This window comes from Durio zibethinus, chromosome 19, assembly GCF_047325235.1.
Source record: "Durio zibethinus cultivar Kanyao isolate XHJ-2024 chromosome 19, ASM4732523v1, whole genome shotgun sequence".
In the NCBI taxonomy this organism is placed as follows: domain Eukaryota; kingdom Viridiplantae; phylum Streptophyta; class Magnoliopsida; order Malvales; family Malvaceae; genus Durio; species Durio zibethinus.
Genome location: NC_143180.1, coordinates 23,680,961 through 23,825,139, shown reverse-complemented (window position 1 = coordinate 23,825,139; position 144,179 = coordinate 23,680,961). Strand labels below are relative to the sequence as shown.

Sequence of the window (144,179 nt, the reverse complement as noted above, 5' to 3'; positions counted from 1 at the left end):
TCTATTTTGGAAGATAGGTAGGCACATTTTTGTTTTGTTGAATTTACGTGTGTGGATATAAACATCATTCGGGTATCGTTTCTTTTGACAAATTTCATATTTTTGTTTCATAAAAAAAATTGCGTTTGTAAATTTTTTTTTTTTTAAAGGAAAGAGTAATTTATTGATAATAAGGAAAGAAAAACTTGTGGATCAGCAGTCATTAGCTGATATCAAACAATCATTAAGAGAAATTGGACATTTCATTTCTTTTTTTCTTTTAGCATTCCACTAATTTTCGTGATTTAATAATCTTAACAAGATTTGAAGAGTATGCATTAAACAATTGCAACAAACTGCTAAGCTACTAAATTATGAGTCCGAGATAGTCCATGAATGATAGAATTTGCCTTGCCTCGCCAAGAATGTTTTTGAAGGTGACACCCTTTAAACTACATTTGAGACTTTTGCTATGAGAACCAACAATGGTTTGCAATTATTCGCATAAAATTGTTTCAGACAGAGGGAGAGAGTTTAAAATTCTATGAAGATAAATTAAAGCTTTGTATACTTGACATATTTTCTATCTGTTTTTTCTTTCCAAAAAAAATTTAAAAGTCAACATTTAAATTTCCATATAAAAGCAAATAAAATTTTAAAATATTATGCACAAAGTATAGAATTTTTTTAGATGACAATTTATAATCTTACTATTATATTATATTATATTATATTATATTTTAATTATTTCTCATTTTAACTCAATTATGATATTATTTCTTACCATTTACTTTTGCTTTATTAAAATTATTTAAAAGACAAAAAAAAAATCAAACTGAATCTAAGCGAAAAAAACTGATAATTAATTTGCATCTCTCTCAATTCATTTATTCATTTTGCTTTCAAAAAACTATAATTAAATGTTGAAACTAAACCATTTAATTCAATAGCGATAAGGTTGATGAAGAATTATAATTGAGATGTGTAAGTAATACCACACTTGTCTTATTTACATCATTATATATATAATGAGATGAAATTTGGAATTTAGTTTAAATAATTTATGTAATTATTTCTAATGTTTTGCTTGATAAGAAAAATGAAAAGATAAAAATGAAAATTTTGTTAATATAATAATTAGATTTCATAATCATTTTTCTACTTTATAGCTTAATCATTATATTAACAAAATTTTTCATTCTTAATCTTTTTCAATTTTCCAACTAAATAAAGCCGAAAAAATTATATCTAATAGATCTGAAGTTCAAATCCCTATATTTATAATCTCTTTGTTTATTTTTCAAACTATGGGACCAACCATAATTTTCACATGCTTTTAATTATTGGCAAAAACTGTTATACCTAACTTATGTTATCACTTGTGAAGGCAGCACATGTCATGATCGGAAGTCAAAGCTTGGAAGGGATAAAACCCTTTCATACTTTCACCTAAGACTTTGTTTGATTCATACTTTTATTTTGTATTTTATTATTTATTTTTTAATTCTTATTTTTATTAAAATGTAAATAAAAAAATGTCAATCAAACAATATTTAAATTAATCAAAATATAAATTACATGTTGATCGTCAATAAATTTTTGTTGCCTAATTTATTTTTATGTCCTCTTAAAATTTTCTCAGTCAGTAAATCAAGAAATAAAGGCTTACTATTTTAGTTCCAACATTTTATGCATAACGTTTGGATCATCAATATTTCAAAAATTTTAGAATCTCCCTAGCCAATGTCAACAATACATGTGGTAATTGGTGGGTAGGATCGCGTTTGGGTTAAGTCAGTTCATTTTGATTTGAAGAAAATGCAAATTTGGATGGCCTTTTATTTTTGTTACTCAAGTTTGATATTTAAAGTTTTTGAAAATCAAATTATCATATTTAATTTATTTTAGATTTAAATTTTTAATTTTAAAATCAAATTAATTTAATTTAAATTAATCTTCTAAATTATTCAAATCATTTTAAATTCAAATTAATTCAAATTGAACAAATTCGAATTACTTTGAATTAAATCAGGTTCGGGTTTGAATAATTTTTGCCAACTCTTGTAAACAATCAGTAAGAGAACATTCCTTCGAATAATTCCTTTGTACGTTCACTCAAAAAGTGCCACGTAAGCAATTTTCAAATTAATTATATGATAACTGAAATCAAAATAAAATCATTGGCATGTCATTTAATATATCATTCTACATTCACTATATCACCTGTAATTATTGTATAATAATTAATTAATTATAATTTAAAATTTTGTATATTTATCAAAATATTATGTAAACACTTATAATTAATGGATTATTATTTTTATTGTGATTCATTAATTGTGAAATTTTATTAAAAAAAATTGTAAGATGAAATGTTAACAATAAAAGATATGGTGATCCTTCCGCTATGGGATTTTCTTTGGCCATGAGGAAAAAAGGAGAAAAATAAAAATATTAGGGTAAAATATATTATTGGTCACTCTATTATAGTTATATTTTTAAAATGGTCGCTTTATTATTAATGTTTTTTATTTAGTTATTAAAATTTGAATAAATAATTTTTTTATCATTCAATAGTTAGTATCTAAGAGCATGTTGAGATGGCATTGCCATATCACATCTTCAAAAAAAAAAAAAAAATTTCAAAATTTATAATATCATATTAGTAATGTCACTTGACTTGTCAAATGACAGTGTTAATGCATATTACACCTAATAGTTGACGTGAAATTATCATTTCATCACATTGTTAGACACTAATGATTGAATGACCAAAATACTTATTTACTTAAATTTAGTGATTAATTTTAAAAAATCAATAATTAAATAATCATTTTAAAATATAATCATAATTGAGCGACTAATATTGTATTTTTACCTAAAATATTAATGTCACATGTAATCATATATATATATATATATATAAAGAGGTTTTGCACTTTATTTACTCCACATTAATATAATATTTGTTTTCCCCAATTATAAGTTACTTTTGTCGATTAATATGTCAGTTGATTGGTTGAATTTTATCTTTGAAAGAATTTTGTTGATTTTATTTTTAATGCCTACTTGTATGTATATTCTGACAATTAAGATAAAACAAATTGAACTATTAAGATAAGAGTTATATTAATCACCATCTTAGATTCTCTAAAAAAATCAAAATACCTCAATTTTTTTTATATTTTTTTAATTGATATATTTTTTAAATTTCTCAAAGAGATTGTTTTAATAAAATGAAATGTAAGGTAAAATATAAATTTATTGCTTAAATATTTTATTTAATGATTCATATACATAGCATTAAATTTAAAATTAGATTAAATTAAATTATCATAAACTTATATTAACATTGAATTTAATGAAATGACGTCGTTTCATTAAAGGCCCAAAACGACGTCGTTTAGATCAAGGAGGATCCGCGCGTCAACCCGCGACCCGACCCGACGACCCACTTCTCCATCAGCCCCTAACCGGTCCATCTGAACCGGATCAAATCGTCCAGGCCGAATCGGACCACACTGGAACCGTTGCCAGACCGAACCGAACCGTCGGACCGAACCGCCGAACCGTACGTTGACCGGACCGTTGACGGTTCGGTTCAGGTAAAAAAAATTTTTTTTTTAATTTTTTTTAATTTTTATATATTATTTTATTAATATTTATGCATATTAAAATATTTATATTTATTAGATTAAATGATGAAATTGTGGTTAAATTTTTTTATATAATTATGTTAATTGTTAAAATAAACTTTAAAAACAATAATATAAAAATAAACTTAATAATAATACTAAAGTAATAAAAAATGTAAGAAAAGAAAATTTTTATCCAACGATGAGATTCAAAGGTATTTCAAGTAGTGATGCTTACGAAATCTCTAGGTCAGAAGATTTTTTTAAAATACTACCAGTGTATTGGAGTATTTATAAAAAATTTTAAATACAGTAAAGATTTTCTTTTTTTTTTACTAATAAATAAAAATTGATTAATAAATTAAAAATAAGTAATAAAAATAGGAAGAAAATAAATTTAATCCAATAATGGGATTTTAAAAGTATTCCGAGTAGAAATGCTTTAAGAAATCTCTAGGTGAAAAGATTTTTTGTAAAATATTACCAGAGTATTAAAATATTTATAGAAAATTTTCAACATAATTAAATTCTTTTTTCTTCAAAATTTTAATTAAAATTAAAAAATTAATAAAATAATTAATAAAATTTTTGAATGAGAATAAAATGTGTGCATAAACATGAAAATATTTTGCATGGCATGCATGACATAATTTCTTACGAAAAGTAAATTTAGACTCTCAAATATGAGATTCTAAAAGTATTCCGAGTAGAGATGCTTTAAGAAATCTCTAGGTGAGAAAGAGTTCTTTTAATGTTACCAACATACTGAAACATTTTAAGAATTATTTCAATAAAAATGTTTTAATTTATTTTTCTCGAGAATAAATTTTTTTAACATGACATTTTCTTACGAAAAATAAATTCGAGCCTCCAAAGATGAGATTCTAAAAGTATTCCGAGTAGAGATACTTTAAGAAATCTCTAGGTGAGAAATAGTTCTTTTAATGTTACCAACGTACCGGAACATTTTAAGAATTATTTCAATAAAAAGGTTTTGATTTATTTTTCTCGGGAATAATTTTTTTAATAAAAAAAAATCAAAGAAATTATTTTTCGAACACCGAAAATTGGACTATTTTTATCAAAATCAAAGGATAACATGTTGTTAATTGGTACCGTTTTTAACGGGCGTTGTGGGGGTGCTAATCCTTCCCCACGCGTAACCGACTCCCGAACCTAAACTGTTTCGCAGACCGTAAAATTATCTTTTTAATAAATTTTAATTAATTTTAAAACTTTATTAAAAGGATATGTTTTAGTAGGTGGCCAATCGCACCTAGCCAAAAAAGATTGGTGGTGACTCCGTTAGTTTTTTATTAGTTTCCAAATTCGTCGAGCGGACACAAAACCGTTACGACAGCTTGGCGACTCCACTGGGAAAACCTTTTGTTTTCGAGAGTCAGGCCAAAATTAACTACTTGTTATCCTTAAATTTTGATTTAAAACAGTCTTAATCAATTTCTTAAATTTTTATTTTTCATTTTTAGTAAAAAAAACAAAAAAACCAAATCAAAAAAACCAAATCAAAAATAAAAAGCAAAAAAATTCATGCACATTTCTTTTACTATGCCTCTTATGTTTTATTTTTTCTGTATATATTGCTATCAATAAATTAGGATATATTTGCACACAATGGCACGACGCATCTCATACATGAGCTCTATACCCGGGCTCCATCATTTATAGGAGGAAGTAAAGTACCTATGCTCTCGTGAGGTGATAACCTCCGTAATGGCAAGCGAAATACTTTCACTCGAATTGAACCCTTTTTCGTTTGTAGCCTGTAATGGGTGAGGATCTGGGTGCCTTACTAGTCCAACATGAACGACAGTGAGGAACAATTTGGGAACCTTTAGACCCTGTCAATCTAAACCCAGCATATAATAAGCCTAGAAAACCAGCCTTATGTAAAGCTCCGTCCACCTTCTTGTACGAAACACCTAAGAATAAAGTTGTGTATAATACGAAACAAAACAAAACAAACAAAAAAATCTTAAAACACCAAAAAAAAAAAAGACTAAAAATTTTTTTTTCTTAAACCACATCCTCACATTAACTCAATCTTGTTTCGTTTTCTTTTTTTATATTAATCATATCATACAGTTTTACATCGAGATATTTGCTCTAGGACATCTCTCTCAAGAAGTTTTCATGGATCCCATAGAACTACAGATTTACTCATCCTCAGTCAGTGTGTCATATGAGTCGTATAATGAAATACATGTTTGGTCGAAAGAAGCTCAACAAAAGAACGAAGATTGTTTGCCTACCAGTTATATGTCTGAGTTACTCGAGAAAGTGCATTTAGATCTTACACAAAATAATTTAAAAGAGTTAGCTACTGTCTGGGGTCAATTAAGTGAGGAAAGAAAAGAAAGCTTTTGTAAAAAGTATGGGCAGATTGCATCTCTCATTTCAGTAGTGATCAATGAATAGCTGATCAAAGCAGCTATATAGTTTTGGGATCCATCCTATAAATGCTTCACTTTTAATCAGGAAGATTTGATGCCAACTATCAAGGAGTATTCGATTTTGCTCAAGATAAAACTACAATGTCCAGATAAAGTATTTACCCGAAAGCCAAAATCAGGTTATCGCAAAAAGTTAGCTAAGCTTATGAGGGTTAAAGTAGAAACCATTGACTCCTTTGCGAAGTCTAAAGGTAAACATCTCGGCATTTGTTGGGACTTTCTCCGAAACTTCATTCAGGAGCATTTGGATAATGATCAAGGTATGGATGTGTTTGCTCTAGCATTGTATGGCATGGTAATCTTTCCAAAGACTTTGGGTTACATTGAGATAACTGTGGTAGACTTTTTCGAGCAAATTAAAACTCAAGCAATTAATCTCACTCCAGCAGTCCTAGCCGAAACCATCAGGTCATTGAATTTCTGTCGACGAAATGAGAAATGATGATTCATAAGATGTGCATCTCTATTATACGTATGGGTCAGAAGTCATTTCAAATGTGAGAAGAGTGCATTTTCAAAACCATATCTTTGAAATAAGGCACCACTCAAAGAGTTTTGTAAAAGCCAATGATCGACATTAAAGACTAAGGAAGAATGGGTCCTTTTCTTGCGAAAGCTTATTGGGGATGAAATCGAATGGATGGCACCTTGGATGCCTCATGTGCCTTTGTTGTATCGTGGAGGAAATGAGCCATGAATTTCGTTATTAGGGTTATGGGGCGTTGTAAGTTACGCTCCATTGATGGTACTTAGGCAATTTGGTGTAAAACAGTTTGTTCCTACTACTCATGGCCTGGTCTAAGTAGCATTCATTTATGGGGATTTGAATCCATCAAGAACCTCGGAGCAGTTGCTCCAAGCATAGAAGAGAACACAAAGAATGAGGTTAGAGCCTCTCATCGATAAAGTCACTTTTGATTACCAGATTTGAAAAGCAAGACGGTATAGAGACATAGTACTCCCTCCTGATGATAGTTCATATCAATTGGTTAATCTTTCAGAAGAGGTGTAATTATTAGAAGTTGAGCTTGTCAAGAAAGAATTAGAAGCTGAAAAAGAAAAAATAAGAAGAAAAAATTTGAGACTTCGCGAGAAAGTAAGGCAATTGAAATATGAAGTGGAGATACAAGGAAGCAGATTAGAAAAAGTCATAAAAGAGCGGGATCTAGCTAATAGTGATTTGAAAGATCTACACCAGAAAAATAAGAGGTTACGAGTTCAATTCAAAACTGAAAAAGTTACTAAGTCTTACCTTAGTCGACAACGTGAAATGGATGAGCTCCGAGAGGGAATAAACTAATGGAAGAGCAAAGCTCAAGTAAAGCAAGAGGAGACCACCAGAATTTCTCAAAAATGTCAGAATTGGAAGGGATTATACTCTACAACCTCAACAAGATTGGTGGAATGCCAAAACGAAAAGGAAAGGTTGAAAGTCATGCTCGTAAAAGAAAGAAGAAAGCACTTCGAAGTACTGAATGAAAAAGAATCACTTCACCAGGTGATCCAAGGGTTATAGATACAATTACAAGACCACAAGAGCCATATTTCAGTAATGATAGATGAGTGGCATAGAAGGAAAAAAGATTGGATCTTCACTTGTGATTCAGAAAGGGATACCCACATGAGATAGAAGGCAGAAAGCTTAGGGAGGCAATAGTACATAGAGCACTTGACTAATCAAGTTTGTAAGGCAGTGAAGAAAGCATGAGAGATGGTCGAAAAGGTAAAAACATTAAGAAGAGAAGTCAATCCCATAAGAGAATATGTACAGCGCCTAGTGAACTTTCTAGATGAGGCGAAAGACCATTATGAGCAAGTCAAATGCTGCTATGGATATAACTCCAGGATGGTAAATCCTATGTAATAAAAGTTGTATGGGATCAATAAAAATTTTTAATGTTGAAATTCGTCCAAGAACAAATATCTTTCACTTGCATTCATGCATCATATACATCATTTTTCATAAAATAAGTAAAAAATAAAATTCTAATTTTTTTTTCTTTCTTCTTTAAAATAAAAACTTTGTGGTAATAAAGGTTTAAGAAGAGTTCACCCGTCAAAAATTTTGACCCAACTTACTCGTTATTCATACAATACTAGAACACAGACAAGAATCATGGAACAAGAACAAGCCAGTTAATTTGAGCAAATTGAGAAAGCTCAAAAAGAACTAAGAGGGGATCTTAGTACAATAATAGATATACTCAAAAAACTTGACAAGAGAAAAGTAGTGGAAAAAAATCCTAGCTTTCAAGAGCAATCACCAGATATGGTAGATCCTGTCTATCCTTCAGGATTTGAGTCACAACTGAACTAACTTTCACAAGGAACTAGAGTACCAATTTCTACTTTCGATGGATATCCTAATCTTTATCCAGGAATGACATCCACACTTGCTCCAGGATAATTTTAAAATTTTGTTAATCCCATTATGATGAAAAAATCACTTGAGCCAATCTTAGTTCCTGATTTGGTTGATCCCAAGGAAAGAGAAAAGCTAAGGATGCAGACACTTGAAAAGGTAGAAGATACCAGTGCTCGAAGAAAATGAAGTTATTGAAAGAAAGGCTTAGGGCTGTAGAGGGAATGAATTTTTATGGCTCCACAGATGCGGCTGACCTTTGTTTAGTTCCAGATGTGGTAATTTAGCCTAAATTCAAGGTCCCTGAATTTGAAAAATATGATGGTACAAATGCCCAATGACCCACATCACCATGTATTGTCGAAAGATGGTAGCATATGCTCGAGATGAGAAGTTGTTAATGCATATATTTCAAGATAGTCTTACAGGTTCTGTAGCTAGATGGTATGTTCAATTAGATAGGACTCGTATTCGTTCTTGGCAAGAGCTTACAAAGGCATTCCTTACACAATATCGACATGTCACGGATATGGTTCCAGATCGTCTATCTCTTCAAAGTATGAAAAAAAAAGCAACTGAAAACTTCAAAGAGTATGCACAAAGATGGAGAGATGTGGCTGCACAAGTTCAACCACCTCTCACTGAGAAAGAAACAACTGTTTTATTTGTAAACACCTTGAAAGCACCGTATTATGAGAGATTGATAAGCAATGCAACCAAGAACTTTACAGATATGGTGATATTAGGTGAGATCATTAAAAATGCCATAAAGAATGGTAAGCTTGATGTAGGAGAGACAAGTGGAGTAAAAAAAGGCGGAGCTCTCAAAAAGAAAGAGAATGAAACCCAAGTAGTAAACTATGTAGGGCAACAGTTCAAAGGTTTCATACCCTACTTTATACCAGTCTACCAAACCCATTACCCTTCTATAAACCATGTTATATCCATCCCTCATCCATATCAACCATACCAACCACTACAACAACCAGCTTATCCATCCCATTTTTAGCCATCCTTTCAGACACCCACCTACAATCGTCTTGCTGCACCTATTAGACCAGGATGGAGATCTAGTCCTAATAGTAGTTTGAGAGCCCCGAGAAATACCCAAGAAAAAATCACTTTTGATCCTATTCCCATGACATACACAGATTTGTATCCTTGACTTGTTGATAAACATCTGCTTGCTCTTGTTATCGTTGAACCCTTGAAACCTCCATTTCTCAAGTGGTATGACCCCAATGCACATTGTGATTATCATTATGGGAATCTAGGTCATTCCATTGAAAATTGTATTGCTTTGAAGCGTAAAGTGCAAGGGTTAATCAATGAAAGAGTATTAAATTTTAATACCAACCAATAAGGGACTCCAAATGTCAATGGGAATCCTCTACCAAATCATATCAGACCATCAATAAATGCCTTAATTGATGGGCATAAAAGTCACGTGAAAGAGAAAATAAATAAAGTTAAGACTCCGATGGCTAGGGTGTTCGAAGTCTTAGTCAAAGTTGACATGTTGAAGCCAATAGAACCTCAAAATTGCTCTAAAGCAATTAGCTCAACTGAAAGCTGCAATTATCACGGAGGTGTTTTGGGGCATTCTATTGAAAATTGTCACCAATTTCATCAAGAAGTGTAAAAATTGATGGATGAAAGTCGAATAGAGTTTTACGAAAAAAAAGAAGAGTCGGTGAAAGCTGAAGTGTCTACCATTGATTCAAAGAATAAGTTTGTGCGTAGATCGATAACTATCTATTATGATGAAAAGCCAACATTGAAGCTAAAAAAGCCTATCTCCTGACCTGTGGTGACAATTAAAGTTCCTGGCCCTTTTTCATATCAGAATGATAAAGCAGTACCTTGGAAGTATGATTATGATATCGTAGTCAACCCAGATACTGCCAACATAACGGGGTGTAGGAAGCATAACTCGAAGTGGTAGGTGCTATATCCCAGAGGCTTTAGAAAAAGCTAAAAAAGAGAAAGCCAAGGTAAGAGAAGAAAATGAAAGTCAGAATGGTCTTGACATAACCTCAGAAAAAAAATGTCAGAAGCCAGTATCTAAAAGTGAAGCATGTGAATTTCTAAAGTTAATAAAACATAGTGAGCATAACGTGGTAGAACAGCTTAACAAGATGCCAGCTAGAATTTCGTTATTGTCATTATTTCTTAGTTTAGAGTCACACTGTAATGCTTTACTGAAGGTGTTAAATCAATCATATATGTCTCATAATGCTTCTGTTGAATATGTGGAACAGCTTATTGGTAATCTGATAATTTCAAACTATATCTCTTTCAATGATGAAGAGATTCCTTTTAAAGGTAGAGAAAGTATCAAGGCTCTTCACATTACTATAAAATATAAAAGTCATATAATGGCTAAGGTTTTGATTGATAATGGCTCATCCATCAATGTTATACCTGTGACTACTCTGGCAAAACTCCCTGTTGATGGATCTTATATGAAACCTAGTCATATGATAGTGAAAACCTTTGATGAAACCAGAAGAGAAGTGCTAGGAGATATAGAAGTGTCATTATATATTGGCCCATGCACTTTCAACGTGAAATTTTAAGTTATAGACATATCTTCTTGATACAGTTATTTATTGGATAGATCGTAGATCCATATGACAGATGCTATCCCATCTTCATTACATCAAAAAGTTAAATTTATTGTTAAAGAAAAGCTAACATGTGTGGCAGGAGAAGAAGATTTATTGGTAACTCAATCGATAAATACTTCTTATGTGGAATCGACAGATGAAGCTCTAGAATGCTCTTATAGGTCCTTTAAGATTGCCAATGCAACATATATAGCTGAAGAATCTAAATTATATTTGCCACACTTGTCTACGATGACTAAAATGGTAGTCAAACAGCTTACCAAGATGAAATGGCGATCTGAAGTCAAACTTGGGAAGAACCTGCAAGGAATCACAGAGCCATCGATCGTATATGAAAAGAGAGACAGATTTGGCTTGGGATATAAGCCAATGAGAGGGGACAGAGCAAGAATGGTGAATGAGAAAAGAGATAAGAGGATAACTAATCTTAAGGGATATGAGCCGGAGTCAGAGCCCATAGTCATTCCATACCTCTATAATTCTTTTCACTCAGGAGGATACATTTATCCAAATTTACCGGGAGCCCCAAATGTAGGATTCGTAGAAAAATTTTCAGAGCTGGCCATTCAAATGGTGGATGATGGAGAAAAAAAGAGTCGAAGTGAAAAGTTGTTCGTGTACCCTTGTCCTTCAAATTTTGAGTTGAATAATTGGAAAGTTACAGAGTTGCCTGTTTTTTTTAAAACTTTAGAAAAGTAATGTACTATGAACTTTAAATCCCTAATTATTTTTTACGAGTATTAGGAGATCTTTTATGGTGTGTTTATGTTTGTCATTCTAATAAAAGACTTAGAAGATGCATCCACATTTCTTCTATTATTTTTATCTTCATTTTACCTTTCATTCTTTTCTTACATTTTCTTGCCATTCCATTTTTGTGTACAAATATTCTCTCCATCTTACCCTTTGCAGAGTCTCAAACAATGAACATAAAGATAATCATGACAATAATCTCAGATTTGATTTTGAAAACTTAATTTATGTTGACGAACTTGATAATGAGGAAGATTCAGATAACTATACACTGCCTCCTGATTTGTTAAAATTAATGGAACATGAAGATAAGTCAATTAAACCCCATCAAAAAATTACAGAATTAATAAATTTGAGAGATGGTGAGAACAAAAGAGAGGTCAAACTTGATACATCTCTTTTACTAGTTGAAAGATAGAAGCTAAAAGAACTGCTCTGAGAATATGTAGATGTGTTCGCATGGACTTACCAAGATATGCCAGGACTCAGCACTAATATTGTAGAGCACAAGTTACCTTTAAAACCAGGATGTAAGTCGATGCAGCAAAAGCTAAGGCACATGAAACCAGAGATGCTGCTGAAAATTAAAGAGAAAGTGAAGAAACAATTCGATGCTGGATTTGTGGAAGGGGCAAAATATCCTAAATGGGTAGCCAACATAGTGCCAGTTCCTAAGAAGGATGGAAAAGTGAGAATGTGTGTCGATTATCGAGATTTGAATAGGGCAAGCCCTAAGATAACTTTCCTTTACCTCATATCGATACTCTAATGGATAATACTGCTAGGCATTCCACATTTTCCTTTATGGATGGTTTCTCAGGCTATAATAAGATCAAGATGGCTCGAAATGATATAGAAAAAACTACATTTGTGACCATGTAGGGAATATTCTGTTACAAAGTCATGCCTTTTAGGTTAAAAAATACTGGTGCCACTTATCAAAGAGTAATGGTGACTCTCTTTCACAACATGATGCATAAAGAAATAGAGGTATACGTGGATGATATGATTACAAAATCTCATGAAGGAGAAGATCATATAGTCAATCTCAAAAAGTTGTTTGACAGATTGAAAAGATTTCAGCTGAAGTTGAATCCTGCTAAATGTACATTTGATGTCAAGTCAGGAAAACTATTGGGCTTTGTGATCAGTGAAAAAGGAATTGAAGTAGACCCGGATAAGATACAAGCCATCTAAAATTTATCTCCTCTTAGTACCCCAAAAGAAGTGAAAGGTTTTCTTGAGAGACTGAACTATATTGCTCGTTTCATCTCTCAACTCACCTATAAGTGCAATCCTATTTTCAAGCTTCTCAGAAAATATGATCCAGGGGAATGGAATGATGAATGCCAAAAAGCTTTTGATAAGATCAAAGAATACTTATCAAATCCACCTGTGTTGGTGCTTCCAATCTCGAAAAAACCTTTGATCTTGTACTTAACAGTGCATGAAAATTTCATGAGATGTGTACTGGGGCAAAGAAATGAAACTGATAGGAAAGAACGAGCAATATACTACTTGAGTAAAAAATTCACTGATTATGAGTCCAAGCATTCACCATTAGAAAAGATATGTTGTGCATTAGCCTGGACAACTCGAAGGCTTAGACAATATATGCTTTATCACACTACTTGGCTCATAGCAAAGCTGGATCCTATTAAGTATATCTTCAAAAAGCCCTCATTGACGGGAAGAATAGGGCGATGGCAAGTTATGCTTTCAGAATATGATATCATTTACGTGACTTAAAAGGCTATTAAAGGGAATGCAATAGCTGAATTCCTTGCTGATCGTACAGTCGAAGATTATGAGCCAATGAAATTAGATTTTCCTGATGAGGATGTGATGGCCATTGAAGAAATTGAACCTGTTGAAAAATCATGAAGGATGTATTTTGATGGAACTGCTAATGCTTTGGGTCATGGTATTGGGGCAATTTTGATATCTCCTGATGGACATTATTACCCCATCATAGCCAGGTTAAATTTTAATTGCACAAACAATGTGGCTGAATATGAGGTCTGTGTTATGGGTCTACAAGCAGCAATGAAAAAGAAGATCAAAGTGTTAAATGTATTTAGAGATTCAACTTTAGTCATCTATCAGTTACGAGGTGAATGGGAGACAAGAGACTCTAAGTTGACTCAGTACCATAAATACATCTCTAAGTTGGTCAAACAATTTAAAGAAGTTCAGTTTGAGCATCTACCTAGAGAAAAAAACCAAATTGCTGATGCACTGGCTACTCTAGCTGCAATGATTAAAATAGATGCAAATACTAAAATCTAACCCATCAAGCTGGATGTAAAAAATGTATCGGCACATTACTCAAGTGTTGAAAAACAAGTTGATGGGAGGCCATGGTATCATGATATCATGCAATACATTAAAAGCCAGCAATACCTAGAACATGCAACAGAAAATGATAAGAGAACTATTAGAAGATTGGCTATGAGTTTTTTCATTGATGGAGATATCCTCTACAAAAGAGGTCGAGATCAAGTGCTCTTAAGATCTGTAAATGCAGCTGAAGCAAAGAAGATTATTGAAGAAGTGCATGATGGAGTTTGTGGGGCACATACAAATGGTCATATGATGGCTAGACAAATTATGAGGGCTGGCTATTATTGGTTGACAATAGAAGGTGACTGTATTGATTATGCTAAGATATGTCACAAATGTCAGATTCATGCTCCGCCATCAACATTACACGTTATGGCTCTTCCGTGACCATTCTCTATGTGGGGCATGGATGTCATTGGTCTCATTACTCCAAAAGCTTCGAATGGGCATAGATTCATTTTTGTGATGATTGATTACTTCACCAAATGGGTAGAAGCTGCATCATATGCTAGCGTGACCCGATCTGTGGTATGTAAGTTCATAAAAAGAGAGATAATATGTAAATATGGGCTTTCAGAGAAATTATTTCTGATAATGCCAAAAATTTAAACAGTAAGATGATGAATGAAGTTTGCACTCAGTTCAAGATTCATCATCGTAATTCGATACCATATCGTCCAAAGATGAATGGGGCAGTAGAAGCCGCAAATAAGAATATCAAAAGAATCTTGGAAAAATGACTGATACTTATAAAGATTGGCATGAGAAGTTACCCTTTGCTTTACATGCTTATAGAACATCAGTCCGAACATCTATCGGAGCCACTCCATTTTCTTTGGTATATGGAATGGAAGTTGTGCTACCAATCGAAGTGGAAATTCCCTCGTTGAGAGTCCTGATGGAGGTAGAATTAGAGGAAACAAAATGGGTTCGAAATCGCTATGAGCAGTTGAACCTCATTGAAGAGAAAAGACTTACAGCACTTTATCATGGTCAATTATATCAAAAAAGAATGATGAGAGCACATGATAAGAAAATCCATCCTTGTTGCTTTAGAGAAGGAGATTTAGTGCTGAAAAAGATCCTTCTAAATTAACCTGATAATCGAAAAAAATAGACACCAAATTGGAAAGGCTCGTATGTGGTAAAAAAGGCCTTTTCTAGTGGGGCATTGATTTTGGCAGAAATAGACGGAAGTAATTTACCTGCTCCGATAAATTCAAATGCTATGAAGAAATATTTTGCTTAAAAAAAAAAGAAAAGAGAAAAAAAAGTAAAAAAATGAAAAAATGATGACTCATCTGAAGTTGAAAACTTGAAAAATGTGGCTTGGATGCGAAGAAGAAACATCATTCCATAATAGAGGGGCAAGTGTAGTTTGATGAACTCTGAAAGATCAAGGAAGTCATCTAATTTAGTTTTAAAAAAAAGATCTAGGAATATTATGTTCATGATTATCTTATGATCATCATTTGGGCACCTTTGTTTAAACTCAAATACTTTACCATGTACTTGTTACCAATCTAATAAAATATGCTTTCTTTCTTTTGAAAATAACACCTATCCATTCTTTTATTCTCATTTTTGTCCACCATATGAATAGAAGAAATGTGTGATTGCATTTTATTGGTCTTGGACTTAAAATGATGAAAAGAAAAACAAACATGAAAGATCTTAGCATTACTTTTTTAAAAGTTGACAAAAGCAAATGAAAAAAGATGAGAAAAGATGACAGGACATTGATGTTACAGACTTTTGAAGAAGAAAAATATTGTGGTCAGATGTTAAGAACAGATTGGTCGTACAAAAATTTTGATAAAAGAAGCCAAAAGTGAGAGATTTTGAGAACCTTTTTACTACAATGAATAATTTTGATTGCATTACATGCACTGCATTTAGAGCACTTAGTACATGCATCCATGAACAGTTTTAATAAAGATGGAGACTTTCCATTTCCTGATCAAATAAAAAATGTCAAAAGAGAAGAATTTACTTGTTAAAAGAAAAGAACTCAGTTTTGAGAGAAGATGAAATTTTAAAGTTGTTGAGCCTCTGTTGAGAGGAGCTTTTTCAAATGAGATTTTAAAGTTGTTGAGCCTCTACTGAGAAGAGCTTTTCCAAGATGAGATTTTTAAAGTTGTTTAGCCTCTACTGAGAGGAGCCTTTTTCAAGATTTTTAAAGTTGTTGAACCTCTACTGAGAGGAACTTTTTCAAATGAGATTTTTAAGTTGTTGAGCCTTTGCTGAGAGGAGATTTTCCAAGATAAGATTTTAAAGTTATTGAGCCTCTGTTGAGAGGAGCTTTTTCAAATGAGATTTTAAAGTTATTGAACCTTTGTTGAGAGGAGCTTTTTCAAATGAGATTTTAAAGTTGTTGAGCCTCTGCTGAGAGGAGCTTTTTCAGATGAAATTTTAAAGTTGTTGAGCCTCTGCTAAGAGGAACATTTTCCAAGATTTTTAAAGTTGTTGAACCTCTGTTGAGAGGAGCTTTTTCAAATGAGATTTTAAAGTTATTGAGCCTCTGTTGAGAGGAGCCTTTCAAATGAAATTTTAAAGTTGTTGAGCCTCTGCTGAGATGAGCTTTTTCAGATAAAATTTTTAAGTTGTTGAGCCTCTGTTGAGAAGAGCCTTTCCAAGATAAGATTTTTAAAGTTGTTGAGCCTCTGCTGAGATGAGGTTTTTCAGATTTTAAATTTTTAAAAGTTGTCGAGCCTCAAGTGAGAGGAGCATTTTCGATTAAAAAAATTTTTTCGTTTGGATTCCGGACAAAATTGTTGTCTTTGTCTTTGCCCTATTACTGATTACCAGCAATGTGCAAAGAGAGACAATTGTAGACATCAATTTGTCCAGAAGTAATAAATACATGGTATAAGTATAAATACGAAATACAGTAAAAAGGTACAAAATACAAAAAAATATGAAATACAAAAAAATAATACAAAAAAAATAAAATAGAACATAACAAAAAAAATAAAGATGGCAGTGGTACCATCCCCAGCACCACTGCCACCACCCCTGCCACCAAACCCACCAGACCCTACACTGCCACCACCCGTGATCACCAAACCCTACCCTCCACCCTTCAAATTAATTCTCCCGTTGACAAACTACCAGATATAGCCAAAACTAATAAAAGAGGCATGGGGCTCGTGTCTACACCCGTGTCGAGCCCCATGCCCTTCCCCCTAAACACACGGAGCTCTATAAATAGAGCTCCTGGCGAAGTAAAAGAAAAAAAGAAGGGAGAAGGAAGGAGACGCTGCCAAAAAAAAGAGAAAAAAATATAAAAAAATATACACAGTTCTCCCCGTAGGGAGGAACCCAACGCCGAGCTTCCTGCGCAAAGAAAAAAAAAAGGAGTCAGTTTCACAAAAAAAAGAGTCAGAACACAAAAATATATAGTTTCACCGAAACTTCCCCAGCAGATCTAGGGATTTTGGGACTTTTTTTTGGTGAAAATGAGGTCGAATCTGTGTTCAATGGGTCGAGAGGAGTTTGTGAGAGATTTTTGGAATTTTTCGACACCGTACACGACGACCGGAGCTAGCCTCCGGCAAGGACTGCAGCGGCCGTCAACGACAAATGGCCATCGGCCCCAGGTCGGCTGAAGAAGAGAAAAAAAAAAGAGGATTTTTTTTTACGGAAACCGAATGAAATGAATGAAAAAAAATTTTTTTTGGACTTTTATACAAACTATCAGAACCAAAACGACGTCGTTTCATTAAAGGCCCAAAACAACGTCGTTTAGACCAAGGAGGATCCGCGCGTCAACCCACGACCCGACCCGAGGTCCGCGCACCCGACCTGACGACCCACTTTTCCATCAGCCCCTGACCGGTCCATCTGAACCGGACCAGATCGCCCAGGCCGAATTGGACCGCGCTTGAACCGTTGCCAGGCCAAGCCGAACCGCCGAACCGAACCGTTGAACTGTACGTTGACCGGACCATTGACCGGTCCGATTCAGGTAAAAAAATTTTTTTTATTTTTTTTATTTTTTATATATTATTTTATTAATATTTATGCATATTAAAATATTTATATTTGTTAGATTAAATGATGAAATTGTGGTTAAATGTTTTTATATAATTATGTTAATTTTTAAAATAAACTTTAAAAACAATAATATAAAAATAAACTTAATAATAATACTAAAGTAATAAAAAATGTAAGAAAAGAAAATTTTTATCCAACGATGAGATTCAAAGGTATTCCGAGTAGTGATGCCTACAAAATCTCTAGGTTAGAAGATTTTTTTAAAATACTACCAGTGTATTGGAGTATTTATAAAAAAATTTTCAATATAGTAAAGATTTTTTTTTAATAATAAATAAAAATTGATTAATAAATTAAAAATAAGTAATAAAAATAGGAAGAAAAGAAATTTAATCCAATAATGGGATTCTAAAAGTATTCCGAGTAGAGATGCTTTAAGAAATCTCTAGGTGAAAAGATTTTTTGTAAAATATTACCAGCGTATTGGAATATTTATAAAAAATTTTCAACATAATTAAATTCCTTTTTCTTCAAAATTTTAATTAAAATTAAAAAATTAATAAAATAATTAATAAAATTTTTGAATGAGAATAAAATGTGTGCATAAACATGAAAATATTTTGCATGGCATGTATGACATAATTTCTTACGAAAAGTAAATTTAGACTCCCAAATATGATATTCTAAAAGTATTTCGAGTAGAGATGCTTTAAGAAATCTCTAGGTAAGAAAGAGTTCTTTTAATGTTACCAACGTACTGAAACATTTTAAGAATTATTTCAATAAAAATATTTTAATTTATTTTTCTCGAGAATAAATTTTTTTAACATGACATTTTCTTACGAAAAATAAATTCGAGCCTCCAAAGATGAGATTCTAAAAGTATTCCGAGTAGAGATGTTTTAAAAAATCTCTAGATGAGAAAGAGTTCTTTTAATGTTACCAACGTACGGGAACATTTTAAGAATTATTTCAATAAAAAGGTTTTGATTTATTTTTCTCGAGAATAAATTTTTTAATAAATAAAAAATCAAGAAAATTATTTTTCGAACATCGAAAATTGGACTATTTTTATCAAAATCAAAGGATAACATGTTGTTAATTGGTACCGTTTTTAACGGGTGTTGTGGGGGTTTTAATCATTCCCTACGCGTAACCGACTCCCGAACCTAGACTGTTTCGCAGACCGTAAAATTATCTTTTTAATAAATTTTAATTAATTTTAAAACTTTATTAAAAGGATATGTTTTAGTAGATGACTAATCGCACCTAACAAAAAAAAATTAGTGATGACTCCGTTAGTTTTTTATTAGTTTCTAAATTCGTCGAGCGGACACAAAACTGTTACGACAAAATACATGTATTTTTTCAATTTCATGTGTTTAATGAGTGCTTTTGATTCGAAAGAAAGACATCCAAAAGTGACAGAGAATAATAAAGTATATATGTTAACAATGCTCACAACATTAAATTTTAAAAATTAATTAAATTAGAGTTGAACGGGATTCAAACTTCAAATATATATTATCCAAAGCAGCTTTTATTATAGTAATGCACTCAAAATTAATACAATTCGAATGATTCACAATGCCAAATAGAAAAGCCATATGCTTTCAAACATGGTGAAATTTACGAAATTATTATTACATAAAGATAGGGCGAAATTATTATTTCATAAGGAAAGGGCGAACTTTATTTTATGTTTGGAAGTCTTATAATTCGTCTTTAATAGAAGAAATAGGAGGAGCAGGTGGGAACCGTATTTCGTCGGTCTCGTTTTTACAATCGCCGGCCAATTTTTTGGGGCAGTCTTGAAGGACAGACGGCGGCTTTGCCCTTTTAAAACAGAAACGGAACTCCACAAGCTGAAGTGTGGTAACCCTAGGCAGAGTGTTACATACAATTTGAGGATATACTTTCGATTTGTTCTTGACAGCATCTAATATGGTTTTCACTTCATGAAGAGTTGTATCATTAGGTTGAATTCCCATTACTGGTAGGAGAGAAACAAAAGATAAAATCACCATGGTAAAATTGTATGAATTTGAAACTATATATATATATATATGGATAAATCATATTATTAGTCACTTAACTATAATTATATTTTTAAAATGATCACTAAAAATGTTTTTTTCACTCAATAATTAATTTTTAATAATGTATTGATATGATAATAATACATCAACGATTAGATGTCACGTAATATTATCATATTAATAAAATTTATATTTTTTAAATTTATGATGCGATGTGACATTTGATGTGTTATTATCTCATCAATACATTATTAATAATTAATAATTAAATAATATTTATTCAAACTTTAATAATTAAATGACTATTTAAAAAATATGATTACAATTTAATGATTAATAGTATATTTTATTATTCAAAAATAAAATTGCATGTATCATTACCTGTTAGCGGATTGTTGTTTTGGGCCAAATTTAAAGTCTCGGTGAAATAACCAAGAGTATCGTTAGGATAATCTGAACACATTCCATGATACTCCCATTCATGTCTCCAAAAAGTCGGATCGTCACGTGTACCTGTTCTGTCTGGATAAAAACTCGGCCAATTTTCATGCAATCTATCTTCGATGGGTTGCAATTGAGCCTACAAGTTGAAATGAACAAATGAAAAAAATAAATAAAAAACTACAATTGATAAAAATTGTAAATGTAAAATTGATATTGTTCAAAACAATTTTTCTTACAGGAATTTGACTTGGATCGGTCGGAGTGATAGTGGTGCATGTAGGATCTTGCGCGTACGGGGGCACTGCAGTGTCATTGGCATATTGTGGCCATAAACCATGAACGGTAAACTTGCCGGGGATGTATGGAATACACTCCCTTCCGATGTTACAAGCAGAAGGTGGCCAGGTGAGACTGAGCTTATAGAAATCAAAGCCAGACACACCTGACAATAAAAAGCTCACTGTGGCTAAGACAGCAGCAGCCAGCGCTAATAAGTGCCTCATTTTCATAGCTTTCCCAAGACTTTCCAATTTTTACATGAATTCAAGCTATGCGAGGCTTGTGTATATATATATATATACTCAAAACATAAATAATCATTTTAAATATCTTAAAATAAATTATGACTATGATTTTAATAAGCTGTGTATGTTGTATCTAACCGAAAAAAATAATCTTAAGTTTTTTAAGTAGAAAAGACAAATTTGACAAGTAGGAAACTAGGCACGTTTTTGTTACGCCCTTCCAATTCATTAATTTATTCATTTTGCTAAAAAAAAAAATACTATAATTAAATGTTGAAACCTTGAATGAAGTTCGAAAGTCCATTCCCCTTCTCTCGCTTCTGTAACTGGATAACCAGCACTGAAAACCTTCTTGAAAGACTGATGTGCCATTTTCAAAAGGTGGCAAGCGAGTCTTGTTGCCCTAGGCGAAGAAAAAACCTAGATTGATAAAAAAAAAATGAATATTTTTTAAATCCATAATTTTGATATGTTTTAAATTATTAGCAAAAACCGTTATACCTAATTTATATTATAAAAAACTGTTATACCTAATTTATGAAACAGCTTGTGAACGCAACACATGTCACGATAGGAGGTCAAAGCTTGGAAAGAATGAAATCCTTTCAGACTTTCACCTAATTTTTAAAGACTGTTTAATTCATATTTTTGTTTTTATATTTTATTATTTATCATTTATTTTTAGGTCATTTTTATTAAAAATAAAAAACTAAATAACAAAAGCGTCAATCAAACGAAATTTAAATCAAACGACATTTAAATTAATCAAAATATAATTTTAAGTGTTGATTGTTAGTATATTTTTGTTGCCTAATTTATTTTCAATGTAAATTATATGCATGAACACATTGCAATAGTACATATTTATAAGGATGTTAATCTTACCCATACCTAATGAAGAATATGATTTTTAATTCAAATAAGGATGGGGATAGATATTATATTATGAGTGTAGAGATGAGGATGTATATGATTTTAAATTTTTATTAAATATAGGGATGTAGACGGGTAATATAGTACCCATCCTATACTTGTACCCTATATATATTTAGTAAATAATTTTTTTATTAAATAATATAAATTATTATTTTAAATTAATTAGAATTAATATATTTTATTAAAAAAATTATGTTAATAAAAAATTACTTAAATATACAAGTTAAAAACAAAAATATTAAAAAAATAAATTTTAACTTTTTTATAAAAATTATGGATATAAAGATTATTCATACCCATTAAATATCCGTGGAGATAAAAATAAAGATAAATTTAAAATATTTGTTGGGTATGAATATAATGATAAATATAATATAAAAATTTGAAAATTAAGATAGAGAATACTCTACTCTATCCATACTTTATCCATTAACGTCCTTACATATTTGACATTTTTTTGGTACCTTGAATTCAAAATGCTTGCCACCCAATTATCTCGGACTAAACCTAAGAGATTTTTGTTAAGATTCCATAAGTAATAGCAATGATTTAAATAGGAATGCTTGTGGGTCGGTTTGAACCAAATTTGGCCGGCATTTTTAAATGCCAAGTTTGGACCCAATGATCAATATTATTTCAAAAGTTATTAAAAAATATTTGTATTAACATTTTAATAATTTCAAATATATTTTAAAATTAAAATTAAATAAAAACTGAGCTTGAAAATATTTTCATGGGGACCGAAGCAAGCAAAATTCCCATTATTATCAAAATTTTTCCAACACCATTCCTGCTCTGCCAACTGCAATAGTTTTTGATAAATAATCTGAAAATTAAGCACAACTAATATGATCGTGCGCTTGGCTTTCTACATTTTTTTTTTTTTTTTTGTGATCATACACCATTTTCAATAATTATATGAAGTTTCGCCACCAATTATTAATTTAGAGTACACTATATGGATCATCACTCAAATTTATGAAAATTGCTGTTTTAGTACCTATGCTTTATGCATAACGTTTTGATCATCAATATTTCTAACTTTAACAATGTCCCTAGTCAATGTCTAACAATACATTTGGTAATTGGGTGGGTAGGGTCAGATTTGAATTGAATAGCTTCACATCAATTTATTCTAATTCGAAGAAAATTTGAGGTTGGATAACTTTTTTTTTCTATTGTTCAAGTTCGATATTTAAGTTTTTAGGATTAAACTATAATTAAATGTTGAAACTAAACCATTTAATTCAATAGCGATAAGGTTGATGAAGAAATATAATTGAGATGTGTAAGTAATGCCACGCTTGTCTTCTTTACATCATTATCTATATAATAAGATGAAATTTAGAGTTCAGTTTAATTAATTTATCTAATTATCTCTAATGTTTTGCTTGATAAGAAAAATGAAAAAAAAAAAGATAAAAAATGAAAATTTTGTTAATCTAATAATTAGGTTTCATAATCATTTCTTTACTTTATAGCTTAATCTTGTATTAACAAATTTTTCATCATTAATTCTTTTCAATTTTCCAATTAAACAAAGCTGAAAAGATAATATTCAATAAATCTAAAGTTCAAATCTCAATACTTATAATTTTTTTTTATTTTCAAACTACGAGGCCAACCATAATTTTCACATTTTTTTAATTATTGGCAAAAACTGTTATACCTAATCTATGTATCACTTGTGAAGGCAGAACATGTCGTGATTTGGAGGTCAAAGCTTGGAAGGGATGAAACCCTTTCATACTTTCATCTAAGACTCCATTTGATTCATGCTTTTTATTTTTATATTTTATTATTTATTTTTAAGTTATTTTTATTTTTCAATTCTTATTTTTATTAAAAATAAATTAAAAAATTCCATCAAACGATATTTAAATTAATCAAAATAAATTTTACATGTTGATCGTCAGTAAATTTTTGTTGCCTAATTTATTTTTTCAATGTAAATTATATGCACAAATTCATTGCAGTAGTGCTTATCTGACATTTTTTTTTCTACATTGAGTTTAAAATACCAGCCACCCAATGAAATAAATCATGTACTTTTTTTTGGGTTAAGCCTAAGAGATTTTTATTAACATTCCATAAGTAATAAAAATGATTTAAATAGAGGTGCTTACCTATCAGATTAAATCAAATCAAAGTTAGATCAATATTATTTTAAAATTTATTAAAAATTTTTATTTTTTATTAATATTTTAATAATTTTAAATATATTTTAAAATTAAAATTAAATAAAAAACTGAGCTTGAAAATATCTGTATAAAACCCAACGTTAATTTTTTTGTTGTGATCATACACCAATTTCAATAATTAAATGAAGTTGCTCCACCAATTATTATTTTACACTATATCCACCATCACTCGAATTTATGAAAATTGCTATTTTAATTCATATGTTTTATGCATAACGTTTCGATCATCAATATTTCTAACTTTAACAATATCCCTAGTCAATGACTCAATGTCAACAATACATGTGATAATTGGTTGGGTAGGGTCTTGAGTTGAGTCATTTTATATAAGTTTATTTTGATTTGAAAAAAAAAATCGAATTTGGATAACTTTTTATTTTTGTCTTTCATGTTTGATATTCAAGTTTTTTTATATTAAATTATCAGGTTGGATTCATTTTGGATTTAAATTATTAAGTTTTAAAGTCAGACCAATTTAATTCGAAATTAATTTTTTAGATAATTCAATTTTGATGATTTCAAATTCAGATTAATTTACGTTAAGCAAATTCAAATTATTTTAAATTGAATCAAGTTTGGATTTGAATTAATTTTTCCAACTCTCGTAAACTATCAGTAAGAACATACCTTTGTGTTACCAAGTGCCAGATAAGCAATTTTTTACTTAATTATATGGCGATTAATGCAACTAATATCATTGTGCGCTCACATACTTACAAGAATATATCACATATAATTATTGTATTATAATTAATTAATTATAATTTAAATTTTATAATGTTTATCAAAATATTATGTAAACACTTATAATTGATGGATCACTACATAATTTTTTGTTATGATTTACTAATTGTTAGATTGTATGAAAAAGAATTGTACATGCAAAATGCTCTTCATAAATGCATAACAGTAAATTCTATCATGCAGCACGCAGGTGGTAATTTCACATAAATATTGTGAGAGTTTTATAAAAGAAAGTTTAAAAAATTAACAACTCACCTTGCCGAGGGGTAAGAATTTTCAGTAAAGACATGAAGATCCTTTCTCCATGGGATTTTCTTTGGCAATTGAAACATAATCCATGAGGAGAAAGAGGAGAAAAATAAAAACATTAGGATAAAATATATCATTGGTCACTTAATTATAATTATATTTTTAAAATGGTTATTTAACTATTTTTATTTAGTGACTAAAATTTGAATAAGCAACCTTTTAGTAGTATTGCCATATCAGCAGTCAAATGCTATATAGTATTATTATATCAACAAAATTTATTTTTTTTTAAATTTATAATATCACGTCAGCAATGTCACATAGCATGTCCGATGACATGTTAATGTGATGTGATATCTAACGATTGACATAGAGTTTTCATTTCATCATGCTGTTAGAGATTAATAGCTGAATGATAAAAAAAAAATTCATTTACTCAAATTTTAACAACTAAATCAAAAAATTTAATAGTCAGATGATAATTTACAAAAACGATCATAATTGAGTAACTAATAATATATTTTATCCAAATATTAATGCCATAAGTAATTATATAGGTGGTAGAGATTTAAATTGCGATTGCAATCACATTTTCGATTGCATTGTATTTATCGTAATTGCGGATTAACAATTGCTATCGTGGTTATTACAGTCGTTGCAATTGTGAAATTTTTTAATTTTGCATAATTTATTGTTAAACATAGTAATTATACTTATGATCATAAAAATTACTTTCTAATGATTTTAAAAATAATTTATGTCTCACTAGGATCATTTATTTATATGAAAAAATATTTATAATTTATGTCATTATAGTAAAATATTCATAATTAGAAAAGTATTCATTCTTAACCAGGAATTTTTACTAAATATTAATAACTAATAAAATAAAATATATTAAATGTCAAGGATCCATATATACTAATATTACATTGGAAGTAAATGAGAGACTTTTGTATTAAAAATTCTTCTTATTAGAAATTTTTAATAGAATCAATACTTCAATTTTCTTAAAATTTTATCATCAAAGATTCAGATTTACTTTATTTATTAATAATGTAATACTTCATTTATAAATATTTCATAATAAAAAAGATTTTAACAATAATACAATCATTCATAATTTATTTATTTTTATAAACATTTTTTAAAATATTATTAACATGAACTAAAAATAAATAAACAAATAAAAACTTATTAAAGTTTTAATGTAAAGTCTAAAAGATCCAATAAATCCATAAATCAAATAATTTCTCAACTATTGGGCCAAAATTTAGTATGCAAGGCCAAGATCCATTCAATTCTTTCCAATTTTTTTTTCGTTTGATCCCAAAACTTATCATTTAATTCTTAGGTATGACTAAAAAATCATAAAGCCTTAATCCATTTGTTCTTTCTCTTTTCTTTCTTCTGTCACCAGTGGCATCATTCTCTTCCTCCTTCCAAACCCGAAACTCCAACTCCAACCTCCAACCTCCAACCTCCATCTTCCCTCCACTAGTAATGCTTCGTTTGCCGTCCAATTCCAAACACAATCTCTCTTCTTTTCTTCTTTTTTTCCTTCATCTTATTTCTTTTCTCTTGAAACATGAAAGCTTCAATCGCCTATCCCTTTCTTTCTCTTGAAACGGGGGGCCCCAATTACCTTTTTACGTCCTTTTCACCTTAGGCCGTAGTATCAGTGCAGCCAGCTTCAGTTTTTTCAAGATTGATCTCACGATATATAATTCACTAGTTTACAACACAGTTTTTACAAAAATTTTAGAAATAAAAAAGAAATTTTAAGTTAAATTGCAATGCTTACCTTTAATTAGTAGGTTGTACTTATTTTAATTTAGTGTTTGAGCTTGATTGAGGCTGTATTTATTTTGTTTTTTGAGTTTTTCTCGGATGAAAAGCTCTTAATTTTACTCAAGCATAATGGTTTTGTTTTCATTTTTCTATATATTATGGCCATTATTGACCGTTACACCACTTTTCACATCCTCGATAGGTTGCAACCATCATGATTGGCATTCTCATCAGTTTTTTCTTCAATGGTGATGGCGGATGGTAGCGTTATTACAAAATAATTGTCACTAAACCACTATCAAGTCTCTATTTAAGTTACTCCACATTAATATTATATTTGTTTTCCCCAATTATAAGTAACTTTTGTTGATTAATATGTCAATTGATTGGTGGAATTTTTATCTTTGAGAGAATTTTGTTGATTTTATTTATAATTCCTACTTGTATATAAGGGTGTAATCGAGTCGAGTCGAGTTGATACAGTGAGAAATTCGAGCTCAAACTCGACTCTTAACTCGCGGCTCGATACTCGGTTTAAACTTGATCGAGTTTCATTTTCCTAGCTCGAGCTCGATTCGTTATCGAAATCAAGCTACTCGAGCTCGCTCGATTAATATGTAAAAATAAACTCAATTCTTATACTCTACAAGAGCTTGATTATTTGTGCTCGAACTTGAATTCGAGATATTTTATTAATTAAAATAATAAAAAATATTTAGATATAAAAGCTCGATTAGACTCGCGAGCTACTCGAGTCGGGTATAAGAATACTCGAATTCGGCTCGATCGATGAATCGAGCTATTTGAGCTCGACTCGATAATAATCGAATTGAATTCGAGTTTTATTCGAATTGAATCCGAGTAGCTTACAAGTACTAATGTAACATTTACACCCCTACTTGTATATATTTTCTGACAATTAAGATAAAATAAATTGAATTATTAAGATACGAGTTATATTAATCACCATCTTATATTCTCTGAAAAAAATCAAAATACCTTAATTTAAGGAAGAAAAAAAACCAAAGTCTAAAGAAAATTAAGAACCTCAATCTTAAAAAAATCCACTCTTTAAGAGAAATAAATGAACTATTTAGGCTAAACCTTAGGTTAAAAACCTCACTTATTTTTTTTGCTATAACATAAAATGCCAAATCCAAACTTAGCATTTATACCAATTAGAAGACACATCCCTTTACAAATGACTTTTGAATAAGCTAAAGATCGATTTCAATTTTATGTATCATTGCAGAAATTTTTAGAAGATTATGTTTCATTGCGAAACAAAATTTTTTATTTAAATACATTTTAATTTTTAAATTGTTTATATTTTTATCTATTTTAAGTGATATATTTGTTAAATTTCTTGAAGAGTTTGTTTTAATAAAAGAAAATATAAGGTAAAATATAAATTTATTGTTTAAACATTTTATTTAACGATTCGTACATGAGGCATTAAATTTCAAATTAGATTAAATTAAATTACTATATGTAGCATTAAATTCATATATGTAGCATTAAAATTAGATTAAATTATCATAAACTTAAATTAACATTAAATTCGAATTAAAATTAAATCTCTCAAAATCTTCTAAAATTTTCAAAATTAAATTAAAATGAAAATTACATCATTTATTTAAGACGGGGCCGGACTTAAAATCTTAACTCAAATCCGACCCGAAATAGATTGGGCTGACGAGTCCAAATGCGGGTGTCGGCAAGCCGTCGAATCATCACTCCTGGACCCACGAAAAATTATGGACCTGCTCCTATGTCAACTGCCGAAGCTCTTATCCATTTACGTGTGTGGCAGTATCATACTCGCAGAATTCCCACGCGCTACTAAAGCCTGTTCATTTTAATTTTTGTAAAAAATGAAAATTTATTAAACAAATATTTATTGATTTTCGCATTTGTTGATGGCTTTTTTATAATTATTTATTATTTAATTTTTACTGTTAAAATAAAAGATAATGAAAAGTAGAGGTATTTACCCAAAAAATTATATCTGTAGAGAAAATTTGTGAATTTTTTCTTAGAATAAAATAAAATAGAATTATGTTAGTCATTATGAATTAAAATAACTATTTTTATTTTATTTTCTTTTTTAATTAAGACCAATTAATTATAATTAGTTAAAATTATTGTTATTAACAAAATTAGCTATATATTGACTAAACACTAATTTCTTTAACACCTCTTTCAAATATATTATATTTAGTATAAAAGAATTTAAATAAAAATTATATCACTAAAATAATAATTTAATTCATATAATTTACTCTAAATATTTTGTTCCTTAACTTTAAATTAAATAGCTAGAATTACAAAAAAAAAAAATGGAATAGATAAGAAATATGTGACACTATAATATAAAAGAAAAAAGTTAATTTTTCCCTTCTAATCCAATATTTTATATTTCATATATATTCTTTGAGCATAACGTGAAGTAATATTTTATCTATAATATATTATAAAAAAAATGAATGTAGTTCTGTCCCAAATTATTTGTGTGATATTAATTTTCACGGGATTTAAGAAAAAAAACTTTCACTTTAATATATTTAATATTAAAATTAATTTTTTTATAAAATTAAATTTTCAAGACTTTTATTGTTAAAAAGTAAAAAAAAAAAATAAATACAATTTTAAAATATAAAAAAATAAAAATTTTAGATATTAAAAAATATGATACAATTTTGAGACATATCAAAAAAAATGGACAAAGAAAATAGGATCGAGGGAGTATTATTATTCTTAAATATAATATTTTTTTAAAAAATTAATTTAAGTACTAATTCATAGTTACCATTAGACAATTTAATAATTTTGATCAAACATGTAATTCAGAATTATCAAATCAATATAAGTAGAATCATATATATTTATATTTAATCTTTAATCTTTAAAATTATTGAAACTTGATCATTAAAATTAAATTTTTAATATTTTATTAATATATTACAAGAATATAAAGATGATTTTAAATAGAAACAGATTCATATATTTCTTTTACATTTTTTAAAACTTATTTAGTTTAAAAATTTTTTCTTTTATTTCCTAATTTTTTGGTAATATTTTCTTTTTTAGAATTAATAATAAAAAGAAAAAAGACAAATAAAAGTTGTTCACGCGCTTAAAACGCGCGTCCAACAATGAGTTCTCTAGCATTCGTGCGTTAGGTAAGAAACCAACGACCAAAAAGGCATTAACTCCCAGAATTCCAACTTTGATTTTTGTGGAGGGAATTATTCTTCACATTCTATTATTAAAAAATATTTTTTTTTTGTAAAATAATTGGAAAAAAAATCAAGGAAAAAGAAAACCAAGTTCAGACAACGTTTTCTTCTTTCCTTATCCAATACCTATGATTCGTTGATTTGTCTCTTACTTTAAGAAAACAATTAAAATATAAAAAATTATTAACTTTTTTCCATTTTGCCAAAGTTCTTGAATTCTTATGCAAACCTTTCTTTGACTTTATAATTTGATTTTTTCAACAATGTAAGAACAACCCTTTTCAATTCTTTTCTATAGCATTAGTTTTATATTTTTTTCTCAATTTTTAAATGTCAATTATTGACTGAATTTTTGGAATTTTTTTTATTGCCAACAATATATTTGATGCAGAGGAAAATTTGATCAAAGGGTTCATTCTTCATTGAGATGATCTAATTTTCGACCGAAAAGCCAAATATTTTCTATGTAAGAATTTTTTTTAAAATTCAAATTGTGTTGTTTTTTGTTTCTTGTTTGATGGATGTTTATGTTATTTTAATGCAGATTAAGAAACTGATAGATGGGAGTTTCCAGATAATATCAGTGATTAATGATTAGGGTCTTCAAGTTGAAGGCTGGAGATGTCTACCCAGCATGAAAATTCTGATCCCAATTCCTCTTCTGGTAATGATTTATGTATGAATGAAAATTCTGATAACCTTCCTTAATCTTCATTGTTGCCAAGAAAAAAAAAAAAACTTTTTCTTTTTTTTTTTTCTTGATGGAATGGCTGCTATTTTTGACAACGTTGTTATTGAAATGAAGAGTACATGATTCATTATGTCATCTCCCTATATTTTTATGGCTTAAAACAGACTGATTTGTGCTAAAAAAAACTATAATTAAAACAATTTTGGCTTATTTTTACCAGAGTTTGATATGAATAGCTTCATATGTTGAATAACATGGTAGATACTTTAACTTCTGTATTAATTAAATGGATCGATTTTGATGAGCAATGATCCTTTCGGTTGTACCTAAGCTAAGAGTCCTTTTATATAGTTTTATGTATTGTGAACTTGTCGGCTTCTGATTATTGTTTGCTTATCATGACATGTTGAACTTCCTATGGTATCCCCAAAGTTTGGTCCTAGAAGACAGTGTCAAGATTGTGGTTCCCCATTAGCATCTTGCCTTAAATGTTTCCAAAACTTTATATTTTCTAATAATTTGTTTGGTTTACTTGATATGTTGCATTTGTAGGATCAAGCTCCTGTTTATATGATCTCTTATGCTCAGAAACACCACGTTGGAATCGACCAAGTGACGCAGAGAGTATACCTTGGATTCCGAGAAAGGACACATGGAGATCTGCAGGTATTATGGCTTTAACTCAAATTTTTATATTTGAAGCATCATACCCCAAGTTATCAAATAGAAATTGCAACACAAAATGTGGTGATGCATAAAGGATATAGAACTAAATTCTAGCATGCTACACAGTGTGGTCCAAGCACAGATTATTTTATGGTGATTATATACTGAACCCTGTACTCACACCGTAAATTAAGAAGAAAAATAAAAGTCTTCAAAGATCAAAGTGCATTCAGTAAAGATCAAATGTGCAGCTCTAGTGTGCAAAATTTATCTGCTACGAAAAGTATGGTAATTAATGAAATTTTGGTTTGATTCGAACTGTGCTTGCAGAATTTGATGAATGTCAGTTCTGACAATGAATACCTTCATGTTTTGGTTTATTGTAATTTGTAACCAAAAATGCCTGACTGCCTGGCTAAATCATATTAATCCCCCCCCCCCCCCGACAATAACGAATGAAACCATTTCCAGATATTTGTTATTACTAAATTCCACATTTTCCCAATCCCAATTCCCAGTCAGCCTTTCATGTTCTTTAAGTCAGTTGGCATCAATGCAGTTAATCTTTTGTTTGATATTATCAAATTATATCACCAGATTAGTGGTTTTGTGCAATAAAAAACACACATGTATTTTCCTTTGTGCATTCAAATTACTTCTTCAGGTTTATCCCCTTGAGGTTCTTGACTAGTTTTCCTTCAGTCTAATAAATTACTTTTCTTGTGTTCAATAGTCAAAGACCAGTTTTACAATTCATAATTTTTTCTTTCACATTGATGCTTTGAGTTACAAGAGAACAAGAGAAATAAAGAACAGTCTAGATGGCTTTGTCCTTTCTATCTTCCAGGAATTTTATTTAGTAGCAGTAATATCTCATTTGTCTTCCTCTAAAGGGTATAACTAAAATGCAGATGAGTGTCCTGATTCACTTTTAAGTTTTAACTTCTTCTATCCATTAAACAGGTCCACAAGGAAGGCTGGAGAGATTGTTGAATGAGTCTGGAAATGGCTTTTGTGCAGATTGTGGATCCCCAGATCCGAAATGGGTGTAAGCATCATGCTTTAAAGTCTTCTCATCTCACTTTGTTCGTTTCTAGGAAATAAGATTTCTCTAGACTTAGGATTTGGTATCTCTCTTTATGGAACAGTATCTCAAGTTTAATACTCTTTTGCGTGACATGAATGTGTCTCGAGTTGATTTCTCATCCCAACTTTTGGTAGTTATGTTGCAAGGAAAGAAAAAAGTTGTAATGGTAACAGATGGCTTTGTCTGACCTGCTTTTGTTTAGCTCTACTAATAAATTTGACTTTCAATATAATTTTCTAATACCCTGATATTACTGTGTCATTGTTGGACTTTTCAACCCTGCTGGAAAATATATACTGCAGTCTACACCTCTAAGGCAAGTTACCAAAATCATGACAATGTACTTTGTCCATTTTTCTTAGGAATAAAAGATATACTCAAAGCAAAGAAAATGGTTTCTTTGTTGAGCTTCAGGAGTTTGAACATTGTAGCTTCTTTCCTCCTTGTTAAGGGAAAAAAGGAATATTGTTGAATATATAAGATCTTTTTATTTTATAATTACTTTTTAATCTCTGATGGTCGCAAATATTTGCCTTTTGTTTGTAGTTATGTTCTTTTATTAACTTCTGCATATCCATTACAATTTTCTTTCTTGGAGGCTCCCTCTTTCTATCTGTTTCCTTTGTTTATAATGCCTCGAATCTAAAGTATGACACGATATCTGTCTAAGAGACAATAATTCATTTTTTACCTCTTTTCCACAGTTGTTTCCATTTTATTTGTGCTTAAATTTGGTATATTAAATTCGCATTGCCTTTCTTTTTGACTATTTTTTTCTGTATATCAGATCTTTAAGTCTTGGAGTGTTTATTTGTATCAAATGCTCTGGTGTTCATAGAAGCCTTGGAGTGCATATATCTAAGGTATGGTTCCCTGATTATGCTCCTCTTTTACTTAAATGAAGTTTTAAATAGCTGATTATGTTACCTTTTGCGATCATTATCGGGTTTTGTGAGACATCTTAAAACTTATTGAAGTGGAAATTACTACTTTAAATATGGTAGGCAAGGATTCTGCTGGTATAGTCTTTTTGATAGTTGCACTAATGCATCTTGAATCTACCATTGCTATGCCTGCTACCTTCAGTCATCATCTTTAGGGAACGCTAAAGGTTGAGAATTGAGATTATTCCATAATGAGGACTCGGACTAATTAACCGTATTTACCAAAGCCACTAGATAGAACAACCAGCTATTAGGAGAAAGACATCTAGTAGCTAGCAGTACCCATGCAATAAAACAATATAGAGGAATAAGCAAATTACTGGCCTTGTGAAAATTCTTTTCATGTTTTAGTATGTGGGGTAAAGGATGTGATGATTGTTGATCACTGATAAAATTTTGCTTATAGATACTTTCTGTCGAAGTTTGCCATTGTGATTATAGTTTTTATAACAGTTGAGCATTCGGGATTGTTCTCTCTCTGTCTCTCTCTCTCATACACACGTGTTCACATAGATGCACACATCTGCACTTATCTTCTAATTTGATAAACAATTGTGCTAGGTTTTATCAGTGAAGCTAGATGAATGGACAGATGAACAAGTTGATATTCTGGTAAATTTGGGTGGCAATACTGTGGCAAACAGTAAGTATGAAGCTTTCCTTCCGGATAACCTTAAAAAGCCAAGACCAGATTCCTCCATCGAGGAGCGCTCTGATTTCATCAAGTAATGCCAAAATAAACTTGCCATACCCTTTTTTTGGTTGGAACACTTAATCCATTTTACTCAGTACTCTATTTCTTGAATACTTAGGAGAAAATATCAGATGCTGCAATTTTTGGATGGCAATGAACAAAAGGTCTGCCCCTATCCCCCTCATCATAGGATTTCATCTTCTGCGTCTTCAGCCCTCCAGTTTACCCAAGATAAAAAACAGTATGAGAAACAACCAACTAGACATCGTATCGGACACAAATTTAGAAACAGCTGGGGAAGAAAAGATAATGATCATCGCAAGTCTGCCAAGAAGAACAACTCATTGGTATTTTTTTTTTTTGGTTTGATCAGTGCTTATTCTCACTTTCTGATTTCAGAAACACTTCTTCCCATAGAGCAAACTATTTGAAGCACACCTGCTATACTAGTTAGATACATTTTGTTTCCGATGCTGCTTTACTGAAGAAAGACAAATAGATATCTCAAACTTGTTTTTAACAACACTAGCAGCAACTAAACATTCCTTTCACTTCTAAGTTTGTGACCAAAATAAGGCTTATATGAGGTGCTTGCTGGAGAATGTCGGTTAAGTACACAAATCCAGGATGACCATCGACCAAATGATTACATATCATTACCTTTCATATGCATGAGATCCACAATTCATGGTGATGATAGGTGTATCGGCCACTCTTGGTTAAATAGCTAACAAAGGGAATCACAATCCCATTGATACCTGACTATGTCTCATCAACTTATAGGAAGTAAAATGAAGATCTCTAAAATTGATTCAATCTTCTATACTTCTCGTCCCTGCAAAGTAGCTGGTAGTGAAGCACAGTTATTTCATGTGAGGTTTTTGGAAATATCAATGTGATCTTAGAAAATGCTTCGAGGAATTTATTTGTCAGTGGTTATGAAGGTGTCAAAAAGGTGTGCACAAATGTGCTTAGAACCGATAATCTCTAGAAATTAAGATGGATTTTGAAGTAGTTAAAATCCTTGTTGAAGGTAAACAAAGGGAAATGCATAGAAATTTTAAATATTTACTAGTAATTTTTAGCTAAGAGATGTTATATATGCAGTCCAGCAAGTAAGTGCTACCTTTTCAATGATGGTGTATACGTACTGCATCAACGATACTTAGTTTTTAGAATGTGCCATTCTAGTTAAAATTTGAAGGTTATTGATTATAATTTATCTGAATAAGTGAACCAGCAAATACTATCACATCTTAGTTTTTAAATGGAAGTTGTATCGTGTTACTGAATGTTATTTTTTTCTTTAACTGTACTGTTTATAGGCAGGTATGGTTGAATTTATTGGGCTGGTTAAGGTGAATGTGGTTAAAGGCACCAACCTAGCTGTCCGGGACATGGTGACTAGCGACCCCTATGTCATTCTTGCATTGGGTCAACAAGTATGCTTCTGTTTTCTCAAATCTGCTGACATTATTATTATTATTTTTATTATGTTGAACTGAGATGGACAAATCTAGTGAAGCAAGTTATGGTAGTAATCTAAATTCTGAATAATTTTCTTTTTGCAGTCAGTCAAGACCCGTGTCATAAAGAACAACCTAAATCCAGTGTGGAATGAAAGCCTAATGTTGTCAATTCCAGAAAACATTCCTCCTCTCAAAGTGGTGAGTTGATTCTTTTTTACACCAAAAGGAAAATGTAAAATTTGTTGTGTAGAATTACATATAGAAACATGAAAGCACAAACTGACATACTTTGTTTGATACTTTGCAACATAAGTTTCATTACACTGATAGTACTATGTTTGCATGTAATAAAGAACACTTTGATTGCATGAACATCTAGGGAAAATGATTCATCTCTAGAAAACCAAGTTATTATAAGCTCTGATTGATGTTTGAGAATGAAAGATAGGAAATGTGCAAATCTTAAAACTGTTTGAGGTAAGATAGTGGTAGTAAGCATTTATTTCCGTTTGTCTTTTTTTTTTTTTTTGGGTATTTGAGGATGCCAAGGATCAAACCCTGGCCATTAGAACTAAGAGTCCAGCACTCTACGTCACTCGTCCTTTTACTTGTCAAATAGGTAAGTCCGATGTTTCATTGAATATGATCATCAGTCTTCTTTTGGTTCATTTATATCTGACTATACATATAATTTAAAGGTGTCAACAGCATTCTTGCCGATTATGGCTTGTTTTAATCTTAGAAAATTAAAATAAACAATATCTGGGCCTTTATATGCAGCTTGTGTATGATAAAGATACTTTCTCAAGTGATGATTTTATGGGGGATGCGGAGATCGACATTCAACCACTGGTTGCTGCGGCGAAAGCCTATGAGAATTCTGAGCTTCAGGAATCAACGCAGCTTGGTAAATGGGTAGCAAGCAGAGACAACACCCTAGTAAAAGATGGTATCATCACCTTAATCGATGGAAAAGTAAAACAGGAGATCTCTCTTAGGCTACAAAATGTTGAGAGAGGGGTCCTAGAGATCGAGCTTGAATGTGTTCCTCTTACTCAATAGATGTCAGAAAGACTCAGGTACATATTGAGATGTCAAAACTTGCTTTTAAACACTTTGAATGGATAATGTAAATTAGGAAACATCATCTTGGCTGGTTAACTATGCCTTATCTGAGGTTTTTGTCCCACTTTGTATGTTCAAGATGATACATGCATATGCATTTTGAATTTTACTGCTCTGACCTTGCGAGTAAGATACAACTGTGCTTGCATTTAGACATTGCAATTCATTTATCTGTATCATGTTCTCGTCGTGTCAAATACATATAAAACACAAAATTATCTTGTCAAATTTGTGTCCACACACCAAACACAAAGCACAGTTTTTGGTTTTTGCTAAACTCATTTTTACTAAAATTTAAGCAGTGTTTTTTGTGTCTTTTCTTTGTGTTGTATCACAGTGTCGTGTTTAAAATTGTTAGGCCTACTTGCATTGAGAGGGAACCTTATGGAAGGATCGTGAAGTGTTTGAGAGATTAAGTTCAAGTGAGCTTGTGTGTCCTCAGCGATCAGCTGGGAACCCCCATTTATAGAGTGAGGCAATGGTATGCGGATGCTGGTAGAATTTGTAGCACCCCACTTGCACTCTCGGCTTTGCTCCTTATAATAGCTTTTTCTCTTCTTTCTTTCATCTTTCCCCATTTTTGCCAATGTAGGGCCCCAATTGAGCCAACCCCATTGTTTGGGAGAGTGGTCTGACACTAGGGTCCCTCTCCAACTCCCTAATGAGAAATGAGCTAATACATGGTTTTAATCAAAATTTTGAACTGAACTATCTTTATATTCCATAAATCCAGCAAGTAAAAGCACTCTTCAGAAAATCTCTAATGCTACATTTGAAAGGGTTGAAATATGGGTGAAATCAAACAGATACATATCTTTTGAAGAAACCAAAACATTATCTTAATGAAATAAATTTGGTTATCAATACGAGTATTGAGTTGAGCTAATAATGTGACTCCTAACGTTAATTGAGTTTTAAAAAAAATAATTATGCTAATTGGAGTTAATTTAGTAAATATCAAATATTTTATTTATAAGGTTTAGGTTTGATTATCATTATCAATAATTCTTTTTGGTGGGTAATTTGTAAATCTAATGTAAACTTAAATGATTTGTAAATCCAATGTAAACTTAAATTTACGGTTCTTGAAATGAGAAAATCTCTCCTCACTTTGAATTTTTTTGTAAAAAAAAAAGAAGTCAAATATATATATATATAGATATGTATAAGTTGGTATTTCAACTACAGTATAATGTTGGATGTCGAATCTTGATTTCCAATTCTAAACACATTGGATTTGAAGCTGTCATTTTGGACTTGAACATTCACATCATCAATAAAAACACAATATGTCTGCAGGAAGTAAGGATTTGATGGAGTGAAATTGGATGCAATTTCTTGTAAAAGTTGTTAGAATGAAGGTGGAAAATAGATCAGAACCAATAAAAATCATATTTATAAAGAGGTGTCCATGGCAATGTTCCTACTTGATGTATCAGACTCCCAATGTTTGAAAGCATGAAAATGGTGGTTGAGTAATCCTTCTATGGTCGTACAAGGCATGTTTCAACAGTACTCAAATTCTAGCAAGGCAAATTAGTGCAATTCTGAATAGCAAACTCAGTTTTCGGGTTCGGATCAACCTTCTCTTGAACAATGAGAATGTTCTGTTGCTTTGGTATAGGTTGCATGTTACAATTTTGTAAGACAACAGCTGAGTTTCCAAATATGAAATCACCTGTTCCAATAATGTCGCATTCACAGTAGGCCACTGCCTGATGCTTTTGCGGTCCAGCAGTGCTGACAAATCGCATATCTCAAGCAACAATGCCTTTTCCAAACACAATTGCAAAGAAGGCAAGTTAACACTGTCAAACAACCATAAATCACACTATAAAGTTTATAGAACTATTAGTAAATCACAATGTTATCTCATCAAACTTTTTTTATAGTTGTTAATTTTAATGAGATTGCTAGCTATGATGTATTAAAAATATATCAAGAACCCGAAACTTAGCTCAATAATCATTCTTAAAAGATGACATCTTCAAATCTCAACACTTGTAACTTTTTTCCTTATCCCACGGCTCATTGTATAAAAAAACAATGATCCAAGCTTTGAAGTAATATCCTGTCCTTTAGATGGAACCACTCTGGCTTTTCATGTTTTGGAGGAAAATTCATTAATCGCCTTAGATTAAATGCGCTAGCAACCTTTGAAAGCCATGTTATAATGGCGAGGCTGTTGGTAGTTAGTTTGGAAGAATACTTCAGATGGTCATGAACATTAGGCTTGATGTCTCCTTTGAGATCCTCAAGCCCATCAATGCAGGTCTGCTGGTAAGTACCAGCTGCACTTAGCCATGTCCTGAGGTCATCAACAGCTTGAATAACCGAAACTTCTGATGACAATTAGGAGCTATTAAGATTATCAATTTATAGACTCAAAAGTTCACGACAATTCTCCAAGGCTGCAATTTACATTTTATCAATGTCACCTTTAAAATTTCCATTCTTGGAGAAATACTGGGATGCTTTCGATAGCTCTGTAATTACTACTTTCATCGACAATTGAAGATGCCTTCCAGTTTGAACTGGCAGGAGTCAGCCAAGGGAGCAAGACTATTGTAACATGCATCTTTACACAAGGTCACATCACGTACAGCTTTGATAGAAGTGGAGATGGGTTCAAACTTGACCATTACCACCATTTTTGGAATCTCCTTCGGACCTTCGACTTCCCAACACAGCAGCAAGAACTATCAAAGACGAGCAAATGATGGTCATTCTCCTCCTGATTTTTCAACGAGCCTGGAGCCTTGCTTGATCAGCCTAATTGACTTTGCCATAAGCTCTATCTAAGAATAACATGTTCGAAATCATTTTTCTATTGGATTGTGGTCTAGAACTTGGAAGAATAGCTTTATATATTAGTCCTATTTTATGGAATAGCAAGCTATAAGTTTGGTCTTTTCAATTGGCATTTTGTTTGTCAAAGCAATGCTGTACTTTTTAGTTCTTTGTGCTGCTCATGTTGGTGAACCTTTACACCAAAAACTCCAGTAGCCTTCTGAGTTTCAAGCCACATCACAAAGTTTCCTGACCAGAAAAGAAAAACCCAGCCCACAAAATTTGGTACCTTTTTGACTTTTAGGGCTGTGTAAAACAATTTTCAAGAAATGATTTTTAAAAAATATTTACAATTGTTGATTTAAAAATTTTTTTTGTTGTTTGAATAAGTGAATGAAAAATATTTTTTGTTATTTGATTGTTTTTTAAAAATTTTATTTTTTTCAAATAATATTAAAATAATTATTAAAATATTAAAATTTATTTATTATTAAAGTATATTGAAATTATTTATTATTAAAATTATTAATATTAAAATTTAATTATATTTTAATAATAATATTTAATATTAAAATATTATGTTAATATAAAAATATTTAAAATAAAACTATTTATTATTTTTTATATTATTTATTAACATACTATAATATTATCTATTAATATATTATTTTAGTAGTATATTATTTATCAATAATATATTATAATATTATTTATTATAATATTATAATATTATTTATTTATATATTATAATATAATTTTATTTATTTATTTATTTAATATTATTTATAAGTAAAATTATGCACAAAAATATTAATAAATAATTCTACTTATAAACAGTTTTTTTTTTTAAACGTTTTTTTTATTTTCAAATCCTTATGAAAATATTAAAAAAAAAAAGATTTTATTTTTCATTAATCAATAAGTTAATTTTCATTAACCACGCAATTTTTCGTCAAATAAACACTTAAAAATACAAAAATTATTTTTTAACAATCATTTTTCGTAAAATAAACGACCCTAAATTTCAAATTTTCAAACTCCAAAATTGATTAATGTTTTATGTTTTACAATTTCAAAAGTTCAAATTGTCATCAAAAGAATTTGATGACAATACCATCCTACTTTTTTCATCTTGTATCCTTTCTTGTTGCATCTTCTAAACTAAATCATAAGAGAGTTGGAAAGAAACTTTAAAATTCAATTGCTAGAGTTAAAATTGCTAGTTGACCTCTGAAGTTGGAAAGTGCATTAAAATGGAAATGAACGAGTGTTTATGGTGTGCTCCTACCAGGACCAAAAGGATGTTTTCATTTAGTTTATCAGGATCACATAAAGTATAGGATGTACAATGAACGAGTTTCTACATTTTGCCGGAGGAATTATTGCAGAACAGATTCCAGGAAGAGCTGTTATGTTGCTGGCGGAATTCATGGACGCGAATGGGGGTCTGGCAGCAAGGACTTTGCAACAAGAGGTGCGATGGACAAAACCAAATGAAGGTATGCTCAAAGTTAACTTCGATGCAATAGCGTCTGCTCAGGGATACCAACATGGATATGGGATTGGTTACCAGAGAACTATCAAAGGAGAAGTGATTGCTCTGCTGGCTGCAAGGAAATGGCAAAAGCCATATCCTTTTGTGGCATTGAATCTAATCTATAAAGCCAAACTGAAAATTCATTTTGGCAAATCTATTTCAACATTCATGTTTCATAAAAATTGATTGACGGGACACTGCATCTACCAGTAACAATGCAAGAATTTATATCTCTTCCAAAGAAGCAAAAGAAGCAATTTCATGTATGATAATTGTTCCTTTCATTGACTCATTCCTGGAATATTATACTAATAGAAAGGAAAGGAATGAAGATGAAATGATTAATGCTTACTCCATCATACTGCCTAAGGAGCTTTGATGGCGCCTAGTCACCTGAATTAAGATGGAGATAGATTCTCCCGACCAAACTAGGGGAAGAATTTAGGTCAGAAGCATCCCAAACTTAGGTGTAGCTTCAGAAACAGGAAACTAAAACAGGAAATAATCATGACATATATGCTAGATATATGGCCCATATAACACACAATAAAAAGAAAACAGATCCTCACAGCCCTGATATCAATCATTAATCAAGTGTTAAACGTGTAGCAGATGAAAAAACAATAAAACTTAGGCAAAAATAGGAACCACCTTATAGGCAAAACAGACTTGTCACAAAACACAATCAAAAATAAAGAGCAAAATCCTATAAACTAATTTTAAAGAAACTATTTCATTAAAATATTGACCTACTGAAATCCAGTTAGCACTACAAATGTTACTCATGGCTCTTAAAGAAATCAAAAAGGTTGTCTCACGAAGGTTGAGATATTAGTACAACAATAGAGTAGCTCTCTTCACCATCCAGTTGTAATTTTTGCTAACAATTCTAGACTCCTCAAACCCAAAATAACCCATCATTTGGAGCATCTCAAAATTCTTAACATAGAGGCACCAAAAGCCGAGTTACATTGATAGAAATTGGGACAAAGTAAGGTAGTTAGGCTATCAGATCAATACATTCCAAAAGATAGATGACATTGATATCATCTTTGCATCAATCTGTATAAAATCTCACAATTCATTATTAAGTTGTACACTACTCTACAATCACATAAATAAGACCACATATGCACTCATACTCAAACAAGTTTCTGCATATTGTTTGCACTATCCTTAAATCAAGACCAATTCCACATTGATGAGCAATAAGGTATATATTGAGCTTAAGGCCTGAAACAACCCAGAAATCGTACCCACAGTCTTGGTTCTGTATGATCGAAAGAAACTTTATGTATATAACCACTGAAGTTTATTTAACTACAAATTGAATTCAAGAACAGAAGTAAAGCATAAATAATAGTCTGTTCTCATTACAATCTGTCACTTACAACATATGCAAGTCCATTGCATTAAGATAACACTAAATATTTACAATATCATATAGGAGAAATAAATGACCTCCTTGACAATCAAAATGCCCAAACCAAATACGGCATTTTGATTACATTACACTATTATTGTCAACATCCAGTTGAACTACACAACAAACGATCATCAGCTCTCTGCTAATGAATCGTTTCATAACAAACACATTAAACCATTAACCGCATCATCAATATACGATAACAAATGAAAAAACAAGCTTCTAAATATACCTCAACACCCTGTAGCAATCAAAGTTTTAAGAGCAGCAATCCGGGCATCGAATCAAACCATTTTCATTGCATTCCAAGCATCTCTTAAGCAAACCTTCATCTTCATCAAACACTTTTCGACTCCCACTACAATTCCCACAAGGCACAAACCTGACATCCCCACAAGCATCACAAACAAACCCAGGTTGTCTCCTTGGAAACCCATCAAGAATCTTAGCCAATTCACCAACTTCAAACATGCTTTTAATCACATCAGCACCACCAACATACTTTCCCTTTATAAAAACCTGAGGCAAACTCACATTTTTCTCTTTCAAAACGCTTTGCAACTCTTTCTTGTAAGCTGCATCCATTGAAATATCTCTTTCATCAACCCAAACTCTAAACCCTCTAAATATCATCCTAACAGCATAACAATCCTCGTAAGTCCTTCGAATTCCTCGCAAACTTGTTAAATAAACAACGATTCGATCTTCAGTTCCGGGTAATCTTATCAAAGGGTTATTAAAGCTCGAAGAAAACGAAGACGAATACCCAATTGATTTGGTGGGTCTTAAAACAACCTTAGGGGAAGGTTCTTTGGGACTGGTTAAGTTGGATGAAGACGATGAAGATTTGGATGATTCAAATAAATTGCAAAGCTTTTTAACTTTACCTTTGACGGAATCAATTGAACTGTAAAATTTGGAAATGGAAGCAGCTCGATTAACAGATGAAGGATTGCTAAGAAGAAGACGAACTTTGGCGGAATTGGAATCAGATGCGGTTGTGCCGTGCATCGTAAACGAACGATTTAAGAACATCGACCCAGATGATGATGATGATGATGATTTGGCCTTGTTATTTTCCAATTCTGCCATCGACCCAGATCAGAAAAACTCACAAATTAACAATAAAATCCAAACTTTTTTGTTTTTGAGAAGATGAAATGAAGATTTTGAAAAATGTATATGAATATTTGTCGGGGATTGGTTGTTGTTGCGTTTTGCTTTAGGAAAGGAGAGATAGAAAAGTCGTTTTGTCTGTTGAAGAAAAGGAAAGGCTTTTTTTCCTTTTTTTTTTTTTTTTTTGTTAGCTTTTTTTTTTGGAGGAAGAAAAGGGGAGATGACGAGCTGTGCTATTTGTAGACGTATCCTCAAAGCAAGAATTTTATTCTCTGTTGTTTATATTACAATATTATTAAAATATTATTTTTATAAATTATTTTAATATTTTTTCCAAATAAAAGTTAAAATAATAAATTAAATATTTATTTTTTAATACATTACATTAACTTGATTTGGATACCTGATAAAAACTCTTCAATGGCAAATAGTTAAGTATTTGCGACTTTTTATTAAATAAAAAAAATTGCGACTTCTTACTTAAATAATGAAAAAAAAATTAAAAATGTTAATTATTTCCTAAGTTATATAAAAAAAATTATAATAATTTGATGAAAATAATATATAATGACAATTATTTTTAATTATCTTCAATCTCTACTTATGAATCACTCATTGGTATATAATATTTATAGTGTATTTTTCAAAAAAATTTTAAAATAAATTAAAATATTATTATATTACAACAACACATAAAAAAAAAAAAATCATCTATTAAATTGTAGGACTATTAAAAAGTGCAATGAGATTATAAAAATTATATTTTTGTGTAGTAAAATAGTTAAATTTTTATTTAGTTTTTTTTTTTTTATTTGGAAGAGAAAACCTGCTTTGAAAGTCACCGAGTCACCGCCTCTTTTGAAAGACGCGGTTTGCCTTGTTTGAATTTGGCTGTATTTTTAGAGGAAGGAGAATGTTTATTTATATTTTATTATTATACCAAACTCACGTGTATAACACGTGCTATTACCACAAAGGCAAAACTACACATTTTCTAGTCAACTTGGTGACCGGAAAAAGAGTAGATGTTTTTGTAGTGTTTTTATATAAGGTGATTGACCAAATCAAACTTAGCTATTCTAACAATGAAGCTCCAAAAAATTTCCTCTAACATTTTTATTAATTATAAACTAAAAGCTCTTATGCATATCATTTACTTAAAAAATAATTTGTCAAAAATTAATATTTTTAAATACAAAATTAGATTTATCAATTTATAGATTTTTTTTATGTCAAAAACTTTTTTTTATTTTACTTTTTTTTATGATACCATCATTATTGTTATTGTTATTATTCCAAAATTTTAAATTTAAATGTCAGTCAAGAAGTTAAAATCTTAAATAAGAGTGTAAAGAAGTCAAACAATTTATAAATTATTTGGATTGAATTCAAAAAAATTTGAATTCGATTCGTTCATTGTTGAATCAAATGAGAATTTTCGTTCAAGCTATTTAAGTAATTAACGAGTTGAGTTGAATTTGAATAATTTAATATCCAATTCTAAAAGTTCTTGAATCAATCAAATTTAATTTGATTTTTATTTTTAATATATAAATAAATAAATAATTTTTAATGTCAATATTTATAATTATATCAAAGATTATCAAGGTTATCAAGTCAAATTCAAACAACTTAATTAAATTATGAGCTGAATTTAAACATTAAAAATGAAATTTAATTAAGTTCATGTCAAACTTCAAGCCTTAAATTTTTAAATTAAAATGAATTTAAATTTAATAACGTATCAATTTGGTTAGGTCTATAATCCTAAATGGTTTAAATTTCTCCTTTTTATATTTTAAAACAATTTTTATACAAATATTATGGAAATTAAATCAATGTTTGTCTCAAGAGCTCCTCAGGAAGGGTCCTTTTCATGAACCCAACGCGCCAATTATTTCAAAGTCATGGAACGGTTAGTTGCTGCTGAATGAATTAAAATTCAGATATTTAATGTTAAAATTGATTTAGGATGAAATACAAGGCAAGACCATCAATTTAAATTTAAATTATTGATTCCGGTTAAAGTCTCATAAATTTTGAATTTGATTCAATTATATTTTAAAGCTAAGATCATACGACATCAATTTTCATTAAAATAATTAAATATTTAACGATAGCACCTGCGTTTCGTTGTAAGAAAAGTAGAGGTTTTATTTGATTTTGATTTAAAAAGTAAATTAATTAATAAATATTAGATTATGCCCTCACTTCATCGAGGGTTTGTTAAAAATATTTATAAATTTTTTTATTTAATTAATTTTATTATATAATTTTAAATTATATTATATTAAATAAATTTATTTATTAATTTTTATTTTTTATATATATTTAAATATATGTATTGATAGTGGTATAATCATATTTTATCAATTATGAAAATTAAATATATAAAAGTTATTTATTTATAAATTATTACATAATAAAAATGTATTTGAAATGTCAAATCAACTCATTTTATTGTATTTGAAATGTCGAATCCTTCGTAGTAAGGGTTCCATATGCAAAAAAAAATAAACTATGACATTATAATAAAAAAAAATCATCATTTGGAATATATATAGAGAATTTAGTAATAAATAAGTCATCAATGTTGATAATTAAACTTTATTGTAACATAAAACACACTAGAATCATCTCACTAAAAAAGTTAAAACCTTCAAGTCCAATAAGAAATCTTACTAACAAATATATAATAATCACCTTAATAATATGTAACAATAAAATATATAGTATATTAGTAAACTAAGAAACTTAGGTAGAACCTAACATTGAAGTCAAAGAGTAGCTAAGCTTAAATCAATACAATTAAATCGATTGTCCAACACAAGCAAATGCAATGCCACCATAAGTTGTAGACACGATCACAACGACCAAATCTGATATTAATCTACAAAGCATAAGCCAAAAAAAAAAGAAGTTTAAACCCGCTTATTAAACTAACATCATTGGGTCTTTTATAATAATTTTTTTGTATTTTATTGAATTGATATTTGTTTGAATTAAAAGTTAGAGTGATATGTACAATTAATAAGAATTAAACCACAGATAAATAAAATTAAACAAAAAACTCTCAAAATTACAAATAAATAAAAATACATTGTCCAGGGTCCATGGAAGAAGAAATATTCTTCTATGGTTACACTATAAACTTAAAAAAAATTTAAAAAAGTTGAAGATAATATATATAATCAAAATGGAAAAAGAAAGAATATAAAGTACCTCTAATAGCCAAGACTCTCAAGTATTCGAGAAACAAACTCCCAAAACTTAATTGGCTCCATATTAGTTACAAAATATGTTTGTCAAATCATCGTAAAATCATTATCAAGCAAGGAATTGATTTTAGCAACAAAATATAAAAACCAATCTCCTGATCTGTTAGCTTAGTTAACCAAATACATTGCAAGGCAATAGGTAAAAAGAATCATCTTGAAGGATTCCCCCCAAAGAACTAAATACTTATGTTGTAATAGTATCTTTAGGAAATTTTAGCATCTAGTAAAAGCATATCTTTAAATTAGAACTTGTAAGCTTGAAAATTCTCTCTTTATTTTATGGCCTATAAAATGATATTAAAGTAAATACTCTATATGACACATGTAAATCATTAAAGTAAATTTATCATTTTCCATCACCTCTATCTGAGAGCACTTACAAATTGAAAAAAGTAGTAAGCAATTAAAAGAGTACCTGCCTTACAGCTTTTTTGGCAACTTTTCCATTAGATGCTAGAGCTTGTTCGGCACAAATATAAGCATGAGCCACATTTTCAACGCAATTTGTTGGTATTTACTTATCTCAACTGTATTTAGGAGTAGTCTTTTAGTAAAATCATTGGTTTTAGAAAATATGAATATAGAATGAAATTCAGAGTAATATTCATGTAACTAGGTTCATAAGAATTTGCTCCCATTGGCATTCTCAGTATATTTACCATAGCATTGCTACAATTAGTTATGTAAGACTTCTGCAATCTGAATTTTCAAGTTTCATCTGGAGCAAAGTCTTTAATTTCAGTAAAGTATGTGTTAGCCTTAAATTGATCCTTATTTTGAAATGATAAAACATTAAAGCTAAATAAACTTAATCAAGATTTTGAAAAAGATTTATTTAGTACATGTTGTTAAGTTTTATATTTTGGTACTAAATAAATAATATGATTTTCAAAGCTTAAACAAACATTTCTTTGTTTTCATATTTTTCAAACCAAATCTATCTTTAAAGATTATTTATTTGAGCTTAAATGAATGTCTAATTGTTGTTTTTAAAGTGAACTTATTCATTTTGGACTTAATACAATTTTGAAAATATTGGTTTTAATAAATAGATCAACTTAAAAAAGTTATTTTACAAGAATAAAGTTTTTCCAACATTAAACTTGTTTTATTTTTCTGTATTAATTCACAAGGTTTTAATATTTGAATTTTATATGGTTGGAAAGCTCTTTGAGTCTACTTTATAATGGATCAAACAAAATCAAAATCCAAATTTTCTAAGAAAAGATTTTGAATTTTTACTAGACACTCTATAGTTGTCTAAAAACTGCATAAGGGGTATATTTTAAAATTCACTATAATTCATACACAAATAATTAGGTAATGAATTTCATATGGATAGAAAGCCCTTTAAGTCTAGTTTTTAAATCTTCAAACAGTTTGTGATTTAGATTTGTATAACTCAAGATATGATCAAATTAGTAAGTAGAGTACAAAACATAAGATAACCACCCAGCTTGGACAGGATTGATCCCCTCAATGAAAGGATCGATTACTTTTTTACCCATAAGAAAATTTTCTATTGAAATGGCAAGAAGGGATCAATCACCCTATGTACGAGATTGATCACCCCTGAACCAATTGATCCCCTACATAAAATGATCAATCAAGTCATAATTTTCAAAGGCAAATTGGTTGAAAACATGAACCAATCAATCCCCTCATGGAAGGGATTGATCAGCTCATACCTAGGATGTGTCCAACGACTATTTTCTCAAGCATTCAATGGCTATTTTCTTCTCCCAAGCATCTCCAATGGCTAGTTCTTTATTTTCTTTATATATTGACTATTCTAACATATCAAAAAGGTTGATGAAGCAACAAAACAAGTGCTAACAAGTTATATTTTCATTTTCTCTTAGAATCAAGAGTTTTTAGAGCTTAAGTTCAATGTCCTTTGTATTTCTTGCATCCAAAATATTATTGTTCTTCATTCATCATATTTTTTTATACTTCATTAGGCAAACATTTAGCCTTTGAGAGGTGTTTTAAGTTTGCATTGTTATTAAGTGATTTTGTAATCAATAGGTGAGATATCCTCTTGAATTTATGGAATTGAAAGGTTAGTATTTAGTCTAGAAAGTAGAGAGTATAAGGTTTCTATCTTAAACCTTAGTAAAAAAAAGATAGGGTTGTAATTTCCCTTTTTTTTTTTTTTTTGTTAGCTTTTTTATTGTTTTTGGAGGAAGAAAAGGGGAGAGGACGAGCTGTGCTATTTGTAGACGTAGCCTCAAAGCAAGAATTTTATTCTCAGTTGTTTATATTAAAATATTATTTTTATAAATTATTTTAATATTTTTTCCAAATAAAAGCTAAAATAATAAATTAAATATTTATTTTTTAATACATTACATTAACTTGATTTGGATACCTGATAAAAACTCTTCAATGGCAAATAGTTAAGTATTTGCTACTTTTTGTTAAATAAAAAAATTTGCGACTTCTTACTTAAATAATGAAGAAAAAAATTAAAAATGTTAATTATTTCCTAAGTTATATAAAAAAAATTATAATAATTTGATGAAAATAATATATAATGACAATTATTTTTAATTATCTTCAATCCCTACTTATAAATCACTCATTGTTATATAATATTTATAGTGCATTTTTTAAAAAAATTTTAAAATAAATTAAAATATTATTATATTACAACAACACATAAAAGAAAAAAAAATCATCTATTAAATTGTAGGACTATTGAAAAGTGCCATGAGATTATAAATAGTAAAATTATAAAAATTATATTTTTGCGTAATAAAATAGTTAAATTTTTATTTTGTTTTTTTTTTTTTATTTGGAAGAGAAAACCTGCTTTGAAAGTCACCGAGTCACCGCCTCTTTTGAAAGACGCGGTTTGCCTTGTTTGAATTTGGCTGCATTTTTAAAGGAGAATGTTTATTTATATTTTATTATTATACCAAACTCACGTGTATAACACGTGCTATAACCAAAAAGGCAAAACTACACATTTTCTAGTTCAACTCTTTTTAATGTTTAAACTTCAACTTTATAATTACTAACAATTACAAATATTCAAGCCGCAATATTATGATGAATTATTTTTCTATCAAAATTTTTTATTAATTTTTTAATATATAATTTAATAAAAATATTATAGTAATTTTTAAATAAAATATCATATATTAATTTCTAATGAGTTAATTATAAAAGTATTTTTATAATTATAATAATTTTGATCAATTATAATAAAAATAATAATTTTCATAATTACGATAAAAAAATATTATATATTAAAATAATAAGTATTTTGATAAAAAAACATTATATATTAATTAAATTGAAAAGTATTTTGATAATTTTCAAAAAATTACTTCACATGGATAATTATAAATTATAACAATAATAAGTACACTTCAATATCCATCGTTTTTCGAATTTAAATTTTTTTTATAATTCAAAAATAAAAACTAATCCATAAAAACTAACTTAAAATGAATTACACTTAAATTGAGTTGACTTTAAAATTTAATAATTTAAATTGAAAATAATTCAAATTATAATAATTTGAGTAATATTCAAATAATTTAAACAATAATATATTTAAATTAAAATGATTTAAATTTTTTTAATTCAAGAAAATCCCATCAAAGTGACCTTAGCTTGGTTACCCAATTGCGCCTCCAATAATACCAAAACAATTAAACCAAAGACAAAAAAAAAAAAAAAAAAATCAATGTTCAACTAATGTTGTTCATGAGTAAAAGAAATAATTTAGCAGTTGGCCCTTCTTTCTATAAATAATTATAAACAAATAAATTTTTGAAAGAAAAAAATATTTTGAAAACTACTTCTTTATAATTATTTTAATTTAGTCAACTTGGTGACCGGAAAAAGAGTAAATGTTTTTGTAGTGTTTTTATATTAGGTGATTGACCAAATCAAACTTAGCTATTCTAATAATGAAGCTCCAAAAAATTTCCTCTAAAATTTTTATTAATTATAAACTAAAAGCTCTTATGCATGCCATTTACTTAAAAAATAATTTGTCAAAAATTAATATTTTTACATAAAAAAATTAGATTTATCAATTCATAGATTTTTTTATGTTAAAAACTTTTTTTGATTTTACTTTTTTTTATGATACCATCATTATTATTATTATTATTATTATTATTATTATTATTCCAAAAATTTAAATTTAAATGTCGGTCAAGAAGTTAAAATCTTAAATAAGAGTGTAAACAAGTCAAACGATTTATAAACTATTTGGGTTTGATTCAAAAAAAATTGAGTTCGATTCATTCATTATTAAATCAAATAAAAATTTGAGTTCAAGCTATTTAAGTAATTAACGAGTTGAGTTGAATTTGAATAGTTTAATATCCGACTCTAAAAGCTCGTGAGTCAATCAAGTTTAATTAAACTTTTATTTTTAATAAATTTAATATATAAAAAAAAATTTTAATATCAATATTTATAATTATATCAAAGATTATCAAAGGTATCAAGTCAAATTCAAACAATTTAATTAAATTATGAATTGAATTTGAACATTAAAAATGAAGTTTAATTAAGCTCGTGTTAAACTTCAAGCCTTAAAATTTTAAATTAAATTGAGCTTTAAATTTAATATTGTATCAATTTAATTGTGTCTATAATCCTAAATGGTTTAAATTTCTCCTTTTTATATTTTAAAACAATTTTTATACAAATATTATGGAAATTAAATCAATGTTTGTCTCAAGAGCTCCTCAGGAAGGGTCCTTTTCATGAACCCAACGCGCCAATTATTTCAAAGTCATGGAGCGGTTAGTTGCTGCTGAATGAATTAAAATTCAGATATTTAATGTTAAAATTGATTTAGGATGAAATACAAGCTAAGACCATCAATTTAAATTAAAATTATTGATTCCGGTTAAAGTCTCATAAATTTTGAATTTGATTCAATTTTATTTTAAAGCTAAGATCATATACGACATCAATTTTCATTAAAATAATTAAATAATTAAATATTTAATGATAGCACATGCGTTTCGTTGTGAGAAAAGTAGAGGTTTTATTTGATTTTGATTTAAAAAGTAAATTAATTAATAAATATTAGATTATGCCCTCACTTCATCGAGGGTTTGTTAAAAATATTTATAAATTTTTTATTTAATTAATTTTATTATATAATTTTAAATTATATTATATTAAATACATTTATTTATTAATTTTTATTTTTTATATATATTTAAATATATGTATTGATAGTGGTATAATCATATTTTATCAATTATGAAAATTAAATATATAAAAGTTATTTATTTATAAATTATTACATAATAAAAATGTATTTGAAATGTCAAATCAACTCATTTTATTATGTATTTGAAATGTCAAATCTTTCATAGTAAGGGTTCCATATGCAAAAAAAAATAAACTATGACATTATAATAAAAAAAATCATCATTTGGAATATATATAGAGAATTCAATAATAAATAAGTCATTAATGTTAATAGTTAAATTTTATTGTAACATAAAACATACTAGAACCATCTCGCTAAAAAAGTTAAAACCTTCAAGTCCAATAAGAGATCTTGCAAACAAATATACAGTAATCACCTTAATAATATGTAACAATAAAATATATAGTATATTAGTAAACTAAGAAACTTAGGTAGAACCTAACATTGAAGTCAAAGAGTAGCTAAGCTTAAATCAATACAATTAAACCGATTGTCCAACCCAAGCAAATGCAATGCCACCATAAGTTGCAGACACGATCACAACGACCAAATCTGATATTAATCTACAAAGCATAAGCCAAAAAAAAAAAAAAGTTTAAACCCATTTATTAAACTGACATCATTGGGTCTTTTATAATAATTTTTTGTATTTTATTGAATCGATATTTGTTTCAATTAAAAGTTAGAGTGATATGTATAATTAATAAGAACTAAACCACAGATAAATAAAATTAAACAAAAAACTCCCAAAATTACAAATAAATAAAATACATTGTCCAGGGTCCATGGAAGAAGAAATATTCTTCTATGGTTACACTATAAACTTAAAAAAAAGTTGAAGATAATATATATAATCAAAATGGAAAAAGAAAGAACAAAAAGTACTTCTAATAGCCAAGACTCTCGAGTATTCGAGAAACAAACTCCCAAAACTTGATTGGCTCCATATTGTTACAAAATATGTTTGTCAAATCATCGTATAATCATTATCAAGCAACGAATTGATTTTAGCAACAAAATATAAAAACCAATCTCCTGATCTGTTAGCTTAGTCAACCAAATACATTGCGAGGCAATAGGTAAAAAGAATCATTTTGAATAATTACCCCTAAAGAACTAAATACTTATGTTGTAACAGCATCTTCAGAAAATTTTAGCATCTAGTAAAAGCATATCTTTAAATTAGAACTTGTAAGCTTGAAAATTCTCTCTTTATTTTATGGCCTATAAAATGATATTAAAGTAAACACTTTTTTTATTTGACACATGTAAATCATTAAAGTAAATTTATCATTTTTCATCACCTCTATCTGAGAGCACTTACAAATTGAAAAAAGTAGTAAGCAATTAAAAGAGTACCTGCCTTACAGCTTTTTTGGCAACTTTTCCACTAGATGCTAGAGCTTGTTCGGCACAAATATGAGCATGAGCCACATTTTCAACGCAATTTGTTGGCATTTACTTATCTTAACTGCATTTAGGAGTAGTTTTTTAGTAAAATCATTAGTTTTAGAAAAGATGAATGATAGAATGAAATTCAAAGTAATATTCATGTAACTAGGTTCATAAAAATTTGCTTCTATTGGCATTCTCAGTATATTTATCATAGCATTGCTATAATCAGGTATGTAAGACTTTTGCAGTCTAAATTTTCAGGTTTCATTTGGAGCAAAGTTTTTAATTTCAACAAAGTATGTGTTAGCCTTAAATTGATCCTTATTTTGAAATAACAAAACATTAAAGCTAAATAAACTTAATCAAAATTTTGAAAAAGATTTATTTAGTACATGTTTTTAAGTTTTATATTTTGGTACTAAATAAATAATATGATTTTCAAAGCTTAAACAAACCTTTCTTTGTTTTCATATTTTTCAAACCAAATCTATCTTTAAAGATTATTTATTTGAGCTTAAATGAATGTCCAATTGTTGTTTTTAAAGTGAAATTATTCATTTTGGACTTAATACAATTTTGATAATATTGGTTTTAAGAAATAGATCAACTTAAAAAAGTTATTTTACAAGAACAAAGTTTTTTCAACATTGAAATTGTTTTATTTTTCTGTATTAATTCACAAGGTTTTAATATTTGAATTTTATATGGTTGGAAAGTTCTTTGAGTCTACTTTCTAATGGATCAAACAAAATCAAAATTCAAATTTTCTAAGAAAAGATTTTGAATTTTTACTAGATACTCTATAGTTGTCTAAAAACTGCATAAGTGGTAGATTTAAAAATTCACTATAATCGTACACAAAGAATTAGGTGATGAATTTCATATGGATAGAAAGCCTTTTAAGTCTAGTTTTTAAATCTTTAAACAGTTTGTGATTTAGATTTGTATAAATAAAGATATGATCAAATTAGTGAGTAGAGTACAAAATATAAGATAACCACCCAGCTTGGACAGGATTGATCCCCTCAAGGAAAAGATTGATTACTTTTTTACCCATAAGCAAATTTTCTATTGAAATGGCAAGAAGGGATTGATCACCCTACATAGAGGATCAATCACCCCTGAACCAATCGATCCCCTACATAAAAGGATCGATCGAGTCATAATTTTCGAAGGCAAATTGGTTCAAAACATGAACCAATCGATCCCCTCATGGAAGGGATCGATCGAGTCATACCCAAGATGTGTCCAACAGCTATTTTTTCAAGCATTCAATGGCTATTTTCTTCTCCCAAACATCTCCAATGGCTAGTTTTTTTATTGTCTTTATATATTGGTTATTCTAACACACTAAGAAGGTTGATGAAGCAACATAGCAAGTGCTAACAAGTTATATTTTCATTTTCTCTTAGAATCAAGAGTTTTTAGAGCTTAAGTTCAATATCCTTTGTATTTCTTGCATCCAAAATATTGTTGTTCTTCATTCATCACATTTTTTTATACTTCATTAGGCAAACATTTAGCCTTTAAAAGATGTTTTAAGTTTGCATTGTTATTAAGTGATTTTGTAATCGAGGTGAGATATCCTCTTGAATTTGTGAAATTGAGAGGTTAGTACTTAATCTAGAAAGTAGAGAGTATAAAGTTTCTATCTTAAGCCTTAGTAAGAAAAAGATAGGGTTATAATTTTAATTCAAGTATAGTGGATTGAATCCTTGATGTGGACAATCAAAAGAGAGAACGTAGGTTCCTTATGAAGAAGAACTAAACCTCTATAAATTTTTATGTTTAATTTCTCTATCCCTATCTTTTTATTTTGATTATAGTTCATCAATTCATTATTGTTTGCATCATATTTTGATATTGGTTTTAATTTTCATCTAATTATATTGAAATCATTTATTTGAAAAAAATTTAGAGAAATCCAATTTACCCCCTCTTGGATCACCATCTCAACTATAAAGCTAACAATTGGTATCAAAGCTTTGATTTCTTTTTATAGGTTTAACCACCTTGAGTAAAGATCTTATGGCTCAATTTTGATTTTAAGATGGTGAGGAAATCTTCAAAGCTCCTATGGTTGATAAATTTAAATTTTGTAAATGAAAAATAAGGATAAAAGTATTCATTATAGCTCAAGATTTTGAAGTATGAAATGTGATAGAAAAAGGGTTACATACTCCTTCCAAAGATGCAAAATATATGAAGCGAATAATAGATGATGCAAAGGCCAAATGCATTTTTTATGGAGCTTCAGACGATTATAACTTCAACTTGGTCTCAAAATGCTCAACCTCAAATGAGATATGGAGAAAGTTGGATGAGCTACATGAAATATAAATTTTCAATCAGCATTTATCATGTTTCATGGCTATTGAGAAACTAAAGATAACCTCTAACTATCGTGATTCAAACTCTTATACTTTTGGTGAGTTACAAGATGCTTACAATGATTTAGTAATTGAGTTTGAAAATATGCATTTGAAACATAAGAAAATGATTTCAAAATTGAATGTTAAAGATGATCTTTTGATGAATGCAAAAAAATGTTTTAGAAAAAGAAAATGAAAAATTGAAAATAGATTTAAAAACCACTCAAAGTAGAAGTAAATCTTTAGGAAAAAAATTGATTTGAAAAAGAAATTTAATGAATTGATAAATGAAAAGCAAAAGCTTTTAAAGAGTTCATTAATTACTAAAATAATTAAATATAATTTTTATAATTTTCATGGTCATACTATACATATTTGTCCTATTCAAAGAAAAATTTTATTTAGAATTAGGCAAGTACGGGTTCTAAAAAGAACAAGAGACTTGGTGACTAACTCTCAAGGACTCAAAGCAATTTGGGTATCAAAAATCAAATGAGATTGTCTCTTATAGATATACTAGAGCAAGGAGTTACATGTGAGATTGAAGATTGAATACTCTAGACACACAATGGAGATAGATAACCTCTAAACTTTTATTTGAAAAGTATTTAAATTTGGTTGCCTATTCTTAATGAAATTTGTGAATGCTTGATTAAATATGTAAAATTTGGTTAAATATTGATTGCAAGACATATGTTGCATAATATTGAGAAAATGTGAGCTTGAATTGAATATGCATTTGTTTTGCACTCAAATATGTTTGAGATGCTTGTTGAAATTGATTGTGGTATTAAATTACTTCAGCATAATTTTGTTGATAAATTTTTTATTGATGCTTGATATAATTATTTATGTGCTTAATTATTTTCATATTTATGCACAAATTTAGGAGGAGTATTCAAAGTTAAATAATTTTCAGACTTTGCATTTTGCTTTGAAAATAATTTTTGCTAAAGTCAAGCCTTAAAATATGAAATTTTGTTTTAGCAAGCTTTTAATTGTAAAATGAATTTGAATGTTACATGCAAGTTTCAAAGGATTGTTGAACTTAAAATATCAAATCTTGTTTTTGAACATTTATGGGCATAAAAACCATTTGAACATTTTCAATTGTAATATAAAACTTTTCTAAATGGTTTGAAGAGCTTAAATGTGTGTCTAAACATATTTACCCATCTTAATAGCCTTTTTCATGGAAATATGGGATTAAGAGTTAACTTTTTGATATCCTTATTTCTAATGCCAAATGATAACTTGAACAATTTTGTTTTGTCATTTGAAATTTGTTGAAATGGTTCAAGTTGGTTAAAAATGAGCTTGACTAATTTCAAGATTTATTAAGGTATTTTTCAAGCAAAAATAAGTTTTAAAGTGTAAAAATCAAAATCCCAGACCTATTAAGCTTTGAATGATTTATCCTATGGTATTCTGCATAAATATACTTATTTGAATGATTTTGGCATGATGAAAATAATTTTTATGATTTTTAAGCATATTGATTTGTAATTGTTGAACATGCTTATATGACCATGTTGATTAAAATTATTCAATTTGTTCTCAATGCTTGGATAGTGTGAAATTTTTTTAAAACTTCATTGTTATATTTTAAATTGTTGTAACTCTTTATTTGTGAATTGATGAACATCTTGTGCTTAAGTGATATATATATATATTGATTCTTTGTTCATCTATATTTTTTGTCACGATATGTGTTCATACGATGATTGGTTCAACTTGACCTTAATACTCGTGATTTGAAAGTGCTTAAACTATCTATTTTTTAATTTGTGAAATACTTTTGTGAAATATGTTTATTTTTGTGCTTAAATATTTTATTAATTTTGTGAAATATTTTGGATCTTGTGCTCAATTGATATATCTCTTTATTTGTGATTTTGAATATGATGAACTAGTTACTTGTAAATGATATGTGTTATTTGTTCATCTATTATTCTTGTCAAGTGTGTGTATATATGATAAATGTGATTTTTCTTGACTTGACATGGTTGCAACATGACTTAAGTAAGTGAATTTCTTATGATGCTTATTTTTAGCTTAAGTCATTATTGATTATGGCCTATAATTTGTGTAGACATATTTATGCTTTTGTGCAAAAAAATTTTTAAATATTTTTTTATGATAAATATGTTTTCCTTGAGTTTTTGGTTTTTATATGGCCTAAAATTTATTTTGGCATATTCTTTGATGATTTATTGAATATATATGAATATTAAATGTCTTTTTTGTGTTCAATATTTCTAAATGATCTAGAAAGGATTCATGTTTTGCACATTACATAAAAACTTTTGCTTTAGTTTCATTCTTGTGCTATTTGATATTTAAATTGATATATGGTCTCTAGCTTAAGTATATATCTCCCTTGCAATTGGTAACTTGTGCTTAGTGAATAAATTTTCTTTTGCCTATAATGACTTAGAATATGAAATTATTTTCTAACAATTGGTATAATTTTTATCAATTGATATTCTTAATGCTATTAATGAACATTTCTTTGTCAAGAATATTTTCTAAGTCTATGCCATGAGAACTTAAAGTGAGTATGAATAAGCCTACCTTTTTAGAATTTCAAGTATAGCAAGCAAAGCATGTCATCTTCATCAATCAAACCTAGTTTTGCTCAAATGAAGTGGATTGGAGAATTCAAAGCTAAATGAGCACAACATCAAAGCTTGACATGGATTGAGGTAAATGTATCAACTTTATGATATGATGTATGAGTTTGAGTACATATACATACTTGCTTTAATATATGCAAATATATGATTTTGTGGTTGAATATATTAACACATTGCACAAATTAATCACCAAGCTATTTGGTAGATATTGTTCTATTTTTTTTTTTTTTGAAAGCTTGGATTGATTAATTCACCTTCATTGATATTCATGCCCAGTTCTTAATTGCTTTGATGAGATTGATAGTTTTAGTGCATGGATATTTGGTCAATGCATGAATCATTGAACATGGATATGAGTTAAATTGATTGGTTTCTTTATATATGTTCATTGATTGAGTCCATTGAGATAGCATGTATTATTGACATGAAAATTATATATATTAAATAAATTTATTTAATAAATTCATTTTTTATATAAATTTAAATATATGTATTGATATTGGTGTAATCATATTTTATCGATTATTAAAATTAAATATATAAAATTATTTATTTATAAATTGCATAATAAAAATACATTTGAAATGTCAAATCAACTAATTTTATTATGCATTTGAAATGTCAAATCTTTCATAGTAAGGATTTCATATGTAAAAGAGTAAACTATGAGATTATAATAAAAAAAATCATCATTTGAAACATATACAAAGAATTCAATAATAAATAAGCCATCGATGTTGATAGTAAAATTTTATCGTAATATAAAACATACTTGTATCATCTCACTGACAAAATTAAAACCTTTAGGTCTAATAAAAGATCATGCCAATAAATATATAGCAATCACTTGTATAATATGTAACAGTAAAATATATAGAATATGAGTAAACCATCTAACTTAGGTAGAACCTAACATTAAAGTTAAAGAGTAGCTAAGCTTAAATCAATACAATCAAATCGATTGTCCAACACAAGCAAATGCAATGCCACCACAAGTTGCAGACACGATGACAACAACCAAATCTAATATCAATCTACAGAGCATAAGCACAAAAAAAAAAGTTTAGATTTGCTTATTAAACCGACTTCGTCCGATTTTTTATAATAATTTTTTATAATTTATTGAATTGATATTTGTTTGAATTAATTAGAGTGACATGTACTGTTAATAAGAATTAAATCATAGATAAATAAAATTAAATGAAACACTCCCAAAACTACAAATAAATAAAATACATGGTCCAAGGTCCATGGAAGAAGAAATATTCTTATATGGTTACACTATAACTTAAAAAAAATAAAAAAAAAAGATAATATATATAATCAAAATGGAAGAAGAAAGAACTGAAAGTACCTCTGATTGTCAAAACTCTCGAGTATTCGAGAAACAAACTCCCACAACTTGATTTGTTCCATATTAGTTACAAAATATGGTTGCCAAATCACTGTATAACCACTACCAAGTAAGGAATTGATTTTAGCAACAGAATATAAAAGCCAGTCTCCTGATCTATTAGCTTAGTCAACCAAATACATTGTAAGGCAATAGGTAAAAAGAATCATCTTGAAGGATTACCCCTAAAGAACTAAATACTTATGTTGTAACAGCATCTTCAAGAATTTTAGCATATAGTAAAAGGATATATTTACATTAGAACTTGTAAGCTTGAAAATTCTCTCTTTATTTTATGGCCTGTAAAATGATATTAAATTAAACATTCTATATGACACATGTAAATCATTAAAGTAAATTTATCATTTTACATCACCTCCATTTGAAAGCACTTACAAATTGAAAAAAGTAGTAAGCAATTAAAAGAGTACCTGTCTTACAGCTTTTTTGGCAACTTTTTCCACTAGATGCTAGAGCTTGTTCGGCATAAATATAAGCATGAGCCACATTTTCAACGTAATCTGTTGGTATTTACATATCTCAATTGCATTGAGAAGTAGTCCTCTAGCAAAATTTTTAGTCTTGGAAAACATGAATGATAGAACGAAATTTAGAGTAACAATCATGTAACTGGGTTCAAAAATTGTGTGGCTCCCATTGGCATTCTCAGTATATTTACCATAGCATTCTTATAATCAGGTATGTAAGACTTTTGCAATATGAATTTTCAGGTTTCATTTAGAGCAAAGTCTTCAATTTTCTCAAAGTATGCATAAGCTTGAGCGTTGGTAAGGAAACCTTCCAGGTTCAATCTGTAACTAAGCACTCCTTCAGTGCCAACAACTGTTATTTGCTTTACTTTAACAGGTGGACATTCTTTAGTCTTTATATCAATATTCTTTAACATCCAAGTTCTTTTTGTTCTATGGACCACTTCCACAAGTAAATTTTATCTCCTATCAAGATCAAATTTCCAAATTTTGTCATAAAAATCATATGGTTATCTATAAATGCAAAGTCCATTTATATACAATAGCACTAATGCCATCAAGTGACTCTATATATTTGTAATAAAACCAGCCTTGTTGCAAAGAAATTTAACATGCTAAAATTGAATAGCACTAATTCATTTTGTTTAGCCTGAATATCTAACTATTTCTTTTGTTTTTCTGCCTATCTTGCATTAAGAACCTGAAAATTGGAACTAAAAATGTTTCTCAACAAACATTTTTTAGATACTAAGGCAGCGGATACTTACCTTACTACATCCTTAGTTAAATCATCAAAGTTCACTATAGTTGCAATGTTTAAGAAGAAATTATCCTCTTAAATTGTGGCATACATAGAAAGATTCAAAAGAGTGAAGCTCAAGGCCACCTACATCACCACTAAAAGCCATCAAGATTAAAAGTGTGAATAAATTAAAACAGCATAGACAATTCCAGTGAATAGGCAAACTCTTACAATTAACTCATTTCAATAAATATAAACAAAGAATTTAACTTTACCACTTCATGTTTATGCTCTATGGTATTAGCATTTGAGATATCTTTGATTCCAAGCCAGCCCTTTGAGCTTACCTCTTCATCTTTTATGCTATTTTTGAAAACATCAATTTGATCTTTGCAAGCATTAATAAAAATAGTAACCAAAATCAAATTTGACTCTATCATAACAATTTTTTATTCGGGGAGACTTAATTGCTAGATTTAGTAAAAATTTTTAAAGTTGCCACCAATATTTTTTGTAGGGTATGATTAATTACCCAAAAATATCATCTTTTAATAAAAATATTAAAATTAATTAAGATTTACTAAAAAAAGTTTAGGTTTGCAATATCAAGGTTGGGTCCAGGAGTAAGGTTATAAATAAGAAAGTTATTAGCACCCTCACATTACCCCGTTCGAAAAACGTTAACAATTAAATATGTGTAATCCTTTAATCTTGATGATGTGCTATTTTTATATTTAAATTTAACTTTTTAAAATTTATTTATGAAAAACATTTTTTGTTATGAAATCAGTATTACTATTTTCGTATTATATAAATTCTCTAGCACTTTGATAGAATTTATAGAATATCTTTATTTAAAAAAATTTTGAACAAATTGACCATTCACAAAATTTTTGAAATTTCATCATAGGATATTTTATTTATTTATTAAAATTGATTTTCGAATTATCTCGACTCTTTGGCGAAATCTCAAAATTTATTAAATAGATTTTAGGATTATTCCAAACTTTTGGTGAAAACCTAGAAATTTTAAACAAATTTTAGAATTATCTCAACTTTCTGATGAGATCCTAAATAAAATCAATTTTTATTGATGATAATTAAGATATTTAATTAATTAATTAATTTTTATTATGATTATTTTAATTTTTGTTATTATTTACTATTTATTTTTTATTATTTAAATGAATAATTTATTTAGTAAAAAATAAATTTTTTGTTTTTTTTTTTGTTTTGGATTACCTAACTTTTTGGTGAAATTCAAAAAATATTTTTATTTGTATTAATTAAGAGATTTATTTAAAGAAACACTTTGATTTATTTTTTGTTATTTGTTATTTTTATGTTGCTTAAATAAATATTTATTCTAGTAAAAATAATTTTAAGATTATCACAACTCTATAGTAAAGTTTGAAAAATATTTTTAATTGTAATAATTAAAGAAAATCAAACTCTTTCATTTTTCTCTAAAAATTATATTTTAAAAAAATAACTTAAACAATTCATTAGTTTTCATTTTTTTTTATCTTTTTCTTATTTTTTAGCAAAAATTATCTTTTTAAATTATCTCAACATTTTGGTGAAATTTAAATGATACTTTTACTTGCAACAAAATTTTAATTTTTCTTAAATAGTTTTTTTTAAGGATTTTTTTAAAGATTTATGCATATTATTTTTTTATTTTACCACATCTACATTTTATTTTAATCTTAATTTATTTTTACTCATTTCTAAAAAATGAATAATAATAATAATAATAATAATAATAATAATAATAACCAACATAAAATAAATAAAAAAGAAAAAAATAGAAAAGAAAAAAAAAAAAAACCTACTAAACGAGTCAGATTGGCGCGTAAGTTGTCAAGCAAATCCTGTGCAGGTTAGGACGCAAAAATGGCATTGTTTTGATATGCTTATAAAAGGCCAAAATCTATTTTTTTATTTTCTTTTCTCTTCTTTCTCTACCCTTCAAAGCCTCTCTCTTTAAAAATTTATCCCACTCGTTGGCCACCGTGATAACCCAAATTCCAACCGGTCGCCTTCATGTATCGATGGCTAAAATCTTCAATGATGCTGAAAATTTTAATAAATCTTAGTTTTCGATTGTCGAAAAATTTAAACTTTTTCAGTTTCCAATGACCCAAAAAATTTTCAAATTTTTTTTTTTAAATTCTTAAAATGATCTTCTTGATCTTTTAGACATCTTTTCTAAAATAGGTTTTTACCAAAAAAATTTTAAAAACCTAGATTGAAAATTTTTGTTTTGGAAATTTTTTGTTTTTAGAAAAAAAAATTTTTTGACTTTACTATTGGTTTCTCCTCTAAGAGGACTGTGTTGGTTTTTTTTTTTTTTGCTTGTGTGTTTCTTGTTTTTTTTTTTTTTTAATTTGTAGAATCCCTTTGCTCTTTTTGTGTTTTTTTTTTTTTTTGCAATGTTCTTTTTTGTCTTTTTGTGTTACCTATTTTGCAAAAACTTAATTCTATTTATAGAGCCAATTAGGAGATCAAATCGTAGATCTTTGTAAACATTATGAGGTTCTTTTGTGAAAAAAGGTAGATTTGTTTAGTAACTTTTGGTCATCAAATTTCATACTACCAAGTTAAGAAGTGTTAAGAGAGAAAAAAAAAAAAAACATTATGGCAACTTGATTTTCAGCTGCCAAAGTTAAAACCAAATTTTGACTTTTTTATTTTTATTTATTTTTTATTATTATTATTTTTTGTGTGAACAAAATAAGTGTCTACAAACTCGGTAACATTAGATGCAAACAAACTAATCCCCATAATCATCGATCTTCATTTAATTGAAAACCAAACTTTTTTCTTAAAAATCAAAGGTAGCCAACAACTGAATGCAATCAAAAACTTTTTCTCATGAGTTAACTATCACAAACTCTAAAATTTAATTAGTTCCATTTGGCTTGGCAAGCAAAAAACCAAAATGCGTATATAGCTAATCATCAAAGTTCACATCTTTTCATTTTGTACAATTCAATTATGAACGCGAAAACATGAAAATCTTAAAAACAGCTACAAATTATTAAACTTTTAAATACATATAAAAAGAAACAACTTTTCCCCATCAAATGCATTACTACCATTGAGTTAAATCTATCAAAGTTACAATCCAACCATAATGTCAAACTTGGCCTAACAATCAAACTAAAGAATAATTAACAATTTTTGTCAATAAAGAACACTATAATGTCAAAAATTAAAACATGTAATGTTACTTCATGTTCAATGCTATCCCTCTCTCGCTAAATTATCCAATGAATATCCATATAATCTTTTTGGTGCTTCAACATGAATTGATCCAAAGCTCATATACTTTCTAACTAATTACAAAACAAAAAAAAATCAAAAATAAAAAATAAAAAATTACTCAATTTCTTATTTGAAAAAAAAAAAAATAAAATTTTGGAAAATTTTTACAATTACTATTTTGAGTGCAAATTTAGTAAACGATGTTGTTTGTCGTGGTTTATGGATTAAGAAAAAATGTCATAATTGTTGCCAATTTAAATTGTAAAAGCAAAAAATAAAAATCTGAGTCTAACGAATTTTAGAATTAAAGAGAAATTATTAGATAATATTAAATAGAAAAAAATAAAAATAAAAATTTACCTCGTTTTATGAAATTGCAGTGAGCTGAACATCATCTTTGAAACCTTTTAGTTCAATCTTTGAATCTTGACATGTTTGTGATTTTCAACTACTTTTTTTTAATTTTGTTGAATTTTTTTCTCTTCTCTTTAACACATACTACATAAATAAAATAAACATAATAATACCAATATATAAGGAGTCATAATTAAGATATATTTATATTCTTAGATCGTTACTTATGTACAAAGAAAAAAAACCAACCTTTTAGGCTTTTCTCACCTATTATTGATATTAGTTTCCATACGGCCAAGTCTTGAAGTATCCACTGTAAGGGCAATTCATTGGAAACCAGCCTTTAAAACTCTTCTCACAAACTGTGCAACTTTCTTGTCTTTGTATACCTAAATAATATGCAGTAATGACTAATATACAATGATATAAAATGAAATAAAAACTTAAAAAAAAATTATATTTTCAATATCTTGGTAATATGTAATCTAGCATAATTTAAAAATAATTTGCAACTTTAGTGATTTGCTGTTCACGGTGCAAGAAGTCATAAAATGTAAAACCTGGTTATAACTTATATAAACTATCTTTTTAAGGTTTTGTTTTAAAATTAGACAATTATGTCATAATGTTGAAAAGCAAGATAAGATGTATAAGTGTAAAGAAGATATCTCAAACTCACATAAAGTTGGAAAAAATGAATGTCAGGTCCTATTGAAGCAAACTCCTCAACACTGGATGTAACCCATGAAAATAGTGTTTGATGGGAAAAAAATGTTTGTAAATATCGATTTCACAAAACAAAGTAGGATTTTGTTGTATGCCAAATGCAAGCCATAAACATTAACTAAATAAGAAGATATAAATTCAGTTTTAAAGTAAAAGTGAAAGAACTATGAGAAGTTAACCATAATTGTTCCTACAGCTAAAGCTACTCTAGTTGTTGCGTATTCTCCTACATAAAAAAGCACACTTTAACATTTAGCACATATTCTATGTGGTTCAAAAAGATAATAAAAGTTTTGATGCTAACTCACTAAGGCCTACAAATGAAGATTTATATGATTTTGACATTCAAAGCAATGTCTAACTTAAGCTATTTTTAGTTTTTAAGATAATTTTTAGAGAAAAAAAATATAATAATCAAATTTTTTTCCTTTTTATACCTGTTAAGTAATTCACATGGTTGGAAAAGTCTCACCTTGGTTGTTTAAATAAACTTATTTATACTAAAGAACAAACAGGAAATAAAAAAAATGTGTACATCAGATTGCATACAAAAATTATGCTAAAAATCTATTATTTTCAAGTTTTCACCATGTAGTGTTCTGTTAAATTATGCAACAAGGTAATTCATGTAATAAGAAGACAAAAGAAAAATGATAGAGTCTCGTATCCCAATGAACATGCAGTACTAACTTGTGGTTTAACTTCTATAATATGTTGGCCACTCTTAACTGAAACTGGCTCTTTAGCAATAGCAATTTCGAGGTTATCTAAAAGCTCTTTAGCTTGAAAAATCCAAAATCAGGACCAACATACAAGTAATTCCACATAAGCACTAACATGCAAAGACAAAATATTCAAAAAAAAAAATTTTCAAAACGACATGCAAACTTTACGACAAATATTTTACACCAAACTAAAAACCAAAAAAAAAAAAAACAAATCTTAAGTCAAGTACAACCTTCCCTATTTAATTAAATCAAGTAAACATCAGAATAAATTATTGATAGGTTTCAATTTGTACCCAAAAAACCAAACATAATTGTATGCAAGAAAAAAAAAAAGAAATTATGTATACAATTCTTCAATCAAAAACCTAAAATAAAATAAAACCTACAAATAGCATTAATTATAAACAATTAAATAAATAAATAAATAAATAATACTACCATAAGTAACAATCATAGTTGTAGTTAATCAGGTTTCGTATTAAAATAAGAAAACAAAAACAAATCTTTAGATCTTGAAAGCAAAAACAAAAAGAAATCCTCATCCACAACATATGAAATATCAAAGAGAGGATTGTCCATTCCAAAAAAGATTCTTTCATAATTCATTTTTTCAAGGTTGTTTATGATAGTTAGGTGGAGGGAAAAGCAAGACAAAGAAAAGAAAAAATAAGAAGCAAAATGCGAGTATGAGATTTTTAAATCTTGGTTGTTTTGAAATCTTCCTTTTTTTCCTCCATACTTTTTTTCCCACAATTACCCTTGTAAGTATTTTTAAATGCAATGTTGATGTGTGTAGTAAATTAAAGAATAAGGGATAACTTTTATCTACTTGTATAGATAATTAATATTAAGGAAAAATATAATTAAAAATATATAACAAAGTATATGCATAAAAAATAAAAATAATAAAATGTAACCTTATTTATCAATCAAATAATATTAAGGGGGCTTTTGGTTCGCAGAATCTTAGATTCTGAGAAAAAATATGATCCTTGAAAAAGTGTAAATCTGAGGGAAAGTATGATTTTTTATGGCATCCTGTTTTTATATTCCTATGTTTGGTTGGGAAGTCTTAGATTACTTAATCTTATATTTTTACTATTATGTCCTTTTTTACGTAACGAATACAACAATTTTTTAACAAAATAATAGATAAATAATGCAATTTCAATAATTAATTATTAAGTTATTAAACAAAGCAATGCAGTAATTAAATTGTTTTAAAAAAATAATTATAATGATTAATCACTACATTATATACCAATGCAACACAATAATTGAATGTTTCAAAACAAAAAAAAAAAATCAAATAATGCATTATACAAATACATAATGCAATATTTGATTGTTTTAAAAACAATTTTTTATGATCAATTACTGTGTTATGAAAGAAAGCAATGCAGTTGTCAATTTTGTGAATAAAATATAAGTATCAATTACTGCATTATAAAAATAATCTAATGCAGTAATTGAATGTTTCAAAACAAAAAAAAAATCAAATATTGCATTATATAATTATGCAACGCAATATTTGATTGTTTTAAAATAATTTTTCATTATCAATTAATGCATTAATATTTAAATAACAGTACAAATCAATTACTGCATTAATATTTAAATTAATGCAGTAATTGAGTACGTTATAAAAAATTGTTTTCTATGTCAATAGTAAACAATTACAAGTCAAATATTCTATTAACTACGTTAATATTTAAATTAATGCAGTAATTGAATATGTTATAAAAAAAATTATTTTCTACGACAATACTAAACAAGTACAAATCAAATGCTGCATTAATGTTTAAATAAACACAATAAATAATAACAATTAATTGCATCTAATAATATAGTAACATAGTATCCTAGTTAGGGAAAAAATTAATACTCATTTTTAAAAAATTTCAATTACAATTATCACAATTATTGCGTTTGTTTCCAACAAATACAACATAAAAAAAAAAGAACAAAAAAATAATCATACGTTGATTTCCAAAAAGATAGAAAAGATATAAATCATTTTTTATTCAGGTTAAATATAGGTTAAAAGTAATTTTTCTTCTGAAATCTTAAAATACCATATGAGAAGGTAAGTTTTTGATTTTTGAATTTTGGGTAATATTGAGAATCAAAGATTATTCATAAGAATATGATACATCCAACCAAACGTGAGAATTTGAATACCTAACAACAACATTCGAGGGAAAAATCTCAAATTTCCCCAACTAACCACCCCTAAATGCAATTGGTGCAAAAAATGTGACTGAGAAGTTAACATAACAATTGATTACAATACTTCTACTAATGTTTTAAGAAACATCTTCACTTTTTCACAATAAAAAAAAAAAAATTATCTATCAAAAGTTGAAGTTTCAAATTAATAGCTGATAAAAAAAATTAAAAGCAATTAAAATTAGCTAGGCAAACTTAGTTGATAGGGTGTTTATATGAATAAAATGGGAGATGAGCATTAATGGCAAGTAAAGCAAATGTTGACAATATGTAAGTGAATAAAGCTTTAAGCAAAATGTATTTGAATTAATCATAGTGAGAATAAAAAATCACGATTGTTTTAGAAAAAAATTAGCAAAATGAAGAAAAAAATCATGAAAAAAATTATAGATGTACTCAAATCATAAAAATGTGTATCGATCAATAAAGCATTATTTAGTAAAGTCAATGGGCTAAAAAAATTAGAGCTATTCATGGGTCGGGTTTGGGCTAGGCTTAGTATGATATTCTACCATTTTAAGCAAGTCTATGCCCAACCCGACCCAATTTTTTGGGTTTTATTTTCTATCCAAGCCTGTTTTTATATGTAATAATAAAACTTAAGCCCACCCAAAGCACTAATATTTAAAATTGAAAAAAATAAATTTTTTTATTTTTTTGTAAACTATTAATTTAAGTAATTTAATTAATTTTAATTGAATTTATGAATCATTTAGGCTTTGATCTAATTTAATTATATTGAATGCAATTGAATCATTGTTTTTATTTAAAATTGGGTTTTATCCTATTATAAGTAAAAACGTAAATGGGCTTTGTCCATTATAAAAAATAAAGCAAATAGACCTTATCTTATTATAATAAAAATATTTTTTTAATTTCAAACTAGGCCCAGGCTTTAAATGGTGAAACTTAAACCCAATCTTATTTTTTGATCGATTCTTATCTATTTATTCAGACCCATTTAATGAGCTTAATATTAATGTCCAAGCCTTTTAAAATTTCGAGTTGGCTTTTGAGTTCAGGTGTACAACTTGGCCCATTAACAAGTTTAACAAATATGCCTAAGTTCTAATATTACTTACTTCCATTTTGGTAAAGGTGAGTGAACTCTATACAACAGTGTCGTTCAACACTTTTTTATTACTCACATATGATTTATTGAGAAGAATGAAAAAAGAAAAACTAAGCTCTAGATATCATGAATTGTCTCAAAGCGAGGTTAAGTCAAAATATATAGTAATCATTAATCTAACTTCAAAGGCTAATCACTAATATAACTTCTAAAGTTAAAGGATATATCTTTTTCAAGATTACAACAAATAATCAAATTTTTATTACTAATAATCAACTAGGGAATTAATCCACTACTTTGATAGTTATAAATCACTATAAGATGAAAACGGCCCTCCCAAATCTTAAGTACTAATAATTGAGGTCAACAATTGTTTTGCAAGCCATGCACAATGCCATCACCTATTACAAAATGATTGAATGATATATTTATGTATAATACACAATAACATTTTAAATTAATAGTTAATTAATTTCTTATTGTAGTAAATATTATGATGTGTAGGTCCGAAAATTTGATTGTCGAATTTAGAAAATGAGAAAAAAATATTTAAAAAATATTTTTAATAAAAATTAAAATAATGAGTTATCGTTAAGTTTTTTAGAGTGCAATAATACAAAGAAGAAAAAGATGATATAAAGAAACAAAGAGTACCAAAACAAATAAATTATAACCAAATAAGGGATAATTCAGTTATACTAAAATCAATTCGAAAGCTGAAAGTATTAAACCAAAGACCTAAAAAAAAAAAAAAAAAATCCTGGGTCAACTAATGTTGTTCATGAATAAAAGAAATAATTTAGCTGTGGGCCCTACTTCCTATAAATAGTTATAAACAAATAAAAATTTTAAAATAAAAAATATTTTAACCTAATAAAGAAAACATTTTGAAAACTACATCTTTTTTATTATTTTAATTTAGTCAACCTGCTTGACATTGTGACCAGAAAAAAGAGAATAAATATTTTGTAGTGTTTTAAGTACATTTCATTTACTTAAAAAAAAAAAAGTAAAAAATTAATATTTTTATATACAAAATTAGATTTATCAATTCATAGATTTTGTTTTATGTCAAAAAAACGTTTTCTGATTTTACCTTTTTTATGGTACCATTATCATTAGTACTATTTTAATTAATCCAAAGGTTTAAATTTTAATATGTGTTAAGAAGCCAAAAATTTAAATAAGAACGTAAATGAATCAAATAATTTATGAGTTATTTGGAGTCGATTCAAAAGAAATTTCGACCTCGATTCGTTCATTGTAAAGCTAAATTCAAGCTGGGGTTACTTGAGTAATTAACAAATTTAATCTAATTTGAATAGTTAAATACCTAACTTTAAAAGTTCATAAATTTAAGTTTAATTGAATTTTTTTTTAATATATCAAATATATATATATAGACACACATACGAGTAAATGATAAAAATATCGATATTTATATATAAATATATTAAGAATTATCGAGTCTATCCAATTAAACTTAAATAATTTAGTTAAATTAATTACGAGTTGAGTTTGATTAAAAATTAATGACGTTCGATCAAATTCTTATCAAGCTTCAAGTCTTAAATTTTTGAATCGAATCGAGCTTAATTTTGACAATGAATTAACTTGATTTAATTCGATTACATTCGAAATCTTAAATGGTTTAAATTTTATTTTTTTTATATTTTTAAACTATTTTATATAAATGTTATGGAAATTAAATCAATGTTTCTCTCACTATAATAAATAAATAAATAAATGTTTCTCTCAAGGGCTCGTTTGCAAAGGTCCTTTTCATGAACCCAAAGCACCAATTATTTCAAAGTCATGGAAGTGGTTAGGAGCTTGTGAATAGATTAAAATTCAGATTTTTAATGTTAAAATTGATTTAACACAAAATACAAGCTAAGACCATCAATTCAAATTTAAATTATTGATTTAAGTTAAAGTCTCATAGAATATGAATTTGATTCAATTATATTTTAAAGCTAAGATCATACGACATCAATTTTCATTAAAATAATAGAATAATTAAATATTTAATGATAGTCCCAAGAGAATTTTGTTGGAATAACTAAGGATTTATGTCTCAGTAGCTATCACCGTTATGTTCCAACTAGCAAAGGCCCGCGTTTCGCTGCGGGAAATAAGGGTTTTATTTGGTTTTGATTTAAAAAGTTTATTAATCAATAAATATAGTTAATATATGAGTATAATATAATCGAGAATATATATATATATATAATAAATAAGTGTAATAATAGTTTAAACTTAATAGGATTTAATTCGATTTTTTTTGTATAATGTATAATATTATGAATTTTTAAAATTAAATTTGAATCTAAATTGAAATTTTTTTTAAATCGATTTGATTTAAATTAAATTTTATCAGTTCGATTAGGTTCATTAGTTTTTAAATTTAATTTTTTTAATATTATCTTAATATAATTTTTAATATATTTAAATTGATTTATATATAAAATTAATTATTTTTATTTTATAAAAATTTAAATTAAGAATAAAAATTTATAAAAATATATAAATTAATTTGATTCGATTTTTTTTTTGTTTTTCACGTGCGGATCCAAAATACTATTCAAACTTAAAATAAAATATTTGATATTTGAATTTAATCTGAGTAGAATAACAAAAAAAACAAATTCGAACCAAACTAATTATTATGATTTCGAATTAATTTTTAATTTTTTAATTTTTTTCTCACCCTAATAATAATATATATATATATATATATATACAATAAAAATAATAAAATGTAACCATGTTTATCAATAAAAAAAATACTAAATGCAATTGAAATAAAAAATGTGATTAAGAAGCCAATGTAACAATTGGCTACAATACTTCTCCTTGTGTTAAAAAAAAAAAAATTTAAACTCATTCAATCAAAAACAAAAATTATATAAACCCGTATTAACCAAATTTTAAAATGATGTAAACCCAAACGACCCAAAGGTGTTACTGAAATAATCCAGAATTAAATTAATTTATTTCAAAATTCAATAATTTAGATTCAAAATGCAACAAATTTAAATAATTTAAATGTCAAATTCAAAAAACATAAATCCAAAATAATTTAAACTTAAATAATTCAAACTCAAACTATCAAAAAAAAAATTTTTAATTTGAAAATGATCGATTCAAAGGCAATCCAGCTCGTCCTATTCGCACATTTACCTGGAGTTTCGCTAGTTTGAAATATCTTACTTTTGTAAAATAAATAAATAAATAAATAAATAAAAATGGCCTAATTGTAGAATAAAAATTTTAATTTACCCCGTTTTAGGATAAACAGAAATGGGTCAGAGAGAGACAAATGGCAGTATTTGGTTCACGAACACACATGGCGGCGTGGCACGTAGCTTCAATGGGAAAACAAAAAAAAAAACAGAAGGCTGTCCCAATAAAATCCACATGTCCAACGTGTCCCTGTGAAATCTATGTATCCTTCGTCAACAATTGTTCCAACTCTTTGGATTAAAAAACAGGTCAATCAAAGGCGTGACAGTTTCCACTTTCCACCATTTTTTTAAGTTATCCATTGATTGAGGAAGACGAAAAGTAGTAGCAGTGTCAGCCATGAGTCTTGTTGTTTCAGCTGGGGGTCACTCGTTCTGTTTCCAGGCCTGTAAAGGGTTTTCAATTCCGAAACCAAAGGGGTACAAATTGGGTCCTCGAGCTGCTTTGGTAGAAGCCAGGCCCAGAGTCAACGGTTCACCGGTGGCTTTGCAAGTGTTAGGAGGTAACCGAGCGGAGGACCTACAGGCGGAGGCTCGAGCCATGGCTCGTGCCGCCAATGCCTCTGTTTACAGCCCCGAACTTCTTGCTAAGAAGTATGGGTCACGACCCGTCCAGGTGATAATACACATTTGATTATATGATAAAATTGTTATGAAGAATGGAATTTTATAGGGTTTCGAGTTTTGTTAATGGGGAATGAAATTGGTTTTGATTAGGTAGTGAAAAGGACTTTGGAAATCTTGATAGCCTTGGGTTCTTTTGCTTTGAAACTATGGTTGGAGCAAAGGAATGGAACGCTGAATCAAAATAAGAGAAAACGAGCAGCTGAATTGAGGACCATCTTCACCAGGTTAGGCCCTACTTTTGTAAAATTGGGTCAGGGTTTATCCACTAGGCCTGACCTATGCCCACCCGAGTATCTTGAGGAGCTGGCTCGGCTGCAGGTAATTTTCTTTCATTTTCTTGGGGTTTTGCTCATTGGGTCGGTTTTGCTAAGTTAGCCTGATATGTTCCTAGGATTCTCTGCCTACATTTCCTGATGAAGATGCATTCTCATGCATCGAAACAGAGTTGGGGATGCCGCTCGACTCCATTTTCTCTTTGATATCCGCTTCTCCTATTGCAGCTGCTAGTTTAGGCCAAGTCTACAAGGCTCAACTAAAGTATTCTAGCCAAACTGTTGCTGTCAAGGTGCAACGACCTGGTATTGAAGAAGTCATTGGACTTGATTTTTACCTCGTAAGAGGTCTAGGATTTTTCATCAATAAGTATGTTGACATCATCACCAGCGATGTTGTTGCCCTCATTGATGAATTTGCCCGTAGAGTTTATCAAGAGCTTAACTATGTTCAGGTTAGTGTTTTTCTTTCACCAATCTTATTACATTATTATGCATTTGGTTCCCACTTTTGTCTTCAAGAGCATCCTCAAACATCCTTCAACTTGCTTTTCTTTTATGTAATGTTTGGGAGATGATTTGGATTTAGTTTTTTATATAAATTGTGAGAATGAAATGCACATTAAAGGGGGAAATTAGTTAACATTCAAATATACTTGTATATTTCAAAACCTTAGGGAAAGTTTGCGTGTGTATCTTTTCTGAATTTGTGAAATAGAAAAACAGAAAGAGGCTCACTTGTCTTATTATCTGTACCATTTTTGGGGGTATGAGTGTTAATTTTGACAGGTGCCTGCAGGAGGGACAGAATGCAAGGAAATTTAAGATGTTGTATGCTGACAAGGAGGATATCCTTGTTCCAGATATCTTTTGGAATTATACAAGTGGCCAAGTATTGACGATGGAGTGGATTGATGGAGTGAAACTGAATGAGCAAGCTGCCATTGAAAGTCAAGGTTTGAAGGTTTTGGATCTAGTAACCACAGGTATCCAATGCAGCCTCAGGCAGCTATTAGAGTATGGATATTTTCATGCGGATCCTCATCCTGGTAACCTTTTGGCAACACCTGGAGGAAAGCTTGCTTTTCTAGATTTTGGAATGATGAGTGAGACCCCAGAGGAAGCAAGATTTGCTATCATTGGTCATGTTGTCCACATGGTCAATCGGGATTATGAAGCTATGGCTCGTGATTACTATGCTCTAGATTTCTTGTCAGCTGATGTAGACGTTTCCCCAATTGTGCCAGCACTTCGGAACTTCTTTGATGATGCTCTTAATTACACTGTGAGCGAACTGAACTTCAAAACACTAGTTGATGGTTTGGGTGCTGTTTTATATCAATACCCGTTTAATGGTGAGATGATTTTTTCAATATACTTTTGAGCCCTATCATCAACTTTGGTTACCGTATGCTTATATAATGGAGTCTAATGCTTTGGTTTTTAATTTGCTTGCAGTACCTGCCTATTATGCACTGATATTGAGATCGCTTACTGTGCTAGAAGGATTAGCCCTTTATGCTGATCCTAATTTTAAGGTGCTGGCCGCCTCATATCCATACTTCGCTAAAAGGCTACTCACAGATCCAAATCCATATTTGAGGGATGCTCTTATAGAGTTGCTTTTTAAGGATGGGAGGTTTAGGCATGTATTTTCTAACCTAATGATTTAATACATCCTCTCTTTCTCTGTGCATTTGATTTGATGAAATATGTACCTGAAATACCTGCTTGTGATAGGTGGAATAGACTAGAAAATCTTCTTGTTCAGGGAAGAAAGGACCGAGATTTCTCCGCCAAAGATGCTTTGCAACCTGTTTTAAAGCTACTATTAGCACCAGATGGTGAAGAACTAAGAACTTTGGTAATTAAAGAGGCTGTTCGTGTCACTGAAGCTGTTGCTCTGGGCACAGCTATTGATACATACAACTCTGTACCCTCTTTTATGCGTACTCTGATGTTCAATGGAAATGGAAGTGGAGCACTTGCAATGAGCACTGCTGAAATGGAAAGCATGATGGAGTTTCGGGCCCAGGTCTTTAGAATTTGGGGGCTACTACGTTCCTCTGAAAATTTTGATCCAGCACTTTTGCAGCCTATTTTACAAGTAAGTAAACCTTATTGTGGTATAACTTGGCTACTACAGCAGAAACAAATATTCAAAAACAGACAAGTGCATAGAAGCCATAATTGATGCAACAATGTTATGTTCTATTGTTAAAATTTATCTTTTTGGGTTTTAATGTCTTTGCCAGTTCTTTTTTTAAAAATATTTCGGATGGTTGAGATATATATATATATATATATATATATATATATGCACACTTTATTTGATGGCTAGGATGATAGTAAAATTCTGTAAGATGATCAGACTTAATTCTCAGCTCTTATACATTTTTTATATCTAGTTAAGTATGGATGACCACTACAAAAAATGGCTGCCCAAAGATTCTAAGATCAAATTGGGAAATACTTGTCTTCCTTATCATGAAGCGAACCCTTTTTCATGGTTCTGGAAGAGGCAGGTATATATTTTGAGAATGATTACTATAATATGTTTACTACTTGCTAGTAAGAGGATTTTACTGAGTATGAATTGAGCAGCTAAGCTGCTGCGGACTGTGGATTACTGGAACTGATTCATAGTTTAGAAGTCCATGCCTTAGTGACTATGGAAAATCCACAATCCGAGAACTATTTTTGTGAACTCCAGAGACTGCCTTTCTATGTATTAATATATTTTTGTAATTTCATCAAGATGTCTTGTAAGATCTAATTTTTCAGAAAAAATAAATTGCAATCATTCTTAAGTATTAACTGATACTTTAAAAAGCCCAAAAGAAGCCATGGAGAGTTCATGCTGCAGTTGAATGAGGAACTAACTCTTGGATGTTGCATTTGGCCCAAACCATTTCTTTACGCAACTACAATTTTCAATGGAGCTGGCTAATGAAGGTTTCTTGAGCAGGTCCTTCAACAACCCGAGGCACGCAGTCTAGGGGAGCGTGTAGTTGGTGGGATCACTCAACGTTTTGCAGCTCGCCTACTGCAACAAGTTCTTCGAACTCCAGCAGTTCCTACTTCAGGTTTATGAGCATTGGACTTCGGGTAAGCTGATAATTGTATGTTGTACACCTGAAAATCTACAATCACTCTTTTTCTTGTTAGTTATTCAACTAAAAGGAATGACATTAGAAAAATCATAGCAAAAAGAGTACACCTTTTCGAAATGTATCCTTTTATCAAATGAAAAGCACGAGCTTGTTATCAAATTAGTAAGGTTATATAACCTTTTCCAAACTGTTTCCCTTTAATCAATTTACAGGGACACTTGAGCATTTGATTCAACTGTAGATACATCTATCCTCCTATTCAAAGAGTGGGGTTTGGATTTCCCCTTCTCTCAAATATATAAAAGAAATTTACAGGAAAGCGAAGATATTCAAGAAATTCAACCTCCATTTAAAAAAAAAAATTATTTAGTTCAATGATAGGTGCATATATTCCATTGCTTGAAGAGCAAGGTTCGGATCTCACTTCTCCCAAAAAGAAAAAAAAAGATCAATTCACTGATATTCACAGAAATTCAACATCCTATGGTGTTCAATATGTTAGTTTTTTGGACGGTGTTGTTTGTTTGTCATTTTATGTTGCTTTAATTTCTGTTGAAAGAAGTGTATAAAGCCCAAAGACAACCTTGAGTCTAGGGAAAGTTCTGCAAAATGCTCCTAACATTGGTATATTAGTATCATTCATTCATTCATTTCCTAAATATCAATTTTAGTGTGTGTGTGTGTGTGTGTGTATACACACACACACACACACATACATAAACTGAAACTCTAGTAGTTATTTCAACACTAACTTATGTTGTATCAGAAGACCTTCAAAAACTGGCTCTAATAATTTTTTTGCCCAGACATCAACAGTAGATGCATACAAAAGGAATGGGAAGCAACAGCAGACCAGACCTTCATCATACACCCATATTGGGATTGTCAGAAATCCTTTCATTCAAGGACCTTCAGCTTCAGGATGAGACAATTTTAATCAATTTATCGATGATAATGCAAGATAATACAAATACATGAATCACAATAACCCTGCCTTGGCTATTGCCAAAAATGAATGATCAGGTCAATCAGCTAAAAGACATCAAACAACAGCATTCATAATAGCGTTTTATATCATTGAAATGAAGTGTAATTTCTAGAATTTCTGATACTTTGTTACACTCAAGCATTCAGCAAATAATTGATCCTGATGCAGCTATAAATCACACCAGAATACTTTTAGAAACAAATAATATGTTTTAGTCAATTCCAGAATAACAATCATGAATCAATGCAACAGCAACTCGTTCTCACAAGCAGGCCTGAAAAAGTGCCAGCTTGAATCATGAAAAGCTGCAAAATAATCATCTGAAACTGTCTTGATTCTGACTTCATCCGTGAACGTTCGAGCAGCTAAGATGTGTGTGACCGACTCAACAATGGAAGAGTCCATAAATGACACTTCCTGATCATAGTACTTAAATGACACATGCTGCTCATAAGTCTCAAAGCTATTTCCAAACAATGCTACCCGATTTAATGACTCGACTCCCCAATTTGCCTGCAACAGATTGTTGTATAACTCTGCTTCACAATGTGGCATGAAGAAAAGTGTTGGCTTCTTAGCTTGCCGGCGCCCTTGGTCATTTACAGACAAAACGGAACAGCCAAGGGATTCTAAAACCTGAGACTCAGTTGCAGATAGAACTGGATCAAACACCTCTATATCCCCAATCCAACTGAACTTTCTTTTCATCAAAACTGCCAGGCTAAGCTGAAGTCGAGGAGTTTCATGTGACTCAATGCTGCCAATACCAAATATCACCATCTGCAGTCTCAACTCAGATCCCAAAACCCTGTGAAAATGATCCAAGACTTCTGGACTTTCCATTTGATCTGAGAAGGTCAGAAAAAAACTAGAGTTTTCAATTCTCTTCAAACAGATTTGTATCTTGTGCATAAGCTTTGATTGCCTCTTACGATCAACTTCAAGATCGGTTGGAACCCACGGCTGTTGCTCTTGTTGTTGTCCTTTTGTTATTTTCATTTTTTGGGAATTCCTTCTATGTCTACCCTTACGGGGTAAAACAATTGTCCACTCTCCATTTTGAGTATGATTCTCAGGAGTGAGAACTTTTGCAGAACCAATCATTTGCAAAACAAGGATTCTCTTTGTCTCCTACAATCCAAAACCGCTTTTTTCCCCAAAACAATCAAGTACAACCACAGTTAAATCCTGGGGAGTAGCGGCTAGTGCAGGACACATCATCAACTGTTGGCAAAGCTTTTCTTCCCAATTGTGAGAGATATTGTACCTATTATCATTATTGTAAACATAGAATATTAAATCAGATTATCATTATCTTAAAAATAGTATCTTAAATCATATGTGAATATAGACATTTACTGGGAGGAAAACAACACAAATACACAGGCAAGACTTGCTTGCTCGCACACATTCCAAAAGTAGAATTACATTCTATCAATTTTCATTTTTGTTCTTCCAAATTGATTTACAGAGTGCAGAAGCTGCCCATCTTGCATGCAAATGCTAATAGATTAAATATTTTCACTGCCGCTATGAGATGATGAGTATATATGCACATCAAAAACAGGTTACAAGTCCACAATAGATTAAATATGTTCGATGCCACTAGGAGATGAGTATATATGCACACAAAAAGTAGGTTATGGATATATTAGATCGGGAAGAGCAGCTTCTTTTTATTTTAAAAAAATGATTATGCAACCAGTTTATTAGTGGACATCTCCAAATAGTTACTGCATTTAAAATTGTGTTATTACTAAACACCTTGAAAAATGGGTTGCTTCAAGTCTTTTTAAGTAATAAGGTTTTAAAAATGAGATATTGAAGACTCATCGTTGAGTATGGAACAACAAAAAGCAATTTTATTTCCGCTAACATGCAAATCTTTTACTTGTTATTTCTATCTGATCCAAAAAAAAAATTGAAAATCATTAGCAAAAGCTACTAATGCAAAGTTACAAACACACTCGTTGGAATTTTATATCTCTAGCCCTCTATTCAGTACCATATAACCGACTCAAAAGATACAAATCAAAAGGAAAATTTCAAATGATATTTGATAAATAAGTATCATTACAAGAACCAGTTTCATGCCAAAATATGGGAAAATCCTGAACTAATCCCTAGTAAACAAGCAGCAGAGTAACAAAAGCTAAATACTTCAAAAAGGTCAAAAAAACAAGTTCACTAGAAACTACAAGAGTAAAACATAGGCTCAACAAAAAAATTCAAGTTATGTCCCTCCCAAGGTGTGTTTAATCACTCTAGCTTAAAATCATCTCTTTGCTTGAGAATTAGTATGAAAGCTATGTTTTTTTCCCTCTATAAATAAATTTCACTGTTCAAGAGAAAAAGAAATGGAATACTTCAAGCAATGAGCTTCCATAAAAAAAATATATATTTTCAGTTGAAAATAATTTCCAGAAAAGAAACCAATTTCAGTTGTAACTCATCAAAAACTATTTTCCTATGTTTGGATTCAATGGAAAATACCTAAAATTTATAAATGGCCAAAGCAAAAAAATTCATAAATCATATATGCCCAAAGCAAATGAATTCATAAATCCCCACAATTTCTGATCAAATTAATCAAAACCCAAAGATAATATTCAAATTTATGAACAAATTTTGAAAAAAATAAAAGGAAAAAATGAGGCAAAAATGAAGCAATTTTCATGGTTACCAAAAGACTACATTTTTAACTTGTACTGTTTCAAAACCAATAATTGAAGAGCTAAAATAAAAACTACCCATGAATTTCCACTAAATAAAGACAAACAAAGAAAACCATCTACCATAATCAAATCATAAGCCCAAAAAATAACTAAATTCAGCAAAAAAAATCAATATAAATCCATCAAAAGTCTTTACCCAAATCAGAGACTCAAATTCATGAACAAAAGAAATAGAAAAAAAGGGTCATACCCGTTTAATAAATTGGATGAAAGATGAAGTAAGAAGCAGGTTTTACAAAGTACCTCCTCCTACTCAATCTCGCAGGTCTTTTTGAATTTCGATTTGGCCAGATTTGAAGAAGCAGTGAACGATGGATTCTTTCCCAAATCGGATTTTTTTAATTCAAGGAGGAGCAGTAAGTTAATAGACGGAGGTTGTCCATTTCTCTGATCAATCATTGGCTGCTTCCGAAACCCCAACTTTTTCCTTATGGACTTTTTTTTTTTTTTTAAATTATCTTTAGCTAAAATTATTTAATTATTTTTTTAATTTAAAATTTTTTAGCTAAACAGATTTGATAAGTTGCGATTTTTATATTCGGTAAGATATATTTAGGATCTAAAAAATTAGCTAAGAAAAAAAATTCTCATATTTTAAAAAGTTTTCACAACATTGAAAGAAAAAAATGATTTATTTTAAATAATTATGAATTGATTTATAAATTGATAGAAAAAATTATGCATGTGATTTTTATATATTTTTTTAATTTAAATAATTTTAAATTTTTAAAATCTTTAAAATAAGTGAATTCAAAAACTTTTATGAGTTTTTGAATTTGTAAATTTAAAAAATTAAAAAAAATTTTGAATTTGTAAATCTGAAAATTTTTTAAAACTTTCAGACTTACACATTCAAAATTTTAAAAGCAAGAAAATGTTTGAGAAAAAATGATTAAGTAATTTTATTTAAAAATAATTTTAAAAAAATGTAAAGAGTAAAAAAATATTTACTAATTAAGATTTTATGGAACTTAAATTAAATTTTGATTAAATTTAAATTAAACTTTTAGTACTAAATTTCAAGTTAAATTTAAATTTTTTATTATATTAATTAGATTTGGCTCAATTACATTTTTAATTTAGATCGTAGTTAATAGGATTTAGATAAAACAACCCGTTGTTGGGTTTTGATTTTTTTTTTTTTAGAATATTTGGTTTTGAATTAATTGATTTGCATCATTGGAGTCAAATAATAATATTTTAAAATATTATAAAAAGGTTATAAATTATATCAATACTTTAGGTAATTATATAAATTAAAAATTAACATAAGAATTAAAATTATGCATTGTCATTTAAAAATAAAAAAAATTACAAATATATATTTTTTATTTTTTGGCATTTTAAAATGAATTTTTATTTTTTAAAAATGATTAAAGAATTAATAATTATATTAATTTATATAATTAAATCCTTTTGAATCCTTTTTTTAAGAAACAGAATCATTATTTTTTTAAAAAAATCTGACAAACATGCATATGATATAAATTAATATTTAATCGATCCATTTTAACATTTGTTAAAACAATGAACAAAAAATAAAAATAAAAAATTTCTTTCATGGCCCTTACAATTTAAATAAAAACTTAAACATTTAATTTAATTTAATCAATATTAATGGTGATAACGAGTAGGATTGGGTGAGTTTTATTTACTTCGAACTCAACTTAATTTTATATATATAATTTAAATTTGATTTGATTCGATTATTTTTTTAATTTTTTTAAACTCAATATTCGATTGATATTGTATAAAATTATATCTGATTTGATATCGAAATTAATAAAATATTATTTTTAATATAAATATAAAATTAAATAATTAATTAAAAAATAATTTTTTATATATTAAATTAAGTCAAGTTGAGTTTACCAAAAATTCAACATGATTTTTTTTTTATTATTCAATCCGACGCTCAATTTTAAAAAAAAATTAATCTTAAAAAAATTAAATCAAATCAAAATCTACTGAATTCGGATTAACCTACTCTCTCTCTAATCAACATTCATATCATTTAAACTAACACTCAGTTAGCTTATTTTTAACATTTATTAAATAAGCAGTTTCCAAAAAGTTTTATTTAAGTTAAGCCCAGGCAATGCACCCACAAATTCTTTTTATTTCCTTTTTCTTTCATAATAAGTGTGTATGGAATTCCTTTAGAATATACGAAACCAAACCAATATTATGGCGGACACTAATCGTGACAGCTGATCTTCCATTGACTGAACTGGATGTTATCCAATAAAAATATTCCACGTGTCCTAAAATTTATTGACGGATCAAGGATCCAAGGAAAATCTAAATTCACCCATCGTTTATGAAAATAATTACAACTTTTACCCTTACACGGATATATCTATGTACATACAGTACCAGAAGAAAACTCTCATCTTTCATCGAGTTTTTGCTGCGTTTTTCATCGAGATTTTGTTGGGTTTTTTCCTTCAGAAAGAAGCTACCATTCTCATTTGATTCTCAGGTTTTGGTTTTTTTTTTTATTGATTCATACTATTTGATTTCAGTTGGGTTTCCTTTTGTTTTTCGTTTTCCTTAAACGAGAGATGGGTAATGGGGAGGTGAATCCTGATAAGCCTTCGAGGAAAATAAAGAGGCGTAATGGTGTTTCTGTCGCTGTTGTAAGTCAAAACCCTCCTACAAAGGGTTCGAAAAAAGGTTGTATGAAGGGGAAAGGAGGACCTGAAAACCGGAGTCGCAAGTATAGAGGCGTCAGGCAGAGAACTTCGGGTAAATGGGTGGCCGAAATTCGAGCAGCTAATGCTAGTAGGCTTTGGCTTGGTACTTTTCCTACTGCTGCCGAAGCCGCCTCGGCTTATGATGAAGATGCTAGGGTCATGTACGGTGATTCTGCAATCCTGAATTTCCCACATGTTCGTTTGGGTTGTTTATCTTCAAGGGAAACAAAATCGGACGCGGTTTCATCGGTGGCATCAAACCTGATTGAGGAAACTCCTTTAACAGTGGACGATGAGACCCAAGATCTCAGGCTTAGTTGGGATGAAAAATGTGATACTGATGTGAATATCATACCTAATAACGCGCTGATTGTACCTGAATCAGGAACTGAAGATGTCCATTTGAAGGACTCAGATTTTAGTTGGCTTGATGGGCTGGATTTGGATGAATTGCGTGGCTGGAATGGTGGATTGGAACCTGCAGATGGTAATAATTGTTCAAAGCAACTTTCCTTAGTTGCTACTCTTTCTGATGGAGGTGAATCTGGAAGGAATACTTTGTTTGCTGGTGATACTGAATCACCATCAACAAGTGGGAAGCTAAGGGAAGAGAATCAAATTCAAGATTGCAGGGCTGATTGTGAATGTGATGACATGTGTGATATCACATCTGCAGTAAATAAGGAGCTGATTATACCAGAATTAGGAATTGAAGATGACCGGCTTGATGGGCTGAGTTTAGATGAAATCAGTGGCCTGAATAATGGTGGATTAGAACCTGCAGAGGACGACAAGTATGATACCACATTTGGGGTAAATAAGAAGCTGATTATACCAGAATCAGGTGCTGAAGATGACCCTTCTAAGGGCTTAGAGTTTAACCGGCTTGATGGACTGGATTTAGATGAAATCAGTGGCTGGGATAATGGTGGATTAGAAGCTGCATGCAATGACAAGTATGATACCACATTTGGGGTAAACAAGAAGCTGATGATACCAGAATCAGGTACTGGAGACGACCCTTTGAAGGACTCAGAATTTAACTGGCTTGATGGACTGGATTTAGATGAAATCAGTGGCTTGAACAATGCTGGATTGGACCTTTTGAATGAAGGTGAATCTAGAATGAATCTGCTTGTTAGTGATACTGAAATGGTACAGTAAAACCGAGAGAAGGGATCAAAATGCAAGATGGCAGAGATACTTGGGAATGGGATGACAATCAGGAGCTGATATCAGAATTTTTGTTTATTATTTTAAGAATACGGTACAAAAATATTTGCTGTAATGCTGTTAGTATTGGCTTGAGTGACCAAGATTTGGAAATAGAATTGACTGACACACATAAGAATGAAGTGTGGTAAATGTAATCTATCAGATTTCTTCTATATATCAAACTGATTCAGTCAATTATTAGATTAATAAATCTCAATTTTTAATATGTGATATTATATGGGCATTGTCGTAAATATAAAAGTTAGATATCAATTTTTAAGTTAGAAATAAAATTTGAAGGCATTTTAATTTATTTTAACAAAAATATTTAACAGGAAGGCATCATTGATATATAAATAATATATTATATAATACAATAATATATTATAATTAAATATAATAATATTATTTATAAAATTATTTATGGATCGAGTCAAATTCGATTAATACTTTTAAAAATTTATTAAAATTCGATTTGATTTGTTCATTAAAATTAATTATTTTAATATTAACAATATTATTATATTAATATTTTAAAATTAAATTTAAATAAAAAATAATTTAACGATAGAACATTTCTTTGTGATGGTCAACTTGAAAAAACTTATTCATTGTGTAACTGGACTCAAGGGCAAGTCTAAAAGTTTGCTTAATATCACAATTACAAAGGCTTTTGAATTTTATCTGCTTGAATTATAAAAAGAAAAGTATTTTCACATTCAACTATTTAGCAAACTTTGGAAAAAAAAAATGATTTGAATCGTAATATTTGATTCGTTCGATTGTTGTTTAAATTTTGTTATATTTAATTTTTTTTAATATTTATTTGATACAGTTCAGTTTATAATATGAAATTAAAATTATTTTAATCAAATTTTATTATTTATATTATTTTTATATTTATAAAAAAAAAATATTTTTATTCATAAATTTAAGCAAATATTTTTAAATAATCATATATTTAAGTTTTGATTTAAATTCTATATATATTATATCTAATTTCAGTTCAACTTTTACACAATTAAATACTGTTTATTAATCAAAATTTTATTTTAAAATCGATTCGAACCAAACTATTATCGACATAAATTTTTTTTAGAACACACACTTGTACGGATTTCTTAATTTTGATCGATTGTTTTCCATGGATGAAAATGTTACCGGGTTGACCCGTTTGGTTATATAATAAATGAATCATAAACCATTTACATAAATGGGTCAAAAACAGAAAGAATGATTTTTTTTTGGATATTTTTCTAACTAAAAAATAATACTTTTTTTATTGTGACCAAAAAAAAAAAAACTCACTTTACACTCCCTTCCCGGTTCGCAAATCTACAAAAATTAGGGTTTAGGGTTTTTATCCAGTGCACTGCAAATCCACTCACTGCAATTCTTAACCGCTCCACGGTTTAGGCCTTTGCTCTGGGATTTTCACAATGATGTACGGTGATCCACAGCAGCAGCAGAACGCGCCGCAGTCGCAAGGTGGGGAGTTCCAGAGAGGTCCTCCGCTAATAATGCGGCAGCCGTCAGCTTCTTCGACTACTCTTAACTCAGACTATCACCACCCTGCTCCTCATCAGGTTCCGCCTTATGACGGTATAATAACAATTCTCAATCTCGTTTGTTTACAATTTTGTATTTTTTTTTTTCAGTTCAAATTGTTGGGCATTGAATAAATTCTATTGAAAAATAGTTATTTAATTCTTGAAATTCAAAGGTTAGGTGATTGCATACCTGAAACACATCTGGAAATTGGTAAAAAAAGGGGAAATTGCACTTAAGGTTGAGAGGCTTCACACTTAGGTTAGGGTTTCTTTAAAGATTCCTAAAGAAAGCATAATTGCTGCTGGAATTCTAGCAAACAAGTTATTCAGGTTCCGTTTAATTGGTGCTTTGCTACTTGCTTTTTGTTTCTGGAAGCGAAAAATGCAAAAAAGTGCATTTCCATACAAAAGAAAATAACATTTTTGAAATAGTTTAGATAAAATATGTAATTATTTTTAGATAAAAAATACATGATTTACATCTATAGTGAATAATTACATTATACTTGCTGTGTGATTTTAATTAATTATTATGACTGTTTTTAGCTTTTGCTTTAGCAAATTTTCTAGAAGCAAAATACCAGTTGTAAAAGCCAGGTACCAAAAGCATTAGCCAAATGGAGCTTAAATTGAAGAAGATTACAAGTGAACATGTAAATTTCTAAGAATCGAAGTCCTATGGAGCAGTCAAGATCAAATATGGGCAACTGCCAAAATTGTCATGAAATAATTCCTAAACCTTAAAAGTGCAGAAATAAGACCCTGGGACTTAAATTTTGCAAATTCCAGCTAATATTCAACCTTGGTTCTTAGAACTTAAGAAAATGAAAGTCAAATAAATCAGTAGCCTTCTATACTTAAAAAAAACGTATAACAAGACCTTGTTATATGGTTAATGTCTATTTTATCTTTGGTAAGACACCATATAAGTCCAATATTAAAGAAAAACCACAACTTTGGATTTTCTTTTTTACATAATCTCCGATTTTAACAATATTTGCTTGATCTTTCCTTAGCTGCCGGTTGCTGGCATTAAAAGGCAATGCTAGAATCTTTCCTTCTTCATTTATGTGTGTGTCTCAGTCAAAATTAGTGATTACAAAAGTCTAGGAAACTTTGTCTACCAAATCGATGTGTGAGGATATTTGAAGTTCTTATATTATAGGCTTTTATTGCAGTTTGCTGCTCATGGTTGTAAGCCTCATGGATTTACACTTTGAGGTTCCTTTTGCACCATGAGCCTTGTCTTATGGTAAGCCTCTAGGTCTAAAACTATGGCTACTGCATGTTTAGAGGATGAGTTGCAATTCACTTGAAATTAGGCTATCTGAAGTTTAGTTGTTCTGAAAGATTCTCCTATTTTTTTAAATATTTTTTTCAGCTCACGGTGATAATTTTGCTGCCAAAAGAATGAGAAAGCTGACCCAAAGGAGGGCTGTTGATTATACGAGCACTGTTGTGCGATATATGCAGGTAACTTTTAAAATTTGATGGTCATTTTCATATGCTTCTTGGTATATCTTTATTTTAGTGGTCGCTTGATCAGATTGATGGGTCTCAATTACACAAATTCTTATGTTAGTTGTTGGATGGTTTATATGTCGCTTATATCATCATTATGATTGATGTTTTTCCGTTTTACCAACATCGTCAGTGATTTCTCTGCGTAGAAATCTGCCTGCTTTTTCTTCCTTAAATTTTTACTCAAGTTCATTATTGAATTTGCTTGATGCTTGTAACTTAAAGTTTATAAAGCTCTCTGACACTATTCTTATCCAGAACTCTACCTGTATGATAGCTTAAGATATCACCTATGAAGTTGTGTTTCGCTGTTTTCTACTGGTGCTGGGGAATCCATCTTAATATAGAGGCAAAAGATCTTAGGTTTGCTTCAATGTTATTCATGTATGGTGTTCAGCTGTGCCTTTTTGTGCTTCATGGGGACAATATTAAGTTGATGCTTATGTTTTTGCTAGTTGCTTGTAGCTAGCTCCCTTTTCTTACTTTTTTGGACCAATATCAACCAAATACACCTATCATCCCTATTCAATTCATAATTCATGAGTAGCTCCTATAAATATAGAGAAGATTATGAATATCTCAACTATTGTTGTTATTATATCCATGTTTATTTTGTTTGATATGCATATTCTCTTCTATGGATACCAAACTTGATCTTCTTTTCCCCTTTTGCTGCCTTTTATTACTTTTTGGACTAATATCAACCAACTACACCTATCATCACTATTCAATTCATGAGTAGATCCTACAAATACAGATAAGATCATGAGTATCTCAACCATAGTTGTTATTATATCTGTGTTTATTTTGTTTGACGTACATGTTCTCTTCTCCGATACCAAACTCAATCTTTATTTTTCCTTTTGAACCTCAAACGGAGTTTGATCTACTTGTAGTCTAATATCAATGGTTCTGCAGATTCGTATGTGGCAGCGGGATTCACGGGACAGGACAATATTGCAGCCTACTCCAGCAGCAGCAATTGATGTTAGTGAACATCCTCTATTTTTGTTCTCTTGTTTCCTGGATTGTGAATTTTCCGATGTAAACATGTGTAATCTGTTGATCCTTCATGCAGGTGTTGCCTACAGCTGCCTATTTAGATAATCCATCCACAAGCTTTGCTGCCAAATTTGTTCATACATCTCTAAACAAAAACCGGTGTTCAATAAATCGCGTATTGGTAAGATAGATTAAAATCAATTTTCTATTGTTATCTTTTTCTGAGTGGCTTTTCTTTCATATTGCTCTTTTCATCCTATTATGTTCCAGTAGTTGTGTGATTAATTGATGGTTTATATGGAGGAAGCTGTTTGACCCCTTCTTATCTGCTAATAATTGCCCAAAATTGACTTGGCATCTGACTTTGGGGCTGAATTTTTTAAGTTAAAAGGCTCCATACCTAGCTTTTCCAATGCTAGAAATGACAACCTTTGTTGTCTTAATGTGTTTAATGTGATTAAATACCCATCCAATCAAATTAACTTCTAAAACTTTTTTATCCAACAATTTGAAAATAAAGGAGTCTGTCAACAGTAGCATGTCAGATGGATGCAAAAACATCCAACTTACCTATTTTTATTTTTTATCCCCAGCTTACTGTTAGGTGCAGTAGATAGTGAGACCTAATAAAAGCCACCTTTTTTTTTTATACTTACATGTTTGCATGTCTTTCCTCTTGATATTTTATTCATGATGACAGCTGACCCTATGTCGTGGAAAAAACTTAGTTTGTTATTATTGCTGTTGGGACCATATATCTCTTTGGAATTGCTTAGGACCTTATGTGCAGGAAGGAATTGGGTTCTTCTGTTGGTTTATCTGCTTTCACTAGAATAACAGAACCAATCACACCACCACCCCCCCCCCCCCCCAAAAAAAAAAAAAAAAACCCCAAAGAGAAAAGAAAAAAGGTTTTTGTTTTAAGTTACCATATTAACTAAGCTGCTGTACTGATTTTTTTTTTTCTCATTTTAGTGGACTCCCACTGGTAGACGTCTCATCACAGGTTCTCAGAGTGGGGAATTTACTTTATGGAATGGACAATCATTTAATTTTGAAATGATTCTTCAGGTATATTTCAATTAATTGAGATGTTATCTTATTTAATTAGGATTATTCATTGGAGAATTAACATTGATGGCTTTTGGACCTTTTTTTTTCCTGTAAAATACTTAGGCCCATGATCAAGCCATCAGGTCTATGGTTTGGAGTCACAATGACAACTGGATGGTTTCTGGTGATGATGGGGGTGCAATAAAGTATATGTTCTTAATATTCTTTGGTGCTATTGAGCCTGGCTGCTTTCATGCTTGTAAATATTTGTTTGACATAGGCATATTTTTATGCTGATGTAAGTGTGTATGTGGGATTTACCTTTTAGGTACTGGCAGAATAACATGAATAATGTTAAGGCCAATAAATCTGCTCACAAAGAATCAGTTCGTGACTTAAGGTACCTATTTTGATTCTTTCTTTTCATGTAATAGTTTTATCTGTATATAATTTATGATGTACTCTTTAAACAGTTTTTGTAGGACAGATTTAAAGTTTTGTTCCTGTTCTGATGATACTACTGTAAAAGTGTGGGACTTTGCCCGCTGCCAGGAGGAGCGTTCGTTAACTGGTAATGTTTCTCGACTGTTTATCAAGTATCAACTATCCTAGTTGGTGTTTTCTTGATGGCATACTGTAGCTGTATAATCTCTTGCCTCATTGATTACTCTACCTATTCTGCTTCATTTTTGCAGTTTTATTATAACACGTTTGTGCAAAATTATATAGTATCATTAATTACCTTTTGATAAAGCATTTCCATCTCTGACAAAGATCACCAAAATATGCATCATTTGGTTTCTTTAGCACCCTAAGAGTTTAGGCCAGTAAGTTCAAAACATACTATCATGTTATATATTTCTTACATGCATGAATTAACGTAAGAGTTCCATACATGGCTTGAACTCAGGCAGGCCATGGTTGGGATGTTAAAAGTGTTGATTGGCACCCTACAAAATCCTTACTGGTTTCAGGTATGTATCATGTTTAGTTTCCACCTTCTTTTTCATGATCTTTATGCAAGTTGTCTGCATAATGCCTTGGTTGACCTCTCTTTAGGTGGCAAAGACAACCTTGTGAAGCTTTGGGATGCTAAGACAGGGAGAGAGCTTTGCTCATTGTGAGTACTTATCTTGGTGAAACTCATGGTATAGCTGACAATTTTGATTATTTTGAGAAGTAATGCAAGTTTTTTGCAGTCATGGCCATAAAAACACAGTACTTTGTGTCAAATGGAACCAAAATGGTAATTGGGTGATGACTGCTGGAAAGGATCAAATCATCAAGGTCAGCATCCTCTTTCTCTCTGCAAAGCTAGTATTTATTTGATGGGAGTACATATTGTTTTTTCTTTTGTCATATTCACCTTTCCCTTTTATATTTCCTTTCAGCTATATGACATCAGGGCTATGAAGGAACTTGAATCCTTCCGAGGCCACAGGAAGGATGTGACTGGTTAGTCAGACTTATTCTAAGTGGACCCCTTGTGTATGGATATTGCTTAAAATTCCTGACCCATCAAATATTTGCTTGACTGTAGTTTTTTATTCACCATTGAGATATAGCTCTTGAGAGACTGGGTTGATTGGGGTTTATAGTTATTATTATGGTTGATCATTTCATTCTCTTCTTGCATGACTTCTATAAGGATGATTCTTAAACATAGTGATTTCCAATTTTGCCAGCATTGGCTTGGCATCCATTCCATGAAGAATACTTTGTCAGTGGGAGTTTTGATGGATCCATTTTCCATTGGGTTGTTGGGTAAGTTTCTGATTCAGAGTACTGGCTGCATCACCGAATTTTCTCGTTTTGATCTTTCCTTTATACTCCAGGTCACAAAACTTGTGTGCTTTTATATGTTTTACTTCTACCTGGGATATTTGTCTCTTGAAAAATATATTTAGGGTGGACTATTAAGTTCGTTTATGACAAGACCAATTAGGAGAGACATCAAAACATAAGAAAAGTTTGCAGTTTATAGACCTTGATGAGATTAAACACTTTCACTAAAATAAACTTTGCTATCTTTTTTTTTGTTAGATTAATTTTAAATATTAAAAATGATTTTATGAAGTTCGCCTCTGAAACTCATCTGCTTACTATGTGCATGTAGTAGATTGATTATGCCCTTCAGTATCACAAATCTAACTTGGTTTTTCTTTCATTTCAAATATTAGTTATGTATTTGTTGCTGTTGTTTGGAATTAATGATGGATGAAGTTTTGTAACTTAAAATTGCTAAAAATCATTCCGATGTACAGGCATGAAACTCCCCAGGTTGAAATTCCCAATGCACATGATAATAGCGTGTGGGATATTGCCTGGCATCCTATTGGATATCTCCTATGCAGGTAAACTCAGTATACTACTTTACAGTTATCTTGCATTTTTCTTGGTGATTTCCTTGTAGTTTATCATATCATTTTAAAAATTAAAATAGTTGTATGCATTACTATTCTTATTTCTCTTGATATGCTGGACTTTTTTTGACTGCTGGCAAGTGTTGGCTGTATATCATTTTTACTTTTTTGACATAGAAATTGAATGAAATTGTTTGAGAAAATCTGTAAATTATATGTCAAGCCCATCCTCAGGTGTTTAACTCACATACATAATTATGCAGTGGTAGCAATGATCATACGACAAAGTTTTGGTGCAGAAATAGACCTGGAGATACTGCTCGTGATAAATTTAACATGGGTCAGAACCAAGGTTTCTACTTATTGCCCTGCTCTACCAGTTTCACCTCTTCCCCATAATTTGGAAAAGGAAAGGGAAAAACGAAAAAGATGTTTAAGCAGTTGTTTATTTTGTCAAATTTACCTGAATAATTCAGTTGTGATACTCATTGGATTTCATGCAAAACTCAATGTTGTTCTGTAAATATGCTGGAGTATTTACACCTTGATCTATAGTTCTATACTTAATAGCCCTATGAATTGTTTCTAGGCTATGGTGAACAAAACCCTGCATTAGCTGGTCGCATGCCTGGTAATTTTGCAGCACCTGAAGGCCCAACAACTCCAGGACCATTTGCTGCTGGTTTGACTCGAAATGAGGGAACGATTCCCGGTGTTGGAGTTCCGATGCCATTATTAGTTCCATCTCTTGATGCATCTTCTCAGGGGGACCAAAAGCAGCCTCTTCCAGGTTCCATGCCTTTTGGAGCTCCTCCTCTTCCTCCGGGACCACATCCATCTCTTCTTGTAGCCAATCAGCAGCATGGATATCAACAAAACCCTCAACAGATTCAACAACAGCAACAACAGGCAATGCAACAGCAAATACCTCCTATGCAAATGGCGCCTCCAAATATGCCACAGTTAATGCCCCTGCTTCCACATCCTCATTTACCACGCCCTCCACCCCAAATGCCTCCCCTTGGTATGCCTTCATCTGTCCCATCCTCAATGACAGGATCTTTACCTCCACCTTCATCAATGCCAACATCACATCAAATGCCAATGCCTGGTCCGATGGTATGACCTTTTACATAGCTCTACCGCATATTATTTCATTTTGTAACTATGGTTTTTGGTTTTAAATCATTAGGCTCCCATTACTTATAGTTAATGGAAGATGTTCTATTATCTATGGTTCATTTGCCCGGCTTGCTGCATACTTGGATAGCATGTATTTCTGTTGAAACTGGGCTTATGAATATGGATTATGGATGAACCTCTTGGTGTAAATTTGAAAATTATTCGATGTTTTGTTTGAAAAGTGGAATAGGAAAGAATTAATTGGAACAAATTATTCCATGTTTTGTTTAAGTCCATTATTTTATTGGAACAAATTTAAGAAGCTTGATCGAACTTTATTTCAAAATTTTAGGGTATTCAAGGTACAATGAATCAGATGCCTCCTCCGTTGCCACAAGGCCATTTTATGGGAATGAATCCACCATTGCATTCAGGATCCTTGCCAACCAGTGGTACCCCCTCAGTTGGAGGTTTTCCAAATAGTATGCAAAATATGCAGGGCCCAGCAAATGTGGGTGGAGGCCAAATGTATCCACAGGGTGGTGCATTCAATCGTGCCCAGGGTGGGCAGATGCCAATGATGCCAGCGTTCAATCCTTACCAGGTAAATTGGGGAAGGTTCTTTGCTGTTGTAATGTCATTTGCTCTCCTTGATCTGTTCTGTGTTTGCCCCATATTTTATGTCAAAGGCTGGATTTGCAGCCAGAACCAGTGGTAGAACAACAATCAGAGCACTTAAATGGAACCAACTGGTAGCTAATTGAATAGCTCCCTCATTCCCTCTCTCTTTCTCAAAGCTTTCTTTTTTGCTATGGTAATAGGGGATAACCCCCCAAGTTTAAGCAGGAGCGAGGTTTGGACCCTGTCCCTGGTCAACCTCCTAAAGTGGGGGCCATGAGCCACAGGGCCAAAGCCTGCGGTTCCACTCAATGCTCTCATTGGTTATGGCGAAATGAAAAGCTTGATGAAAACTACTACATTCCTTCCAAATGCTTGCACTTTTGTTAAAACCAATTTGATTGAGTGTTTTTTACTCCATTTTGTCACTGAGAATAATCTAGGTATACTATTTCCTAAAGTATATGCAGCAACTCTTACGTTCGAAATTCCACCAATTTAAGCACTAGATTTTTTGTGTTTTACAATGTTGTGCATATTTGATTCTACAAGCTGGGTTATATACACTAGAATTCTCCTGCATTTCATGCAGCCTCATTTGAGGCTTGTATTTAGGTATTTTACTTGAGTTTTTAAGAAACTAACTCGATATACTTCCACTTATTGCAGTCTGGTGGTCAGTCTGGCATGCAGCCTCCACCACCACCGGGTCCCCCACCGCATGGCCAAACGCCTCAGTAGACCGACCTATGATTGTGGTAGAATATTTTTCGCTGTGCTGCCAGTGGACTGAAGGGAAAGCATCTTTTTTTTTTTTTAATATATTTGAGGATCTCAGGATTTCAACCATCTTTCCTGTGTATTCCCTTTTTTTTTTTTTTTTAAATTTTTGGCTTCCTTAAGATTATCGTTTTCTTTGGACTTGGCTGGAATAGTCACTGAGATGGCATATCACTAAGCAAAAGATGTTTGTTGATTTTTGCTATAATGTATATTTATGGAATGCTGGAAAGCTTAATCCTCATTTTGCCTGGGAACTTGTCAACTTTGTAAGTATTTTTGGCAGCTTTTGGAATATCATAAGGATCAACTGTCATTTTATTTTCTATAATATAATTAAAAATTCAATGCTTTTAAGATAATAATTTGTAAAAATTAGTAATATTTTATTCTTGAATATGGTATGACTAAAATTATTCTATAAACAAAAAAGAAAATTATATTTCTCATTAGATAAATGAATTTTTAATAAAGAAGATAATTTACCGGGAAAATAAAAACCATAATTATAGCATAACAAAAGAAAAACAAAGGAAGTAGCAAGGTAGAAAGATTTTTCCACCAAAGATAAAAACTATATAAAAATAATTACAATTATCTATAATTAATTCTATAAATCATTGCATCTTGGTGATTTTCTTAAAAATATTTAATTCAAATTTATCACTTTCAATGGTTTAAATTCAATATAACCTAAAATACCCTTTTTTTAATCAAATATGAGATTGATTTCTGTTGGTGTTTTTTCAAATATAAGATCATTGTCATGTAAATTGTTAAGTTGCGGATTTCTTTCCAAATATGATGTCTTGGATTTTTCTCTTCATAATTTTTTTTTCAATTTTTATTGCAATTTGTAATTATTAAACAATGGGGCAAAATGAATTAGAGGAGTAATTGAAAGTGCTAAGTTTAGACCTATAAGTATTATAAGAGAGAGAAGAAATGCAAGTTTAAAGTGAAATATTGACAAAATATTTAAAAAGATAAAAGAAAAAAATAACATGCATTGGAATGCCACACAGCAAGTCATAGAACTTTTGTATATATGCAAGATTTAAATTATAGAGTATAGACAAAGAAATGATGAAAAAAAAAAGAAAAAGTCAAATGGAAATGCTACATGAAGTTATTAAATTAAGATATTAAATAATAATTTTTTAAATATAATATATATATGTAAGTATAAAATTAAATGAATTATAAAATATATATTTATATAAGGAATTTAAAAAAACTAAAAGAAATAAAAATCAAATCTCATTGGGACGATGACATCTTCATAATATCTTTTTTTTTTTTAAATTATCAAATAAAAAATATTTTTAATTAATAACATTAAATGGGACAGTAAAAAAATTTATAAAATATTAAAAATATTTCTTAAATATTAAAAACAAAACAAGAAAAAAAATTAAATAAAAAAGATAAAAAAAAAAAAGAAAATTACTTGACACGTAATATACCTATTGTATAAAGTGGATTACATAAAAAATGTTAAAATATTTATTAGATATATCCAAAAAAAGAAAAAAAACAAAGCAAGTGCCATAAGATTCATTAAACAAATTTTAAAAATATTTATAAACAAATTTAAAAAGGAAAAAAAAAAGAGAAAAAGATTGGTATAAAGTGGGTCTAACTTTAAAAAATTAAATCTAAAAAATATTTAATTTAAAAAAACCTTGAAAAGGAAAAAAAAATTCAAAAAAAAAATTCAAAAAAAAAAAAAAGGATGAGAGATCGCCACGTAACATCCCAACGAAGGGCATTCTTTGTCGTACATGAATCTCCACCTCTATGCAAGATTTAAAGTATAGACAAAAATTAATAAAAAAAGTCAAATAAAAATGATATATGAATTTATTAAATTAAGTATTAAATAATAATTTTATTAATATAATATTTATAAATATAAAATTAAAGAAATAATAAATATTTATACCATGAGTTTTTTTTTTAAATTAAAATAAAAAAGCCAACAAACATATATAAAAATCAAATCCATGACAATATCTCCATAATATAATTTTTTAAGAAACTATCAAATTAAAAAAAGAAAAAAAATAAAGAAAAAATATACTTTTGATAATAACATCAAATAAGCCTAAAAATTAAAATATTAAAAAAATTAAATATTTACAAAAGAAAAAAAATGTAAATAACAAAAAATTAAAAAATAACTTAAATGATTTGACATGCAATATATCATCAATATCAATTGGGCACAAAAAAATTTTAAAATTTTTAAAATATTTATTAAACATATAAAAATAAAAAAAATACATAACATATTTTTAATATCAAGTGAATAAAATGTAACTGTAATTAAAAATAATAATAAATTTTATTATAATTACAATTGAAAAAAATTATTGTAGCTGTAATTAAAAAAATTTAATAAAAAATTTATGTTAATTTGATTTTATTAAAGTTGATGTTTGAATTCAATTAAAGTTGTAATAAACTTAGTCGCACCAACACCGAAAGTGCAGTGGGATCCAAATGGCTAATGAGTATCTCCAATGCTACGTAAGTACAGCAGAACCAGGCTGCTGTGCTTTATCTTTTCCATCAAGACCAAGTTGCAGCACCAGCACCTCCTCGTGCCATAATTCTGGAAAACCGAGCTGCCCTCCGTTGTAACCAAGCAGCCAGGCCCTGTCTTCAATAGAATCAAGCTGGAGTTCCTTCTTTTAATGTGTCAATTTCTCCACTGATGAATGCTGGAGTTTCTGCTTGAAATTATATTCAACGAAACACTGCTTCATTTCCTTCAAGTATTCATCAACAGACAAAGGCTGCAATTACTCCTACTCTCCTGGTATTCCTTAAGGATGACAAAAACAAACTTTTCAGCAATGTTTGCAGCAAGCTCTGAATCCAGGAAGCAATGTTGCTGGCATAGCATCGGAAATCTCTAAAAAGAGAGGCCCTTGGAAGCGCTATGTGGTGGCAAAAATGAGTTTCCAGAAATGCTTAAGCATTTGGAACATCATCTGATCAAACGAATTCTAGCTAAGATTATAGATCAGGATGCCATTGTTAAGTGGGATGATATTGCGGGGCTTGAACATGCTAAAAATTGTGTGCATGAGACTGTTCTGTGGCCTGTACTAAATCCAAGAATCTTTCAAGGTGTCCATTCAATTGGAAAAGCCATATATAGCTGGAAAAATGAAAGCAACTTTTTTTTCATTAACAAGCCAGTGGCTTGGTGAAGGTGAAAACCTTGTTAGACCACTCTTTCGACTTGCCTGCCATTTACAACCTTCTGTTATTTTCCTTGATAACATAGACTCTATTCTGTTTAGGCGGTCATCAAGCACCAAGCACGAAGCCTTCAGGCGAGTTAAAAACACAGATTTTGGTTGAAATGGAAGGCATTGATTCCGGCAGTGACCAAATTATAGCCATTGGAGCAACAAATAGGCGTCAAGATCTCGATGAATCAGCACGTAGGTGACTCAGTAAAAGACTCTATATTCCATTCCCTTGTAGTACTCGAGCCAGTTTACACATTGTTCTCAATACAATGAACAAGGGTGGACGATTTGTGCTTTCAAAACAGGAAATTGATCTCACATGCGACTTAACTGATGGATGTTCAGGATCAGACATGAAAAACTTAGTCAAGGAAGCTATGATTGGTCCAATTAGGGATGCAATTAGAGATGTTAAAAATGAGAAAGATATTCGCCAACTGCAGCCTGAGGATTTGAGGCCAGTGTCTCTTCATGATTTCAAAAACGCTTTGAAGGAGGTGAGGCCTTCTATTTCCCATCAGGAACTTGTTGCATATGTTAAATGGAATGCAAAATTTAGCAGCATGTCACTTTAGGGCTTTGGCCCTGTCTCTTAAGTTTAAACAAATTCCTAACATTCTTGCAACTATTTTTGTTGGAGTTTCATCCTTTTCTTAGCAATGATTTCAATAGTTTTCCAATTGGTACCTCCAATATATATATGAACTTACTAGTGACTATAAGGAGTAACTAGAATCTGTAATCACAAATCAAACTCTCAAATTTACATTTCGGTGTTTTTTTTAATATTTGAGGTTATAAGATACAAATCTTAAAATTAAAAATCTAACATTCTACTAATATATCACACGACCGTTAAATAAATTTTTATTTTATTAACATGTAGCATAAACAAAATCAAGATCTAGGTAACAAAAAAAAATACTTATAAAGATCAATCAACCAGATCGAACATGGAATTAAACACTTTTAAAGTCTGTAAAAACCTTTTACAATCACTTTGATATCCTAAAAGAACAGGTATGGCCACATAGTGAGCATGTAGCTATGTTAGACGTTAGATTTCATCTTGTAGAGAACGAGCAGTGTCATCTGCAGCTATGAAACACACTGAGATACACAAGATTAGAGCCTTCCAAATCTCAAGGAACATTCTTGTTCGCATTGCCATACTAGTAAAGAAATCTTCAACTTTTGATTTTATCCGAAAAGATTGTTACAAATTCTTTGCCAACCAGAAAGCAAGGTCAAGGTTCAGAGAGAATGAAGAAAAAACAAAAGAAAAGAAAATCTGAAGGAAAAAAAACTTTTGCTGTAGAAAATTTGTGTAATCTTGAGTATATAAGAACAAATATTTGTCTTATGCCAGGCTGGACAATTAATATTTTCCCATTTTGTGATTCTGCATGGAAAGAAAGTGAGTTGTAACATTGCCAACTACATGAATATATGTATATATTTCAATCTAGGAAGTTTATAATTCGATTTTAACCAAATTAACTTATCCGAACTAATTTAATTTAATTAATCGGTTAATCGATCAGTTATCGAATTAGTTTCGATTAATTAACGAAAATAATTTTAAAAGAATTTTGATTAACCGAAATATAATATAATCCAAATATAAAATAAAAAATATATGAAATGGATTATTTAATTTCATAAGTTGTTAGAATTTTTAATATAGTATTTTGATATTTTAATATTTTATTAGATAATTTTATTAATTTGTTTAAAATATAAAAAATTAAAAATTAAAAATATAATTTAACTTAAATATATTTATTATTCGATTAATCGAAAAAATTAACTAAACTGATCAAATTAAATTCAATCAAATAATTTTTGAAATTCATAAATTTGATTCAATTAACAAAAATAAAATAATTTAATTTAATTAATTCAATTTTAAATAATTTAATTTAAAATTAACAGGAAACACCCATTCCAATCAACTATAGGACGATCAAGAATGTACATGACATTGTTGGCCTCCAAAATCATTGACTGTAGCTAAATGGAGTAGAAATGAGTGCCAAGTTGAATAATATGGTTAGTTATTTATTGGCGTAACTGCAAATCTGAGCATGAGAGAAAAAAAAAAAGGAATAAAAATAATCTATTAGGATTCTACATAAATCTTTATTGGCGTAAAGTGGATGGTTGAAAAGAGTACAAATCAGTGTTTTACACTTTTTCTTCCAAATAAATACAGGTTTAACTTTATGCAATTTAAACCGAAACTTCACTCAATTAGTTCAAATAATCAAATAATATTTGAAAGATCTAAAATTTAAATCTCTAATTTTTATAATATCTTTTTCTATTTTTAGTTTATGATAAATCTGACGATATTAATATTCATATATTCATACAATATTTTATAAAAAATTGTATATTATACTTCGTATCGATACAAAAATATAAATTATATATTTTTATTTTATTAACTTCATATATAATTATTACTACAATTTTAAGCCGTATCACTTTAGGTTATATTTTATACATAAGCTTATGATAGGATAAGATAATATTATGAATGAAATTAGATTAAATAATATCATCTTATCTTATGTTTGATGTGTGTAATGATTAAAATATGATAATTTATTTATTAATCAAAATTATCTTTCATCAAAATTTATACAATTTAAACTATTGATATAATTTTTTAAGATATAATAAGACATATAAGTTTAATTTTATTAATTAAAAAAATTATTTCCACTTTGAAAAGATTAAATTATCTTATACTAAGAAGATATAATCCTCATAATCCTATCCTCAGGGACGGATCTAGGATCTATATTTAGTGGGGGCAAAAATACATATAATATTGAATATATGTAAGTTAACTAAGAGGCATAAAAAAACTATTTTAGTATACATAAAAATAACATATTATAATTATTTTTTATGACTTTGCATATTTTGAAAGCATTGTAAAATCTTTTTATTATCAATATTACAAAATATATCTTTCTTTATATATGTAATCAAACAATCATTCATCCAAAAATCTCTCATTCGGTTGCACAAACAGTTCTTCACAATTTTCATAGCAGAAAAAGTGCTTTCAATTAATGAAATAGAAATTGGTAATATCAAAGCTAATTCTATAAGTAAGTATACCAATGGACACATAAAATGTTTCTTTGTCTCAAAAAGTTTCACAGAAAGGTCACTAATACTTTTCAAACTTATAAACTCATAATGAGATCTTAAATCAACAATGTAAATTTCAAGTTGATTGTCAAGAATTAGTAGCTCAACATTAAAAAATTCAACATGATGAAATTGAGCAAGATGATCAACTTTCCCTTATCAAAAGCTACAAAAGAATTACAAGGATTTAAAGAAGCCACACAAAAAAATAACTCTATATTCACATCATTAAAATAATTGTTGAGCTCTTGAAGTTACATATCAATTACTGTATAAAATAACTTAACTTGATAATAACGTAAATAAGTCATTGTTAGAACATTGTGTCGAGGTCTTTAACGAGATACAAACATATCATCCATTTTTCGGATGCCAATATTATTTTTCTCATAAAATAAAGAAAACTCTTTATGCAAAGATTCCCATCCATCATTTCTCATCATTTGTAGTTGTTGCTTCGCTACTTGTACTAATGCCATTGCATTCACAATATCTTGATCTCACCTTTGTAATGCCAAAGACAATTCATTTATAATCCCCAAGATATTTTTCATCAAATGCAAGTTAAAAGCAAAGTCAAAAGATTGAGTCAAATCTAATAAGGTAAAAGCTTCACCTCTTTACTTCGAACTATTTCCATCCTCCACAACAATGTCAAGCACATCAATGATGGAACTAAACATAAGGATCAAATTTATCAACGTCCCATAATGTGAACCTTATTTTGTATCTCCAACTCGTTGAAGATTTTTTTCTTAGATTAAACTCTTTCTTGAAGAAAGTTCACCAACTTGTAATACCTCAACAACTTTATCAAGTTGTTTTTCTCAAAGAACATCCTTTTGTTTACATGAATCTCTAACAATATTCACCACATTTGTTATAATATTGAAAAGTAATGCAATTTGAACATGATTCTTGGCCACGACTACAAATGTCAATTGAAGTTGATGAGCAAAATAATGAACATAATAAGCAGATGCATTATTTTTCATGATCAAAGTTTTCAATCTATTGAATTTACCTTACATGTTGCTTGCTCCATCATAACCTTGCCCACGAACCCTTGACATACTCAAATTATGCTTAGAGAATAATGCTTTAATAGTTGCTTTAAGTGACAGAGCAATTTTATCACTAACGTGTATTAAACCCAAAAAACATTCAATAACATGCCCTTTAGAATTCACATAGTGCAAAGCAATAGCAGCTTATTCTTTGATTAAAATATTACAAGATTCATCAAGTAAAATGAAAAATAATTCATCTCTAAGATTTTCTATGATAGCATTGTAGTCTCAAATGCTGCAGCACGAACAAAATCTTTTTGAATATCATGTGTTATTATTTTTTTAATTTCTCAGTGCAATCTTCAAGAGAACACTATTGATGATTTCATTATTATTGACAAAAAATCTAAAAAGGTCAAGAAAATTTCCTTCATTATGAGAATTCTCATTTTCATCTCTACCACAAAATACTAAATCTTGACATATAAGAAAGCGAATACAATCAAGTATCGCAATTAAACGAATACAATCAAGTTCGATAATCTTTTCGTTCTTGATCAGATTGTTTTGCAAAAATAAATTGAATATGTTGTTTTTGATTTAGCAAATCTTGACAACACTTCCAAGCTTTGTTATAAGCACTATTAGGATCTCTAACATGAATATCAAATCTTTCTTTCTTTTTTCAATTTGTGAATCCATTTGAAACAAAACAATTACCACTTGCTTGCTCTCCAATATCCGTTCTATAAAGATAACAACATAAACAAAAAGCAAAATCCTTCTTTATACTGTATTTCAACCAATTAACATAATCTTTGAACCACATATAAATAAAACGACGTAATGCATTTTTAATTTTACTTTGAAAAAAATTATATTCATGAGGTTGATATGTACCTTTTTGCAAATAAGCTCTTCGAACTTTGTCTCTATCATTAGCATTATAATCCAAAATTTTTTTCGTAACCCAGGATCCAAAGAAAGATTGTCTAAATTTAATTCAATACAAACTTGCTTTATACAATGTTGTATGCCACTAGTATTGATTCCAGATGATTTTTCAAAAATTGACTTTCTTTTAATAAGATATTTCTTCGTAACTAATTAAATTAAATAATTTAGTTTATGTAATTTATAAAAAATAAGAACACATATTCAAAATATAATTATATATGTTAATAAAGCTCAACTGACCCTATATTTGAAATATATGAATAGAAATACAATTCATATATTGTAATCATACTGCTATGTAAGAAATTGGATATAACTTCTAATTAATTTTATAATTTTCATATAAAAATTAATTTTTATCAAACTTAAAATTACTAGTTGAATGAGTAATAACTAAAAAAATAAAAAAATATATATAACATAAAAAATTCAAATATGATAAAAAAATATAAATACTATCAATAATTATTTCATCAATATAACAAATTTCAAATAGTAAATAAACACTATATATAAAAATATATAAAAAAAATTGATTGACTAATTATAAAAATATATAAAAAAATAACTTACTCAAATATCTTGTTAGAAGAAGAATATAACTAACTTGTAATTTGTTTCTTTAGTTTAAAAGCTTTTTTTCTTTTTTACTTCTTTAATTTTCTTCTTCTGGTTCACCCTGTTTTCGTTTGAAAAACCTGAAAGTTGCAAGAGTGGGGTATTGGGGAAGATGGACGAAAATGAAAACCGGTTACTTTTTATTTAATACAATTCTGCTTTTTTTTTTTTTATATATATATATATATTGACCTTTGAATAGGTTTTTATACACATCTATCAAACTATCACTTCCAATTAATGAAGTTTGACCTTTATATAAATTATATATATAATTTTTTTTTTTGAGTCGAGGCATTATAAATGAATTAAAATTTTTAAATATTTTTATAATATAATTTTGAAAGGATAAAGATTTCAGTGGAGACAATTACCCCTAATGTGGTTTCATCTTTATCTATCCTTTTTAATTAGATATAAATTAAATATAATATAAAATAATTATTATATTACTTTATTTATTATTTTATACATCAAATATGATTTTAATATTTTATTTTTGTATTATATTTATATCATATTATTATATTATATTTTAAATTACAAATTTAATCTATGATCTCTTTTATACAAAAAATTTTTTTTATAAATTTGAAAAGATTTAGACACTAACATTCTAGAAGCCAAGTAAATAAAGATTTAAACCATATTTGATATACAAAATTATAATAAAATAAAATATAATATAATTATAAATACAATTAAATAAAATAATATCATTTTATCTTATGTTTAATATGTACAAAAATTAAAATAAAATAATTTATTAATCAAAATTATATTTTCTCGAAGTTTATAAAATTTAAATTATTAATATAATTTTTAAAAAATAATAAGATATGTAAGCTCAATTTTATACATTAAAAATAATTCTCTTTACTTTAAGAGGATAAAATTATTTTATACCGATGATAATTTTCATTATAATCATATCTTTTTTATTTAGATATAAATCAAACATAATAGAAGATTATTATTATCTTATCTTCTTCGTTATCTTATACATCAAACATAACTTTAATAGTACATTAAGAATTAAAGAAAAACACAAAGCAGAATAGAGCATGTTCTGTAATGTTTTGCTTTCACTAGAGAAACAGAGAAGGAAAGCAAAAAATTTTATGCCAAATTGAAGTTATATTTTCAAATTTTCACTCACCCCAAGGCAAGAGAGAAACTCAAAAACAAAGCCAAAGGCTTATAAACGTTATACACCTTTTATCTAAGCTAGCAGCTTCCTGAAAATACAATCTCAACAACCAAAGAATGGTTTAGTATGACTTTCCACAATGAATCAAACTACCAGCACCCAGAAAAAGACCGAAAATTGCTGCGCTACTGAGAGTGGTTTGCCCGATATATCGAATCTTCAGAAGTCCAGGGACCTGTACAATGCCAAAATATGAGATCTTGATATGCAAGAATAGATTGCAAATGCATGAATACATACATAAAAAAATGGACAATACCACCCTAAACCTATCCGTCTTTCAGCATTTAACTTAATGATCGAGTACTAATTAAACCCACCAATGCCATCAAAGCAATCCAAATTGTGCCTTTATTATGTTACAGAAGAGCTGATCTTTTGGGGTTGAAAATATAACTTCCAGGCCTTACTCCCCTTTTCATTCTTTCTATATGTATGAAACCGCTTTTTTCGCACAAAATGCATCTCAAGGTCTACATCATACAAGACGTAAAAATCTGAAAACCAAAAATCCAAGAATAACTAAAGAAGTTGTTTGTTCCCACATCAATTGAAACCCTAACTCAAACCACATTTATTGTGTGAGGTAAAACCTGAAATAAGAAGGGAAGATGTTCAATAATTCAAAACAATGACGAATCCAATCATCAAGGCCCATACCAGAATCACCCTGCCAAAGCTCAAGTGAAATTTCATAGACCATCCCCTCAACAACTTTATACAGAAAACACAGCAGCTAATGCAGAGATGCTTCCCAAGAAATAAAATGTGCAACCAAATTAATTGGATTCTAGAATTATGTATCACATGACAATAAGTTCACAAAGTAGATAAGAACACACAAAATTTTGTTCAGAGTCAGGCACAAATTCAACTAGAATAAAAAAAAGAGCAAAAGAACCCGCAATTATCACTGAGATGTCATTTGAAGATAACATAATCTAATTCTAGAATCTAAATTAGTTAACTGCCCTTGATTCACATGAAGCACAAATGAATGAGATTTGAAAGCAAAACAGCAATGCAAAATGCAATGGGCTTCAAAACTGTTGACAAACCCATTTTAAGTCATTACATGGCCAGATACCTAATTCTAATCACTTCTGTCATCGAGGAACTAGGAAAAACAGCAAGACACAGCTATCGCTTTGTAAGGGTTATAGAAATATGGATCATATATTGATGGAAGTTTCATTACTGCTAGTGATTGGGGTAGTAAGTTACCTACATGAATAAAAATGCCAATACAGAATCAACATAATTTCATCTGTTGAAAGAAGAGTAAAATATTGGACATTACCTTATACCTAATGGCCTCGTAAGTCCCATATACAGAACCTGCACAAGCACAATCAAATAAATGCAACTTATTTACGGTTCCAGAATAAAAGATTAAAAACAAGTTATTGTAACATAACACGATACACTAAATCATTATAATGAATCATGTAAAAAATAATGGATCCAGGAAAGGAATACTTCAAAGTAACAAAGATGGCAAGTTTCTACAAGATACTAATAGTAATAGAAGACACCCTACAGTTATCTAATTCCCCTCCTAATTCATCCATCCTCATCCTTCTAACCTCTCTGAACATTCAGAGCACATTATCCTTGAATGGTGCCTCTTTCTTTACATACTAAAAAGTAGTAGTGCTGCATGTTTCTCAATAGTTGTACATTATGCACATATGCATTAAACTCTGGCACTATGTCCCCAATGATTAGAACTTGAACTTCCAACCTAGAGGTCTCAGGTTTGAAACTCTTAGGAAGGATGGTTTGGGATAAATGGAATGGGAGAGGGCTACCTCTCTATGTTTAGCAGTAGCCAAAGTGCAAAAAATAAGTAACAATGACACTGTTCTAAATCCGTAAATTATAAATTCACAATACGTTTGTCTTTTAATAATTTCTCTTCAATTTACTCGCACTATGTTTCTTACATATCACCACTATCTCTGTACCAGACAATTTCACTTACAAATTGAAACAAACCATCAAACAAGACAATTTCGTGATAATATAAACACAATATTCAACAGGACTATTGCTTTTCAATGTTCTCAATAATTAGCAAAGCATATATGCTGGTTCCACTAAACTCATTGGAACCATAAAACAAAACAAAAGAATCAATAATGACAAAAAAAAAAAAAGAAGAAGCTCAAAACAAGTATTTAGCTAACGAAAATAGTAGTATGACCTTTTTTTTTTTTCTGTTTGGTCAACAAAAATAATAAAAAAAAAAAGTTAAGAAAAGAAGCAATTTTTCACATTGGTTCCAAATTAGGACCATGAAACTAAAATCAGAAAAATTCGTAATAAAAAAAAAAAAAGAAAAAGAAAGTGCTATGAAAACACTTATTACTTGTTCAAAAATCCTAGAGTTTAGAAAATTTAAACATATTTCAGTTGATGAATCACTAAACTAAACCAGCACAGATAATTTCATGATTTTGGCAGTATTTCGAAACGATTGTAATTGAAAGAAATTTAATTTTTTTCCTAATTTTCAGTAACTAAAATAGAGCAATGAGGTTTAGGGTTTTAGTGAGTAGTTGAAGAATAGGAACTTACCAACGGCGCCGCCAACAGCTCCTCCGACGGCGACCCCGGTGGTGACGCGAGCCAAGCAACTGTCTCTTGCCATGTCGGTGGTATTACGTCTTCCTTGTTCTTCGTTGGTTTTGTTTTTTTACGTTTGAGTTCAGCCGATTTTTTTTCAAAGTATTTTGTAGGTTTATACATACATACATGTATATATATATATATATATATATATATTAAGCCCTTTTAGATAAAAATGGCAATTAGTTGAGTTAAGGGAGTTTTTGTTCGTTTCGAATTTGATCTTATTTATAAGAATTTAATTTAATTTAATTTAATATCATAAATATTTTAATTTGATTCGATTTGGTATTAAAATATTATTTTTATATTTAATTTGAATTATTTATATATAAAATTATGATTAAACTCATTTGATCTAAAAGTAATAAAATATTAATTTTTAATATAATTATAAAATTAAATAAATATAAAATATATAAATTAAAATTAAATAAATAATAAAAAATATTATATATATATAGAATAAAATCAAACGAGATAAATTTTATATATAAAATCGATACTTTATTTTTGAAAAAAAAAAATAATCTTATAAGATCAGATTTAATTGAAATTCGATAAATTTAGATTTGATTATCAATCTTATTTTGAGACATTATTTTCATAATTTTTATTATTATATTTAATATAATTATAATTATTTTAATATCAAATAATTAATTAATAATGTACATATATTTTACCAAATCTTTTAATTACTTGAAATTATTATGTATTCGATAAGATTTATTATTAATTAAAATCAATCTCTCTATGAAAATAATATTTTGAGACAATATATAAAAGTTAGAAGGAATGTATTGAGCAAAATCTAATATATTAAATAAAAAATAATTAAAATTCATGTTTTAGTTCACTTTTGATTAAATCCAATAAAATTATCTCAATTTTTTATTTTAAATTTAATATGTTAATTTTGAATTTAAAATATATAAAATACATTTTAATTTGGTGGTACAATAATAAAATATTTTATCTAGCCTTTTTTTTTTCTTTTTGAACTTTACTTTTATTTATCTTTAAAAGTAATATTTTTGTTTAATTAAGCCAATGGATTTTATCCAAGATTTTATTTCCAACGTCAAGATCCCCTGGTTTTAAGATCACCTGTTTCTTTTAGTTTGACCGTTGTAGCCGTTGGATCTATGAAACCCAGCAAACTTAATCCAATCCAATCCAATCCATGGGCTCACACTGGAAAGGAAAAAAACCATCAAAACACAAACAGCCAAAAACTAAAAAATAATTAAAAGCTAGAACCCCGATTTCATCACCCAATGGACAACGGTGATAAAAACAACCAATAACAACCTAAAGCCGTACACAATAAACACTGTAACAAAACCCTAAAAATCGTGGAGCCCACACCTCATCCAATCTAAACTACCTTCCCTTCCCCAAAAAACCGACTTCAAAAGTTCGTTCTTTCTTCGTCGTCGATCGTTTTCTTCTTCCAGTAGGAGAAGAAACAGACGAACTGTACAAAAAATTTGAAAATTTTTCATGAAGTTATCCGATGGACGAAACCGTACCAGATCACATACTCTGCGGTTACCTTTGTACGGTTCTCATGGTTCCCCCTAAATCCATTGCTGCAGCCATCCCCTTCTCAGCTCCTTGCCACCTCAACACCGACGACGACAACGGCATTTGCTTCCGATGCCAAAACGGCGTCGTTCTTTGTGGAATTCGAAACGCTCACGATAATGCGGGGAAGTCGAATAAGAAAGGGAGGAGGAAGATAGGGATGGTGAATGGGAGCATAAGTGTGGTTCATCAAATTCATGCATTGGTGGCTCATAAGTGCTTGAAGATCCACGCTCGGGTTATGAGAGTGGAGGAGAGAGAGAAGGAGGTTAGGGCGGTCGTGCTGGTGGATGTTTATTTGCCGGTTGAGTTGTGGTCCGGTTGGCAGTTTCCTCGATCCGGTTCTGTTGCTGGTTCCTTTTTTACCCACTTAAGGTAATTCTTTTTTGCAATTTTCAAAGACCAATTTGATTAATTTATTGTGGAAAAGTTGTGAAATTATAAGGAACCTACTTGTTTCTTCGCACTGAGTTTACGGAAGTTAGGATGCTAGAGTCTTGTCAGTGAGGTAAAGTGATGGGGTAGATATTGGTGCCAAGCTGTCCGCAAGGGATAAAACCCCAAAAACATAAGGAAGAGAGATAGGTCAATGACAAAGGCGGGGAGTTTCTTTTTTCGCGTTTGTGCTTTAATATTCAAGTCAGTGTTCGGTTAAGAAGTAGGAAGAAGAATAAAGTGAAATGTTTGCATTTAAAATTAAGAGTTTTCAGTCAATTTAGAAGTACCTGGATGGGGCTACTTACACATGTGTGATGGGGATTCTGTACCTAAATGGCCCAGGATAGGGATTAAGGCTGGCCTCGTATGCCCGAACTCAGTTGGCAGTTGACGGTTTACTTAGGGTATGACAAGTCAGCACTCTCGTGCTAGTAGGTAAGCCACCTAGACCTCGGGATTTCAAGTCAACATGTCTGCTTGGCTGAAATGATAAAATACCCCCACTTATCAGCTGACTTATACTATGGAGGGAAAAGTAAATTTTGCCCTTTGAACATTAAAATGCCCGAACAGTGGATTCAGTTTTAGAAGTAAAAGTTCATTGATAAAAACTCCTTAACGAGATGATATTGTGTTAGCTTGCTTGAATTTTATTGTTTAGGAATTGGGATTTTTTTGTCACCTTTATTCTTGATTGTGAGTTTCATTTGTGCACCATTGAATTGTAAGTGCTCTCTCTCACATCTATTCTATTGGCTAACTGCAATGTTCCTCTTAGAGCAATCTGTGCTGAAGAGGAGTGGATATAACCTGACGGATATTTAGATTGCGGAAGGTCACATTGTTTATATTTAAATTATTAATTGTAGAAATCTTGAATGGGAAACCTTTTTATTTTGTATTTTATGCTATAAGCACTGCAAATAACATAGCTAAACGGGTAGTTTCCTTCTGGGTAGAACAGGTTTTTTTTTTTTAATCCTTTTGCATTGCTTCCTCAACAAACTAGTTTCAGTTTTATGCATGAAGAAACTAAAAGTTTTAATTGTGGATGCATTGTGCTAGTAACCCAGTTAGTTGTATATTTCATCAGTTAAATGAGTTATTTTGCCCTTAAATTTGCACCAATTTGTCTCTTTTTTCCCCTCTAAAGCAGTTTTACTTTTTCAGCTGTGATTGGAAGGAGAGAATTTTTATGCTCAATAATGGTATAGAGATTGGTAACGATGGTCATGGAAATGTAAGGAGCATCTGGAGTGTTTCTGACTGTCATGTTCTAGGATGCAAGTTGCATTGTAATGGTGTTGACCCTTTGAATAAAAGGCTATTTGAGCTTCATGACATTTTCAAGAACTTGCCTAGTGTCACAAACAAGGGAATGGCTTATTCTTCTAGAGTACAACCAGCTGATGACACTTGTACTTCTGGCATTTGGGACATATCTGATGATATCCTGATTAATATTCTAGCTGCACTTGGCCCAATGGATCTTAACAGGGTAGCAGTGACCTGTCGCCATCTAAGGTCTTTGGCTGCATTGATAATGCCATGCATGAAACTTAAACTTTTCCCTCATCAGCAGGCTGCAGTTGAATGGATGTTAAGACGTGAACGGAATGCTGAGGTTTTACGTCATCCTTTGTACATGGAATTTTCAACAGAAGATGGGTTTTCTTTCTATGTTAATAGTGTTTCTGGCAGTATAGTTACTGGCACAGCTCCCACTATTAGAGATTTTCGTGGAGGGATGTTCTGTGATGAACCTGGCTTGGGAAAGACTATAACTGCTCTATCACTTATTCTGAAAACGCAAGGAACAATGGCTGATCCACCAGAGGGTGTTCAAATAATCTGGTGCATGCACAATGGTAATGATAAATGCGGTTATTATGAGCTTAGAGGTGATAAATTCACTTGCAATAATATGTCTTTGGCGAAAAGGACTACAAGTCAGAATGTTCTCAGGGGACAATCATCTTTAGGAAATTTTTGTCTCATAGAGGATATAAACCATCCTTTGTCTAAAAGGGCCAGGCTGATGGATCCAGTGGAGAGAAGTGCTGAATTTAATGATTCTTGTTCTAATAGAAGAATAAAATCACAATCAGCTTCATACTCTGAGCCAGTAACCTGGGCAGTTCGATCCTCAAGGAATTTGGGTCACATCAGGAAAAATCTTCTTTATGCATATGATGGACTGTCTGGTTCTTGTAAAGGAAAAGCAGTTGCGAAGAATGAACCTATAAGGAATAGATCACGACACATCTATTGGGGAAAGCAAGATGCAGTGTTAGATAGTTGTTTGAGACCTGGGAAGGGTACTGCTGGTCGAAATATGTGTAATGAAACTTGGGTTCAGTGTGATGCCTGTCGCAAGTGGAGGAAAATTGCAGGCTCAAGTATGGCTGATGCTAAGGTTGCGTGGTTTTGTAGCATGAACACTGACCCTGCACATCATAGCTGTACTGATCCAGAAGAAGCATGGGATCATCATCAGTCTATAACATACTTGCTAGGATTTTTCACCAAAGGAACAGCTGGGGGAACAGCTGAAAATGTGTCATTTTTCATCAGTGTTCTCAAGGAGCACTATGCTGTGATAAATTCTAAAACAAAGAAAGCCTTACTTTGGTTAGCTAAACTTTCTACCGATAGGCTTTCTGAAATGGAAACAATTGGTTTGTCAAGTCCGATATTAGGCACTGGTGTTGCTGGAGATGCATTTGGATTTCATAAGATATTTCAAGCATTTGGTCTTATAAAGAGGGTAGAAAAGGGAATTAGTAGGTGGTATTATCCACGGACTCTTGAGAACTTGGCATTTGATTTGGCTGCTCTCAGAATTGCTCTTTGTGAGCCATTAGATTCTGTGAGGTTATATTTGTCAAGAGCAACATTAGTTGTTGTTCCATCTAATCTAATTGATCATTGGAAAACACAAATAAATAAACATGTAAGGCCCGGTCAGTTGCAGCTTTATGTATGGACTGATCATAGAAAACCTCCTGTTCACAGTCTGGCTTGGGACTATGACATTGTTATCACTACCTTTAATCGTTTAAGTGCAGAGTGGGGTCCCCATAAGAGAAGTGCACTGATGCAAGTGCATTGGCTTAGGGTCATCTTAGATGAAGGGCACACCCTTGGCTCAAGTCTTAATTTAACCAACAAATTGCAAATGGCTATTTCATTGACCGCTTCTAGTCGTTGGTTACTGACAGGAACACCCACTCCTAACACACCCAATAGTCAACTGTCACATCTTCAACCATTACTCAAGTTCCTTCATGAGGAAGCTTATGGTCAGAACCAAAAATCATGGGAAGCTGGTATTCTTAAACCATTTGAAGCCAAGATGGAAGAGGGTCGGTCAAGAGTACTGCATTTGCTCCGTAGATGCATGATTAGTGCAAGAAAGATAGATTTGCAAACCATTCCTCCATGCATTAAGAAGGTGACATTTGTCAATTTCACTAATGAACATGCAAGAAGTTATAATGAATTGGTAGTTACAGTGCGGCGCAATATTCTAATGGCTGACTGGAATGATCCTTCTCATGTTGAAAGTTTATTAAATCCAAAGCAGTGGAAGTTTCGAAGTACGACAATTAGAAATGTCAGACTGTCTTGTTGTGTGGCTGGTCATATAAAAGTAACAGAAGCTGGTGAAGATATCCAAGAAACAATGGATATTTTAATTGAAATTGGTCTGGATCCTCTTTCAGAAGAATATGCTTTTATTAAATATAACCTCCTTTATGGTGGTAATTGTCAGAGGTAATAATTTGCTTTTGAGTTTCTTTGTGGCTTTTGTTTCGGCCATTTCCTAGCATATAGTCAGATTAAAGGTTATTGTCATTTTGTCTTCTGATAGATGCAATGAATGGTGCCGTTTACCAATTGTCACCCCATGTAGGCATCTTTTGTGCCTTGATTGTGTTGGTTTGAACAGCAAAATGTGTACTTTACCTGGCTGTGGTTACTTATATGAGATGCAGACTCCTGAAACACTAGCACGCCTGGAAAATCCAAATCCCAAGTGGCCTGTTCCAAAAGATCTTATTGAGTTACAACCTTCGTATAAACAGGTAGGTTGGTTCTTGTTTAATCATTTTGTTTTCTAATTTTTATGCTATATGCATCGTTACAATTACACATTTTTGTGTTTCTTAGGATGACTGGAATCCTGATTGGCAATCAACCTCTAGCAGTAAAGTTGCTTATCTTGTGGAGAGGCTGAAAGCTTTGCAGGAGGTTAATAATGAGATCTGTTGCTCTAAGGATGAGGACAATGATGCCAAGCACATTGATAAGTTACTTTGGCCTTCACAGAGTAGCAATATGGGTGTGCCTTTGCTGCTGAATTGCTCTAGACTGGGCAACAAGTCATACAAGACACTACCAGAGAAAGTTTTAATATTTTCTCAATTTCTTGAGCATATACATGTTATCGAGCAGCAGGTAGGTGTAGTTTACCTTTAATTAGGCATTAGTGTGCTTTTTATTTTCCTTTTACCAATGATAGATGGATGACGTTTTTCTTTTGGCAGCTAACTTGTGCTGGTATCAAGTTTTCTGGAATGTATAGTCCAATGCATTCTAGCAATAAGGTACATTTCTTCTCTTACCTTCTTTGTAACTTCTATTTTCTTTTACTGTTTGTGCAATCCTTGAGTTAATTAATATCCACTTATTCAGATGAAGTCACTGGCCATGTTCCAGTATGATGATAGCTGCATGGCTCTCTTAATGGATGGGAGTGCTGCATTAGGTCTTGATTTGAGTTTTGTTACTCATGTATTTTTAATGGAGCCAATCTGGGACAGAAGGTAATTTTAGCTTACTCCTATAGTTGAAAGTTTTTGGGTTTCCTAGCTAAAAAAGAAAAATAAAACTCTAAAATAGAAGGTAATTTTATTTCATCAGTTTCCTGCAAAAGGTTCTGTAAACCTTGCTGTTAATGATGTTATATTTTCAAATGAAAGGTAACAACATTAGTTTTCCAGTACTCAGATCCAACATCAAAGCTTATGCATTAGTTTTATCTCCTGCCAAACAAAAAACTAGTTGCTGCATTTTTTTTTCCAAGTAAAAGGGGCCAGAAGGCCTGGTTGACTGCAGCTATCCATAGGCATGACCATCACCACCAACCTCTAGGGAACCAATAGCAGGACAGGCTTAGAGAGGCCTGCTGAAAATGGACACTTGTGGCCTGCTGCTAGGGCCATAAGTGTTCAGTAAACGGGTTAAGCCACAGTCTGACCCTTACCTTACTGGGGGTACAGCAATGGAGGAGCTGGTTTTGTATCCCACCATTCAATGTTGTCTGACTCAAACCTTGACCATCTGGCTATCAAAACACTTGAAGTATGCTTTACACTATGTCGTACTAGCCATAGTCTGTCCCCAACCTCACTGAGGGTACAATATATTGGAAAACAATGGCTAAAGATTAATGGGCATTGCTTTTGTGCTTCAACATCCAATGTTGTGAGCTTGAGCCTTGATCTTCTGGTTAGCAAATCACTCGGAAATATCTTTTAAAGAAACACACATTTTTCTTCCATTCTTATATAAAAAATGTACTTTATTATCTACTGATGGCATTGTGTACCGGTTGAAACCTCATCAGCATGGAGGAACAAGTCATTAGCCGTGCTCATCGGATGGGTGCTACCCGTCCAATTCATGTGGAGACTTTAGCCATGCGTGGTACAATTGAAGAGCAAATGTTGGAATTCTTGCAGGTGCGTCTCTTGTCCAAACTTCTATTATCAAGACAATGACTTGATAATTTGACATAATATTATTGTGCATTATACAGTTGTAACATGAGAATGTCATTATATAAATATTTACCCAGGCCCTGCTAAATTGACCCATGTGTGTGTTTGGGTGGGTGGCTGCTTGAGAGAGAGAGAGAGAGAGAGATTCCAGGGCACTTCTAGCAGTTGTTGGAATCTTGTTTGATTGATTTCAGTGCCTACTTATATTTTCTGTTCTAAAATTTTAACCTGGAGGATCCTCTATATCTGATTTACCTGGTGTCTTTTTGTCTTTTATCTGGATCTTTGACTTTTATGCATGTGCATTCCTATTAGCTAATTTCCTAAAATGTTCTGAACTCAATTCAATCCTTAACAACTCCTTTACAGGATGCCGATGCATGTAGGAAAATTTTGAAGGAAGAGTCTCAAAGACCTGGCCATGAGGGTGCACGCAATTGTCGGACACTGCATGATTTTGCAGAGAGCAATTATTTGGCTAGACTTAGCTTTGTGCGTAGATATTCAGCGTCATAAGGTATGTACACTAATGCTATTTTCTCATTCAGTTTATTGGTTTACATTGCTGCTATTTGCAGCAATTCTTTTCAATTCCAATTAAAAGAAATTAATCCTTCATTTAGTTTGGCAAAGCTTTCATTCTCATAGTAATCTAGAAAATTTTGATGCCTAAACCTATAGGAGTTGTTCTTAAATATTGTAGGGGAAGAAACATGTTTGAAATTTATTTTTGTGGCTTCAACTACGTACAGGGCCGTTCTTCAAAAAGGATAGGAGGGAGGGCATCTTTTGAACGCACAGACTATCATCTTCAGGACACGACTTGTTGATGTTTGCCATGACGGTTCTACAAGTTTAATGTGGCTTTTTCTTACGTCAAAAGGTTCTTTCAACTAAGATGAATGTCTTTTGATGCGAAGAAGCAGCTAAGAGTCTAGTATTCTATCATTAAATTTTTTGCCGGTGCTTTACATGTGAAACCACTATTGCCTTGTTTTCTCTCATTCTTCTAATTATAATCCCACTTGCAACATCTTGAAAACTACATGCAAGGAAATAACTTCATTTGGCCAAAATAATGATAAATATGTGAACTGGGTTTGAAAGTTCAGTGATATCAAAAATAATATTTTATAATTATAGTGCATGAAAATTGAAAAGAAAATATATAGAAATTTTTGTCTCTCCTTAAAAAGGATTGAATCCGAGTTTCAATCTCAGCCTAACACTTTTGCATCAGTAAATCCAACAGCTAATCACTTCCTAATGAGTGAGGAAATTCTACAAGATTCTCCTGCACTAAAATGGCAGACAAGGTGTTTGTTCTATTCAAAGATTGTAAGGAAAATGAGGATAATCATCTGCACCTATTCTCCTCTTGATGAGAAATGGCAACAAAACCATTTCAGTAAAATCCTAGACTTCATGAGATTCACCAGAATCATATCACTTTCGTTGTCCAAAGTCATCAGATTATGAGGGCATGTTTCATTGAAGGAAATGGTGATTATGGGATTTGATTTGCCTGCATTATGCTTGAGGACATGGATACCAAGTTTGGGTCTTGATGTTGAAAAAGAACTTTAAAAAATTTTAGCCAAGGGAAAAGAATTTAATACAAACAATCTGATTATCAGTTATTTCTTCTGCATTTACAGTCTCTTTTGAATACAAAGAATTCAATCAATTCTACCATCAAACAATAGAGTACACAAAGATACATTTACAGAGGGAATTGAAAGTGCCAAAACCAAGATTGCGTCAACAAATTGCTACACATACCCTCGCATACTAAAACAAAATGGAGGGCATCTGAACCTTTGCCTCCTTCAGTCTCAAAAGCAGAAACCTGGAATGCCGAACGTTGGATTCTGTAGCCTGAATCTTGAGTCTGGCAGGTTAATGAGATAACCCTTCCCTCCCCACACCAACACTAGGTTTGTCAACTATGGGAACGTTATACCGCTGATACACTCTAGCCCTGTTCGCTGCCCACCACTGTTCAGCTTGCTTTTCACTGAAATGCTTCCGACTGCAGTCATGAGAACAATGACCAATAGTCAAATGATTTTCAAAGGCAATTCATCAGTTACTTTTTACATGGCTCCTCAATGGTTAAGAAAAGTGGTTTGCAAGCAGCGCAAGCAATAAACAAGGACCACTGACTAGAACTAAAATAGATTTAGGATGAATAAAAAAAAGATGGTATGAGGTTTAGGGTACAATGATGCTTCTTGGCAGGGTTTAATCCTTTGATTTAGACTGCTCTTGAATAAGAATAACCCGTAAGACAACCCTGCACTCTTTCGCATTACTTGCCTAAATAACCAAGGGAAGGGGATTAGTGCAGAAAGAGGCCAGTTCGGCTGGTAAGTTATGGAACAGCTGGAGAAACTATAGACAACTTAACACATGCATTATCAGAATTGAAGGCTACAGTATTAACAAGATAACACATTAGTTTGATCAATCACTTTAATTGACGTTTTAATCCTTTTCCCCCAATGCATTTTTGTTCAGACAGTTGGGCTTTGTCTGATTTTAAGTGCAAAAAGTCCATGTAAGAATTAGAGAAGAAAGTTGGCAGTGGTTATAACAAACCTGAACTGAACACGTTTAAGATCTTTAACACCTCCAGGCAATGCAACAAGGGTAATATATACACCAGGCTCATCTTGCTTAACCCATTCATCCCCATGAGTGGGTTCAGCTTTTGTAGTTTTGTTCCTATTCCTTGCTGTTCCATCCAAATGATACACTTCAGTGTGAATTGAATGGTGGTTAGTAATAGTTCCTGACCCGTTAGAAATCACCAGGCTGTTTGATCCATTTGAATCTATTTCATGGCAACACATGGGACCACCCAATTGCTCACTGCCTAGAGAAGAAACATCCCAAGGAGGAGTGGAGCTAGAATAGCAAAAGGAAGGTGAATTGCTGCTTCGTGCTGCTCCAATTGGTAATCTTTCGGCCATATCCTTCAACTGCAATAAACAAGCAAACAAATTCAAATTTGGACGAACCTTGATCCAACCAATTTACATCGTCCACATAATGAAGTGATACTGACATAATTAATTGTTAAAAAAGAAGTATTTAGGTATAGAAACCCAAAATTGAACAATAATTAACCAAGCATTTTACATCTCCATATGGATGCATTCTAACAATAGTTGTGAAAAGTGGATAGGTTTGCAAGCAAGTAGAACTAATGTAGCTGCAGATGCTCTTGCAGTTGTTATCCGAATTGGGTGTTCACAAATTTCATGAAGGAAAGCATATAAATCCGGCAGCTATCAGTATGAGTCTCCTAGATGCTAAAAGAAGTTACTTTTGTCCACTTAGAAGTGGCTTTTCTTTTCTTTAAGAACTAAATTTCCCCCTAATTCAATAGAAACTTTAAGAACTAATGTTGAGCATGCATCCCATATTCACGATTGACATAGTATAGAGCATCTCATAAATGTCCTAAACAGTATGCTAGTATTAAAAACTAAGAAGCCAAAATTATGATTTTGAGGCAAAAGTAGCTACATTGAAGAGGACATAGATCACCATTTTGGAAAGGTTTTCAGCTTCTTTTCGTGATACTATTAACAGATATTTAGTAGGTCACAAAGGGAATGACTTGGTATTTCAGGGACTTATCATCTTTGGAAGCTTTGATGAATGGCATTTAAGTCCCACCAAGAGTGAGGGAGGAGGCAGGCTTTGGAGGGACTCGACTGTGGAGTGGGTATTGCAAGATGAAACCTATTATTTACCGACCCTTTTCCATCCTATCCAGATCTCATTGATCCATATCAGTTACTTCAAGAAGTTCTTAATTTTACCACCCTAGACTTTTGAAGGATTCAACACCTACATGAGACAAATGCACAATGGCTCATAGGATGACCTTCCTATAAGTCATTGAAACTAAAGACTAGCTATAATCATGTGAAAACAATAAATAAACAGTTAAAAACCTCCATAAATAGGCTTTAGGAATAAATCATTAACTTACTTGAGCAGTGAGTGACTTTATGACTTCCTTTGCTGCTTTGCATTTTGCAGTCTCTTCTGTTGCTACTGCTATGGCTTCCTTCAGATGTTGAGTTGTTCTTTCCAGCTCAACTTCTTGAAGTTGTGCCTTGCGAGTAAGTTCCTCAACCTAAATCAGATGACCAATTACGTGCAGCAAACAAACTTAACTCCAATGTGCAAAAACCAAATACCAAAAAAAAAAAAAATCAGCTGAATATATTCCTGTCTAACATTTAAATCTAGAGCTTACTTGCTACTAACTTACTGTCTGTAAAATTAAGTAATGAAGTAGATATGCATGTGACCAACACACAACAATCATTTGCCCCACTGTTGTATCCTTTGAGCCCTATGACAAAATACTATACAGGTAAACTTTTATTAATTTGTATTCAACTGCACAGTGCACAAGCATGTGCCTGACCATGGATAATGCATGAATCTAGATGTGTATTATGTGAATAAGCATCACCATTGTTGAGTGATGTCATCCCATATAATTTCAGTCTTAGGTTCCTGTGCTTTATATTCAAGTTGCACCTCTCCACCTATTTGCCAATTATTTTTAGGTTAGATGCTTAATAACCACGTCATCTAATAATAACTAGAAATGCTATATCTCTTCCCATGCAAATGCAATCAGAAAATTATACTTAAATCTTACTATTAGGATCAAGTGACAGGTGGAAATATAAGAATCATAAGAGATGCCAAATCACGAGCTTTCTTTTGCTTAACAGTATTTGATTGGGAATGAGCATCATCTAATTCCAAAGCTATTAGGGCAATGTGAGAAACGAAGTGATACAGATAAGAGTTATACCAATATCACTTTGCAGCTGCTCACTGCACTCATCAACTCAAGACTTCAAGTGTTATACCAAACAAATGTCAAAACATCCTAGTTTTTGTTTAGAGTTTTGCTAATGGGCCATTATCAAGATCCAATCCCACTAAAGTGGGAATGTTGGATTGAGGCATGATTTCAATACACTTACCTATTCAAATAAAAACTTCTACCAAATATCCTTTTTCATTCACAATCTAAATATTGATATAGTTCATATTTCATTTTCTTTCACCTAAATATGCAATCACATCCATGCACTACGAGTTTGAGCACTGTAAACAATGCAAAAACCATTGTCAATGCAAATCGTTTAAAAACAAACTTGACCACTCAACTAAGCAATGGTTTCTATTAATTTACAATTTGTTTTCCAATAAAAGGAAAACCACAGAAAAGGTACTAGGATAACAGGCCTTTGCTCAAAATAAATTTCTATTCTGTAGGCACACAGCCATAGCCTAAGGTTTGAGCACAATAAAACAGAGCTCTATTATTCATATATTTATGCTATGGCTATCAGGACCACTCCCAAAAAGAGTGAAGTGCGCCAGAGATTTGCCAAGTGCTTCAATTAATCTTAAAAACTCAAAAAATACAGCAAATGGACTCATAATGATGCACCCCAAAATTGCAAAACCAATCCTCAGTGTATTTCTTCTCATCTTTCAAGCAAATTCTTGGTTCTAGCACTAACCATATAAAATAACTAGCAATGAAGCACCATTAACAAAACTTGTAAATGAAAGTACTATAGATTGGACATCTAAGCCAAATGTTTTAAGTGACTTGCCCCTTGCATTGAATTTTAAATCACTGCCAAACTAAAAGTGTTGAAATGTCAGCTTAGATGTCATACCTAATAGGCTATTTTTCTTTTTCTTTTTCCATTTCCTTACTGTATACTTCATACATAAAATTACTACTTATATTGATATATTTATAACTTTATATGTATTAATTTGCATACAGAATTGACTGAGTCTCAAACTTTTTCATCCTTCCACAACATATTGACAAGTTCTATAACAAATAATGCTGAAAATGAACAAGGGATATATAAGAGCTAACAAGACACAAAAATTCCCCTGCAAATAATTTAAATTGTAAAAATACCTGAGTTCTTAATTTAACTACTTCTTCGCTTAGACCTTCATTTGTCCTTTTAGCATCATCCACAACTTTCATTGACGAAAACCCTGACAGAGTTGGTGTTGGTGTTGTAGCACGAGGTGGGCTGGATCGTCTTGATGTAGGTGATGTTGCTCGAGATACTATTCGGGATCCAGGAAGAGAAGCTGAGAAAAATTTTTTAGATGGCCCAAATAGAGCATTCGACGTTTTGGAGTTGTTTTGCGAGGCACATTGAGAAACTCCATTTGGGAAGGGTGAAACTCGAGTGCTATTGAAATCCAATCTCTTGTTTCTTTTGGAATATCCGCCTTCCAATTCTTTAGATGATTCAATTGAAGCATTTCGACTAAGTTGGGCATGTGTTCTTGAATCGAACTTCTCAGTCTTCTCTACACCTTCATTTAGTCCTTGATTCATACTTCCTCTTCTACTCAGAGCATAATGAGTTGAAGAGTTGGTTTCAGAAGCTTTTGTGAGTTTGGCAAAACAACTATCACAGACACGATAAGGTTTGTTAGGATTTGGTGCCACGGAAGCCTTAAAAGACTTATTGCTGCTGCATGAATTGCAAAATACGAGTCCACAATTATAACAGTTATGACGTTTTCTTTTGAAATTAAACAAAAGACGGCAGCCAGAACATTTTGATTGATCAACACTGGAGACTGACTTATGAAGACAGATAGCTGCAGTAAAACTAGAGCCACAAACAATACTCTTCACCTGCTTGTCTTTTAGAGCTTCAACAAGACACGGAGAACTTCTATCATCAGTATCACCATGACCTAACCGTCCATTTGCACCTTTTCCCCAAGTGTAAACTTCAGTTCTTGAAGTTAAAACAGCAACATGGTAGGCACCACAAGCTATTTCTTCAACAAAATTCTTTGTAAGCTTCCCCTCAACACGGGTAGGGAGTTTTCCATCAGCTTGAGAATTCCCCAATTGCCCATAAACAGGACTCCCCATAGTATAGACATGGCCATTGGTGGTAAGTGCCACAGTCATGCTATGTCCACAGGATACTCGACAAAAGTTAGGCTCAACCAGAGCAGCAACACAAGTGGGCACCAATCTAGCCTCTTTGTCACCATGTCCAAGACGACACTTATCTCCGTCCCCCCAAGTAAAAAGTTTTCCCGAAGAGCAATTACTGGAGGTTGAAGACCCAACCATAACTTCAACAACAGCAGCAGTGTGCCAAACACCACAAGCTGCTCGGACGGTGCGTAGGCCCTTAAGGGATTCCACTTCCCTGGGTACAGACACACTTTTACAGTCACCATGTCCTAAAACACCAAATGTTCCATCACCAAAAGTAAATAATTGTCCAGCAGAAGTGACAACAGCTGTGTGCCATGGTCCACAAGACACTGAAGAAACATGCATTCCCTCTAAAGGTCCATTTAATTTCTTCGGGACCCATTGGCTTGTTTCACTTCCATGGCCAAGTAAACCAAAATTGCATGCGCTACCACCCCATGAATACATTTCACCAGAAAGTGTTACAGCACAAGAATGGTATTCTCCACACGCTACATGTTCAACATTTATATTTTTAAGAGAATCTATAAGTTTTGGATGGGAGACATCAGAATCCACACCATGCCCTAATCTACCACCGAATTCCTCTCCCCAAGAGAAAACCTCTCCTTGTTTGGTTACCAATGCAGCATGTTGCCCACCACAAGCTATGTTCTGAACATCCAAAAGAACTGCAGATTCCAATGCTTTAGGCAGAAGAGAATCTATCTTAACACCACTGGAATTTCCAGGTCTATTTATTCCTCCACCTAACACACCATCACCAGTGCCTTCACCCCAAACAAAAACATCCCCTAAAGCATCGCCATCATAGTGACCAGAACCCTGACTTGACGAACTAACAGCACTTGATAAACTAACTCTGAAAGCATCCCCATTCACACCTTTTATGCGCCCAGCTGCTCCATCTGAGCCTGCCGGTGATAGAGAATGGATTGATCCACTAGTAGATTCTGAAGGATATAAAACCTTGGGCGGCACAGAATACAATATTACATCAGATAATGCCTTCTCTAAACCGGTTTTAGGAGGACTCTCATGTGGAGTATGAAGGCGAACAGAATCCATCCCATCCTATATCAGGAACAAAAGAATTCTCTCACTAAATATATAAAACATTGAAGTACAGCACAGATAATGGAGGGAAAAAGGACCTTCTGTGAACTACCACCACTACCAAATGGAGAGCTCAGTGGTGAACTTCTTTGGGTATGTGCTCTAGGACTAGTTGCTTCAGATGAAACTCCATCACTTCTAGATACAGCTCTTCCTTTCCTAAGATGGCCACGTGATATCAGTGCCTTTAGACCTGTAAACCAGACTTCAGCTTCATCTTTATCCTTGCAAATCTGGTACGAAAGAGAAGTTGGATTCATGGATTATAAAAATAGTTTTATCCAACAAAAATTTGGTTATTAATCAACAATGACATGACTATGCATGTATGGAGAACCAAACAACTAGAAATTAGGTGCAACACAAGTCTAGTAAGGATTAAAAATGGAATGCTTACCAAATCTAATGACCTATCATTATATATAAGAGAAAATGATTGGTATTCTTTTTCAGGCCGAGGATACCTCTGAAATATTGGCTGCAATGAGAAAGAAAATGATCAATTAAAATTAAAAAAAAAAACCCAAAGAGATGGTAATTTTTATTTCTCATTGCTAGAATTAAAATTGGAATTCGATTAATGAACTCCAGCATTGAAATTTTTTAATTGAATCAAAGTACTTCACATTAAAACTTCTCACATCAGAAATGAAAAGTAAAACAACCCCTCATCTAAATACATCTGTGTCATAACTCAGGAGTCATGCAACTGGAAGATGTAAGCTACAAATATGCATACTACTAAGACAAATTACATTACATCCCTTTTCAGTTTTGATGTGGATGACCAAACGCGTGAAACACGGTAACCTACCTCAAGGCATACCATGTTACTAATAGCTATCATTGAGAATCCGGAACCCAACCAAACACATATCTTTTTAAATTTAGAATTTTGCTAGTAAAAAATACAAGTAAACGCATCCATTCAATTCAAATTGAGGAAAAAAAAAACCTCACTAAACAATATGCAAAAGCAAAAACCATAAAACATCGTGCAATCATTCTTGTGGAGAATCACTTGAATTTATGCAGGCTTAGTCTTTAGTGCTTGATATAACTGACCCATGTATCAACAAGAGTGCAGAAAAGCTTGACAGGGATAAACTTACAGTTCGCTGACCAGGAATAATTCTGGAGACATGGCTTAGTTTAAGGCATTTTTCCTCCTTCCCAGAGATCCAGATTAGAACAGATTCATCCTGAAAAGAAATAAGGAAAATACATGTGGCATAAGAAGTTTTAGGTTACAGTAGGTTCTCCATGCATACAAGCATCAAGATAACCGTTCTTCCAGAAAGAAACAAAAGAAATGAAATGTAGCCAACAAAATTCAGCAAAGACAGATTATGGTAGTCTTCTTGCTACCAGCCCCAAAATATCATTCATAAGTTGGACAAATGCCATACAATATGAGCATATACAAATTACTCATATATTTGCTCAGGAAAGCAACATTAACAGAAGAACAAATTACATTTCAAAGAAGCCAACCCAGGACCCTTCTTCCCTTTTTAAATAGTATTGTCTTTTTCTTCCTGATACAGTTATCTTGGTTTTGCATGTTTGATTTTTTCTCATGTTTGCTTATACCCAACAAAATTGCATACAAAGATTCGTAAAAATCTAGTAAAAGCATAGAAATACCTAAGGATAAAAGTTGCGCAATACAGTAATTCCAGCAAGTATTGAAGCCCTCATAAGAGCTCCTTTATCACAAGATTGATGGTTCACTGCCAATTGTTCATTGATCTTCATTGATACAAAAACATATATGTCTCAATGAACAATTTCCAATTTTTTCACTTGTACTATAACATATAACTCTTCTAAGCAATGTTGCTTATAAGGCCAAATTCTCAAACCCATTTCTAAAGCTTTCGTGGTAGGAAGGATATAAAGTTTTTTAATGTACTGTTTAGGTTTCATAATCACTTTCCTACATTGTAGCTTAACCATTGGATTAAAATTTTTGCCTTCCTCATTTCCATCCTCTCAACCAACCAAAGCCTAAGTGCCCAATATGTATATAACACAGTTACGATAGAACAATTGAAGACTTAGAATAATACAACTTGTAAGCAACATGAACCCCCAGACTTGGTTGATGAGAAACAGGCAATGGTTCTACAAGATATATTAATTGCTCATGTGTGAATGTTAAGTCACCATTTTGTTAGAAGTTACCTTTCTTGCATGTCGAACATATAGAAAGCTAAGGTGAACATAACAAATTACTTGTTTTTTTATAAGCTTTTCCACTAAACTTTATAAAACTCTAGGTATGAGGCTTCTATAATTAAGTTTGTGAAAAAAAAAATAGAGAAAAATAACTATGCAGGGGTTGCTAAACAATCTTTTTAGTTGTATTAATCTGAAATCTGGTAAACCAATCTGCATAAAACATATCAGAGCCATTCCATCACTGAGGAGAGATCATCTAACACCCATTCCCAATATAGTTTTATCACAAATTTCTGTTATTCACTTTCAGTAGAATGACAGCCCTTCGGACATCTAACTTAACCAAAAAGTGATAAATATCATGTACTTTTCCAAAAGCTCCATCATGAAACATAGTTTAGATAAATAGTAAGACAGAGATAGCTAGTCGCCAACAAAGATGACTTCTATGAACCAAAGCTACACAGATAAGGAAAAATAGTTAATAAATAGCCATCTACATAAAAATCAAATTTTCAGCTTTTATTCACAGAAATATATGCAACACTTAACATATGAATCTTCAAATGTATTCAGTCTTACATTAGACAGCCTGAAGGGACAAAATTTGGGCTTTCCCCTACGACCATATTTGAGCAATGGTGCTCCTTTTTTAAGGGCAGTGATGGCCTGTGGTAAATACAAAAAAGAAAATTTTGAATTAAAACATAGAAAATCCAACATGCAAACTGAATTTTAGATGGAAATAAAAGATTGCCAATTGTAGATCTCTATAAAAAGAATTTATTGAGGAAGTAAAATATGATCACGAAGTTATATGCAAGTATGAAACAACAAAAAAAGAAAACACAGTGAGCATCACACTTGTACTTAATCAGTAAGTCCACCAGAAGCCAAAAAATAATGCCAATCGGAGAATGATCTTACATTTTAGTGCAGTTTTGATTTCATATAAAATTTATGAGAAACAATATTAATGGAAGTCAGATATGTTTCATCCTGAAGCTCCAGGAAGCTATGACTAATTATTCCAGTTAATAGCAACATAATTTAATACTTTAATTAACAGCTTATACAATCTAAATTATTTATTTCATATTTTCCTCAGCGTGGCATTGCCATCAAGTTTCATCTTGCTATATTTTAAAATAAACCCACATTTAGCAATCATAAATCAATATTTGGTTAAATATATTCCCTATTTGTTTTCTTTTCTTCTCAAGAAAAATGTTTTATCTTTTTCTTTTTTCTCAATACGTATTCTTTCTTTGTCATCAGTCAGATGCTGGCAGGGCAAAATGGCTTAAGCCATCCCTGACATTCAAATGCTAGCAGTAACTTAAAATATTTTAGATACATATAACATTCAAACAAGGAAGTCATTATTTCCCTGTCATTGTAGCAATTAACAATCATTCCACCCAAACAACAAAAATAAAACCCACCAAACACAATCATAGTCATATCCAACTCCATTAATCCAAAGAAAAAACAAGACAACAAATCCCCAATTTAACGACATACTTAACAGCTAACAATTTGAACCTACACAAGCAACAACCATTTTCCATTTCCCACATTGTCAATTTACAGGTTAACACATTATAAAAGAAGACAGTAATACCATACATCACTCTATCGGGCTGCATCCCAATCAATTTTCTTTTATTAAAAAATAATTTAAAAATTCTAAAAAATCAAATAAAAATTTTACCAACTCAATGTCCCTCTCCGGTACACCCGCCGCCCTGGACTGCTCCGCCGTCACCGCAGCCATCCTTTACGACTTCACCATTTACTAAAAATTGATTTTTTTAACCAAACAAACCCTACTCTCCTCCATCACTTCACCCAATGCACCCGCACACACACGACAAAAATCTATGTTTTAAAAACCCTAGCTCGATCACAGCTAACTCCACATTTCACATTGGCAACAGACTTTGAAAAATCAAAACTCAAAAAGAAAAATCCTTAAAAAATAAAATTTTTTTATTAAACAAAAAAAGAGTTGAAATCGAAGTGAAAAGAGAGAGAAAATTATTTAATTTTTGAAAAAAAATCGACAAAAACTAGGGCGAAAAAATGGATGCCGGGTTCTTGAAGCGAAAGGGACAAATAGAGTAAAGGCAGGGAAAAATAACGGTGAAGAAAACGAAGATTCTCTTTCTCCCTTTTTTTTTAAGGCCAGTTTGGTTCGAGGGATTCTTTTCAAGAAAACGAGGAAAATGCGACGGAAAAACAAAAAAAAAAAAGAAAGTGAAAAGGAAAATGAAAGGAGAGAGAAAGGGAAGGCTGGCAGATCAGCTGAAAAGAGACATAAGTGGGCAAGGAGAGCTCAAGTAAAGAGAGAAAGTGAGTGAACGAAAGAGAAAGAATCTGATGGAAAAGTCTGTTGAAAATGATGGATTTGTTTGGGACGTGGGTAGGGGTTTCGCTGCACTCTCTGGTCAACTTGTTGACTTCATTTTAAAGTCAAGTCACCAATCCTATTTCGCCACGTCATTAACTTTTCACATAATCTTCAAATTTATTAGATTACCATAATTGTTAATATACCATAATTAAATTAAATCTATTATTATTATTATTATTATTATTATTATTATTTAAATCTATTTAAAACTAGTTAAAAATTAAAATATTTTTGTTTTTTAAAATTAAATTAAAATATATATGATAAAATTACATCGCAAAATTAGAATATGTAACCCAAAATAATTAGAATAGAAAATTATTCCATAAAAGATAAAAAATCGTTTATAATTTTCTTTAATTTTAGTGTTTATTTATTTCATTTTAATTTTTTATACAATTAATTAATAAATTTTAATAATAGGTTTGCCTTGCCAATTGCCACCTAATTTTTTTCCATTCCATCTCTGCTATCCTCTGCCGCGTCACCGCCACCGTTGCTGCTTAGCTGCGCCACCATTTTCCAACGCCTTTTGATGGTTAAACTTCATTATTTTTCCTTTTATTGCTGATTGTTTCCCCTTAAATTTAGTAAATTTCTTTTTTTTTTTTAATTCTATGAAGCAGAAAGATAATGGCAGAAGAGGAGGGACAGCCATTGCCGTATGTGTCAGGGATAGTATTGAAGAAAGGAAAATAAACGATGAGTTGGCGATTAGGAGGAGGACCCAGTTGGAGTTGGGTAAATATGGGGCAAGAAAAGCAAGAAGCAATCTGATGTTTCTGATATAAAAAAACCCGAGCAGTTCATAAAAGAGTTCAGAGACAAGGTAATTAATTATTCCTATATTTAGTTTACCAATTAAATTCAAGAATTTCTGAAATGGGATTTTACTATTGGTTCAATGCAATTTTGTTTTGAAAATTCTACTTTCCTTTTTTTGCTGTGTTATAGTTTCCTCTAGGCCATGTTGGATGCATTGGATGATGGATAGGATACGATCATAATCATCTTATATTATGTTTGGTTTGTATCTAAAGAAAGGGATAGGATTATAAGGAGTATTAATTATCCTCTTGGTATAAGATGATTCACTCCTCGCACCCAAAGTAGAAAGAATTATTTTTAATTGAGCTTACATGTCCTATTATACGCTTATAAATTATATTAATAATTCAAATTGTATAAATTTTGATGAAGAATAATTTTGACCAATAAATAAATTATCCTATCATAATCTTTGCACACATCATAGGATGACATTATTTAATATAATCATATTCATAATATTATCTTATCATATTCTATCATAATCTTGTATATTGAACATGACTTTGGGGTGTTTATGGTGCATTAGATTATGACAGGATAGGATAAGATGATATTATGATTAGCATTAGATTAAATAATGTTATGCTACCTTAGGTCTGATGAATGCAAAGATTAAGATAAGATAATTTATTTATTGGTCAAAATTATCCTTTCTCAAAGTTTATGCAATTTAAATTATTGATGTAATATTTAAGAGAATAATAGGATAAGTAAGTTCAATCCCGTGGATTAAAAATAATCCTCTCCACTTTGAAAGAATTGAATCATCCTATGTCAAGAAGATGATTAATCCTCCTTACAATCCTATCCCTTTCTCTAGATACAAATCAAACATAGTATAGGATGATTGTCATCCTATCCTATCCATCATCCTATGATTCAAACATGACCTTATGGTATTATATTGTAACTAGGGTATGATTAGGGGTATAAATGAATGAAACTAGTTTTGAATACTCAAATTCGACTTATTCATAGTCATGGTGGAGTCCAAGCACAAGACTTCAAATAGCTAGAGGTACTAGTTGAGTTGAGTTTTGAGTATTTTTAATACTTGGCTCAAGCAACTCAAGAGCCTAATGAAGTTTATGAATTATTTTTTTTAACATATAACCTACATGTATAAATATGATTTAGTATTTATTGACATTTTTTCAAATTCTATTTGTGTTTGAAGATTGAACGAAAGCTTGAGTCAAGTTTCAAATTCATTATTTGAGTAAAAGTAATTGAGCCTAATTAAGTCTTTGTAGCTTGATTATGTTTTTGAGCTGACCTTGAGGACAAAAAATAAAAGCTTAACTGAGCTTGAGCTTAGCATTGTATCAGTTCAGCTCAATGCATTTACACCCCTAGTTGTTGTGTGTACCACTTCAAAAAGAAAATAAGATTATGCTAAAACTATTTTTTGGGGGTTTAGGAATTGGACCAGATCAGAATGATACAGAGGGCAAAGAGACCTAAATCAATGATACCAAAACCGAGATCAAAGTTGCTTTTCATTATCCATATACACGGGTAAGTGACCTTTTTTGCACTGATCTTATTCAGTATCTTTGCTTCCCAAAGTTTTCTAGCTCTGATCTTTTTAGTTTTATTTTTTCAGCTAAAATGACATGCATCCAAGAACTAGGAAGATCTTATAGAATCTAAGATTGAGGAAACTTTTCAGTGGTGTCTTTGTGAAGGCAACCAAGGGTGTAATAGAAATGCTGCAGAAGGTGGAGCCGTATGTCACATATGGGTATGAAAACAACCTTTGTTCGTTTGGAATTCTAACTTTTTCTGGTAAATGTAAAATGCTGAATCTAATGAGGTCAAAACACATATAAATTGTAAGCGGTTACTCTATGTGTATTGACATTTTCTTCCTCTACTGTATGCGTATCATTGTTTTATGAGTGCTTAGTTTAATTACCTACATCTTCATATCCTTTTTTCTGGTCATTACTCTGAATTGCATGCCTAAATGTACATTGAATCACGTGCAAGAAGGTTTTGCACGCACCTTGGTGGTCAACATACATCTCCTTTCTTATTTCTGTGAAGCAAGCTATGAAACTTGCCATGGCAAATGGTTCTAGTCATCTTACTAGCTAGAATCTGAAGTGATTTGCTATTTGCCTTTCTTGTAATTGATTTGCTATTGGTCTTTTCTTAATGGAATCAACCACTGCTTTCTGTGAACTTCTGATCAAGAAAATGCTGTATACATTAGACCTTTTTCTCATCAATTACTGGCCTCTTGATGTGAGCCTTAATCGTGTGTTTAATAATTCAGAAACTCTTCTTTTGAGGTTGGCTTGTCTAATTCATGGTGGAGTGGGAGCATTTAGCTTGGATAATTACTGCCTAGGAGTAGCCTATGCAGAGCCCACACAGAGCCTAATAATGCACACTGACTGAGAAAAAAAAGCTTCATGAGATTTTCTTTGTATAGGATGCTTGGGAGGAATTTGCTACCTGTTGTAAAACTTAACATCCATCTGTCCCTTAAGAAGAAAAAAAAAATAGAGGACTCATTGTATAATTCTGAACTAATCAAGGCTCTATTCTTATGCAGAAATCCTTTTGTCATTAGCTTCTAAAGTGTGCAGAAATATCTAGGGCATATGTAATCATTGCTTGTGCCAGACAAATTTGTCAGATTATCCTCCATAATTTGCATAGTTCACGCAAATGATCTTGAATATATTTGGCATTTGTATTTTTGCAACGTTAAAATAATAAAAAAGCCCTTAAACTTTACCATTTTGCTTAGATAAGCCCTTATACTTTTATTACATCCAAATAAACCCTTAAGTTTTAATTTGTACCCAAATAAGCTTTTAACCTTTAATTTATATCCAAATAAGCCCCTAACATTTATTAACATTTATTTTGTATCTAAATAAGCCTTTAATATAAATCAATCATTTGTTCGGAATAAGAACTTATTTAGGTAAAGTATAGGGGCTTATTAAGAAAAGTGAAATAATTTAGGGGCTTTTTAGTATTTTAGCCTTTTTGCATTATGGGCAGTTACATGGTTTACTTTAGAGAATTTTTAATGGTTTTATAATGGTTGTAGGCATGTGTCCAAATCCTTCATTAACTATAACGTTAGGCTACAGAAAAGAATTATGTTGCAAAGGGGGCCATAGCTTGGGGATAAAGGAAGGAGTTGCAAGTGCTAGAATTCGAAACTCCAAACTTGCTGAATGTTAGCTCTTAAGAATGGTTGTATGAACCAACTGCGCTGAGCTTTGGGCTCTAGGTTCACTTATAAGGGATATGCTAGTTTTCCAATGGCTTGCACTTCCAGGTTCAGTTTTTTTTGTGGCCAATCAGATTCAGTTCGAGTGCTTAATTCTTTTATTTTTGTTTCTTATTTCTTTTATTTTGTTTCTTTAACTTGCAGTTACCCCTAAGATCATTGATTTACAGTGCTAAGATTGTCTTATGCAGATATCCTAATCTTAAGAACGTGAAGGAGCTGATTTACAAGAATGGCCATGCAAGGATTGACAAGAAAGAAATTCCTCTGACAGATAATAATATCATTGAACAGGTATCATAGTCATCTTACCCTAGTTGCAGGAAGATGTCCCCCATTTAACTTTGTCCAAAGGTCCATAATGCTAGCAACTAAAAGTTGTTTCTTTATCAGACATGTGGAAAATATGGCATCATATGCGTAGAAGATATTAGACACAAAATTGCAAATGTTGGTCCACATTTCAAGGAGATTATTCATTTTATGGGACCCCTTATGCTCAGCAAGCCGGAAGATGGATTAATCCAAGGGAAGAAACAGCCATACAAAAATGGAGGAGACGCTAGTAATGGTGAGGATAAAATCAATGACCTAATCTGCAAGATGAATTAGCTTGAATATCATAGTTCCTTCATATAAGAAAATTTGTATGTTTAGCTTTCAATGACATGTATGGAATGTAATTCAGTTTTGAATTGGCAATCAAATTTTGCTTTGCTTTATCATTATAATCTATGCTAATTCACCATTTCTTATTCGTTGAGAAAGTTTCCTATGAATCTTCTTGTTTTAATTATTTTAACCCTCTATTGATGCATGGTTTTGCAATTTACAGAGCATAGGAGTGTTTCGTTACTGAGAAAATGAATGAAATGTTGGTTTAGATCATTGATCAAGGACAAAAGATAGAATTCTGGTTCAGGCCTCTGGTAAGAATCTGTTACAAGTTTTTAACCAGAGATATGATAGAAGCATATCCTTCAGACAAACATGATTTAGTTTGAATATAAATCGGGTATGAACTGATGAAGATTATAACATTTCTGGAACTGAAATAGAAAAATCTGACACAGATCTCAAGAGGAACATATTCTGTTGATCAACCAACAACAAAATTTAGTTATATTTTTCCTTCTGGTAATTTACAGTGGAACCCTAGATTCCATAATTCTAAACATGACAAGTAGCTTTCTCTTTTTCTTTCAAATGAAACCAAAATCCCATACAATGATTTTGTATAATCAAGAAAATTCTCCCGAGAAAATAATTCCTACTAATCTCATAAATCGGAAATATTAATTGATTTGCTGATCAGACCACTTCTAATTCATTGTATCTTGTTCTTGTTCTATCAGGAGAGTGAATTTCTTCCATTCCCTTCCTCTTATTAACATTTGGTTGCATTTCTTTTGATCTTCCTTTCATAAGATGAGGCCTCAGCTTGTTCACATCTGATAATTGAACTGGCTTTAGAAAAAACTCTTCAGCTCCATCTTCCAAGCATCTGATTGAATAATCAAAACCAATTAATGTCAGCTTGATAATCAACATGGAAAGCAATTACTTGAATCTGAACTGTTATTAAAAATTTTTTCATGGAAAATGTTTTCTAACCTGTTAATTCTTGATGGGATATTCTCTGATGACATGATAACAACTGGTATGTCTTTGAAAGATGAAGATTCCTTGATTTTTCTTAGGAGATCATAGCCTGTCATTCCTGGCATACAATAATCTGTGATGATCAAATTGACTGCCACTTGTTGATGATGTTGATCATCATCTGGAGCAACAGATACTGGATTTGAATTTCTCTGTTCATCTTCATCGCTATTATTCAATCCAAGAAACTCCAAAGCCTTGCTTCCAGAATCCACTGCAGTAACTGTAAACACAATCACAACAATGAAAAAAAAAAACATCAATCTAGGGTCTGTTCTCAACCAAAAAGAAAAATAACTGTTCTATAATTTAGACTGAACTCAGTTCCGTGATCATAGAACCTTAAATATCAAATATGGAAAGAAAAAAAAAGAAAAGAAAAGAATAGTTAACCATGATAAGAAGAAGTCTTGAGAAGCCTTTCAATGAGTTTTCTATCAATGAGGCTGTCATCAACAGCAAGAACATGAAACTGATACTCAGAAGCCACTCCCATGATTGTTAAAGATGTGATTTCAACACCCAGAAAAGAAGAAGAAGATGGGAATCTTGGGAATGGAAGAAGGGATGGAGGAGAAGAAGGGATGGAGGAAAAGAAGACATGGGGAGGTGAGTTTTAAAAGGATGGCCATGGGGAAGAAGATGCAAATCCCATGGAAAATCTGACAGTTTGGAAAGCAAGATCCGGCAGATTTCATCCAGAATCTGACGGATCTTCTAGGTTGATTTTTGAATTGGACAACAAGCAAAGATGGTGGTGTGTTTTCCATTTTTAACAGTGTATTAGACTTTTCTCTCAATCATGATATTCTCTTTGACTCTTTGATCACTGCTCAAAGCACAGGCAAACGCTACAGTTTCAGACTTTTCCCATGCACGTGTGTTAATCAAATATATAAATTTTTATAGCCTTTAATTTGTCAATTTAAAAAAAATGATTTCTTTTTAATTCATGGGGTAATTAAATATATAAAAATACATGACTTGACCTTCACAATCACATCCTATTACTAAACTAATATGAGATTTTGAAGATTCCAGCATGAGATTTCAAATAATTTTTAAAGAAATGAGAAATCTTAGCAATGTACATACATTTTGACTTGTTTAAAAAAAAAAAAATTAAAAGAGTTGAATTCATCTCTATTGATCGCATAATCTTCATTGCATAAAAGACAATCAAACATTTTATATATAATTCTAATTTTAATTCATATTTTTTATTAATTTAATTAAGTTTTTTTTTTTTTGACAAAGATGGGTAGGAGACCTACTAATATGTGTAACTCTTTAACAAGAGATGAAACTCATAAATAGTGATTATTTGTGAAATAATTTTATATATAGATTGGATAATGGGAAAGTAATTTAGAGGAAAATGAGATGAAAATGCAATCAAAATAAATAATAGTGTAAAAAAATAAATTTTTAATTACTCAAATGTTATAACTAAAAAGTAAAACCACTTATGATCAATTATATTTCAGTACTCAAATTTTCTAAATAAATAATCAAAAGAAAAAGAATTATTTTTTTATATATTTATATTTCGATCGGTTTTTTTTTATCTAAATGTATTTTAAGACATTCTTGTCTCACTTAATCATGAGTAAAGTTTTTTTTTTTCATATCAAAGCTTAAGAATATAAAAAAATGATTATAAATATTATGATTTGAATCTTAAATCTGTTAGATATTTTTTAAAAATAATTATATGAATCAAATAAAATTAAAATCTAAATTCGAGCAAAGGTATTTTAATAAATAATAACCAAAATAAAAACTTTTACAAACAATTTTTTCTAATTAAGAAAAGGGGAAGAAAGTTACTTCCATATAAAAGGAGTATATCATTTATAATTTTTTTATTGTAATATTATAATTATTCAATTATAATAAAAAATTATATCGGGATCTACTATTTATAAATATAAGATTCACATAAAATTTTAAAAAATTTACACATTTTAATAAATTTACACATTTTAAATTTTTATTGATTAATTATATTACAATTATTGTAGGTAAAATGCTTCCCATATAAATCAAATTTCAGTCAATGCAATGAAAATACACAAATTGAAGATAAAGATATAATTAAAAATACATTTTTTTTAAGTTTTACATTACACAAATTAATCTTTACTTATATATATTTGTGTTTATAATATATATATATATATATATATTTGATGGTGCATTTTCTCATGGTATGTTTGTTGTCAAGAGAGCATTTGTGGGACCTTTTTACTGAAATTTGGTAGGAAATTCCAATTTTAAATTATTTGGTTTCCACTACTTCATGTCTTCAAGCTTCATCATCAACAAATTTTGCTCTTTGTCAATCATGATTTTGTTTTTCCTTTTTTTTTTTTCCAAATTGAAAAGTATTATGCTATGTTTTGTTGGAAAAAAAATTAAAACAAAAGTAAAATTTTAGGAAATTATTAAAATGTAAAAGAATAAATAAAACAATGGGTTTATATATTTTTTTAGTGTCTAATTAAAAAAGTGAATACTGATTTTTTTTTTTTTGTAATTTTAGTAAAATCATATTTTTGGTTAGTCAAAATTTGTGGTTTCTTATTTCCTCCAAATTTTCCATCAAAATTTCTATTCATTAAATTTTTTTATTATAATTATGTAAAAATCTTTACTGGGAAGAGCAAATATATATATATATATATATATATATTTATATATTGAGTATGCATGCACACAATATAATTAGAATAAAATCTTCTAAATATCAATTATTAGGTCCTAATCTCAAAATTGTATTAGATATTTATGTAAGTTAAATTCATTTTTTATTCAAAATATTATCATAGAATTAATAATGAATATCTTAAAAAAAAAAAAAAAGGTGATCTGCCTCTCCTACAATGATTTTCTTGCCCTTTTCAAAGAAGAAAAAAAATCAAACACATGTTTTCGGCAAAAACAAACAAAAGATTTGAAATTAAAGAATTTTATCAATCAACTTTTTTTTTTTTGTAAAATTTACATTTGGAGGTGATGAGTTTAAAACAATTTATGAACGTAATATTTTTTTAATCAAATAAATATAAAAGTAAAATTTCCAATTTTTAAAAAATTATTATTCATGCTCTGCTTCTTTGATTAATATAATAATATATTAATTTACTTTGAACTTGTAGTTTGATTATCGTGAAACAGTAAAAAAATTTATAATTTAAAACATAATTCGATAATATAATATAAATACGATATGAATAAAAAACATAAAAATCATAAGATTTAAAATTTTAAATATAATTATATATAAATTTAATAATATTAAATATATATTTCATATTTTTATGCTATATAAATTTTAATACATAATTTTTATATAAATTATTAAATTATTAAATATAGATCCATAAAAAAATAAAAAAAGTGTCGGTGACTTTGGATTTGGACCCACCAAATCCCCTGAGGAATAAGGTGATATCTGGTGCCAAACTTTCCCAAGGCCAATAATATTTGCAAACACGAGTACTTGAATTTTGAGACCTTGGGTCATAATTTTGGCTTTAAAAATTAAAGACGGTCCAAATGTTTGACACGTTCCCATTTTCATCTTCTTAATATTATATATATTATTCAAATTACTATTACTAATACATATAAAATTCCCACTTCTTTTCAACCCTTTTTTAATATATTTTAATTTGATAATCTTCCATTTTCTCTTGATTTTATCTAAAGCCTAATCCACCTTATTTATAATAAGACATAAAATCTTGGTTTTGGGAGAGGAAATAGACCAAGTTGGTAATTAAAAATAATAATAATATTAATAGTGGTGGTCCAATCTCATTACGATCATTGTCATTTTAGACAAAGAAAAATACTGAGATTAACTTGAGATTATAATATTAATGATATATAAGCATAAGGTTTCCAAAATCAAAGCAAACAAGAAATTTGTATGGTTGTGGACAAAGTATTAAGAAAAATTAAATTAATAATTAAATATCTAAAAAAGAAACATCAAATGTTAAAATAGGTAGCTTGAGATATATTTAAGGACGAACAGTATGTCTAAGCCTTAAGGCTTGTTAGAAATTCGAGAGTACTTAGACATGAATATTAAGACTCTTAAGTGGGGTTGGGCTTAAATTGAAGGTTTACATGCACTAATTTCATCCAAATATCAAATTAAATTGATAAAGTTATTTTTAGCTTTTATTTTGTTAATTATTTATTTCTTTCTTAGTAAATATTTATATATTTTTTATTTTTTTATTAAAAAAAATTTAAATCTAGTCAGGTTTTGATAAATTTGAAGTTTCTTCTAGATGAAAATATAATTGTTTCTTTTAAAATAGATCGATTTGGACAATAAATGAGACTCATATTTTGAGTCAAGTCAAATTTAAACAAATTTAAATTTTATTAATATTTTATCTAAATTCAATTCAGTCCAATTTATGACTAGGTCTAAGCTTGATTATAGAATTTTCTAATTCAAAATTTTAAAATTTTATGAAATTAGATTTTGACATTGAATTGTACTAAAGTGATAATTAAATTTTTGAAGGAAAAAGACTATATGAACTTATTTAATACATTTATTTTACACATTCACATAAAAATTTTATTCTAAAAATTTATTATAATCTATAAAAATTTTATTTTTTTTTACTTAAGTTTCTAAAATAAAACTTAAAAATAGGTGAGTGCATTATTTGAGTACAATATGTTAATGCGTGTAGCATTATCTAATTTAAAATTTTTCTTTGGTTTTACATATATTCCAAAACTAAAAAAAAATTAACAAGTGGATGATTGGTAACATAGTTAGAATCGTCGAGCTTTTCCAAGCACAAACATTCATGATATACATGGTACCGGTAGATTATTATCAGATGTATCACATGGCATGTGACCTTTCCTTTTGATTTCTCCAATCCAAATTTGAAGAGCTGCCATTATCTTTACCCTGTCCCCATATCCGAACTGACAAACCCCATCGGGACAGACACCTAAGCATCTCTATATATCTATCCATGTGCATGTGAGGACAGTTTTTATTTATTTGTTTTTTTATTTTGGATTGAGTAAAAGGAAATTCAAACTCAAAAAAAATATATATATATATATAAAAATTATCGACAGATTTATTAATTTTATCCATTGAATGAATGGATGCTTAAAGAAAATTTTTTTTCAATTTTTTTTATTTTTAAAAATTTAAGGATACCGTAGTTGAAGAGCAACGGTGAGGATAAGTGACGGAGGATAGCAAAGATTAAATGGAAAAAAAAATTAGGTGACAAGGCAAACTTATTATTAAAATTTACATATATTTATTATTGGGGATGAAGAGCAATGACGGATCCAAAATTTTTTTTATTCACTTATAATATATATATATATAATTATCGATAAATTTATTAATTATATCGATCGAACGAGTGTTTAAGGGAAATTTTTTTTAAAATTTTCTTATTTTTTAATTTCTATGGGTGTCTTGGAATTTTTTTACAAATTTTATTATTTTCCAACATCTTCTCATAAAAGGTTGATCTGTCAATGATGAAGGGATTTGAATCCAACCTAGTCGAAGAGGAAAGCATGTACCAATAATTGAGTCCAATATTGAGTGTTGAGTTTGGTTCTTTGAAATGACATATATAGGAATTTATAATTGAAGTAATATTAGATATATTTTTAAAATTATCGTAATTATTTAATATTTATGGTGATAAGTTCATCAAAGTAATGTTATCACTAATAAATTTATATTATTATGTTTGATGTAATATTATAACATTATATTTAGTATTTTATAGAAAAAATCATTAAACATAAAACATCCAAAACAATCTTATGATTAATAATAAGATTATTTAAAAGAAAGCAACAATTTCATTTTTATTGAATTACAAATTTTATAAAATAAGAATTTATAAAATTTACATATTATTAAGAGCTTATAAAATTTTTATAAAATTTATAGTTATTAATATAACTAGATCTAATAATTTATGAATTTATATTATGTTTGTTTTGTATCAAAAATAAAAAATTATCATATTACAATTTATATCAATATGTCCAATACAATATATATATTTTTTAAATTTATATATGATTTTTAACAAAATATTAAACTATATCACTTTCATATTATTTTAAATATCGTTTTTGTTTTGTGTGGTCAACATATTATGTTCAAAATTATTAAATTTAGATATTAAATAATTTTTTATTTTAAATAAAAAATTATAATTTAAAATAAAAAATATTACAAATATTAAAATTTAAACTCATATTTATTAAATATAATATTTAAAAATTATTATATAAATTAATTGAGATAAATGCATTCAAATTTGCTTTTCTTTCAATATATAATTATTAGTTCTTAAAACAATATATACATATATATATATAATTTACTACTAGTAATTTGTTAGGTAAGATGAATGAATAGTAGTACTTTGTTAGGTAAGATGAACGTGGTATCACTACCACCACCCACAAGAACAGGTAAGTTAATGGTACCTCGGTGTTGTTTGTTTTCGGACAAGTTGAAATGCTTTTTTGACAAAGCATCAGAAAAGAAAAAAGAAAGAAGGGAAGGGGCAAAAAAAGCCAAACCAAAGGAGAGCCTGTAGTCTGATTCTGAGACTCTTCCAGGCCAACCAGAGGGAAAACACTGCTAAAGATGGGAGTGATAAAGGCAGCCATAGGAGATGCCCTGTTAACATCGATGTGGGTATTTAGCATGCCATTTCTAAAGATTTTCACAGGCAAAATAGCAACTTTCCTTGGTGTTCAAACGCTGCCTTTGGCTGCTCTTTTCATTACCACAAACTTGGTCAGTACTATGGTGTTTATCTTCAGCTTGATTGGCGATGCTTTTGGTGGCGCCAGCTGGAATCCCACGGCTTCTCTCACTTTCTACGCCGCTGGTCTCAAGAAAGACTCGTCTCTCCTTTCCATGGCTGTACGTTTCCCTGCTCAGGCTGCTGGTGGAGTAGCTGGTGTCAAGGCAATTTTGGGAGTGATTCCAGGGGAATACAGGAAAACCCTAAAAGGACCTTCCCTGAGAGTGGATTTACATACTGGGTTTTTAGCTGAAGGGTTGCTGACATTCGGGCTCTGTCTTGCTCTCCTTGTGATTTTGTTCAAGGGTCCTAAAAACCCTTTGCTTAAGCTTTGGTTAATGGCTGCATCAACTGTTGGATTGGTTAGAACAGGCTTTAAGTACACTGGACCTTCCCTGAATCCTGCCAATGCTTTTGGATGGGCATATGTCAACAATTGGCACAACTCTTGGGAGCTTTATTATGTTTATTGGATTGGTCCTTTGATTGGAGCAACTTTGGCTGCTTGGGTTTTCAGATTCTTGCTTTCTCCACCACCACCAACCAAGGAGAAAAAAGCATGATTTAGATGTAACTTGTTCACAATTTATAATAAAATATTTTCATTTTTCTTGCATTTAGCTTTTTGCTGATCTTGGGATGATCTTGTTGTTAATCTGATTCATATATCCAATTAAAATTAAAAAAATCCAGAATTTTTTTCCCATCTATTTGGATTTTTGATAAGGTGAAGTTGTTCCTTTTTTTTTTCCCCTTAACTTTTTAATATAAAAAATACTTCCATTAATCATTTAATCACTGCCGACGAAATTGATTCTGAAGCCTCAATTATTTAATAATTTTATGTGGTTCAAATTTATGGTGTACCTTTCCTGGAAAACATCGGTACTCCTACCTAATAATAGAGATGGGACTTTCTCAATTTCATGATATTTTTCACTGGTCCACATATCGATTAGACCATGGAATTTGTATTTTCTTGGCTGCCAACGTAGCCTTATTGGCCAAACCTGGAATTTTAATTTGGCCTAACTAGCTCACACCTGTAAATTTATCGATTCGAATATTAATATTGAATAAAATATTAAATTTTATATATTTATATTATATTCTATATAAAAATTATGAATTATAATTTATATTAATATAAAAACATAAAAAATATATTTTTTATTTTATTAAATTTACATCTAATTATTATTAAATTTTTAAATTATATTATTTTTATATTTTATATTAATTTTATATTCATAATGTCATATCATATTTTAAATTTTCAAATGAGTCCGTAGTTACGTTGGAAATCAACTTAATTAAATGTATTTCCCAAATTGCAAGTTGTTTTTTTAATGATTGTAAAATTATATAATACATTGTTGGTAGAGATTAGAAAGCCAACAAATTAATTTAATAAAACCAAGACACATAATAATTTTTTATCTGCACGTTTATAAATAATAATTCTAATTGATTGTGCCTGAACATTTTTTTATTTGAAAATTATTAAAGATGAAACTCTAATTATTAAAATTAAAATTTTATATTTTATCAATAAATCATGTAATTAATAAGCGCATGAGAGTTCAAATTACCTTTTTTTTAATATAATAATAAAAAAAATCTCTGCTAATTTTTTTAAATAATAATAAAAAAATTTTGATTGATTTTATCATATTTTATTACAAATAAAGATTTTAAATTAAGAGTGTAATCAATCGAATTTGAGTCGATATAATATTAAATTCGAATTTGACTCAAAATTTAAAACTTAAAATTCGACTTGAATTCGATCAAGTTTTATTTTTTTAATTTGAACTCAATTTGATATAGAAATCGAGTTATTCAAGCTTGTTTGATTAAGTACGATTAACATATAAAAATAAGTTTAATTTTTATATTTGAAAAAAAACTTGATTATTTATGTTCGAATTCAAAATATTTTATTAATTAAAATAATTAAAATATAAAAATTATATTAGGCTCATGAGTTACTTAAATTTGATATAAAAATACTCAAACTTGATTCGATCTATAAGTTGAACTATTCGAACTTGAGCTCGATTCGATAATAACAAAATCGAATTTAAATTTTATTTGAGTCAAATTTAAATAAGTTATGAGTACTAACATATCATTTATATCTCTATTTTAAACTACATAATCAAGATGATTCGATTCGATTTAAAAAAATTTGTCTCATAAAAATAGAATTTTATTTTGAGACCAAACAAAAAATCATTAGAATATCCCATTGGAGATTATATAATTGTATGATAATCATTCACGTTAGTTATATTCGATTTAAATGTTGTGAAAGGCAAATACAATTGAGAATGAGAGAGTAGTAGCAATTTTATAGGCCGTTTTGATGGGATTCTAAATTCTTTTTGAAGATATTATTTGTGAAAAAGGTTACAGTGACTAATGACTATTCTATTGATTTTAGAATTTAAATTGCCTAACACGTTTTTGGTCTTTGTCACGTTTGTAATTTAAACCAAACTCAAATATTATATTGATTTTATATTTCCTATCAATCCCATTTATAAAATTATGAGTTAATATTATAAATGATTTTTAAATTATAATAACTATTTAATATGATATTTAAATTTTAAAATTTTTTAATATAATATATAAATTATAAATTTATTAATTAATATAATACTCACTTTTAACATAATTAATTTTAAATAATTACACGTAATGTACAAAATAATATTTTAAGTATCATACTAATTAAATTTATAATTTAAAAATTATATTAAAAATTTTTTAAATTCAAGTATCAGTTAAAAATTTTACTATAATTTAAAGATTATTCATGATATTAACCTTAAAATTATTAATACAGTGAAATAAATTAAATAAGGTCAAATTAGTTGGATAAATTACTCAAAAATCAAATGATAAAAAACAAAAGATTATACTTTAAAGATTAGTTAAGTCTTTTTCTTATTTTTACCAATAAAGCTTTGATTTATCAATGAGGAAGAGATCTTAAAACTACAAAATAACTGGTTCAAGTTTCGTTGTACGTGAATTTAATTATTTGATTATATTATAATTTGATAGTTGATTATTTAATGATTATAATTTTTTATTAGTTTATAATTTTAAAAAAAGTTTTTTGTTATTTTTTAAAAGTACAAATAAAATTTAAATTTAAATGTTTTTAAACTCATTATTGTACTTATATTTTTTGGTATAAAATGTCACAGTTAAAAATAAAAAATATATATACAAAATAAATCAAATATAGTGATAAAACATTAACAAATATAAGTTTTTTTATTAATTTTTACGTTAATTTCATTTTAGAATAAAACAAATTCCAAAGATCCATGTTTACTTTATAGTTTATTTATTTATTTATTTTTATTTAAATATAAAAATATAAAAAAATCTAAAAACATAAAAATATAAAAATATAGAAAACTTTATAAAAATTCTAAAAAGTAAAAAAATAAATATTTTTATTAA

The 144,179-nt window shown here is 30.0% G+C and overlaps 10 protein-coding genes and 5 pseudogenes across 25 annotated transcripts; 8 read left to right on the top strand and 7 right to left on the bottom strand.

Annotated features, from left to right (window-relative positions):
* Positions 1 to 19,686: 19,686 nt before the first annotated feature.
* Positions 19,687 to 21,177, bottom strand: LOC111309651 (ribonuclease 1-like). The gene is made up of 3 exons (XM_022908650.2): positions 20,889 to 21,177; positions 20,590 to 20,788; positions 19,687 to 20,162 (listed from the first exon to the last, which is right to left on the bottom strand). Exons 1-3 carry the CDS (start codon positions 21,159 to 21,161, stop codon positions 19,882 to 19,884), a joined length of 753 nt encoding a protein of 250 aa, XP_022764385.2. The 5' UTR covers positions 21,162 to 21,177; the 3' UTR covers positions 19,687 to 19,881.
* A 9,163-nt stretch (positions 21,178 to 30,340) lies between these two features.
* Positions 30,341 to 39,935, top strand: LOC111309989 (putative ADP-ribosylation factor GTPase-activating protein AGD11). Of its 6 annotated transcripts, none has more exons than XM_089748884.1 (12): positions 30,341 to 30,601; positions 30,728 to 30,802; positions 30,881 to 31,000; positions 31,580 to 31,693; positions 32,657 to 32,741; positions 33,568 to 33,643; positions 34,286 to 34,449; positions 34,537 to 34,765; positions 35,744 to 35,860; positions 35,990 to 36,085; positions 36,668 to 36,966; positions 39,554 to 39,935. In XM_089748884.1, exons 3-11 carry the CDS (start codon positions 30,958 to 30,960, stop codon positions 36,947 to 36,949), a joined length of 1,206 nt encoding a protein of 401 aa, XP_089605010.1. In that variant the 5' UTR covers positions 30,341 to 30,601; positions 30,728 to 30,802; positions 30,881 to 30,957; the 3' UTR covers positions 36,950 to 36,966; positions 39,554 to 39,935. The 6 variants fall into 6 exon arrangements, with proteins under 6 accessions (XP_089605010.1, XP_022764782.2, XP_022764783.2 ...); XM_022909047.2 differs by lacking the exon at positions 39,554 to 39,935 and adding an exon at positions 37,371 to 37,579; XM_022909048.2 differs by lacking the exon at positions 39,554 to 39,935 and adding an exon at positions 37,350 to 37,579.
* A 2,750-nt stretch (positions 39,936 to 42,685) lies between these two features.
* LOC111309988 (uncharacterized protein At5g39865-like) lies at positions 42,686 to 44,095 on the bottom strand. The gene has a single exon (XM_022909044.2). The coding sequence runs from the start codon at positions 43,855 to 43,857 to the stop codon at positions 43,024 to 43,026; it is 834 nt and encodes a 277-aa protein (XP_022764779.1). The 5' UTR covers positions 43,858 to 44,095; the 3' UTR covers positions 42,686 to 43,023.
* Positions 44,096 to 73,112: 29,017 nt separating this feature from the next.
* On the top strand, positions 73,113 to 78,211 carry LOC111309986 (protein ACTIVITY OF BC1 COMPLEX KINASE 3, chloroplastic-like). Of its 5 annotated transcripts, none has more exons than XM_022909041.2 (8): positions 73,113 to 73,622; positions 73,724 to 73,951; positions 74,025 to 74,360; positions 74,705 to 75,260; positions 75,364 to 75,550; positions 75,646 to 76,012; positions 76,874 to 77,013; positions 77,825 to 78,211. In XM_022909041.2, the coding sequence occupies exons 1-7, from the start codon at positions 73,347 to 73,349 to the stop codon at positions 76,997 to 76,999; spliced, it is 2,076 nt and encodes a 691-aa protein (XP_022764776.2). In that variant the 5' UTR covers positions 73,113 to 73,346; the 3' UTR covers positions 77,000 to 77,013; positions 77,825 to 78,211. The 5 variants fall into 5 exon arrangements, with proteins under 5 accessions (XP_022764776.2, XP_022764777.2, XP_089605007.1 ...); XM_022909042.2 differs by having other exon boundaries at positions 77,835 to 77,954; XM_089748881.1 differs by lacking the exon at positions 77,825 to 78,211 and adding an exon at positions 77,231 to 77,439.
* LOC111309987 (protein SENSITIVITY TO RED LIGHT REDUCED 1 pseudogene) lies at positions 78,061 to 81,207 on the bottom strand (annotated as a pseudogene). Of its 2 annotated transcripts, none has more exons than XR_016330476.1 (2): positions 80,932 to 81,207; positions 78,061 to 79,273 (listed from the first exon to the last, which is right to left on the bottom strand). The product of XR_016330476.1 is annotated as a protein SENSITIVITY TO RED LIGHT REDUCED 1 pseudogene, transcript variant X1 (transcript). The 2 variants fall into 2 exon arrangements; XR_016330477.1 differs by having other exon boundaries at positions 80,985 to 81,159.
* A 1,738-nt stretch (positions 81,208 to 82,945) lies between these two features.
* LOC149513567 (uncharacterized) lies at positions 82,946 to 84,876 on the top strand. Its single transcript, XM_089748879.1, has one exon. It carries the CDS (start codon positions 83,306 to 83,308, stop codon positions 84,599 to 84,601), a length of 1,296 nt encoding a protein of 431 aa, XP_089605005.1. The 5' UTR covers positions 82,946 to 83,305; the 3' UTR covers positions 84,602 to 84,876.
* Positions 84,877 to 85,902: 1,026 nt separating this feature from the next.
* On the top strand, positions 85,903 to 94,977 carry LOC111309985 (flowering time control protein FY-like). Of its 2 annotated transcripts, XM_089748878.1 has the most exons (19): positions 85,937 to 86,254; positions 87,381 to 87,454; positions 87,584 to 87,675; positions 88,642 to 88,710; positions 88,802 to 88,906; positions 89,701 to 89,796; positions 89,902 to 89,984; positions 90,107 to 90,178; positions 90,252 to 90,349; positions 90,693 to 90,752; positions 90,838 to 90,898; positions 90,978 to 91,065; positions 91,170 to 91,233; positions 91,464 to 91,542; positions 92,043 to 92,132; positions 92,405 to 92,493; positions 92,731 to 93,260; positions 93,616 to 93,867; positions 94,551 to 94,977. In XM_089748878.1, the coding sequence occupies exons 3-19, from the start codon at positions 87,613 to 87,615 to the stop codon at positions 94,620 to 94,622; spliced, it is 1,971 nt and encodes a 656-aa protein (XP_089605004.1). In that variant the 5' UTR covers positions 85,937 to 86,254; positions 87,381 to 87,454; positions 87,584 to 87,612; the 3' UTR covers positions 94,623 to 94,977. The 2 variants fall into 2 exon arrangements, with proteins under 2 accessions (XP_089605003.1, XP_089605004.1); XM_089748877.1 differs by lacking the exon at positions 87,381 to 87,454 and having other exon boundaries at positions 85,903 to 86,254.
* Positions 94,978 to 97,166: 2,189 nt separating this feature from the next.
* LOC111309430 (ATPase family AAA domain-containing protein FIGL1 pseudogene) lies at positions 97,167 to 98,502 on the top strand (annotated as a pseudogene).
* A 2,432-nt stretch (positions 98,503 to 100,934) lies between these two features.
* On the bottom strand, positions 100,935 to 102,934 carry LOC149513566 (uncharacterized; annotated as a pseudogene).
* Positions 102,935 to 104,747: 1,813 nt separating this feature from the next.
* Positions 104,748 to 107,638, bottom strand: LOC111309649 (uncharacterized). The gene is made up of 3 exons (XM_022908649.2): positions 107,471 to 107,638; positions 106,191 to 106,228; positions 104,748 to 105,065 (listed from the first exon to the last, which is right to left on the bottom strand). The coding sequence occupies exons 1-3, from the start codon at positions 107,541 to 107,543 to the stop codon at positions 104,952 to 104,954; spliced, it is 225 nt and encodes a 74-aa protein (XP_022764384.1). The 5' UTR covers positions 107,544 to 107,638; the 3' UTR covers positions 104,748 to 104,951.
* Positions 107,639 to 108,931: 1,293 nt separating this feature from the next.
* LOC111309982 (SNF2 domain-containing protein / helicase domain-containing protein / F-box family protein) lies at positions 108,932 to 116,472 on the top strand. The gene is made up of 9 exons (XM_022909032.2): positions 108,932 to 109,486; positions 110,720 to 113,326; positions 113,424 to 113,637; positions 113,723 to 114,010; positions 114,100 to 114,159; positions 114,248 to 114,378; positions 115,182 to 115,296; positions 115,705 to 115,852; positions 116,088 to 116,472. Exons 1-8 carry the CDS (start codon positions 109,041 to 109,043, stop codon positions 115,849 to 115,851), a joined length of 4,008 nt encoding a protein of 1,335 aa, XP_022764767.2. The 5' UTR covers positions 108,932 to 109,040; the 3' UTR covers position 115,852; positions 116,088 to 116,472.
* A 474-nt stretch (positions 116,473 to 116,946) lies between these two features.
* LOC111309984 (PH, RCC1 and FYVE domains-containing protein 1-like) lies at positions 116,947 to 128,080 on the bottom strand. 2 transcript variants are annotated; one of them, XM_022909033.2, is made up of 9 exons: positions 127,401 to 128,080; positions 126,269 to 126,355; positions 124,615 to 124,704; positions 123,900 to 123,980; positions 123,541 to 123,735; positions 121,325 to 123,460; positions 119,342 to 119,488; positions 117,937 to 118,319; positions 116,947 to 117,367 (listed from the first exon to the last, which is right to left on the bottom strand). In XM_022909033.2, the coding sequence occupies exons 1-9, from the start codon at positions 127,461 to 127,463 to the stop codon at positions 117,235 to 117,237; spliced, it is 3,315 nt and encodes a 1,104-aa protein (XP_022764768.1). In that variant the 5' UTR covers positions 127,464 to 128,080; the 3' UTR covers positions 116,947 to 117,234. The 2 variants fall into 2 exon arrangements, with proteins under 2 accessions (XP_022764768.1, XP_022764769.1); XM_022909034.2 differs by lacking the exon at positions 123,900 to 123,980 and having other exon boundaries at positions 127,401 to 128,070.
* A 332-nt stretch (positions 128,081 to 128,412) lies between these two features.
* On the top strand, positions 128,413 to 132,944 carry LOC111309980 (large ribosomal subunit protein uL30z-like; annotated as a pseudogene). The gene is made up of 5 exons (XR_016330475.1): positions 128,413 to 128,931; positions 130,354 to 130,451; positions 130,540 to 130,677; positions 132,381 to 132,483; positions 132,583 to 132,944. The product of XR_016330475.1 is annotated as a large ribosomal subunit protein uL30z-like (transcript).
* Positions 132,945 to 133,219: 275 nt separating this feature from the next.
* Positions 133,220 to 134,637, bottom strand: LOC111309981 (two-component response regulator ORR9-like). Its single transcript, XM_022909031.2, has 3 exons — positions 134,245 to 134,637; positions 133,804 to 134,074; positions 133,220 to 133,693 (listed from the first exon to the last, which is right to left on the bottom strand). Exons 1-3 carry the CDS (start codon positions 134,345 to 134,347, stop codon positions 133,501 to 133,503), a joined length of 567 nt encoding a protein of 188 aa, XP_022764766.2. The 5' UTR covers positions 134,348 to 134,637; the 3' UTR covers positions 133,220 to 133,500.
* Positions 134,638 to 140,371: 5,734 nt separating this feature from the next.
* Positions 140,372 to 141,312, top strand: LOC111309648 (aquaporin SIP1-1 pseudogene; annotated as a pseudogene). Its single transcript, XR_016330216.1, has one exon. The product of XR_016330216.1 is annotated as an aquaporin SIP1-1 pseudogene (transcript).
* Positions 141,313 to 144,179: the final 2,867 nt, after the last annotated feature.

Bases quoted from the DNA above. Each gene is read 5' to 3' on its own strand.
- LOC111309649 (XM_022908649.2), bottom strand. From the start codon at position 107,543: ATGGCAAGAGACAGTTGCTTGGCTCGCGTCACCACCGGGGTCGCCGTC. The intron at 106,229-107,470 runs GTAAGTTCCTAT...GTGCTTGTGCAG, and splicing joins AGCTGTTGGCGGCGCCGTTG to GTTCTGTATATGGGACTTAC. The intron at 105,066-106,190 runs GTAATGTCCAAT...GGCATTGTACAG, and splicing joins ACGAGGCCATTAGGTATAAG to GTCCCTGGACTTCTGAAGAT.
- LOC149513567 (XM_089748879.1), top strand. From the start codon at position 83,306: ATGGGTAATGGGGAGGTGAATCCTGATAAGCCTTCGAGGAAAATAAAG.
- LOC111309981 (XM_022909031.2), bottom strand. From the start codon at position 134,347: ATGGGAGTGGCTTCTGAGTATCAGTTTCATGTTCTTGCTGTTGATGAC. The intron at 134,075-134,244 runs GTTAACTATTCT...TTGTGTTTACAG, and splicing joins CAAGACTTCTTCTTATCATG to TTACTGCAGTGGATTCTGGA. The intron at 133,694-133,803 runs GTTAGAAAACAT...TTATTCAATCAG, and splicing joins ATCCCATCAAGAATTAACAG to ATGCTTGGAAGATGGAGCTG.
- LOC111309982 (XM_022909032.2), top strand. From the start codon at position 109,041: ATGGACGAAACCGTACCAGATCACATACTCTGCGGTTACCTTTGTACG. The intron at 114,011-114,099 runs GTAGGTGTAGTT...TTCTTTTGGCAG, and splicing joins TACATGTTATCGAGCAGCAG to CTAACTTGTGCTGGTATCAA. The intron at 115,297-115,704 runs GTGCGTCTCTTG...ACTCCTTTACAG, and splicing joins AAATGTTGGAATTCTTGCAG to GATGCCGATGCATGTAGGAA.
- LOC111309988 (XM_022909044.2), bottom strand. From the start codon at position 43,857: ATGGCAGAATTGGAAAATAACAAGGCCAAATCATCATCATCATCATCA.
- LOC111309989 (XM_089748884.1), top strand. From the start codon at position 30,958: ATGTCTACCCAGCATGAAAATTCTGATCCCAATTCCTCTTCTG. The intron at 31,001-31,579 runs GTAATGATTTAT...TTGCATTTGTAG, and splicing joins TGATCCCAATTCCTCTTCTG to GATCAAGCTCCTGTTTATAT. The intron at 34,450-34,536 runs GTAATGCCAAAA...TTGAATACTTAG, and splicing joins GAGCGCTCTGATTTCATCAA to GAGAAAATATCAGATGCTGC.
- LOC111309986 (XM_022909040.2), top strand. From the start codon at position 73,347: ATGAGTCTTGTTGTTTCAGCTGGGGGTCACTCGTTCTGTTTCCAGGCC. The intron at 73,952-74,024 runs GTAATTTTCTTT...ATATGTTCCTAG, and splicing joins AGGAGCTGGCTCGGCTGCAG to GATTCTCTGCCTACATTTCC. The intron at 75,551-75,645 runs GCATGTATTTTC...TGCTTGTGATAG, and splicing joins TTTAAGGATGGGAGGTTTAG to GTGGAATAGACTAGAAAATC.
- LOC111309984 (XM_022909033.2), bottom strand. From the start codon at position 127,463: ATGGCTGCGGTGACGGCGGAGCAGTCCAGGGCGGCGGGTGTACCGGAG. The intron at 123,981-124,614 runs GTAAGTTTATCC...TTCTCATTGCAG, and splicing joins TTATTCCTGGTCAGCGAACT to CCAATATTTCAGAGGTATCC. The intron at 119,489-121,324 runs GTATTTTTACAA...CATCTGATTTAG, and splicing joins TAGTTAAATTAAGAACTCAG to GTTGAGGAACTTACTCGCAA.
- LOC111309651 (XM_022908650.2), bottom strand. From the start codon at position 21,161: ATGAAAATGAGGCACTTATTAGCGCTGGCTGCTGCTGTCTTAGCCACA. The intron at 20,789-20,888 runs GTAAGAAAAATT...TTCAACTTGTAG, and splicing joins CCGATCCAAGTCAAATTCCT to GCTCAATTGCAACCCATCGA. The intron at 20,163-20,589 runs GTAATGATACAT...CTCTCCTACCAG, and splicing joins AAACAACAATCCGCTAACAG to TAATGGGAATTCAACCTAAT.
- LOC111309985 (XM_089748877.1), top strand. From the start codon at position 86,092: ATGATGTACGGTGATCCACAGCAGCAGCAGAACGCGCCGCAGTCGCAA. The intron at 88,711-88,801 runs GTTAGTGAACAT...TCCTTCATGCAG, and splicing joins CTCCAGCAGCAGCAATTGAT to GTGTTGCCTACAGCTGCCTA. The intron at 92,494-92,730 runs GTTTCTACTTAT...AATTGTTTCTAG, and splicing joins TAACATGGGTCAGAACCAAG to GCTATGGTGAACAAAACCCT.